The 125,000-nt window shown below is 48.7% G+C and overlaps 6 protein-coding genes across 6 annotated transcripts in view; 3 read left to right on the top strand and 3 right to left on the bottom strand.

Annotated features, from left to right (window-relative positions):
* The window catches only part of sobpa (sine oculis binding protein homolog (Drosophila) a), a 65,112-nt gene extending 38,810 nt beyond the window's left edge, over positions 1 to 26,302 (bottom strand). The window contains 7 exon segments of the mRNA XM_068752352.1: positions 1,970 to 1,993; positions 2,519 to 2,670; positions 5,322 to 5,418; positions 5,421 to 5,491; positions 6,174 to 6,341; positions 7,170 to 7,290; positions 26,137 to 26,302. Of these exon segments, the coding sequence (XP_068608453.1) occupies positions 1,970 to 1,993; positions 2,519 to 2,670; positions 5,322 to 5,418; positions 5,421 to 5,491; positions 6,174 to 6,341; positions 7,170 to 7,290; positions 26,137 to 26,232 (729 nt within the window). The 5' untranslated portion in view covers positions 26,233 to 26,302.
* Positions 26,303 to 35,869: 9,567 nt separating this feature from the next.
* Positions 35,870 to 71,765, top strand: pdss2 (prenyl (decaprenyl) diphosphate synthase, subunit 2). The gene is made up of 8 exons (XM_068752258.1): positions 35,870 to 36,186; positions 49,519 to 49,653; positions 57,856 to 58,054; positions 66,030 to 66,104; positions 66,292 to 66,465; positions 66,588 to 66,719; positions 66,807 to 66,842; positions 71,411 to 71,765. Exons 1-8 carry the CDS (start codon positions 35,936 to 35,938, stop codon positions 71,564 to 71,566), a joined length of 1,158 nt encoding a protein of 385 aa, XP_068608359.1. The 5' UTR covers positions 35,870 to 35,935; the 3' UTR covers positions 71,567 to 71,765.
* Positions 71,766 to 84,621: 12,856 nt separating this feature from the next.
* LOC137907831 (putative uncharacterized protein DDB_G0271606) lies at positions 84,622 to 85,474 on the top strand. Its single transcript, XM_068752187.1, has one exon. The coding sequence runs from the start codon at positions 84,622 to 84,624 to the stop codon at positions 85,360 to 85,362; it is 741 nt and encodes a 246-aa protein (XP_068608288.1). The 3' UTR covers positions 85,363 to 85,474.
* Positions 85,475 to 92,722: 7,248 nt separating this feature from the next.
* bend3 (BEN domain containing 3) lies at positions 92,723 to 95,922 on the top strand. Its single transcript, XM_068752186.1, is given in 2 exon segments — positions 92,723 to 93,464; positions 93,547 to 95,922. Coding segments are annotated over 2 exon segments (2,763 nt in total). The 5' UTR covers positions 92,723 to 92,896; the 3' UTR covers positions 95,742 to 95,922.
* A 2,270-nt stretch (positions 95,923 to 98,192) lies between these two features.
* Positions 98,193 to 100,329, bottom strand: mtres1 (mitochondrial transcription rescue factor 1). Its single transcript, XM_068752211.1, has 4 exons — positions 100,238 to 100,329; positions 99,344 to 99,767; positions 99,042 to 99,114; positions 98,193 to 98,403 (listed from the first exon to the last, which is right to left on the bottom strand). The coding sequence occupies exons 1-4, from the start codon at positions 100,254 to 100,256 to the stop codon at positions 98,221 to 98,223; spliced, it is 699 nt and encodes a 232-aa protein (XP_068608312.1). The 5' UTR covers positions 100,257 to 100,329; the 3' UTR covers positions 98,193 to 98,220.
* Positions 100,330 to 102,549: 2,220 nt separating this feature from the next.
* Positions 102,550 to 108,111, bottom strand: tmem151bb (transmembrane protein 151Bb). Its single transcript, XM_068752305.1, has 2 exons — positions 108,037 to 108,111; positions 102,550 to 103,941 (listed from the first exon to the last, which is right to left on the bottom strand). Exons 1-2 carry the CDS (start codon positions 108,109 to 108,111, stop codon positions 102,550 to 102,552), a joined length of 1,467 nt encoding a protein of 488 aa, XP_068608406.1.
* Positions 108,112 to 125,000: the final 16,889 nt, after the last annotated feature.

Raw genomic sequence — 125,000 nt, 5'->3', positions numbered from 1 at the left:
ACACACACACACCTACACAGACACTCACAGACACACACACACACACACCTACACTCACAGACACACTCACACACACACACACACCTACACTCACAGACACTCACACAGGCACACACACACACACACACCTGCACTCACAGACACACTCACACACTCATACACTCACGCACACACACACTTAAATGTATTTGGTACAACAATCAATCAGGATGAATTGGAGCAGTGGGCAAAACGTTTCTTTATTTTCAACTCACAATATAACGGAATAAATTCTTAGAAAACTAAACAAGCTTTTTATTTTATTTTCTCGTGGGTCAGGGTCACGGTCAGGGTCAAAGTCAGGGTCAGGGTGAGGGTCTGGGTGAGGGTCAGGGTTACCTGACCTTGTCATGCTTTGTCATGTGAAACATGAGGCAAGGTACTACTTGGTACGTGGTCTCCTCCCGGTGGGGCGTGCCCTGAACTCCTCCCAGGAAGGCGTCCGGGGGGCATCCTGAATGACGGATCGGCGCTGCATCTGCAGTAACGCAGTAACGCCGATGTCTGTCTCCCCCTAGCATAAAGCTAGATCCTAGCATAAAGTTAGGTCCTAGCATAAAGCTAGATCCTAGCATAAAGTTAGATCCTAGCATAAAGCTAGATCCTAGCATAAAGCTAGGTCCTAGCATAAAGTTAGATCCTAGCATAAAGCTAGATCCTAGCATAAAGTTAGATCCTAGCATAAAGCTAGATCCTAGCATAAAGTTAGATCCTAGCATAAAGCTAGATCCTAGCATAAAGCTAGGTCCTAGCATAAAGTTAGATCCTAGCATAAAGCTAGATCCTAGCATAAAGCTAGATCCAGACGCCCTTGTCCAACTATGTTGGAAAGAACGACGGTAACCTGGTTCACTAGCCATGCTAACACCGCTGCTAAGCTAGCCATCTGAACTCCCAGGAGCCTGACAGTGACACACTGAATCGAGGACGTGCACTCGCAGCGTAATAATTTATACTACGTATTAAAGAGTTACTACTACTACTACTACTACTGTACTTTTGGCTTGTCCCGTGAGGCGTCGCCACAATTAGTATTTAAGAACATTTAGTGTGCTCCATTTCTTGTGACGTGTTAAATATAATAAAATGCAATATTTCTGCCTCCTAAATGCCCTCGTGTGCCAGCCGTGGCTCGCGTGTCTCAGGTTGCTGACCCCTGCTGGAGAGGAATATTCAAGCTGCCATAAGGTCAGGTAATAATGGTGAGTAAATGACCACGGTTAGCTTTAGCATAAAGGCAGCATGGAGTTAGATACAGCTCATAACCACCATGAAAAGAGGCCGGGAACTCTTTCCCACACGCACTCGTCTGAACTCGCTGTAGGGAATATCGTTACATCCTGACATAACAATAGGAGTACACAACATTTAGTTTTATATTGATTATACTGATCACATTAAGTCACATAAGAGACACTACACATTGTTACTGGTCCACAGAGGTTTCAGGTCCCGCCCTCAGAGGAGGGACACGATGCATGTCCTTTGTTCGGACCTGGGACACCCACAAGGAACATGGCCGTCTCTCAGTGCTGATTTTCATCACCAACTTGTACCTGAATCGTTTATTAAATGTCTAAACGTTACCAACATTCTCTTCATTGATTCATTGATCCTAACCCTAACCCTGGGATTCAAAAAACGGATGTGAAGCTCTATCGCTGTGTCGAAGCATGATGATAACTAAAAAGAAAATGAAAAACACATAGTATGAGCAACAGTACGCAGACGCAAGGCGTAGCTGATTCTCATGCTTTGGGAGAAAGTTCCAGAACACAAATCACTGACTGAAATGAAGGGACATACGGGGGGGGGGGGGGGGGGGGGGGGGGCACCTCTGGCTGGTTCCTGCTCCGGTTAAAACAGTGATTATGCTGAGATGGATATCTCTGGGACAAACAAGCAGAAAAGTAAAACACATGATACTCACAGCGTACTTCCTTACATATCCCAGCTTTGGTACAAGACAGAAAAGAGACGGTTTAACTCCAGGCACCAGGTGGGCTCACGACAACAATCATTCTGTCTGCCTGGCCGTTGTCATGGTGACTGTTTTAAAGTTGCCGTTTTAAACAAGACCTTTGTTAGAAATGCGGGGCAATAATCGTTGATACTATGACAAAAATATTTCCAAGCATTAAAAGTCCATTTTGTCCTCCTATTATTGTTCGTGGCAAATGGACATTTGAGGCGCTTTTAGACAGAGTTCTGAACTTTGAAGAGCGCTAGGCTAGCTGTGCCCCCAGGATCACTGTGCCTCTATGCTAATCTGTGCTAATCCATGCTTACTCCTGAGGATGCTAACTCAACACAACTCTGTTAATTTATTCATGAGACAAAGAAACGCCTTTAAATCTGGCAACACATTTCCCTAAAGCATCTTTGTGGTACATTCCTGTGTTTCATGCGTGTTTGTTGCTGTCCTCTGGGTCTCCTGCTGAAAGATGTCATGGTGACGCGCCCCACAGGTAAGTCTTACCTTGTTTCTCTTAAAGTAGGCTCTGCGGCAGGCAGCAAAGCACTTCTCGCTGCAGAAGCTCTTCAGCTCGCTCCCCATGCTCAGGGAATAGTGCTTGACACCGACCTTCTGACACCAGGCGCACATGATCTGCACGCTGGATGCGTCTCCATCTAGAAGGAAGAACCACCATGCAATGAAGGTGACCTTGGGGATAACTTCACAAGGACAAACATTGTTTCCTACATTCAGGCAAACATACCATCAAGGATCATTCCAAGAACATAATCATTAACGACAACAACATAGTGAGCCTGATTTCAGAAGAGTGGAGGTGTAGGTACGTGGAAAGAAGTCCTGTCACGGCTCAAACCACAGAACCGTTGTGGGGTTTAAATGAAGGCCTGCCATGGGTCAGTGCAGCAGAACCGGAAGAGGCAGGGATGAGGGAGGCCTGTTTCCTGCTTCCTGCTTCCTGCTTCCTGCTGAGTGCTGTGGATGCAAGACGATGACTGAAGATGTGAGTGTTTCAGGAGCCCCGAGTCAAAGAGATCATTACGTCCCTTCAATAGTGATCAGTTCATAAACACATCACACTGATCTCACACATCGCTGGCAGCATGTGCGGCTGGGGTCTACGGTCTCAGATACTGGGACCATCAGCACCGGATCCCCCCAGGGCTGTGTACTTTCCCCCTGGCTCTTCTCCCTGTGCACCAACTGCTGCACCTCCAGCCATCAGTCCGTCAAACTGATTAAGTTTGCGGACGACACCACCCTCATCGGGCTCATCTGGGACGGTGATGAGTCGTCCTACAGGAGGGAGGTGGACCGGCTGGTGTCCTGGTGTAGCAGCAACAAGCTGGAGCTGAACAGCCAGAAAACAGTGGAGATGATTGTCGACTTCAGGAAAGTCACAGCCCCACCGTCCCCCCTCGCCCTCACAGACTCCCCTACCCCCATCTCCATCGTGGACTCTTTCCGCTTCCTGGGCACCACCATCACCCGGGACCTCAAGTGGGAGCCGACCATCAGCTCCCTCATCAAGAAGGCTCAGCAGAGGATGTACTTCCTGCGGCAGCTGAGGAAACTCAAGCTGCCGACCCAGATGTTGGTGCAGTTCTACACCTCCATTGTGGAGTCCGTCCTCACCTCCTCCATCACCGTGTGGTACGCTGGCGCCACCACCAGGGACAGACACAGAGTGCAGCGCATTGTACGTGCTGCGGAGAAGGTGATCGGCTGCAAGCTGCCATCGCTCCAGGACCTGTATGTCTCCAGGACTCGGAGGCGTGCAGGTCGGATCCCTTCTCACCCTGGACATGGACTCTTTGACCCTCTCCCCTCAGGCAGGAGGCTACGGTCCATCCGGACCAGAACCTCCCGCCACAAGAACAGCTTCTTCCCCTCAGCCGTAAGACTAATGAACACTTAATAATTCTGTCCCAGACTCCTGAACATTTCATAACCGATAACTTGCACTGTTCCATTTGCACTGCGTGATTACACTAGTTTTACTGCTGCTAGTACACATCTGTGTATCCACTCCTGCTGCTGCTGTTTTGTGATGTGTCTGTACTTGTATATTTTTTGTATTTTGTCATTACTGTTACATGTAGCACGACTTCACCGAGAAACATTCCTAGTCAGTGAAACCTCACTGACAATAAACTGATTCTGATTCTGAAAAACGGCGCTAGCACGTATGCTGGTATGCTAACCAGAGCAGCACCTTCAGGACGTTTTGTACTGTTAAAACCCAGGAAACGGAGGTGAGTTCTAACGTTTCTCGCTGGAGAGCGAAACACGGAAAACCATGATTTCAAGGTCACAGTCGATAATACAGTAACTCCAGCAAAGAAGAGATTACCTATTTGGGCTGTGTTCTTGACAAATACCTGTCTGGTGATAGTATGGCAACTAAGGTGATCAAAAAAGTCAATCAGAGAACAAGATTTTTGGGCAGAATGTCTCCTTTTGTCTCCGGACGCTTGCTGGAGCCCTCGTTCAGCCCCTCTTTGACTATGCTAGCACCTCCTGGTACTCCAACATCAAAATGTCCCTGAAAACCAGGCTCCAAACCTCCCAAAACAAACTGATTCGGCTACTCCTCAATCTGGGGCCCATGACCCACCTTCTTCCTGGACATTTTGCTAGCCTAAAATGGCTCAGGGTAGAAGACAGGGTTAAACAACTCAAAATGGGATTGGCATTTAAAATAGTCGGTTTGACTCCTGCCCTCAAAACATGCATGTACTTTAAAAGTGTTGTTACATGAAATGCACACATTTACTCGTATTTAGTTTTAAACATTGTACGACTCTCACGGAATTACATTTAAAAATATCTGGTGTTCATGCCTCTCAGCCAAAAAGGTTCCCGACCCCTGCTTTAGTCTCTCCAGCTGTCTGAACGTGTCTGGACGGCTGTCCACTGTCCAACAGGCAAAGACACGCCGGAGTTTCCCCTTGACGAGGAGAGAATACTGGATGTAGCACAGCGATGGAAGGTCACATGAAATCACTACAACATCCTCCACACAAAGCGCTGTCTTGAGGTAGAGCTCTTCTGTTAGACATCACCTCATCCTGGCACCTCCTAACGACCCCCCCCCCCACCCCCCCAGCACTTCTAAACCAGAGGAAAGCACCTGGCAGTAATTATGCAGCCGCCGCCGTCCTCCGTACCCGCACCTCAAAAGCTCTTTTGTCAAATTTTGCAGGGAACATGAATAATTCATTATATTTGTGAGGGTAGGGTGGGGGGGGGGGGGGCGAGTTGGAGGGGATGTGGGCTGGGTAGTGGGCTTTAAGTGAGACCACGCCATCTGTTTCCCCGCCTAGGCAGGGCCAGCGGGGACTCCTCTTGGGTGATGCCAAGGAAGCTCGCTTCCTCCTCCAGACGTCGGGGATGATGACGGGACGCCCTCGGTCTGGCCAGGGGACAGGGACATGTCCTCTGCGAGCCGATGGGTTCTGTTGGGTTCTGTTGACACTTGGGCAGGTGGAAGAAAAGAAGGAGCAGGTAGCGAGCTCATTCGTCGCTTTTACTTTCCTGCTACGTCAGGAGAATTGGGAAGTTGTTGCTTTCGAGAGATCAGCAGAGGATGACGTCGATTGGACTTCACCCATTTGTGTGTTTCGACCAGAGGAACACAAGTTCCCTGTAAGTATAACCCTGCGGGGTTATAGTTGGACACAACAGAAAATGATAACTGTTGCGTTGTAATCTGGAGTAAGGTCAGCTGCCATCATGTCTAGTTTTTGCTTGTGTCTGTGTTTTCCCCACTTCCTGTTTTATTTTGCCGCTCAACCCTCCTCTCTCCTCTCTGACCTTGACTTCTTGCCTTTGAGTGATTGTCAGTCCGCCCCGATTGGTTCCACCTGTGTCCCCTACCTCACGTGTACTTTGTTCGTGTCTCCCTTTGTCCTGGGCCAGTTCGTCTTGTATGTTGGAGCAGAGAACCATCATACAAGACGAACTGCTTATTCTTCTTTGATACTTTGCCATTCTTGATTTGTTGCTTTGTTCTTTATCACGGTCATAATTATATTTCTCTGTGGAGACATTTCTGTTGATACTTCGCATTAAAACTTTATTGAATAGTCATTGCTTCTGGAGTTGAGCATTTGGGTTCAAGTCCACAAATGAAATCCCATACAGGTGGCCTCCCTACCTGCTGGGGGCTTGATCAGAGGTGGGGGGCTCATGGGCACCATGATGGGTTCCTTGAGGCTGGCTGTGGAAGTGGAGGGCTCTGCTACTCCGTTCCTGGAGCCGTGGGCTCCATTCAGAGAGCCTTCACCGCTCTCTGGGGCAGCTGGGACTTTTGGCAACATGTTTTCTAGACAGGGAAAATTGAGCAGAATTAAATGAGCACAAACGACTAAATAAGCAACAATGAAGGTGAAATAATATCTTGCATTAGCGCTTGATTAAATGAACAAATGTATGGCGAGTGTCACTCACTGCTGTTCAGGAGCAGCAAGCAGGAAATCAACTAATGAACTGATTGAACGCCTCCACTCAAAATAGCAGACAGGTAGCTAGCTGGGGAGCTAGCTGCTTGTGTATGAATGTAATACCAGGCTGTGAGTAAATGCTCATAGTCCTCTGACGTGTCCTGGGATGGGACAGGCTAAGCGAGCTCGGCGGGGGTGTGGTGTTTGTAGCTTGTGGCCAAAGAGTAGAATAAAGCAGGTTTAACGTTCATAGACTTTGATGTAGTGCCTGATTTCAAGGTTGATAATGGAGGATGTCGCCTCCAGGCAGAAATCAAGAACTAGAGGGGCACTTATTGGAGCACATACCCTCACAATGGCCCAACAGGCCTTTTTAATTACAGTCAACCCAAATCCAAATTTCAACAAGGAATGCATCAAGAATGATGGCCGCCCTCAGGCTTCTGATAGGAAATCAAGGATCTGCCAAGCATGGTCACTCACAATGAGAGAAATGCCCAATCTGGCAATGGAGTGGAGGAGAGAAGTCCAGGTTGGCTATTCCTCAAGTGAATCCTGTATCCTCGTCTTCATCCAAGTTGTTTGTCTCTGAGATAAGCCCAAACTTCCCACCAAACCTCATGTAGATCTATAGAACCGTCTTTGAGCATGCAAACAAGCCAATGGCATTAACTTAAAAAAGCCAAACTGAAGAGAAATGAGCTCCGTACCTCTGAGAGCAGAGATGTGCTGAGGCGTCTCCCCAATCTCCAGGTTGTCCGAGTCTCTCAGCTCGACCTTGTCATAGCCGTACCAACCCAGCAGCTCGTTCATGGTGTTCTCTGCAAAGCTCTGCAACACAAAGACGTGTGTGGTGAGACAAACGGCCTCATGCAAGAGCCAATCAGGCAATTCCAGATATGGTAGCACATCAAAGCTGTAGAACCTTCAAACGGGCTACTAGCTACACGAGTAAGAATCGTGGTTTCTCCCCATAGAGCAGGCATGGGCAAACCTAGGCCCGGGGGCCATATGCGGCCCGTTGGTCTTTTTAATCCGGCCCGCCAAACTTGTCCAAATTATATTACATTAAATAAAATTGTATTATAATTAAACCTCATTCATTTGACCTTTTCCCTGTAATGCTACCTGTAAAAGGCCAAATCCTTTAATGCAATAGCTTTCATGTGTCATTTATATTAGCTCACACAAATATCCCATCCATCTGGGCTTGGTCCGGCCCCTCTGTCAAATTTTAGAACCGATTGTGGCCCGCGAGTCAAAAGGTTTGCCAGCGCCATCTGCATCGAGTCATGCCTCAATCACAGCACAATCACAAAGGAGGACATTAGCGGGGCGTAATAATAAGGGTTCGGCCTCTGATAAGGATGCTCTCCCAGCATTGGAAGCAGAAACCACAGTAAAGACAGGTACGGTTTGATAGTTACAGATATTCCACATACTTCTTCGACTGATTTAGCCTAAAGCATTGGACCGGCCACGGTGCGTTGGACCGGGCACGGTGCCTTGGACCGGTCACGGTGACTTGGACCGGTCACGGTGACTTGGACCGGTCACGGTGCGTTGGACCGGGCACGGGGCGTTGGACCGGCCACGGTGACTTGGACCGGCCACGGTGCCTTGGACCGGTCACGGTGCCTTGGACCGGGCACGGTGCCTTGGACCGGTCACGGTGCCTTGGACCGGGCACGGTGCCTTGGACCGGGCACGGTGACTTGGACCGGTCACGGTGCCTTGGACCGGTCACGGTGACTTGGACCGGCCACGGTGCCTTGGACCGGGCACGGTGCCTTGGACCGGTCACGGTGCCTTGGACCGGTCACGGGGCGTTGGACCGGGCACGGGGCGTTGGACCGGTCACGGTGCCTTGGACCGGGCACGGTGCGTTGGACCGGGCACGGGGCGTTGGACCGGTCACGGTGCCTTGGACCGGGCACGGTGCCTTGGACCGGGCACGGGGCGTTGGACCGGCCACGGTGCCTTGGACCGGGCACGGTGCCTTGGACCGGTCACGGTGCCTTGGACCGGGCACGGTGCCTTGGACCGGGCACGGTGACTTGGACCGGTCACGGTGCCTTGGACCGGTCACGGTGCCTTGGACCGGGCACGGTGCCTTGGACCGGGCACGGTGACTTGGACCGGTCACGGTGCCTTGGACCGGTCACGGTGACTTGGACCGGCCACGGTGCCTTGGACCGGGCACGGTGCCTTGGACCGGTCACGGTGCCTTGGACCGGTCACGGTGCATTGGACCGGGCACGGTGCGTTGGACCGGGCACGGGGCGTTGGACCGGCCACGGTGACTTGGACCGGTCACGGTGCCTTGGACCGGTCACGGTGACTTGGACCGGCCACGGTGCCTTGGACCGGTCACGGTGCCTTGGACCGGTCACGGTGCCTTGGACCGGGCACGGTGCCTTGGACCGGGCACGGTGACTTGGACCGGTCACGGTGCCTTGGACCGGTCACGGTGACTTGGACCGGCCACGGTGCCTTGGACCGGGCACGGTGCCTTGGACCGGTCACGGTGCCTTGGACCGGTCACGGTGCATTGGACCGGGCACGGTGCGTTGGACCGGGCACGGGGCGTTGGACCGGCCACGGTGACTTGGACCGGCCACGGTGCCTTGGACCGGTCACGGTGCCTTGGACCGGGCACGGTGCCTTGGACCGGTCACGGTGCCTTGGACCGGGCACGGTGACTTGGACCGGTCACGGTGCCTTGGACCGGTCACGGTGACTTGGACCGGCCACGGTGCCTTGGACCGGTCACGGTGCCTTGGACCGGTCACGGGGCGTTGGACCGGCCACGGTGCCTTGGACCGGTCACGGTGCGTTGGACCGGTCACGGTGCGTTGGACCGGCCACGGTGCCTTGGACCGGGCACGGTGCCTTGGACCGGTCACGGTGACTTGGACCGGGCACGGTGCCTTGGACCGGGCACGGTGCCTTGGACCGGTCACGGTGACTTGGACCGGTCACGGTGCCTTGGACCGGGCACGGTGCGTTGGACCGGGCACGGTGCGTTGGACCGGGCACGGTGCCTTGGACCGGGCACGGTGCGTTGGACCGGGCACGGTGCCTTGGACCGGGCACGGTGCCTTGGACCGGGCACGGGGCCTTGGACCGGCCACGGGGCCTTGGACCGGCCACGGGGCCTTGGACCGGCCACGGTGCCTTGGACCGGTCACGGTGACTTGGACCGGTCACGGTGCCTTGGACCGGGCACGGTGCCTTGGACCGGGCACGGGGCCTTGGACCGGCCACGGGGCCTTGGACCGGGCACGGTGCCTTGGACCGGTCACGGTGCCTTGGACCGGTCACGGTGCCTTGGACCGGTCACGGTGACTTGGACCGGCCACGGTGCCTTGGACCGGTCACGGTGCCTTGGACCGGTCACGGGGCGTTGGACCGGCCACGGTGCCTTGGACCGGTCACGGTGCGTTGGACCGGTCACGGTGCGTTGGACCGGCCACGGTGCCTTGGACCGGGCACGGTGCCTTGGACCGGTCACGGTGACTTGGACCGGTCACGGTGACTTGGACCGGTCACGGTGCCTTGGACCGGGCACGGTGCCTTGGACCGGGCACGGTGCGTTGGACCGGGAACGGTGCGTTGGACCGGGCACGGTGCCTTGGACCGGGCACGGTGCGTTGGACCGGGCACGGTGCCTTGGACCGGGCACGGTGCCTTGGACCGGGCACGGGGCCTTGGACCGGCCACGGGGCCTTGGACCGGCCACGGTGACTTGGACCGGTCACGGTGCCTTGGACCGGTCACGGTGCCTTGGACCGGGCACGGTGCCTTGGACCGGGCACGGTGTCTTGGACCGGACTGCATCAAGGAGTCACTTCCAAATGTCTCCTGTTGATACGTCAGAGCCTGAGAGCTTCAGTCCCGCCCAACACATCCGACTCTTCATTCTGGGAGGATCAATCTGTGATGCCCAAATACAGATACACATCTGAGCGACGTCAGAAAGTAACTGTTCTGATGGAAAAGGAGCAGAAACAAATCTGGATTGTGGTCGAATCTGAACTTTGACATTCTTAGTAAAGGAGTAAGTGAGTGTAACTTCTGCCTTTAGAGGAATATCAGATTTAACACAGACTCAGCTGGTCTTAGTTGAGTTTGGTCTGGCGTCTTTTCACAATAAAGTACCTTTCACTTTAAAAAGAAGGAAAGAAAGAAAGGTCTCTGTCGCCGTATCGTACATGTCAACAGAGCCTGGAGCCAACAGGGTCGTCCAGAGACTCAACTATTTGATACAAAATCAATTACCCGAGCAGCAGAAACAATCAGAAGTTATCATTGAGACACTCTGGGACAGGAATATTTTAACCGCTCATATTCGTATTCATTAATTTCTTCAGGAGTTGTATTTGTATCTCAGAGCATTTGACCTTGCTGTGAAGGTCCTGTTGATGAAGAATGACAATAGTCATGAAATGCTCCTGTGGCACAAAGGTCCACTGTTCAAGTTACCAGCGTGCACTTATCTAGAGCATTTCCTGACCTGCAAAATAAGAGCGTGCGAACGTCTGACACTTTCTGGACTCAATGTTTAACTACTAATATATTATTTACAGATGTTAAAACCTCATCCAAACATTTATAAGCAAAGCATTCTAGTCATAGTTTTTAAGTGGTGGTGAAAACTGGAAGTGTTTGTTTTGCCTGAAGGTTGAAGTCCCATTTAGAGCCCCTGTCTGAGCAGAGCCCAGGTTACCTTCTAACAGCTAAATGTAGAACCCCATTTGGAGCATGGTGAAGTAAAGGGAACACGTTCTCATGGCATTTTGCCGCTTCAATAAAACTGACAAACTATTAGCTTTGCTTCATCTGGGGGGGGCAGATGCATAGCAAGGACGGTCCACATCCAGCGGCAAGTCCAAAGGTGTGTGTCCAGTGATCTGGAATGCCAAAGGTCATGGTGACGAAGCGGCCCTGTGCCTCCCTTTCCTTCCTACCGTGTAGAGAAAGTGGGGAGGAGTCAGAGTGGAATCTGAACCGGGTCGTCTGCTCAACAAAGCACCAACCTACTGCTGTGGGTGAGGTGGAAGAAGGGGCAGTGGAGACACAGGGGCAGCTACTGATGTCTATATGGCACACTGGACATCACTCTATTCCCAGCACAGTTCCCCAAAGACCCCTTCCCCACCAGAACACTGCTGGGTGAAGAGGCGGAGGAGTTCTTCAAGGAGGATCACAATGACATCTACAGAATCTCGGCCCTGGATGCCAACCCAAGTATAACCAACACAAACACCCCCGAAAAAGAACTCGGCAACAGTCAAGCATCCTGGAAGGAAGTCCGGGAAGTGGTGAATAAGGCCAGAACAGGGTCTGCCCCTGGTCAACATGGTATACCCTATAGACGGTATATAAGAGGTGTCCAATGCGCCTTCAGAGGTTGTGGAAGCTATTCCAGAGGATCTGGAGAAAGGCCACGATCCCATCATGCTGGAGGAGGGCAGGGGGCTGTTTCGTGCCATTGACCAATTTAGAACAATTTCATTGCTAAGTGTAGAACGCAAAATCTTTTTTTCTGTACTGGCCAAGAGGATGAGTGTGTACATCAGTGGTCCCAAAAATACGGCCCGCCTCCACATTTGGCCCGGCCCCCTGAACAATACCAGAATGAATACCAATACCATGGATACCAATGCCACGAACCCGGAAAGGTTTATTTGGTTATTTTTTATTTTATTAATAGTGTTATTATTTATTTCCTGACTTTTTTTCTGTGAAGAACTGTCACATATTTCTGTACTAAATGGTACACAAGATTGCGTTGTCAGAAAGGGAAAAAGGTAGGATAGTTGAGTTGGAGCACCAAAACTTGTCAAATAGCGAAATTGGTCACAATCTCGGCCGTTCCCAGCGGGTAGCTGGTGAATACCTGGCAAACACAGACAATGACAATATGAAAAAAATCTTCTGGTCGACCAACAAAGATTAGTGATCGTGTGAAACGCAACATTTTGAGTGAAATAAAAAATAAAATCACAAATCCGAAAGCATATGTAAATGATTTGGGTCTCGAAATACACCCTTAAACAATAAACAGGTTTCTAAATCATTCTGATTACTAGAAAGACACAAAAGTGATCGGATTGACTATGGGGTGGAACATTAAATAGTAGAAACTGGTCAAAAATAATATTTAGCGAAAATAATAAGTTAAATTTAGATAGCCCTGACAGCTACAAACACTACTGGCACCATGACCATGCAGACAATAAAAAACTGACTTCTTTGACAGCAGCCGGGGGGGGGGGATCAATAATGGTATGGGGTGCAATTAAGAGGGGTCATTAATTTGATCTTTTGTTTCCTAAAAACCTAAAAATAATATTGATATTGGAGAGTATATTAATATCCATGTACAAACTGACCCCGGCCCTCCATCAGAGAAGGAAAACGTTATGTGGCCCTCATAGGAAAAGGTTTGGGGCCCCCTGGTGTACATGATGGATACATTAATACTGCTATCCAGAGAGGTAGAGTACCAGGCTTTTACTGCTATCCAGAGAGGTAGAGTACCAGGCTTTTACCGCTATCCAGAGAGGTAGAGTACCAGGCTTTTACTGCTATCCAGAGAGGTAGAGTACCAGGCTTTTACTGCTATCCAGAGAGGTAGAGTACCAGGCTTTTACTGCTATCCAGAGAGGTAGAGTACCAGGCTTTTACCACTATCCAGAGAGGTAGAGTACCAGGCTTTTACCACTATCCAGAGAGGTAGAGTACCAGGCTTTTACCACTATCCAGAGAGGTAGAGTACCAGGCTTTTACCGCTATCCAGAGAGGTAGAGTACCAGGCTTTTACCGCTATCCAGAGAGGTAGAGTACCAGGCTTTTACCGCTATCCAGAGAGGTAGAGTACCAGGCTTTTACCGCTATCTAGAGAGGTAGAGTACCAGGCTTTTACCGCTATCCAGAGAGGTAGAGTACCAGGCTTTTACCGCTATCCAGAGAGGTAGAGTACCAGGCTTTTACCGCTATCCAGAGAGGTAGAGTACCAGGCTTTTACCGCTATCCAGAGAGGTAGAGTACCAGGCTTTTACCGCTATCCAGAGAGGTAGAGTACCAGGCTTTTACCGCTATCCAGAGAGGTAGAGTACCAGGCTTTTACTGCTATCCAGAGAGGTAGAGTACCAGGCTTTTACCACTATCGAGAGAGGTAGAGTACCAGGCTTTTACCACTATCCAGAGAGGTAGAGTACCAGGCTTTTACCACTATCCAGAGAGGTAGAGTACCAGGCTTTTACCGCTATCCAGAGAGGTAGAGTACCAGGCTTTTACCGCTATCCAGAGAGGTAGAGTACCAGGCTTTTACCGCTATCCAGAGAGGTAGAGTACCAGGCTTTTACCACTATCCAGAGAGGTAGAGTACCAGGCTTTTACCACTATCCAGAGAGGTAGAGTACCAGGCTTTTACCGCTATCCAGAGAGGTAGAGTACCAGGCTTTTACCGCTATCCAGAGAGGTAGAGTACCAGGCTTTTACCGCTATCCAGAGAGGTAGAGTACCAGGCTTTTACCGCTATCTAGAGAGGTAGAGTACCAGGCTTTTACCGCTATCCAGAGAGGTAGAGTACCAGGCTTTTACCGCTATCCAGAGAGGTAGAGTACCAGGCTTTTACCGCTATCCAGAGAGGTAGAGTACCAGGCTTTTACCGCTATCCAGAGAGGTAGAGTACCAGGCTTTTACCGCTATCTAGAGAGGTAGAGTACCAGGCTTTTACCACTATCCAGAGAGGTAGAGTACCAGGCTTTTACCGCTATCTAGAGAGGTAGAGTACCAGGCTTTTACCGCTATCTAGAGAGGTAGAGTACCAGGCTTTTACCGCTATCCAGAGAGGTAGAGTACCAGGCTTTTACCGCTATCCAGAGAGGTAGAGTACCAGGCTTTTACCGCTATCCAGAGAGGTAGAGTACCAGGCTTTTACTGCTATCCAGAGAGGTAGAGTACCAGGCTTTTACTGCTATCCAGAGAGGTAGAGTACCAGGCTTTTACCACTATCCAGAGAGGTAGAGTACCAGGCTTTTACCACTATCCAGAGAGGTAGAGTACCAGGCTTTTACCACTATCCAGAGAGGTAGAGTACCAGGCTTTTACCGCTATCCAGAGAGGTAGAGTACCAGGCTTTTACCGCTATCCAGAGAGGTAGAGTACCAGGCTTTTACCGCTATCCAGAGAGGTAGAGTACCAGGCTTTTACCACTATCCAGAGAGGTAGAGTACCAGGCTTTTGTGGATGTCTGGAACACATCAGAGTTCTCAGCCAGATGATTCGTGAGTCCAAAGCCAGCGAAGGCAACCTAACTGTCACATGGCTGGATTTGGCCAATGCCTATGGCTCAATCCCTCATCCATGCATTATTGAGCCACGACCACATCCCTCGGTACATCAAAGTAATGATCACCATCTCCTTAGGCAGCATCCAGCTACAATTCAAGACAGCCCATTTTATCGCCACTGGCTGCACCATCGCCCCCATCCTCTTCGTCGTGGGAATGAACATTCTAATAGACAAGGAAGTCCAAAAATGGAGTCGGGCATCCGACAACCCCCGATAAGAGGTTACATGGACGACCTTACTGTGATTACCACAACCCATGTGGAAGCAAGGTCATACCTGTCAACCAGTAGGTTTTTGCCGTACAAAGTACGGTTTTTATGCATTCTAAGACGTGTACGGCGTAGAAGAACATCTGTACGGGAAAACGCAAATTTGTAGCGTCCGTCAGACGCTGAAACAAGGACGAGATGGGCCTCAGAACAAGCTTTTATTAATCGGTAACCCCGCCGCTAACAGGACAGATATCCTCTCCCGTCTCTCTCACCCCCTCCACGCTCACACACACCCCGCCCCTCCTCCCTGATGCCTTCACTGACTCTCTGCAGAGTAGGAATTACGAACACCAACACGAACTGTTACAGTCCCATCCGGTCTGCACCGAATATCAAGAAACGTGAAAAACATGTTTCCCAATCACAAGCCAGCAAAGGTTCGTATCTTTCTGTCCCTGTTTGAAATTTAAATTACAAGCATCATTGATCGATACTTAAGTTTGGTTTACAAAAATAAAAATGCTAACGATTTTTTTTTCTCGAAATATCTGTTCTTATTTAAAAGTTTAAATTACAAGCATTATTAATGGATATTTTAGTTTAGTTAAAATATCAAAATTAAACTGTATCCTAATTAATAATGTCCAACTATGTACATAAATAAACGCATTTGAAAAGAAATATATGGTGTAAGGTTATTTTGTATTTTGTAAGGAAAAATTCAACGGTTTGTACGGCCATGGAGCCGTGGAGGTTGACAGGTATGCAAGGTGGGCCAGACTGAAGTTCAATCCAGGAGTATGGTGATCAGAAACAGGTTCAAGCTGCATGTGCAAGAGGAAGTGATTCCATTGATCGAGGAGACATGAGTGCTGCCTGTTCCTGTTTGCTGATGACTCAGCACTCCTGATTTCGGGAGACTGCCAGAACCTCTATATCAGGGCACCAGTGCGTCTCAACGATCCTGCTGGTAACACAGAGCCCCTCTCTGTTCCTACCCGAGTCTCCCGCTCTGTCGTGACGGTGTAGCATGCGGTCCGCTAGCTCAGTGTTTCCCAACCGGTGTGCCGTGAGAAATATTCCAGTATCACCTAAAAAAAAATCTTTTTTATTTTTCATTTTTCTAATATCTCCCAATTAACATTGTCGGGTTTCCGTGCCGCCCGTAGATCGCTCTTCAGACTTTGAAGTGAACGACAGGAGCCGGTTCCCGTCATTGGGAGCTGATTGTGAGCCAAAAGAAATTCTGTTAAAGTCTAACGTGATTGGTCGAGATGTGTGTGGGCGTGTGCGTGTCCACAACGAGCGGGGCGGACGAAACGAAAGGGAGGCAGGGAGAGAGAGAACTATAGACCAGAGACAAACGACGCGCTAGAAAGGGTGAGAGAAAAAACGAGAGATAGAAAACGTAGAAATCTGGAGACATTTTAACGCGGTTGACACAAAGGCAAAATAAAATAAAGTAAGATCGTATCTTGAGGAGCCGCTTATCCAAAGAAGTGCAGACCCACTGAGCTGGTGGGAGTCCAGGTGTTCAGTCTACCCACGTCTCACACACGCAATGGCACGGAGACTGTCCCCCCAGAGAGAGTCTCCAGAACAGGACAGATGATAACAGAAGGATCAGCCCCCCCCAAGCTGAGCCACTCGGTTTCCTTTGATGCCAATCTTCAGTAAAACAGTAGAACTGTTACCTGATGCTGCTTTATCTTTTGCACTTTTTAATTTATGTTTTCTTGATGTGTTGTTTGAGATTTACATGCAGAGATTTGACCTTGTTCTCTGTGAGATGTGTTTGGTTTGGTTTTGTATTTTATATTATATAATATGTTTTTTGTAGCTAGCAGTGCAAAGATGATTTAAATAAAGACATTTAATCAACATTTGATATATTGCATGTTTTTACATTAGTAGCTAATTTTACACAATGCACATGATTTGGTATTAAATTAATTTTGCCAACAACAACAACAAAAGATCTGAGGAGCCACTTGGGAGCCGGAATTCCCATCACTACATTGAACTGGAACAAGATGGTGGTTTAAAGCTGAACTTTGCTGATCTTCCTTTGGACAGTTTCTGGTTATCTGTTGCCCCAGGTTTCACACTAAGTATAAATACATATATTATTAACTACATGTATTATAATAAAGCTCATCTAATCTAATATGTACTGTTAGGATTTCGTAAATGTAAAGAATGTGCCGCGGCTCAAAAACGGTTGGGAAACACTGCGCTAGCTGAACTGCAGCGTCGGGGATCAGCGGTTGGAGCCACGTCTCAGTGATGAATATGGCATTGCGCACAAAGCGGTCTGTCGCGTGTTGTAGATCCAATGGAGCTGGCGTTGGTCGTTTTCTCAGCATCTAGACCCGACCAGCATCCTCGCTTCCGTTTCCTATCCTCCACCGTCTCAGCCTTCCACGGAGATCCCGGTAGCCTCGCTATGTCCGGTGGAATCTCGTGTGAGCGCCGATTCTCCGTGTTTATAGACAAATTTAACCTTGGGCCAAGGTCAATTAAATCCTGGCGACTGCATGACAAAGTTGCCTTGCAGAAATCATGAAAGTAATGAAAACACTAAAATAAGTAAGCCGCAGCACTAATAATAATATTAATGCAGAAACTCAAACTGAAAGAGCTCAACATTGTGCAGCATTCATTCACTCCGTATATACAGCTGCCCCGGGGTAGATACAGCCGCCCCGGGGTATATACAGCCGCCCCGGGGTAGATACAGCTGCCCCGGGGTAGATACAGCCGCCCCGGGGTATATACAGCCGCCCCGGGGTAGATACAGCTGCCCCGGGGTAGATACAGCTGCCCCGGGGTAGATACAGCCGCCCCAGGGTATATACAACTGCCCCGGGGTAGATACAGCTGCCCCAGGGTAGATACAGCCGCCCCAGGGTATATACAGCTGCCCCAGGGTAGATACAGCCGCCCCAGGATATATACAGCTGCCCCGGGGTAGATACAGCTGCCCCAGGGTATATACAGCTGCCCCAGGGTAGATACAGCTGCCCCGGGGTATATACAGCTGCCCCGGGGTAAAGACAGCTGCCCCGGGGTATATACAGCTGCCCCGGGGTATATACAGCTGCCCCAGGGTAGATACAGCTGCCCCGGGGTAGATGCAGCTTCCCCAGGGTAGATACAGCTGCCCCGGGGTATATACAGCTGCCCTGGGGTAGATGCAGCTTCCCCGGGGTAGATACAGCTGCCCCAGGGTATATACAGCTGCCCTGGGGTATATACAGCTGCCCCGGGGTAGATACAGCTGCCCCAGGGTAGATACAGCTGCCCCAGGGTAGATACAGCCGCCCCAGGGTATATACAGCTGCCCCAGGGTAGATACAGCCGCCCCAGGATATATACAGCTGCCCCGGGGTAGATACAGCTGCCCCAGGGTAGATACAGCCGCCCCAGGGTATATACAGCTGCCCCAGGGTAGATACAGCTGCCCCGGGGTAGATACAGCTGCCCCGGGGTAGATACAGCTGCCCCGGGGTAGATACAGCCGCCCCGGGGTAGATACAGCCGCCCCAGGGTATATACAGCTGCCCCGGGGTAGATACAGCTGCCCCAGGGTATATACAGCTGCCCCAGGGTAGATACAGCTGCCCCGGGGTATATACAGCTGCCCCGGGGTAGATACAGCTGCCCCGGGGTAGATGCAGCTTCCCCAGGGTAGATACAGCTGCCCCGGGGTATATACAGCTGCCCTGGGGTAGATGCAGCTTCCCCGGGGTAGATACAGCTGCCCCAGGGTATATACAGCTGCCCTGGGGTATATACAGCTGCCCCGGGGTAGATACAGCTGCCCCAGGGTAGATACAGCTGCCCCGGGGTATATACAGCTGCCCCGGGGTAGATACAGCTGCCCCAGGGTAGATACAGCCGTCCCAGGGTATATACAGCTGCCCCGGGGTATATACAGCTGCCCTGGGGTATATACAGCTGCCCGGGGTAGATACAGCCGCCCTGGGGTAGATACAGCTGCCCTGGGGTAGATACAGCTGCCCCAGGGTAGATACAGCTGCCCTGGGGTAGATACAGCTGCCCCAGGGTAGATACAGCTGCCCTGGGGTAGATACAGCTGCCCCGGGGTAGATACAGCTGCCCCGGGGTAGATACAGCTGCCCTGGGGCAGATACAGCTGCCCTGGGGTAGATACAGCTGCCCTGGGGCAGATACAGCTGCCCTGGGGTAGATACAGCTGCCCTGGGGCAGATACAGCTGCCCTGGGGCAGACTGACAGCAGCCAGGCTGCCAACTTGTGCCATCGTCCCTCCTGACCTCCACCGACATTCACTCGCTCACTCATTCACAAAGGCAATGTGGGTGAAGTGTCTTGCCCAAGGACACAACGACAGCGGACACATGTGCCAGAGCCTGGAATCTAACCGCCAACCTCTCAATCATAGGACGGCCCGCTCGTCCCGTGACGTCTATGTCTGTCCTGTCATCCGTGGTTGAGAAGTTCAAAGTTGCCAAATGCAGAGTTGTAATGACACAGAGAGACCACCAGGAGGAACAAGTCCAGGGCGCACGTGGGCCGCGGAGTCGACCGGTGCACGAGATACGTGACACCATCGGGGCACCGTGCACAGGGAGACAGGGAACCGCCCATTTCCAACCGGCAGGGGCCAGCGACAGAAGAGCCATGATTGAAGAGGAAGAAGAAGGACGAAGATCAGGGGCAGTGGGGCTTTGGAGCAAACCATCTCGTCTGGGTGTAAAACAGCGCCCACCTCGGGAACGGTTAAGATGCCTTTTGGGATTTATTATCCGACTATTGAGTCAAAATGTCAAACAGTAAAAGTAAAATTCAAGATTTGCTCATTTTATTTTATTTTTCTGAAATTAAGCACTTTGTTTGAACATGCACACTTTTCACATTTTATTTATGTTCTCTTATTTTGAAACGCAAACCTTCCATCCATCCAGTTCAGGTTTATGTCAAAACGTTTTCCTATTGTCCTGAATCCTTCTGATTGATTACATGCAGGTACTACTTAAATATATATATCACACGAAATAGCTGGAACATTTTCTCTAACTGGACCTCTTTAAATCTGAGTTGGTTCCGGGTTCTCAGCCCAGCACTGCGTGTGTTCCTCTCTGCAGCGTGTCTAAGCCACGCCTCCTGCTTGATGACTCACCGGCGCTTATTTTACCGTGGCAGCCAGAGTGTGTGTGTGTGTGTGTGTCTGTGTGTGTGTGTGTGAGTAGGTGTGTGTGTGTGTCTGTGTGTGTGTGTGTGAGTAGGTGTGTGTGTGTGTGTGTCTGTCTCTAGGTGCGTTTACACGGACAAAGTTTCTTTATTCCGATCAGAGTTCAGAGTAAACTTGTGATCCGATGCGCCGTGTTCATGGACCCTAAAAATCCGATCCGATTAGGATTTGCGTGTTCATGCATCACACTTTTGATCGGAACAGAATATTCTGACATGCGCAGTTTGACCAAAAGCACCGGAAATGGTAGAAGAAGAAGCGTAGCGTAGCAACTTCCGCTGTAAACAAATCATCGCTCCGCGCTTTCCTGCCTGAAACGTCAGCGTTATTTCGCTCGTTTTCCCCGTTTGCGCTTTTAGTTTCCTCCTTTAATGTCTCCGGCAACATGTTTGTCTCAGATATTGACCAGTTCTGTCTTCCGCCCGCCGTGCTTTTCGCTCGCTCTGCTTCAGCTAGCTTCCGGCAATAGCAGCAGCGCGTGTAGCTGACGTCACAGACATGCGCAGTGAGGACGACTTGTACCGAAACATCGGAATAAGTGTTTTCATGCGCCCTGACCGGGTTACAAATCGGTATAAAGCACCCCTCTCCATCGGGATGGAATTGTGACCGGATCAGGCTGGATTGGGTTAGACTATTCCGGTTAAGGTGTGTCCATGAAGCATTTTTATTCCGATCAGGATTTTAACCGGGTTAAATGTGTCCATGTAAACGCACCTAGTGATAATAATAATAATGATACTAACAACAACAACAATAAGAATTAAAGCCGCAAGCGGCGTTGTAGGCCCTCGCCGGCCGACAGGCCGTTGAGCTGACCCGCCGACGCACGCCGCTTTTGTCCTGAGTGCTTCGCAAGTGTTTAGATTTGAGCTGCATGAGTAGCTCACAGTTTAGTCAAAGCGTTATTTGGATTATATGGCCATCTGCAGTCAGGACTTTCAATCCAATATGGCCGCCTTCCTGTGTGTCTGGGGGCGTGGCCATAATACTTTTTTTTTTTGCCCTGACATGACGCATGTCTGTACCGAATTTCGTGGCTGTCCGACAAAGTTGGCGTTGGACCCCTCCCCATAGGAGGGGTTGCCATCGCCATGGCAACAGCGTAAAAACAACAACATGGTTACGATTGTGTTTTTTGATCGGGACCACATGAGGGACTTTTCTGGTAAGTTTCAATCATTTCTGGCTGCGCTCGTCAACTTGTCGTCTTCTGCGTTGCAAAAGCAATAGCCCCGCCCCTTACGCCTAGGATAGGCGCTGGGGCCTAATAATAACAAAAATAACAATAGTGATGATAATACTAATAATGATAATAATAATAGTGATAATGATGATAATAATGATAGTAATGATGATAATAATAATAATGATACTAACAACAACAATAATAATAATAATAATAATGATAATAATGATAATAGTAATAATGATAATGATAATAATAATGATAATAGTAATAATGATAATGGTAGTAATGATAATAATAATAATAATAATAATAATAATAGTGCTAATACTAATAATGATAATAATAATAGTGATAATGATGATAATAATGATAGTAATGATGATAATAATAATAATGATACTAACAACAACAATAATAATAATAATAATAATGATAATAATGATAATAGTAATAATGATAATGATAATAATAATGATAATAGTAATAATGATAATGGTAGTAATGATAATAATAATAATAATAATAATAATAATAGTGCTAATACTAATAATGATAATAATAATAGTGATAATGATGATAATAATGATAGTAATGATAATAATAATAATGATACTAACAACAACAATAATAATAATAATAATAATAATGATAATAATGATAATAGTAATAATGATAATGATAATAATAATGATAATAGTAATAATGATAATAATAATAGTGATAATGATGATAATAATGATAATAGTAATAATGATAATGATAATAATAATGATAATAGTAATAATGATAATGATAGTAATGATAATAATAATAAGAATAATAATAGTACTAATAATAATAATGATAATAATAATAATGATAATGATAGTAATGATTATAATGATAATAATAATAATAATAGTGCTAATAATAATAATGATACTAACAACAACAATAATAATAATAGTGCTAATAATAATAATGATACTAACAACAACAATAATAATAATAATAATAATAATGATAATAATGATAATAGTAATAATGATAATGATAATAATAATGATAATAGTAATAATGATAATGGTAGTAATGATAATAATAATAATAATAATAATAGTGCTAATACTAATAATGATAATAATAATAGTGATAATGATGATAATAATGATAGTAATGATAATAATAATAATGATAGTAATAATGATAATAATAATAGTGATAATGATGATAATGATGATAATAATGATAGTAATAATAATAATAATAATGATACTAACAACAACAATAATAATTAAAGCTGCGAGCAGCCTTGAGAGGTTCCTCGAACCCGGCGTACATTGGGGTACGCGCTTATTCGCAATCCACAAATGTCAGAAACACGCGTACGTCCGCTAGACGTGACCCTGATGAAGCGTGTCAAGTTTGGGACCGATCGGACAATGTATGCTCCTGTTCCTGTAGGTGGCGCTGAGACTATCACCGTCAATGGCATGTACTCGAGTTCAGGTCTGGACTCTCATCCAGCGTGTGAAATTTGGAGACGGTCGGACCGTGTAAAGTGAAGCTCCAACAGCCACGCACGTCACGCCAAAACATCAAAGTTGGCAAGGCCGCCACGGCAACAGCGATTGGCGAAAACACAAAAGCTTCGCAATTTAGCGTCGTCAATGAGTCGAGAGGCCGTCGCCCAACTTTGAGATCGATATCTCGAAACCTCTAGGAGGAGTATCGCAAAGTTCGAGACCTCTAAAATGGTAAAATGGCACATTCAAACGTGGCCTGTGACCTCATCGTTTGATCGATCAAAAATCCCTTCGCAATTTAACGTCGCGGGTACTTGGCGATCACGTCATCCGAATTCGACGCGAATCCGATAAAGCGTCTGGGAGGAGTTCGTCAAAGTATGCCAAAAAACGTACATAATCCAATATGGCCGACATCCGGGTGGGCGGGGCTACAGAAAGCCAATTACAAATATGTCTGGAAGGACGATTTGGACGTTACCCCCAAATTTCGTGACTATCGGACAAACTACGTTCAAACTACGGCCTCCCGTGCGTTAGGGGGCGCTCTGGAGCCCCCGAAACACGCCGAGAGCAATCGCTTTACGAGCCGGTCAAGTTGGGAGATGTCCGTCTCCTGACCGATTTTCAAGAGTTTTCGCGTATGTTGAGGGGGTCAAAGCTACGCTACAAGGGAAAAACAATCAAGGGGGCGCCAAAGAGCCAATATGCGACGTAACGTTAAAATTACACAATCAAATCCTCGGAAGTACCGTTGCGAACCCGCACGTAAATTTTCGTGGGTTTTCGTCGATCCTAAAGTCCTCAAAAACGCGTTCGTACATTTCAAATTTTCGCACGCCGTCCAAGATGGCTGACTTCCTGTCTGCGTATAAAATCTCAAAAATATTTACTAGCCTCGGGACCCCCAGAGGTACGACGTACTCGGATTTCGCAACGATCCGAGCACCTTTTCGGAGAAAAGCCGACTTCAGGTGGCGCTATGGAGCCCCAAATCCATATACAATTCCAATCAAATTCCAGATTTAGAAACTAGACACCAGATGTGACACTCCTATATGGTTTCGACACCTCTAGGTGCCCGGGAAGTGCCTCAAAACGCCATTTGAAAATAATAATAATAATAATAATAATAATAATAATAATTTCTCAAAAAACAATAGGTTCCTTGAACCTTCGTTCTCGGAACCTAATAATAATGATAATAATGATAATAGTAATAGTAATAATGATAATAATAATAGTGATAATGATGATAATAATGATAGTAATGATAATAATAATAATGATACTAACAACAACAACAATAATAATAATGATAATAATGATAATAGTAATAATGATAATGATAATAATAATGATAATAGTAATAATGATAATGGTAGTAATGATAATAATAATAGTGCTAATAATAATAATGATAATAATAATAGTGATAATGATGATAATAATGATAATGATAATAATAATGATAATAATAATAATAATAATAGTGCTAATAATAATAATAATAATGATAATGATAGTTATGATTATAATGATTATAATAATAATAATAATGATAATAATAATAATAATAATAGTGCTAATAATAATAATAATAATGATAATAATAATAATAATAATAGTGCTAATAATAATAATGATAATGATAGTGATGATAATAATAATAATAATAATGATAATAGTAATAATGATAATGATAATGATAGTAATGATTATAATGATTATAATAATAATAATAATAATAATAATAATAATAATAATAATAGTGCTAATAATAATAATAATAATAATGATAATGATAGTGATGATAATAATAATAATAATAATGATAATAGTAATAATGATAATGATAATAATAATGATAATGATAGTAATGATTATAATGATTATAATAATAATAATAATAATAATAATAACAATGATGCATATTTTACAACTGAACTCACTGACAAACATTTATACTGCCGTCAGAATTGTTGTTATTTTGGGTTGAATTTGAGAAGGTTTTATAATATTCCTGAGATATTTCTGACTCGCTGTGATCATCTTCGTGTCTGAGTGCATCCGGTCGGTGCGTGTCTCCAGCCAAATGTGTCCAAACAATGAAGCGCTGTAGACAAAGCCGTGCGTGCACGCCGCCAGCAGACGAACCGCGCGGAGCTCAAATATCACAAATACCACAAATACCACAAATACCGCAAACACCACAAACACCACAAATACCACAAACACCACAAATACCACAAACACCACAAACACCACAAATACCACAAATACCACAAATACCACAAATACCACAAATACCACAAACACCACAAATACCACAAATACCACAAACACCACAAATACCACAAACACCACAAATACCACAAATACCACAAATACCACAAATACCACAAACACCACAAACACCACAAACACCACAAACACCACAAATACCACAAACACCACAAATACCACAAATACCACAAATACCACAAATACCACAAATACCACAAATACCACAAACACCACAAATACCACAAATACCACAAATACCACAAATACCACAAATACCACAAACACCACAAATACCACAAACACCACAAATACCACAAATACCACAAATACCACAAATACCACAAATACCACAAACACTACAAACACCACAAACACCACAAATACCACAAATACCACAAACACTACAAACACCACAAATACCACAAATACCACAAACACCACAAATACCACAACGCACAGCGTGCACGGATAGAAACAACGTGTTGGTGAACACGGGAGACAATGCGCTCTCTTCCAGTGCGTAAAGCTCACAGACGCACATCTGGATCATCCGCCTCTGGATGAAACACACGCGCGCGAACGCACGCAGTTGACACGCTCCTCCAGACCCCGTGGGTCGGCCTGAGCGTGGATTTACACCGACGCTGCCCACTGGCTGCTGCCTTGCGCCGGAGCGCGGCAGCGGCACGAGTCGATGGCGGCGCATCCATAGTGCGCGGCGCTGCGCGCTGCTGAGGCGCACGCACGCCGCTCCGCGTCCATAACAATAGAACTTATGTCACATAGCATCAACTGAGCACAGCTGGCTGGTGATGCTCCAGACATGCACGCTCCTCACGCACTCGTCCCACACACGCAACAGCACAGGCGCTCCTTTTACCTTCATCTCTTCATTGATCTCTCTCTTCACCGGATGAGCTGGTTTCCTGCTTCTCTTATTTTCCGGGGGTCTGCCCTCTTTTTCCGTCTCTGCCATGTTTGCTCTGCGAGACCTCTGTCGGTGTGTGTGTGTGTGTGTGTGTGGGGGGGGGGGGGGGGGCTGTCTACGGTCGCCAGACGGCGGCGGCTGTCCTGCTTCCTCTCAGCGGCCCGTGGGACGCTGGCGACGCCGCCGTGGGCTTGCGGAGCCCGGCTAAGTCAGCCATCTTCTTCCCGTGTCCTCCCGTGTCCTCCCGTGTCTTCCCCGTCCTCCCGTGTCCTCCCCGGTCCGTGCACCAGTGGAGAGCCGCCTCTGTGAGGCAGAGGAGAGTGGGGGGGGGGGGGAAGACAAGAGGAGGGGCGTCCGTGGAAACATTAGTGACGCGTGGATCACCAGAGCGCGCTCGTTTTTCCACGCTTTGAATCAGTCACGTCGAGGAGGCCGCACCTCCATCCAGCTGCAGGAGGTCTAAGGGGGTCTGAAGGGGGTCTAAAGGGGGTCTAAGGGGGCCTGAAGGGGTCTAAAGGGGGTCTAAGGGGGTCTGAAGGGGGTCTGAAGGGGTCTAAAGGGGGTCTAAGGGGGTCTGAAGGGGGTCTGAAGGGGGTCTAAAGGGGGTCTAAAGGGGGTCTAAAGGGGGTCTGAAGGGGGTCTGAAGGGGGTCTAAGGGGGTCTGAAGGGGGTCTAAAGGGGGTCTGAAGGGGGTCTAAAGGGGGTCTGAAGGGGGTCTAAAGGGGGTCTGAAGGGGGTCTAAAAGGGGTCTGAAGGGGGTCTAAGGGGGTCTGAAGGGGGTCTGAAGGGGGTCTAAGGGGGTCTGAAGGGGGTCTAAAAGGGGTCTAAAGGGGGTCTGAAGGGGGTCTGAAGGGGGTCTAAAGGGGGTCTCAAGGGGGTCTAAGGGGGTCTGAAGGGGGTCTGAAGGGGTCTAAAGGGGGTCTAAGGGGGTCTGAAGGGGGTCTAAGGGGGTCTGAAGGGGGTCTGAAGGGGTCTAAGGGGGTCTGAAGGGGGTCTAAAGGGGTCTAAAGGGGGTCTAAGGGGGTCTGAAGGGGGTCTGAAGGGGGTCTAAAGGGGTCTGAAGGGGGTCTGAAGGGGGTCTGAAGGGGGTCTAAAGGGGGTCTAAAGGGGGTCTGAAGGGGGTCTGAAGGGGGTCTAAGGGGGTCTGAAGGGGTCTAAAGGGGGTCTAAGGGGGTCTGAAGGGGGTCTAAGGGGGTCTGAAGGGGGTCTGAAGGGGTCTAAAGGGGGTCTAAGGGGGTCTGAAGGGGGTCTGAAGGGGGTCTGAAGGGGGTCTAAAGGGGGTCTGAAGGGGGTCTGAAGGGGGTCTGAAGGGGGTCTGAAGGGGGTCTGAAGGGGGTCTAAAGGGGGTCTGAAGGGGGTCTAAAGGGGGTCTAAAGGGGGTCTGAAGGGGGTCTAAAGGGGGTCTGAAGGGGGTCTAAGGGGGTCTGAAGGGGGTCTGAAGGGGGTCTAAGGGGGTCTGAAGGGGGTCTAAAAGGGGTCTTAAGGGGGTCTGAAGGGGGTCTCAAGGGGGTCTAAGGGGGTCTGAAGGGGGTCTAAAGGGGGTCTAAAGGGGGTCTAAGGGGGTCTGAAGGGGGTCTAAGGGGGTCTGAAGGGGGTCTGAAGGGGTCTAAAGGGGGTCTAAGGGGGTCTGAAGGGGGTCTAAAGGGGTCTAAAGGGGGTCTAAGGGGGTCTGAAGGGGGTCTGAAGGGGTCTAAAGGGGGTCTAAGGGGGTCTGAAGGGGGTCTAAGGGGGTCTGAAGGGGTCTATAGGGGGTCTAAGGGGGTCTAAGGGGGTCTAAAGGGGGTCTGAAGGGGGTCTGAAGGGGGTCTAAGGGGGTCTGAAGGGGGTCTAAAGAGGGTCTGAAGGGGGTCTAAAGGGGGTCTAAAGGGGGTCTGAAGGGGGTCTAAGGGGGTCTAAAGGGGGTCTAAAGGGGGGTCTGAAGGGGGTCTAAGGGGGTCTGAAGGGGGTCTAAAAGGGGTCTAAAGGGGGTCTGAAGGGGGTCTAAAGGGGGTCTGAAGAGGGTCTAAGGGGGTCTGAAGGGGGTCTAAAGGGGGTCTGAAGGGGCTCTAAGGGGGTCTGAAGGGGATCTGAGGGGTCTGAAGGGGGTCTGAAGGGGTTCTGAAGGGGTTCTAAAGGGGGTCTGAAGGGGGTCTGCAGGAGGTCTGAAGGGGGTCTAAGGGGGTCTAAGGGGGTCTAAAGGGGGCCTGAAGGGGGTCTAAGGGGGTCTAAAGGGGGTCTAAGGGGGTCTGAAGGGGCTCTAAGGGGGTCTAAAGGGGGTCTGAAGGGGTCTGAAGGGGGTCTAAGGGGGTCTAAAGGGGGTCTGAAGGGGGTCTGAAGGGGTCTAAGGGGGGTCTGAAGGGGGTCTAAGGGGGGTCTGAAGGGGTTCTGAAAGGGGTCTAAGGGGGTCTAAGGGGGGTCTGAAGGGGTTCTGAAAGGGGTCTAAGGGGGTCTGAAGGGGGCCTAAGGGGGGTCTGAAGGGGTTCTGAAAGGGGTCTAAGGGGGTCTGAAGGGGGCCTAAGGGGGGTCTGAAGGGGTTCTGAAAGGGGTCTAAGGGGGTCTGAAGGGGGTCTAAAGGGGGTCTGAAGGGGTTCTGAAAGGGGTCTGAAGGGGGTCTGCAGGAGGTCTGCAGGAGGTTTGATGATAATGAATATATTTATTAGAATGTTAGAGTACAAGTACAGTCAAACAGTAGCATGTATTACAGTACAAGTATTCAATTCAATTCCATTCAGTTTTATTTCTGTAGCACCAGATCACAACATAAAGTCATCTCAAGGCTTTACAGGATTAGCAGGGAAACACAGAACCCAACGTGACCCACAAGAGCAACGGAGGCAAGAAAAAACTTCCCTTTAATGGGCAGAAACCTTGGACAGAACCTAGGCTCATGGTGGACGGCCATCTGTCTGGCCGGCTGGGTTGAGAGAGAGAGAGAGAGAGAGAGAGAGAGAGAGAGAGAGAGAGAGAGACAGAGAGAGAGAGAGAGAGAGAGAGAGAGAGAGAGAGCGACAGAGAGAGAGACAGAGACAGAGAGAGAGACACAGAGAGAGAGAGAGAGCGACAAAGAGAGAGAGAGAGAGAGAATGGCAGGTCGGAGACGAGTCAAAAACAAGGAGATAAATGGGAAGCGATAGCGAGACAGAGCAGGAGCAGACAAAAACAAAATGCTAATGCTAGCGATATAAAGCTATAAATGCTAATGCTAGCGATATAAAGCTATAAATGCTAATGCTAGCGACGTGGACATCAGTGTTGAGGGACACAGGTCCAGGTTCTGCAGCACCACGGACAGAAGGACCTGAAAGAGAGAGAGGAACAAACAGAGGGAGAGAGAGAACAAGACTACAGGGAAGAGAGAGAGAGATTACTGACATATATTTATAACATGAATAATCAGATAAAGAGGGAGGAGCTCAGTGTGTCATGATGTTAAGCCACCAATGCTGCCTAATGACAGCAGATTGATTATATTGATTACTGCATCGATTAGTTATAAGCTTTGTTAAAAAGGAAAGTCTTTAATCTACTCTTGAACATAGAGATGGTGTCTGTCTCAGGAACCAATCAGGGAGCTGATTCCACAATAAAGGAGCTTGATAACTGAAAGCTCCGCCCCCCTGTCTGCTCTTGGAAATTTTTGGAACCACGAGCAGGCCAGCATTTTGGGACCGCAGGGTCCTAGTGGGGCAATACGGGATAATCATCTCTGTAAGGTGAGGAGGGGCCTGGCCAGTGAGGGCTTTAAAAGTAAGTAGAAGGATTTTATATTCAATCCGTTCCCTAACAGGAAGCAGAGACGCCAGAACAGGGGAAATGTGTTCTCTCAGTCTGGTTCCTGTTAGAACACGAGCTGCTGCATTCTGGATTAGCTGGAGATGTTTAATAGACCTTTTTGGGCAGCCGGACAGTAAGGAGTTGCAGTAGTCCAGTCTGGAAGTCAAAAAGCATGGACTATTGTTTCTGCATCTTTTCGGGTTAGTAGGTGCCTGACTTTTGAAATATTCCGAAGGTGAAAGAACGCAGTCCTTGAAATATGCTTTATCTGGGACTGAAAGGACAGGTCCTGATCAAAGATTACCCCCAGATTCTTGGACGTGGTGCTGGTGGACACTGAGACGCCATCTAGTTCAACTACAACACTAGAACAAACATTTCTGAGATGCTTTGGCCCAAGAACCAGAACCTCAGTTTTATTTAGATTTAATAACAGGAAGTTCTCGGTCATCCAGGAGTTAATGTCCTTAAGGCACGTCTGAAGTCTAACCAACTGATCGACCTTGTCTGGCTGAACTGACAGGTATAATTGAGTATCGTCCGCATAGCAGTGGAAATTTATGCTATGTTTATTAATAATGTTACCTAAGGGTAGCATATACAGCGTGAACAGAATAGGTCCAAGCACTGAACCCTGTGGAACTCCATATTTAACTTCAGTGTACGTAGAAGATTCATCATGAACACGTACAAACTGAAATCTATCAGATAAATATGATCTAAACCAGTTCAATGCAGATCCTCTAACACCAACAGATTGTTCCAGCCTCTGTAACAGAATCTGATGATCTATTGTGTCAAAGGCTGCACTGAGATCTAATAAAATAAGCAGAGACAAGTCCATTATCAGACGCTATTAAAGGTCATTGGTGACTTTAACTAATGCTGTCTCTGTGCTATGATGAGCTCTGAAACACGACTGGAAAACCTCAAATAACTGATTGTCTTGTAAGAATTCACACAGCTGACTGGAAACTGCTTTCTCTAGAAGCTTTGACAGGAATGGAAGGTTTGAAATTGGCCGATAGTTAGCCGAGACATCAGGATCCAAAGTACAGTCAAACAGTAGCATGTATTACAGTACAAGTACAGTCAAACATCCTGTCTAAGAGGAGCATTTCTGTCTTACAACGTAGGTGGACAAAAAAAGGAGGGGGGGGGGGTTGATCCGGAGAGAGTCGTGATGACTATCTCCGTTTCTGTCCCCCTAAAAGGTGTATTTTTAGGGCCGGTTTGAAGGAGGCCAAAGAGGTGCATGTTTTGAGGGCAGGAGTCAAACCGTTCCACCCTTAGGGGGCAGTATTGTAAAAATATTTATGATTCAACAGGATTTTATTCTTTTATTGCGTTCTGACTGAATCTGTTTTAAAAGTAAGATTAAAAATGTATTTTTTATAATGCAATTAATAAAGTTTTTAATGTTTATTTATAATCAAATGCAACTCTAACAATAAAAGATAATTAATTATCTTTGACTCATTGATTCATTGATGTAACTGACTCTAAACTATTCAAAGCTACAGTCATTTATAAACTCACGGCTGCCGGAGCTAAAACACGAGCTAAAACTCAAACGCAACATTTGTGATGCGTTCAATGGTCGGAATTCATTTAAGAAAACAACATGGAGTGGCAAGCAGAACGCAGACAGTCCAACAGCGATTCATCGCAGAAGTTTAAATTACCACCAAACTTGAATGCAGCACATGTGCACCAAAGATTTCTGTCCTGACTGATGCATTCATTCACAAATGGTTCCGCTCACAGCGAATTATTATTGTTCTCGCATACTGGTTCTACATCTACAAACCATATTAATAATTGATATAATACATACAAGCATTGAGTAATTTAATATTAGTTTTATTTGTCTTGTTAAATGTCGATGATTTATGTACGCAGAGGAGCAGCGGCTCTACTCCGAGCTCCTCCCGGATGGCTGAGCTTCTCACCCTATCTCTAAGGGAGAGCCCAGCCCCCCTACGGAGGAAGCTCATTTCAGCCGCTTGTACCCGGGATCTCGTTCTTTCGGTCACTACCCAAAGCTCGTGACCATAGGTGAGGGTCGGAGAACGGAGATCGACCGGTAATCGAGAGCTGGGCCCTTCCGGTTCAGCGCTCTCTTTACCATGACGGATCTGTGCACCGATCCGTCTGTCGATCTCCCGCTCCATCCTTCCCTCACTCGTGAACAAGAGCCCGGGATACTTGAACTCCTCCACTTGATATTTTTTCTGCTTTAGATTGTGATTGCCGAAATAATTTTACGTGCTTTAGCTGTCATTAACTGTGCATTTAGCTGTGTTCTTTAGTTTCTTTGACAGCGTATTTAGTTGGTGGGCACTGTTTTCTCATATAAACTATCCAATCGTCTACATGTAGGTGGCGATGAGTTGCCAGCTCATCTTAGTCTGCAGAATTTGAACCCACTGAATTAAAATTCAATGTGAGCTCACGGGCCGTTCAGTTCAGTTCATAAGCTCCGTCTATCGGTGACGAGCTTAGACGAGCTTATGAACTGAATTCACTTCAAGTCCTGGACTCCTTTGTAACGCTGCTGCTTTGCTTCCTGCTCTCCATTTCAGCATGATACGCCAACAGCATAGCGTTAATCGGTCGATAGTCTGGATCTTCCAATAATTTCTTGAAGGTTTTAGCATCATGATGCCGGACTTCCTCAGGTGTCAGAATTCACGTTGGAACATTCTGTTCAGTGTCGGGCATGGGGTGTGCCCTCACAAAGGCCGGTATATGTCGATCTGCCATTTCTGGGGACTGGCAATATTTATCCCTCATCGCGTCCAGAAACTGTACATATAAATCTCCGTGAGTCGTCATATTGGAAACTACTCCTTGGTCTCTCAGATCAGATGTGTATATATAGAATTTCTCACCGTCATTGCTTTGATGTTAAAAATGAATTGATCTTTGGGTTTACAATGTGAACTCAAAGTTGGCTTTGATGTTCACCTCTTTTATGAATCAGAAACAACAAAGAAGAACAAAGCTAAATGGGGAAGATGAAGAAATGGGGTTTTCAATGTTGGTGATGATGATGATGATGATGATGAATATATTTATTAGATAGAATGTTAGAGTACAAGTACAGTCACACAGTAGCATGTATTACAGTACAAGTACAGTAAACAGTAGCATGTATTACAGTACAAGTACAGTAAACAGTAGCATGTATTACAGTACAAGTACAGTCACACAGTAGTATGTATTACAGTACAAATACAGTCAAACATCCTGTCTAAGAGGAGCATTTCTAAAAAGCCCTTGCGGTCTTGTTTCCGTTGAAAGTTCTTCGTACTTAAATCATCCACAATTAACAATACAAATTTAACAATACAAATAAAAATAAAACCAATATTAAATTACTCAATTGATGCAACGTAACATTAGAAAAACAAAAATAAAATGTTTTTACACCGCCAGTGCAAACTAACAATTAATCTAAAATAAATTACACCACTGATGCAAAATGACAATGAATGACGATAAATAACGTACATAAATTACAATAAATTACTAAAGCAATTAATACGTGCAACGTAGGTGGACAAAAAAAAGGAGGGGGGGGGTTGATCCGGAGAGAGTCGTGATGACTATCTCCGTTTCTGCCCCCCTAAAAGGTGTATTTTTAGGGCCGTTTTGAAGGAGGCCAAAGAGGTGCATGTTTTGAGGGCAGGAGTCAAACCGTTCCACCCTTGAGTGGCAGTATTGTAAAAAGATGATTTACCCATGTTAGACCTATAGGAGGGGGTAATCAGGTTGTTGTTTGAGCTCCCTCTAGTGTTGCGGCTGTGGGTGTCACTAAATCTGTGGAGGTGTTTAATACCCTCGCCGAAGAGGAGGCGAGGGTATTGCAATTGGGTCCGTTTGTATGTTTGTCTGTCCGAGCGCATAACTCAAAAACTAGAAATTTTTACACCAGCAAGGTTCTGTCTGTGGCTCGGTCCTCCCCGAGAATGGCGTTGATCCGGATCTGGATCCAGATTCTAGAATTATTTTTACATCTGGAATTGTGCCTGTGCTGTAAACTGCCACTTTAAGAGGGAGGGACACGAATGGCATGATGGGAAAAAGAGTCCAGAAGGAGTCTTGTAGTACATTCCGGAGCAGCAAGCTAGAGCAGGTTTGGCCCCTCTGATCCGGAAGCCCTGTTTACTGTCTCACAAGATCCAATAGTCTACTGGAGGCGGGGTCTGCAGTCTCTGATTGTCTTACTAGTTCTTATAGTGATTGTGACCGTCACCTGCCCTCTTGGCAGACTAGCCTATTCCTATTTTATTGATTTTATTACCTGCTTACCGCCGTAGAGGGCTGTGCACACCGCAGTGAACACACAACATGGACAAACACAAAGTGACAAATACACAGTGTTCTGAGGAGAGAGTGCAATGGATTTATTTGTGCTCCTTAATTCTACCCCTTCCATCCAACCATCACCAAGAGTTGTCCCAATACACCAGGTTCACATCAGCCTCTAGAGGAAAGTATGGATCACCAAGTTCTCAGATCTGAGGAAAAAGAGAGAGAGCATAGTGAGAGCCACAGACACTGAACCAGCAACCTCCACTGACTCAGAGACCTGTGGGCGGAGTTAACTCTCAGATCGAGTTTTGATTGGTGCTGGAGTGGTGGATCTGGCATGCGTGAAACCTCCACCTAAGAACGGGGCAGCCATCCCGGACCCAACAATGGAAACATGAGCCCCCAGATCACCCCAAGCAGCCACAGCAACCCGAGAACGACCACCATGGCCCCACCAGAACCACACACAGAAGAACCAGCCCAGGGCCCGGGAGCGACCCCCCGGGACCCCCCCCCCCCAGAGCCACACGCAGAAGAACCAGCCCAGAGCCCGGGAGCGACCCCCCGGGACCCCCCCCCCCAGAGCCACACGCAGAAGAACCAGCCCAGAGCCCGGGAGCGACCCCCCGGGACCCCCCCCCCCCAGAGCCACACGCAGAAGAACCAGCCCAGAGCCCGGGAGCGACCCCCCGGGACCCCCCCCCCCACCAGAGCCACACGCAGAAAAACCAGCCCAGGGCCCGGGAGCGACCCCCCGGGACCCCCCCCCCCCCCAGAGCCACACGCAGAAGAACCAGCCCAGAGCCCGGGAGCGACCCCCCGGGACCCCCCCCCCCCCAGAGCCACACGCAGAAGAACCAGCCCAGGGCCCGGGAGCGACCCCCCGGGACCCCCCCCCCCCAGAGCCACACGCAGAAGAACCAGCCCAGGGCCCGGGAGCGACCCCCCGGGACCCCCCCCCCCCAGAGCCACACGCAGAAGAACCAGCCCAGAGCCCAGGAGCGACCCCCCGGGACCCCCCCCCCAGAGCCACACGCAGAAGAACCAGTCCAGGGCCCGGGAGCGACCCCCCGGGACCCCCCCCCCCCCCCAGAGCCACACGCAGAAGAACCAGCCCAGAGCCCGGGGGCAACCCCCGCCCCCCCCCCCCTGTCTCTGTAGTCCAGTAATAAACAGATGGAATGTTAATCCTTTCAGAGAACTGAAAATAATAGTAACTGATCTTTATTTCAGTGATGAAGGTAAATGGACGCGCTGCTAGTTTTACTACTACTACTACTACTACTACTACTACTATTGCTTCTACTACTACTACTACTACTACTATTGCTACTACCACTACTGTACTTTCATCTTGCAGCTAAAATACTGGAACCGTAAAGTCAGTATGTACATTACATTTAAGGCGAACGTAAAGGTTGTCTTATTTTGTAAGCGTTCAGCCGGAAGTGCAAACAGCGCGCCTGACGCTTGAAGACGTGATGACGTACTTAAAGATGGCGGCACACTGGCAGGTCGTGAAATGTGAAACATAGATTCCGATGACAGTATTTATGATGTATTGGGTTCGATATGTAAGCGGTTTTATTAATAGTACCAATGTGAAGTTTTTTAGGGACCTGTCGAACGTTATCGTTTGATGTAGTAATACTTTTGTAGCGTAAAAGGAGACGTAAACATGCTTCCTGCTGCATGGCCGCGGCTCGCTGCCTGCGGCCGGACCCAGAGGACCCAGAGGAGGACGCTGAGCCTGCTGGCCGGCTCCGGACCCTCCGGCTGGACCAAGGCGGTCTCGGACGCGGAGAAGCTGGTCGGCTACCCCACCTCGTTCCTGAGTCTGCGCTGCCTGCTCAGCGACGAGCTCAGCAACGTCGCCATGCACGTCAGGAAGCTGGTCGGGACGCGCCACCCGCTACTCAGCACTGCGAGGTGACGAGCCGACAGCGCTGTGACGTCATAGACCCGATGATGATTGAAGCCCCGCCTTCATGCAACGCTCTGCGACATGGATGACCAGATGAGACCACGGCATGTTCTACATGGTTCTAAAGCTGTGTGGGGGTTGATCTATGGTTCTAAAGCTGTGTGGGGGTTGATCTAGATGTTCTACATGGTTCTAGAGCTGTGTGGGGGTGATCTAGATGTGCTACATGGTTCTAAAGCTGTGTGGGGGGTGATCTAGATGTGCTACATGGTTCTAAAGCTGTGTGGGGGTGATCTAGATGTTCTACATGGTTCTAAAGCTGTGTGGAGGGTGATCTAGATGTGCTACATGGTTCTAAAGCTGTGTGGGGGTGATCTATGGTTCTAAAGCCGTGTGGAGGGTGATCTAGATGTTCTACATGGTTCTAGAGCTGCGTGGGGGTGATCTAGATGTTCTACATGGTTCTAAAGCTGTGTGGGGGTTGACCTAGATGTTCTACATGGTTCTAAAGCTGTGTGGGGGTGATCTAGATGTGCTACATGGTTCTAAAGCTGTGTGGGGGTGATCTAGATGTGCTACATGGTTCTAAAGCTGTGTGGGGGTGATCTAGATGTGCTACATGGTTCTAAAGCTGTGTGGGGGGTGATCTAGATGTGCTACATGGTTCTAAAGCTGTGTGGGGGGTGATCTAGATGTTCTACATGGTTCTAAAGCTGTGTGGGGGTGATCTAGATGTGCTACATGGTTCTAAAGCTGTGTGGGGGTGATCTAGATGTGCTACATGGTTCTAAAGCTGTGTGGGGTTGATCTAGATGTGCTACATGGTTCTAAAGCTGTGTGGGGGGTGATCTAGATGCGCTACATGGTTCTAAAGCTGTGTGGGGTTGATCTAGATGTGCTACATGGTTCTAAAGCTGTGTGGGGGTGATCTAGATGTTCTACATGGTTCTAAAGCTGTGTGGGGTTGATCTAGATGTGCTACATGGTTCTAAAGCTGTGTGGGGGTGATCTAGATGTGCTACATGGTTCTAAAGCTGTGTGGGGGTGATCTAGATGTGCTACATGGTTCTAAAGCTGTGTGGGGGTTGATCTAGATGTGCTACATGGTTCTAGAGCTGCGTGGGGGTGATCTAGATGTGCTACATGGTTCTAAAGCTGCGTGGGGGTGATCTAGATGTTCTACATGGTTCTAAAGATGTGTGGGGGTGATCTAGATGTGCTACATGGTTCTAAAGCTGTGTGGGGGTTGATCTAGATGTGCTACATGGTTCTAGAGCTGCGTGGGGGTGATCTAGATGTGCTACATGGTTCTAAAGCTGCGTGGGGGTGATCTAGATGTGCTACATGGTTCTAAAGCTGTGTGGGGGGTGATCTATGGTTCTAAAGCCGTGTGGAGGGTGATCTATGGTTCTAAAGCCGTGTGGAGGGTGATCTAGATGTGCTACATGGTTCTAAAGCTGTGTGGGGGGTGATCTAGATGTTCTACATGGTTCTAAAGCTGTGTGGGGGGTGATCTAGATGTGCTACATGGTTCTAAAGCTGTGTGGGGGTTGACCTAGATGTTCTACATGGTTCTAAAGCTGTGGGGGGGTTGATCTAGATGTTCTACATGGTTCTAGAGCTGTGTGGGGGTGATCTAGATGTTCTACATGGTTCTAAAGCTGTGTGGGGGTTGATCTAGATGTTCTACATGGTTCTAAAGCTGTGTGGCGGGTGATCTAGATGTTCTACATGGTTCTAAAGCTGTGTGGGGGTGATCTAGATGTGCTACATGGTTCTAAAGCTGTGTGGGGGTGATCTAGATGTGCTACATGGTTCTAAAGCTGTGTGGGGGGTGATCTAGATGTTCTACATGGTTCTAAAGCTGTGTGGGGGTGATCTAGATGTGCTACATGGTTCTAAAGCTGTGTGGGGTGATCTAGATGTGCTACATGGTTCTAAAGCTGTGTGGGGGTGATCTAGATGCGCTACATGGTTCTAAAGCTGTGTGGGGGTGATCTAGATGCGCTACATGGTTCTAAAGCTGTGTGGGGGTGATCTAGATGTGCTACATGGTTCTAAAGCTGTGTGGGGGTGATCTAGATGTTCTACATGGTTCTAAAGCTGTGTGGGGGTGATCTAGATGTGCTACATGGTTCTAAAGCTGTGTGGGGGTGATCTAGATGTTCTACATGGTTCTAAAGCTGTGGGGGGTGATCTAGATGTTCTACATGGTTCTAAAGCTGTGTGGGGGTGATCTAGATGTTCTACATGGTTCTAAAGCTGTGTGGGGGTGATCTAGATGTGCTACATGGTTCTAAAGCTGTGTGGGGGTGATCTAGATGTGCTACATGGTTCTAAAGCTGTGTGGGGGTGATCTAGATGTGCTACATGGTTCTAAAGCTGTGTGGGGGTGATCTAGATGTGCTACATGGTTCTAAAGCTGTGTGGGGGGTGATCTAGATGTTCTACATGGTTCTAAAGCTGTGTGGGGGGTGATCTAGATGTTCTATATGGTTCTAAAGCTGTGTGGGGGGTGATCTAGATGTGCTACATGGTTCTAAAGCTGTGTGGGGGTGATCTAGATGTGCTACATGGTTCTAAAGCTGTGTGGGGGTGATCTAGATGTTCTACATGGTTCTAAAGCTGTGTGGGGGTGATCTAGATGTTCTACATGGTTCTAAAGCTGTGTGGGGGTGATCTAGATGTTCTACATGGTTCTAAAGCTGTGTGGGGGGTGATCTAGATGTTCTATATGGTTCTAAAGCTGTGTGGGGGGTGATCTAGATGTTCTACATGGTTCTAAAGCTGTGTGGGGGTGATCTAGATGTTCTACATGGTTCTAAAGCTGTGTGGGGGTGATCTAGATGTGCTACATGGTTCTAAAGCTGTGTGGGGGTGATCTAGATGTGCTACATGGTTCTAAAGCTGTGTGGGGGTGATCTAGATGTTCTACATGGTTCTAAAGCTGTGTGGGGGTGATCTAGATGTGCTACATGGTTCTAAAGCTGTGTGGGGGTGATCTAGATGTTCTACATGGTTCTAAAGCTGTGTGGGGGGTGATCTAGATGTTCTACATGGTTCTAAAGCTGTGTGGGGGGTGATCTAGATGTTCTACATGGTTCTAAAGCTGTGTGGGGGGTGATCTAGATGTTCTACATGGTTCTAAAGCTGTGTGGGGGGTGATCTAGATGTTCTACATGGTTCTAAAGCTGTGTGGGGGGTGATCTAGATGTTCTACATGGTTCTAAAGCTGTGTGGGGGGTGATCTAGATGTGCTACATGGTTCTAAAGCTGTGTGGGGGTGATCTAGATGTTCTACATGGTTCTAAAGCTGTGTGGGGGTGATCTAGATGTGCTACATGGTTCTAAAGCTGTGTGGGGGTGATCTAGATGTTCTACATGGTTCTAAAGCTGTGTGGGGGTGATCTAGATGTTCTACATGGTTCTAAAGCTGTGTGGGGGGTGATCTAGATGTTCTACATGGTTCTAAAGCTGTGTGGGGGGTGATCTAGATGTTCTACATGGTTCTAAAGCTGTGTGGGGGGTGATCTAGATGTTCTACATGGTTCTAAAGCTGTGTGGGGGGTGATCTAGATGTTCTACATGGTTCTAAAGCTGTGTGGGGGGTGATCTAGATGTTCTACATGGTTCTAAAGCTGTGTGGGGGGTGATCTAGATGTTCTACATGGTTCTAAAGCTGTGTGGGGGGTGATCTAGATGTTCTACATGGTTCTAAAGCTGTGTGGGGGGTGATCTAGATGTTCTACATGGTTCTAAAGCTGTGTGGGGGGTGATCTAGATGTTCTACATGGTTCTAAAGCTGTGTGGGGGGTGATCTAGATGTTCTACATGGTTCTAAAGCTGTGTGGGGGGTGATCTAGATGTTCTACATGGTTCTAAAGCTGTGTGGGGGTGATCTAGATGTTCTACATGGTTCTAAAGCTGTGTGGGGGTGATCTAGATGTTCTACATGGTTCTAAAGCTGTGTGGGGGTGATCTAGATGTTCTACATGGTTCTAAAGCTGTGTGGGGGTGATCTAGATGTTCTACATGGTTCTAAAGCTGTGTGGGGGTGATCTAGATGTTCTACATGGTTCTAAAGCTGTGGGGGTGATCTAGATGGTGCGTACCTTTCAGCCGCCACCAGGTGGTCCTCGTCTGGGTTTTTCTGGAGCCTCTCCTGTCCTTCTCAGGTGAGCTGCTGTTCATAAAGGGCTTGTGTGAGTAGGTGCAGGGTTCAGCGCTGGCTTCCCTGCGCCTTCTGGCCAGACATTTCTCCAGCTAAACCTTTTCAGGATATTGTGGACTTTAGATTTTGAACTTATAAAATCCCTTACCTTTACTTTTTATTTCTCCACAACGTGGTGAATCTCTTCTGTCTTTGCTTGTGATTGAGACTTTTGTGGAACCACCTTTCATCATCAATCGTGTGTTCTAGATCTTCACCGTGCTTCGGGATGGCTTTAGGTTATGGGTATACACCAAATGTATAACTCTAGCTAGACTGTTCTAAACTCCATGGATCTGTCAGAATCTCATCACAAATGTGTTCGAAACTAAAGGAAGAATTAGTTGGTCACAAAAAAGGGAACCCTGGGATGGAAAATATCTGATTCTGGAAACAGGAAATGTGTAAAATGCAAATAAAGGCAGCGCTTTTAGAATTCTTTGAAGCCCAGATGTAAATGATCATGGAACCGGGTTCATCGACGGACATTTCCGGTCCAGCCGAGCTCCCGGACTTAAAGGGGCAGGACTTGGCTTGGCTGTCTTGTTGAAATGAGCATGTGTTGCTGCAGAACCTTCATCACAAATATGCAGCAATACGCCTCGACACCATCACAGAACGTGGCCTTTCAGGTGCCTTTCCTCTTTGTGGAGACCGGTCCGGTCCGGTCTGGTCTGGTCCGGTCCGGTTTTGATGCGGTGACGTTTGAGGGCCTGGACATCACGGTGTCAGTCCGGCGGTTGGCCTCGCTCCTTGTCTTCAGAGAGTCCTACAGTGTTTTCATGATGTGGAGACTGATGATGATGATGATGATGATGATGCATGATTAGACGTTTCACATCGTCATTGATCATCTTTCTGACCTGTTGCCAGTTGACCGAATTCATTTTGAGATTTCTGCGTCTCATTTTCAGGAAACCGTACGACGCTAACGTGACGGCTTTCATTCATTCTATTAGACAGGGTTGTATTCAGTACTTTGTTGTGTGTACTCGTGTGTACTCGTGTGTTACTCCCTCCTGTTAGACAGATATATTTTAGGCCTATTGATGACGTCAACAGCCTCCCTGTGGGGCGGCTCCTTTTATGCTGTAATGAAATGTCTGCCACCACATCTTGAACGAAGCGATGGATTTGTAGATGAGACAAAAGTCCCGCTCAAAAAGTCCGACTCTCCTGCAGACAGTTTGTCCGTGCAGGTAAAACACGACGTGTTCAAGTTTGGTTGAAGACGCTTCGCCTTCATCCACAAGGCTTCTTCAGTTCTGAGGGTCCAGAAACTGAGGAACCCGTTTACTAGATCATCTGCTATCGTGTAGTACTGCAGGAAGAGGTCAAACATTATCGCTTTCTGAGGTGTTCTTCAAGAACCAAAAGATAAGGAGTCCTCAAACTCGATCTGCCATGCAGACAAGGGTGTAATAACCTACACAGCGAAACGTGATCTGGAGGTCCTTCTGGGAGGTGTAGCAGGGGACGGGGGGAGGGGGGGGGAGCAGACCTCCTGACCGTCTGACTCCTCAGCTTGGGGAGGCTGGTTCCTGTTTCCCTCCGTGTCTCAGCAGGTAAAAATAGCCCCACTAGCAGACAGACCCCCGTGGACTTGGTCTCAGCTTTTCCTTTCATTCTCAAAAACTGCAGCTCGGCTAGCTTTGACCCAAAGTCTGACCCAAAGTCTGACCCGAAGTCTGACCCAAAGTCTGACCCAAAGTCTGACCCGAAGTCTGACCCAAAGTCTGACCCGAAGTCTGACCCGAAGTCTGACCCGAAGTCTGACCCGAAGTCTGACCCGAAGTCTGACCCGAAGTCTGACCCGAAGTCTGGAGTTACAACGAGAAGCGAGCCTCGCTGGCGTCCAGGAAGGTCCGTGAGAGTTCGGCTCGGACCGGCTAGGTTCTTTAAAACATTGATAAATAAACAAACGATATTAATGCTCAGCCATACGTAGTACATGCTGTACTACACGCTGTACTACATGCTAACCCTAACCCTGAGCAAGGGAGGGGTCAAATGACCTTACTCACTGGGGCTTGAACCACCGACCTCCTGATCTAAGCCACGCCCAAGTGTCTGTAAGATGGAGTGTAGGAACGCTGAAGGTAACCTGCAGGCCCGGGGGGGCGTTGCTTGAGGTACTGGTGCGGTCCCGCCCCACCAGTGCGTCCCCTGGCTGGTTAGGAATGATGCTAGGGTGCGTTCACACTGCGCCGTTTGCTCCCTTTTAAACTGACCAGAGTCCCTTTACTCAGATAATCCGCTCCGTTTGGGCCAGCGGGAACGCGCATCCGGACTCTGGAGAGGATCAAAAAAGTCCGCCTGAAACGGAGGCTCTCGGTTCCTTTGGGCGGAGCAAAGGACGGCTCAGCAGCAGAATGTAACCAAAACAAACACAGGAGAGGGCGGGACTTCCCCTTCTACGTTGTCCAATCGACGAGCGCCGCTTTCAGCCACGCGACGCTGCTCAGAAAGTTCGTTTCACGGAGAAATCACAGTGTGAACGCAGACCTTTCAGCTAACTATGAATGCAGGGATCTGCTCCCAAAGGAACCGAGTCCTCTTGGTGCAGTGTGAACGCAGACCTTTCAGCTAACTATAAATGCAGGGATCTGCTCCCAAAGGAACCGAGTCCTCTTGGTGCAGTGTGAACGCACCCTAAGAGAAGCACTTCAGGATGTGTTCACAGACTCGGACTCACAACTCTGCATCAGATCTGAGTGGCCGCAGCCTCCAGTAGACGCTCCACCGATTGGTGCATTGAACTATGATTATTGATGAAACGTGCAGAAACTCTTCTATTCATGTTATGGAATAAACTGAATAGAAGCTGGAATATTACAAACAGCATGATGATCATTCACAGCGACGCAGCGTACGCAGTAGAGGTGCATGCCACCCGGCGTACGCGGCGGAGGTGCATGCCACCCGGCGTACGCGGCGGAGGCGCATGCCACCCGGCGTACGCGGCGGAGGCGCATGCCACCCGGCGTACGCGGCGGAGGCGCATGCCACCCGGCGTACGCGGCGGAGGCGCATGCCACCCGGCGTACGCGGCGGAGGCGCATGCCACCCGGCGTACGCGGCGGAGGCGCATGCCACCCGGCGTACGCGGCGGAGGCGCATGCCACCCGGCGTACGCGGCGGAGGCGCATGCCACCCGGCGTACGCGGCGGAGGCGCATGCCACCCGGCGTACGCGGCGGAGGCGCATGCCACCCGGCGTACGCGGCGGAGGCGCATGCCACCCGGCGTACGCGGCGGAGGCGCATGCCACCCGGCGAACGCGGCAGAGGCGCATGCCACCCGGCGTACGCGGCGGAGGCGCATGCCGCCCGGCGAACGTGGTAGAGGTGCATGCGGTGCTTGTAGTGCTACTTTGGGCAGACAGGATCGACGTGCCGCTGCACCTCGCACCTCGCCCTGCCCTGGAAGGATCAAAGCCAGGTGTGGTGACCTGTCCACAACCCTTTAGATGGCAGCAGGACATGCGCCGTGTAGCCCCCGCTAGCTCTGTCTCCACCCCCTTTGTGAGAGGGCGGCTGTGATTGATTGATATAAACATTAATCTCTCCCTCATCGCTGCTGTTATGAGTGGCCATAGATCAATCTATGAGATGTATTTTACCTTTTATGCAGGAAAGCAGGGTGAGGCCACTGAATATATTCCCTCCATCTTTTCTCCCATCCCCTCCCTCCCTTCATGCTTTATCTCTGACTCGTGCTCCTCCCCCTCCCCCTGTGGCGCAGGGGTGGGTCAGGGAGGGTGGGGGTGGAGAGGGTCTCTGGGCGGCGAGCGGAGGGGGCGTGATTCATGGCCGAGGGGCTCCCATCGGGACGGGGTTAGAGGTGCTGCATCTAACCGCCCCCCAGAGAGATCTCATCGACACACCGGGGGCTTGTGGGGGCGTGTGCATTTCTCAAAGTGTCAAATTGTCGCCACCACCTCCCCCAAACCAAAAAAACATCAATCAAATGTATTTCTCTTATTGATTTGATCATAGCTTCTGTCGTTTGGTTAAACGGTCGATCACAAAAGATCAAATGGAATGTTCAGGAAGAAAGGACACTGTTGGTCTTCTTTTGGCTTGTCCTCTGGAGGGGTCGCCACAGCAACCCAACCTTCACCCTGTCCTTTGCATCGTCCTCCCTCACTACGTCCATGTCTCTTCTCCTGGGTCGTCCTCTAGTCCTGTCCTTTGCATCGTCCTCCCCAACACCAGCCACTCTCATGTCCTCCCTCACTACGTCCATGTCTCTTCTCCTGGGTCGTCCTCTAGTCCTGTCCTTTGCATCGTCCTCCCTCACTACGTCCATGTCTCTTCTCCTGGGTCGTCCTCTAGCCCTGTTCCCTGGCAGTTCCATCCTCAGCATCCTTCTACCGATACAGTCCCTGTCTCTCCTCTGGACATGTCCAAACCATCAAAGTCTGGTCTCTCTGACCTTGTCTCCAAAACGTCTAACCTTCACTGTCCCTCTTATTGTCTCATTTCTAATCCTGTCCAACCTGGTCCCTCCCAGGGAGAACCTCAGCATCTTCATCTCCGCCCCTTCTAGCTCCGCCTCCTGTCTTTTCCTCAGAACCACTGTCTCTAACTCAGTGGTTCTCAAATGGTGGTGCGATGTCGGTGGGGGCGCCTGTGACCGTGGAGAAAATGTGTTTTTTTGCTTTACGAGATTAAAGTGTAATTGCACATCCACTCCAGTAGTTGGCAGTGGCGCCCTGATTGTCAGAATGTGCGCAGGGAGTATTAGCAGAAGAAGAGCGGTTGTAAACAAACAATCTACGGTGGGAGAAGACGAAAGACCGACTTCCTCATTTTGCTAAAAGCACAATTTTTTTTCCCTCGCCGAAGAGGAGGGTAAAAAGAATTCTGTCTGTCTGTCTGTCTGTTTGTCTGTCCGAGCGCATAACTCAAAAACTAGTATCCCAATCGACTTGAAATTTTTACACAAGCAAGGTTCTGTCCGTGACTCGGTCCTCCCCGAGAATGGCGTTGATCCGGATCTGGATCCAGATTCTAGAATTATTTAAAGGATTCTTTAACATTGCGAGATAGGGCACTTTTTGACATTTTTCTTAATTTCTTCAAAACGCATGGCGGTATGGATCTGAGAAAAATCACACATAATTACTCCTTAAAGGTCAATGACCAGGACTAATTTCAGCCGGATCCGGATCACAATCCGGATCTGAGAGCTAATTTTCGTTCTAAAATCATCATTTTTCAGGAGTCCATCCTGACCTCAATTCTGGAGCTAGAGACTTCAGATTTGGTGTGAACACTCATAGTTCATTCTAGTTTCATATATGTTACAGTTGTAGTTGTATCTTTCCCTGTTCCGGAGCAGCAAGCTAGAGCAGGTTTGGCCCCTCTGATCCAGAAGCCCTGTTTACTGTCTCACAAGATCCAATAGTCTGTTGGAGGCGGAGTCTGCAGTCTCTGATTGTCTTTCTAGTTTCATTTTGGTTTTGCAGGTTAAAGTGTTTTATATTTTGTGCTCCCTAGTTGATGTTGCTGATCAATTTTAATTTATTATTATTTATTGATTCAATTTCATTTAATTTATTATTTAATTTTATAAATTGTACTTTAAGGATTAAAATGTCAGGCAAATTGATGCACTTCAAATATTTTCTGTTGCAGACTAACAAAATGGTAATAAAGTTATTCTTTGTAAGTTGATCTATATTTCTTTCTTTTTCATATTTCTTTTTGTGTTAACAAGGATACAAGAGTGCTTTTCTTTGGGGGGGGGGGGGGCGTGACAGAAAATAATTGAGAAGCACTGTCTCTAAGCCGTCCATCATGACTGTCCTCACCACTGTCTCTAAGCCGTCCATCATGACTGTCCTCACCACTGTCTCTGAGCCGTCCATCATGACTGTCCTCACCACTGTCTCTAAGCCGTCCATCATGACTGTCCTCACCACTGTCTCTGAGCCGTCCATCATGGCTGTCCTCACCACTGTCTCTAAGCCGTCCATCATGCTGTCCTCACCACTGTCTCTAAGCCGTCCATCATGGCTGTCCTCACCACTGTCTCTAAGCCATCCATCATGTCTGTCCTCACCACTGTCTCTAAGCCGTCCATCATGTCTGTCCTCACCACTGTCTCTAAGCCGTCCATCATGTCTGTCCTCACCACTGTCTCTAAGCCGTCCATCATGGCTGTCCTCACCACTGTCTCTAAGCCGTCCATCATGCTGTCCTCACCACTGTCTCTAAGCCGTCCATCATGTCTGTCCTCACCACTGTCTCTAAGCCGTCCATCATGCTGTCCTCACCACTGTCTCTAAGCCGTCCATCATGTCTGTCCTCACCACTGTCTCTAAGCCGTCCATCATGGCTGTCCTCTCCACTGTCTCTAAGCCGTCCATCATGTCTGTCCTCACCACTGTCTCTAAGCCGTCCATCATGTCTGTCCTCACCACTGTCTCTAAGCCGTCCATCATGTCTGTCCTCACCACTGTCTCTAAGCCGTCCATCATGTCTGTCCTCACCACTGTCTCTAAGCCGTCCATCATGTCTGTCCTCACCACTGTCTCTAAGCCGTCCATCATGTCTGTCCTCACCACTGTCTCTAAGCCGTCCATCATGCTGTCCTCACCACTGTCTCTAAGCCGTCCATCATGTCTGTCCTCACCACTGTCTCTAAGCCGTCCATCATGTCTGTCCTCACCACTGTCTCTAGATCAGTGTTTCCCAACCTTTTTTGAGCCGCGGCACATTTTTTACATTTACAAAATCCTGCGGCACACCACCAACCAAAATGACACAAAATGACACTCTAACAGTACATATTAGATTAGATGAGCTTTATTATAATACATGTAGTTAATAATATATGTATTTATACTTAGTGTGAAACCTGGGGCAACAGATAACCAGAAACTGTCCAAAGGAAGATCAGCAAAGTTCAGCTTTAAACCACCATCTTGTTCCAGTTCAGTGTAGTGATGGGAATTCCGGCTCCCAAGTGGCTCCTCAGATCTTTTGTTGACAAAATTAATTTAATACCAAATCATGTGCATTGTGTAAAATTAGCTACTAATGTAAAAACATGCAACATATCAAATGTTTATTAAATGTCTTTATTTAAATCATCTTTGCACTGCTAGCTACAATAAACATATTATATAATATAAAATACAAAACCAAACCAAACACATCTCACAGAGAACAAGGTCAAATCTCTGCATGTAAATCTCAAACAACACATCAAGAAAACATAAATTAAAAAGTGCAAAAGATAAAGCAGCTTCAGGTAACAGTTCTCCTGTTTTACTGAAGATTGGCATCAAAGGAAACCGAGTGGCTCAGCTTGGGGGGGCTGATCCTTCTGTTATCATCTGTCCTGTTCTGGAGACTCTCTCTGGGGGGACAGTCTCCGTGCCATTGCGTGTGTGAGACGTGGGGAGACTGAACACCTGGACTCCCACCAGCTCAGTGGGTCTGCACTTCTTTGGATAAGCGGCTCCTCAAGATACGATCTTACTTTATTTTATTTTGCCTTTGTGTCAACCGCGTTAAAATGTCTCCAGATTTCTACGTTTTCTATCTCTCGTTTTTTCCTCACCCTTTCTAGCGCGTCGTTTGTCTCTGGTCTAAAGTTCTCTCTCTCTCTGCCTCCCTTTCGTTTCGTCCGCTCGCTGTGCTGCATGTGTGTAACCCCCCCCCCCCCTGCTCGTTGTGGACACGCACACGCCCACACACACATCTCGACCAATCACGTTAGACTTTAACAGACTTTTTTTTGGCTCACATTGACGGAAACCAGCTCCTGTCGTTCACTTCAAAGTCTGAAGAGCGATCTACGGGCGACACAAACACTTTATTACAGCGCGGACACGCGACAATGTTCATTAGGTGATATTAGAAAAATTTAAAATTAAAAAAAAAAATTTTTTGGGTGATATTGGAAAATTTCTCACGGCACACCGGTTGGGAAACACTGTCTCTAAGCCGTCCATCATGGCTGTCCTCACCACTGTCTCTAAGCCGTCCATCATGGCTGTCCTCACCACTGTCTCTAAGCCGTCCATCATGGCTGTCCTCACCACTGTCTCTAAGCCGTCCATCATGCTGTCCTCACCACTGTCTCTAAGCCGTCCATCATGGCTGTCCTCACCACTGTCTCTAAGCCGTCCATCATGGCTGTCCTCACCACTGTCTCTGAGCCGTCCATCATGGCTGTCCTCACCACTGTCTCTGAGCCGTCCATCATGGCTGTCCTCACCACTGTCTCTAAGCCGTCTATCATGGCTGTCCTCACCACTGTCTCTAAGCCGTCCATCATGGCTGTCCTCACCACTGTCTTGTAGACCTGTCCCTTCGTCCTATCACAGAGCACACCTGATACTCTCCTCCCCCCGTTCCAGCCTGCCTGCACACGATTCTTCACCTCCTTTCCACATTCTCTCCATCACTCTGTTGACCCGAGGTACCTGAAGTCCTCTCCCTGCTTCCTGCTCTCACTGCAGATCACAATGTCATCTGCAAACATCATATTCCAAGTATTATATATTGTTTAAGTACAGTACCTACTAAATGTTTGCAGTTGGCCTGTGCTTTGAATTGAATGGAAACTGAAGTCATACGACATTTACAGCTGGTATAATCTATATTTTTATATTATAGTATAATATATAGTATAATCTGAACTGGGTTGTTCATAGAGACGAGTCCACGCCGGATCGTCACCCATCCATGGCACGCCGCTCAGCTCTACAGTATGTCGTCTTTACCTGAGCTAAGGTGTAGCGCGTAGCATCTCGACGTGTTTAGTGATATGAGCTGATGGCGACTAATCCAGAGTGCGTAGGATTCATGGGAACAGTGATGCTGTCTTTGGTACGCTGGCTGTTACTGGTGCCGTCTTTTTGAATGTGTGTTAAATGTTTTCAATCGTTTTCTTGGATATTGGTTATCAAACGGCGTTTCAACAACCCAGAGGATGAGTCGCACGTCACACTCAGCCCGCCTACGTTGGAGGTCAAATGCTCTGACCTCTATTGCGATAAAACAAGCCGGGTGTAGGACAGAGGTCTATGAAGGTGAAGCCCCCCCCCAGTACTTTCTGATGATCTTTACAACTATACATGGCTTGATGTTTGTGTTTTATTCTTGCAGAGGTTTTGTCTACGACAACAAGAACAACCTCCAGATGAGGGGGCTCGTCGTTCTGCTCATGTCCAAAGCTGCAGGGCCGAGCCGGGCAGCCTCCCATCGCCTGGCTCAGGGCGTGGTCAGCGGCATCCACCCGAGGTAAAGCCCCCGACGGCTGTTTGGGTTGTGTCTCAGTGGTCGCTTTAGTTTGTGCACTTCAGCCTAGCCTTATGGATGCTACCTGTTACGTCTACCTGAGACTCAGCAGGTCTGGATCATGCAGGTAGCATCAGGGAATCTTGCTCCACTGCAGGGAACGCATCAAAGCCTGACGACTTCTGACAAATGTAATCAGCTGCAATTGCTTCTGAGGAAATGAGCGAGCTAATTGACAAAATATTCTTTCTGTCCTCGAGGATTGTCTCAAGAATTATGGCCTTGTCATCCCTCAAGTAAATTATTTGACTCGATACATGAAAACCGAGCTGCTATTGGTTTGACAGTCCTTCTTTGTTCTCCGTACTTCCTGCTTGGGAGACGACCGTGGGCAGTAAACGTGTGTAACTTTGCACGCCAGGCAGACCAAGAAAGGCGACGCCCCGCTTGTGCCTTTTACACCACCGAAGGAAAAATAGATAATAATACACAAAAGCCTCTGGTCCTCTGTGGTTATCGTCTGTATCGTTTCCTGTACATGTTGCGTGATATCATCCTGCAAATTTCACTGAATGTATGAATAAAGCCACGCTTTACGAGACGGAATATTTATATTTTATTTGGATATATTGCAGCTTCGTGGGGAAAAACCTTTCAGAATGTCCCACTGTAGCTTCTTTTCTGAGTCTGCTACATAGACGTGTACATGTATACATAGATGTGTACGTGTATATATAGACATAGACGTGTACATGTGTATATATAGACATAGACGTGTACATGTATACATAGATGTGTACGTGTATATATAGACATAGACGTGTACATGTGTATATATAGACATAGACGTGTACATGTATACATAGACGTGTACATGTGTATATATAGACATAGATGTGTACATGTATACATAGACATGTACATGTGTATATATAGACATAGACGTGTACATGTCTATATATACATGTACACGTGTATATATAGACATAGACGTGTACATGTCTATATATACATGTACACGTGTATATATAGACATAGACGTGTGCATGTATACATAGACGTGTGCATGTATACATAGACGTGTACATGTATACATAGACGTGTACATGTGTATATATAGACATAGACGTGTACATGTCTATATATACATGTACACGTGTATATATAGACATAGACATGTACATGTGTATATATAGACATAGACGTGTACATGTATACATAGACATGTACATGTGTATATATAGACATAGACGTGTACATGTCTATATATAGACATAGACGTATATATGTATATATAGACAAGTGTGTGTACATAGTAGGGGTGTAACGGTTCAGGTAATGTATTCAACCGTTTCAGTTCTGCATGTTCGGTTCGGCTCGGTCCACTTGCGTATCGTTTCGGTTTTATGCATTTTCTCAATAAGTGTATTACTAGCGCGATCTAAGCGGCGGAACTGATGATGATGATGATGAATATATATTAGGTAGAATGTTATAGTACAAGTACAGTCACACAGTAGCGTGTATTACAGTACAAGTACAGTCACACAGTAGCGTGTATTACAGTACAAGTACAGTCACACAGTAGCGTGTATTACAGTACAAATACAGTCACACAGTAGCATGTATTACAGTACAAGTACAGTCAAACAGTAGCATGTATTACAGTACAAATACAGTCACACAGTAGCGTGTATTACAGTACAAGTACAGTCACACAGTAGCGTGTATTACAGTACAAGTACAGTCACACAGTAGCGTGTATTACAGTACAAGTACAGTCACACAGTAGCGTGTATTACAGTTCAAGTACAGTCACACAGTAGCATGTATTACAGTACAAGTACAGTCAAACAGTAGCATGTATTACAGTACAAGTACAGTCACACAGTAGCATGTATTACAGTACAAGTACAGTCTAACATCCTGTCTCAGAGGAGCATTTCTAAAAAGCCCTTGCGGTCTTGTTTCCGTTGAAAGTCCTTCATACATAAATCATCAACATTTAACAATACAAATAAAACTAATATTAAATTACTCAATTGATGCAAAATAACAATAAATTAAAAAGACACTTAATATGTGCAATGTAGGTGGACAAAAAAAGGGGGGGGGGGGGGGGGGGTATTGATCCGGAGAGAGTCGTGATGACTATCTCCGTTTCTGTCCCCCTGAAAGGTGTATTTTTAGGGCCGTTTTGAAGGAGGCCAAAGAGGTGCATGTTTTGAGGGGAGGAGTCAAACCGTTCCACCCTTAGGGGGCAGTATTATAAAAAGATGATTTACCATGTTAGTCCTGGAGGAGGGGGTAATCAGGTTGTTGTTTGAGCTCCCTCTAGTGTTGTGGCTGTGGGTGTGAACTCAAGTCCTGAGTGTCGGACGCTATTGGCTGACGGGGAGGTGCGCAAGAAGCTCGCAGGCATGCACACATAGCAAAACTAGCAAAGCATTAGCTATGTGTTGCAGCTAGCTCTGTTGCTAGCGAGCGGGTTTCTCCTCGACTGGAGACGTTGTCATGGCAACCAGATCTGTGATTTCTGCAGGAAATGTGGAGAAGTTAATCTTTCTAGCCAAAACCTTTAACTTGAATAGGTAGTAGTAGTAGAACTAGTAGTAGTAGTTACATTTTTCATATTCAGGCTGTTGCTGCCAAGTGTTCAAAGTTTACAGTTTTAACTCCTTTATAATTTTTTACATTGTTACAATATAATAATTTTATGAACTGAGTCTAATTTATTTGAAATATCACCCATGGGTAGCTTTTTATTTCTACAAATTCTATTGTTTGCATTTTTTATAAATAAAAGCATTTTAAGTGATTTTTCCTAAAAAAAAATTACCGAAAATAAACCGAACCGAACTGACGTTATATCTTAGTGTACCGTTACACCCCTAGTATATATACATAGACGTGTATATAGATGTGTATATATAGACATAGACGTGTATATAGATGTGTATATATAGACAGACGTGTATATAGATGTGTATATATAGACATAGATGTGTGTATATGTACATAGACGTGTATATAGATGTGTATATATATATATACATAGAGTGTATATATATACATACACTCAGGACTTTAGTTCACACCCACAGCCACAACACTAGAGGGAGCTCAAACAACAACCTGATTACCCCCTCCTACAGGACTAACATGGGTAAATCATCTTTTTACAATACTGCCCCCCAGGGGTGGAACTGTTTGACTCCTGCCCTCAAAACATGCACCTCTTTGGCCTCCTTCAAACCGGCCCTAAAAATACACCTTTCAGGGGGACAGAAAGGGAGATACATAGACGTGTATATAGATGTGTATATATAGACATAGACGTAGACTGGTATTCAGCACCTCTCTGGCCGTCCCCCATACATTGACCACCAGCGTACGACTCACTACGGGGACCGAGTGTGAGCCGAGTGTGTCCCTGGTACGAGACACCCGAGTGGAGTGGAGCCGTAGATTCGGGGCTGAGACGAGTTGGGACCACGAACCCCCCCCCCCCACACACACACACACACAGCATGACTGGATCACCTCATTGGCACTACCTTGCCCCCCTCCCCCCCCACCTCGACTGTGCTCTTCAGCACCTCTGATGGAGGGAGTCAGGGTGGGGGGGGGGGGGCCTGATTGAACCCTCTGGAGGACGGTCTCCTCCCTCCTGACAGGCAGCATTTGTAAAGCATTTCCTACTGTCTGACACTGATGAGTCAGACGGGGGGGGGACGGATGGAGGGGGGACGGACGGATTGACATACAGACAGATTTCGATAGACTGATGTAGAGAGATAGGAATAGATTTAGTGATGAATGGATTGATTTATAGATCGACTCATTCTGTGTGACAGAAAATGATACAGTAGCTGTCCCAGTGTATTCCTGCTGTCCCAGTGTATTCCTGTGCTACTGTCTTCCTGCTGTCCCAGTGTCTTCCTGCTGTCCTACTGTCTTCTTGCTGTCCTACAGGACTCCTCGGAGCCACCACGCTGTCCTAGTGTCTTCCTGCTGTCCTACTACTGTCCTACAGGACTCCTCGGAGCCACCGGGCTGTCCTACTGTCTTCCTGCTGTCCCAGTGTCTTCCTGCTGTCCTACTACTGTCCTACAGGACTCCTCGGAGCCACCAGGCTGTGTTTGATGGCGAGGCAGACTGCAGAGGGAGGAAAATGGAACAGAACAGTTGGGACAGGGGGCGTGTTGAGGGGCGTCACACCTCAGCAAGATGGCATCGGTTGCTATGCAACTGGGCACCAAAGCTATTTATACACTGTCCCCCCTGTCCCCCCGTTTCCTCCCCAAGCAGCACCGACCAGGCTTTGGGATGTGCGTGCTGATTTGGGCTTTAATCCGACCATCACAAATGTCTTTTCCTGTCAAAAAGGACGTGCTGTTGGTCCATTGTTGGACAATGGACAGATTCTGTGGCGTCTCGGTGGGAGGATGGGGCTGGAATCCAGGAAGGATCTCCGCTAAGGGAGGGGTGAGGCATGGTACAGAAAAGCAACGCATCTCACACACGTAGAGCATTAAAATCATTAAAGTCCTGCCGTGTTTCAGCGTGGGATGGAATGCGTCCCTCTCTGTGTCCTCTGAGAAGACATGGACGTTCTTCCGTTGGTTCTTGAGTGCAGTCAGAAGTGGTTCGTTCTGACTTTTGCTCTGATGACTTTGTTCCACGTTATTTTCATGTCTTTTTTGCTCGTCTTGTAGCGACGAGTTCTCCTTTTGTCTCGTTTCCTTTTATTTAAACCCTGAACTTGTAAACTGCCGTTCAGGTGTCGTGAGCAGAGGAGGAGGAGCCTACCAGACAATGGGTGTGATTGAGAAGAGAGTTCAATGATATTGAATTTTAATCACATCTTTTCCACGCCGACTCTGAACACAGCAATTACGAGGCTACTGGATGTGTGTAGGCGGCGCCCGGCGTCCGGCTCATCAGGTTCTCACCGATGAAAGGAGGTCGTAAGTGGCTATCGACGCAGCCGAGCCCGTCTGGACAGGCTGCTTCCATATGGAGGGGGGCTCTGATTACCCCCCACCAATGGCTGAATCAACATTTGATTATATCCTCCCTCAGGCTGCTCTGAAAGGCTCTGAGCAAATACCACTTTATGTCTTTTCTCTAATAATCAGGAATAGCTGTTATTTGCTAATGATAACTTTAATGTCTTCTTTCCAACGCGGCCCCCGATGTGCTGTGGAGCATGTCTGCTGCGTGTCAGCTGCAGGCCGGCTGCGTGCCGGCTGCATGTCTGCTGCGTGTCTGCTGCAGGCCGGCTGCGTGCCGGCTGCATGTCTGCTGTGTGTGCTGTGTGTCGGCTACGTGTCGGCTGCGTGTCTGCTGCATGTCTGCTGCGTGTCTGCTGCAGGCCGGCTGCGTGCCGGCTGCATGTCTGCTGTGTGTGCTGTGTGTCGGCTACGTGTCGGCTGCGTGTCTGCTGCATGTCTGCTGCGTGTCTGCTGCAGGCCGGCTGCGTGCCGGCTGCATGTCTGCTGTGTGTGCTGTGTGTCGGCTACGTGTCGGCTGCGTGTCTGCTGCGTGTCTGCTGCGTGTCTGCTACGTGTCGGCTGCGTGTCTGCGGCATGTCGACTGTGTGTAGGCTGCGTGTCTGCTGCTGCATGCCTGCTGCGTGTCTGCTGTGTGTCTGCTGCGTGTCTGCTGAGTGTCGGCTGCATGTCTGCTGCGTGTCTGCTGCTGCATTCCTGCTGCGTGTCGGCTGCGTGTCTGCTGCGTGTCGGCTGCGTGTCTGCTGCGTGTCTGCTGTGTGTCTGCTGCTGCATTCCTGCTGCGTGTCGGCTGCGTGTCTGCTGCGTGTCGGCTGCGTGTCTGCTGCGTGTCTGCTGTGTGTCTGCTGCTGCATTCCTGCTGCGTGTCGGCTGCGTGTCTGCTGCGTGTCTGCTGCGTGTCTGCTGAGTGTTGCCTGCGTGTCTGCTGCATGTCGGCTGCGTGTCGGCTGCGTGTCTGCTGCTGCATGCCTGCTGCGTGTCTGCTGCATGTAGGCTGCGTGTCGGCTGTGTGTCTGCTGCTGCATGCCTGCTGCGTGTCTGCTGCATGTCGGCTGCGTGTCTGCTGCGTGCCGGCTGCATGTCTGCTGAGTGTCGGCTGCATGTCTGCTGCGTGTCGGCTGCGTGTATGCTGCTGCATGCCTGCTGCGTGTCTGCTGCGTATCGGCTGCGTGTCGGCTGCGTGCCTGCTGCGTGTCTGCTGCGTGTTGGCTGCGTGTCTGCTGCGTGTCTCCTGCATGTCTGCTGCGTGTCGGCTGCGTGTAGACTGCGTGTCTGCTGTGTGCCGGCTGCGTGCCGGCTGCGTGTGAGCGGCATGCCTGCTGCGTGTCTGCTGCTTGTCTTTTGCGGGTCTGCTGCGTGTCTGCTGCATGTCTGCTGCGTATCGGCTGCGTGTCGGCTGCGTGTCTGCTGCGTATCGGCTGCGTGCCTGCTGCGTGTTGGCTGCGTGTGGGCTGCGTATCTGCTGCGTGTGGGTTGCGTGTCTGCTGAGTGTCGGCTGCATGTCTGCTGCGTGTCGGCTGCGTATCTGCTGCGTGTGGGTTGCGTGTCTGCTGAGTGTCGGCTGCATGTTTGCTGCATGTCAGCTGCTGCATGCCTGCTGCGTGTCTGCTGCGTGTCTGCTGAGTGTCGGCTGCATGTCTGCTGCGTGTCGGCTGCGTGTCTGCTGCTGCATGCCTGTACGTGTCTGCTGCATGCCTGCTGCGTGTCTGCTGCTCCATGCCTGCTGCGTGTCTGCTGCGTGCCGGCTGCGTGCCTGCTGGGTGTCGGCTGCCGCATGCCTGCTGCGTGTCTGCTGCGTGTCGGCTGCTGCATGCCTGCTGCGTGTCGGCTGCATGCCGGCTGCGTGCCTGCTGCGTGTCTCCTGCATGTCGGATGCGTGTAGACTGCGTGTCTGCTGCGTGTGGGCTGCATGCCTGCTGCGTGTCTGCTGCTGCATGCCTGCTGCGTGTCTGCTGAGTGTCGGCTGCATGTAGGCTGCCCGGCTGCGTGCCTGCTGCGTGCCTGCTGCGTGTCGGCTGCTGCATGCCTGCTGCGTGTTGGCTGCTGCATGCCTGCTGCGTGTCGGCTGCTGCATGCCTGCTGCGTGTGGGCTGCGTGTCGGCTGCCGCATGCCTGCTGCGTGTCGGCTGCGTGCCTGCTGCATGTCTCCTGCATGTCAGATGTGTGTAGACTGCGTGTCTGCTGCGTGCCGGCTGCGTGTCTGCTGCGTGTGGGCTGCGTGTCGGCTGCGTGTCTGCTGCGTGTCTGCTGCGTGCCGGCTGCGTGTCTGCTGCGTGCCGGCTGCGTGTCTGCTGCGTGCCAGCTGCGTGTGGGCTGCGTGTTGGATGCATGTCGGCTGCATGTCTGCTGCATGTAGGCTGCTTGTCGGCTGCGTGTCTGCTGAGTGTTGGCTGCGTGTCTGCTGCTGCATGCCTGCTGCGTGTCTGCTGCTGCGTGTCTGCTGCATGTAGGCTGTGTCTGCTGCTGCATGCCTGCTGCGTGTCTGCTGCTGCATGCCTGCTGCATGTCTGCTGCGTGTCGGCTGTATGTCTGCTGCGTGTCGGCTGCGTGTGGGCTGCGTGTCTGCTGCGTGCCGGCTGCGTGTCTGCTGCGTGTCAGCTGCGTGTCTGCTGCGTGTGGACTGCGTGTCGGCTGCGTGTCGGCTGCGTGTCTGCTGCGTGTGGGCTGCGTGTCGGCTGCGTGTCTGCTGCGTGTCGGCTGCGTGTGGGCTGCGTGTCTGCTGCGTGCCGGCTGCGTGTCTGCTGCGTGCCGGCTGCGTGTCTGCTGCGTGTGGGCTCCGTGTCGGCTGCGTGTCGGCTGCGTGTCTGCTGCGTGTGGGCTGCGTGTGGGCTGCGTGCCGGCTGCGTGTCTGCTGCATGTCGGCTGTGTGTCGGATGCGTGTCAGCTGCGTGTCTGCTGTGTGTCGGCTGCGAGTCGGCTGCGTGTCTGCTGCGGAGGACATGCCTGTGAAGGAACACGCTGCAGCAGTTACTATAAAACTACTCCAGAATACGAACGGCACGCTTCATCGGAGTTTCTCTTTTTGCTGAACGTATGAAATGACAACCCACCGAACCGTTGCTTTGATCTCTTTGGTCTGTGTGGCTGTGATGCTGTGAACGGTGCAATATTTCAAGCGTGCATCTTTTAAAGAGCGTCTTTTGAAAAGCTAAGCGATGCTCGGACGCTGTTCTTCATTTCCGGTTCCTAGCCAGAGGAATTTGGCAGAAATCACGGAGCTGATCCACACGGCCTTCCTGGTGCATCGTGGGATAGTCGACCTGAAGGAGTGGACGGCGTCGGACGGCCCGCTGAAGGACATGCAGTTTGGAAATAAGATGGCCGTCCTGAGCGGGGACTTCCTGCTAGCCAACGCTTGTACCGGACTGGCCCAGCTGGATAACACCAAGGTACGCCTTTACACACACGCACCTGACATGAGCAGCATTACGGGGACACTCCCGGAGGGCCTGCTCAAAAATCAGATTTAAATACGGGGAAACGTGTTGCTTTACAGAATCAGAATCAGAAGTGGTTTATTGCCATTGTCAGTGAGGGTTCACAGACTAGGAACGTTTCTCGGTGAAGTCGTGCTACATCTAACATTAATGACAAAATACAAATACCATACAGGTACAAACATCAACAGCAGCCGGAGTGGTTACACAGATGTGTACTAGCAAGGGACGCAGCTCGCATGGATTCATGTTGGATTGATTCTTGGTTTGATTCTTCGACACACAACTAAGTACGAATGTGCTGTCTTTCTCTGTTTAGGAACCTTGAGCAGATGTTTTTGTTTCCATGGTTACACGTTGAACTTGGGCTCATCCTGTATGTGGGATTTGTCTCTTTAGCTTGACCTGATACACCCTGGAGTGGAGACTTCTGACATTTTACAATACAATACAATACTTTATTAATCTGTCCCTTGGAGGGCAATTTGGTTTACAGCAGTTTGGACTGCTGCTGGTCGCAGCGTGCGCATGGGCAATGCGGGTGAAGTGCCTTGCCTGAGGACACAACGACAGTGTGCCTGAGCCGGGGATCGAACCACCAACCCCTCGGTCGTAGGACGACCCTCTCAACCACTGCGCCACCATCGCCCCAGCAAGAACTTTAAGAACTTGAATCACTTTTATGAGGAAAAATAAACCTGTTTCTCAAGTATTTGCATATTACCGTTGTATAATGTGTACCAGTACATACAGTATGTATTGTTTTAACTGACAGGGATCACTAAATAATTGATGTTGAATATATTTATTAGATAGAATGTTAGGGCAGTACAAGTACAGTCAAACAATAGTATGTATTACAGTACAAGTACAGTCACACAGTAGCATGTATTAGAGTACAAGTACAGTCACACAGTAGCATGTATTACAGTACAAGTACAGTCACACAGTAGCATGTATTACAGTACAAGTACAGTCAAACAGTAGCATGTATTACAGTACAAGTACAGTCACACAGTAGCGTGTATTACAGTACAAGTACAGTCAAACAGTAGCGTGTATTAGAGTACAAGTACAGTCACACAGTAGCATGTATTACAGTACAAGTACAGTCACACAGTAGCATGTATTACAGTACAGGTACAGTCACACAGTAGAGTGTATTACAGTAAAAGTACAGTCAAACTGTAGCATGTATTACAGTACAAGTACAGTCAAACAGTAGCGTGTATTACAGTACAAGTACAGTCAAACTGTAGCATGTATTAGAGTACAAGTACAGTCAAACAGTAGCATGTATTAGAGTACAAGTACAGTCACACAGTAGCATGTATTACAGTACAAGTACAGTCACACAGTAGCATGTATTACAGTACAAGTACAGTCAAACAGTAGCATGTATTACAGTACAAGTACAGTCACACAGTAGCGTGTATTACAGTACAAGTACAGTCAAACAGTAGCGTGTATTAGAGTACAAGTACAGTCACACAGTAGCATGTATTACAGTACAAGTACAGTCACACAGTAGCATGTATTACAGTACAGGTACAGTCACACAGTAGCGTGTATTACAGTACAAGTACAGTCAAACAGTAGCGTGTATTACAGTACAAGTACAGTCACACAGTAGCGTGTATTACAGTACAGGTACAGTCAAACAGTAGCGTGTATTACAGTACAAGTACAGTCAAACAGTAGCATGTATTACAGTACAAGTACAGTCAAACAGTAGCATGTATTACAGTACAAGTACAGTCACACAGTAGCATGTATTACAGTACAAGTACAGTCAAACAGTAGCATGTATTACAGTACAAGTACAGTCACACAGTAGCATGTATCACAGTACAAAAACAGTCACACAGTAGCGTGTATTACAGTACAGGTACAGTCACACAGTAGCATGTATTACAGTACAAGTACAGTCACACAGTAGCGTGTATTACAGTACAGGTACAGTCAAACAGTAGCATGTATTACAGTACAAGTACAGTCAAACAGTAGCATGTATTAGAGTACAAGTACAGTCAAACAGTAGCATGTATCACAGTACAAGTACAGTCACACAGTAGCGTGTATTACAGTACAGGTACAGTCACACAGTAGTATGTATTAGAGTACAAGTACAGTCAAACAGTAGCATGTATTACAGTACAAGTACAGTCACACAGTAGAATGTATTACAGTACAAGTACAGTTGCACAGTAGTATGTATTAGAGTACAAGTACAGTCAAACAGTAGCATGTATTAGAGTACAAGTACAGTCAAACAGTAGCATGTATTAGAGTACAAGTACAGTCAAACAGTAGCGTGTATTACAGTACAGGTACAGTCACACAGTAGCGTGTATTACAGTACAAGTACAGTCAAACAGTAGCATGTATTAGAGTACAAGTACAGTCACACAGCGTGTATTACAGTACAGGTACAGTCAAACAGTAGCATGTATTACAGTACAAGTACAGTCAAACAGTAGCATGTATCACAGTACAAGTACAGTCACACAGTAGCGGGTATTACAGTACAGGTACAGTCACACAGTAGTATGTATTAGAGTACAAGTACAGTCAAACAGTAGCATGTATTACAGTACAAGTACAGTCACACAGTAGCGTGTATTACAGTACAGGTACAGTCACACAGTAGTATGTATTAGAGTACAAGTACAGTCACACAGTAGAATGTATTACAGTACAAGTACAGTCACACAGTAGCATGTATTAGAGTACAAGTACAGTCACACAGTAGTATGTATTAGAGTACAAGTACAGTCAAACAGTAGCATGTATTAGAGTACAAGTACAGTCAAACAGTAGCATGTATTAGAGTACAAGTACAGTCACACAGTAGCATGTATTACAGTACAAGTACAGTCACACAGTAGCGTGTATTACAGTACAAGTACAGTCACACAGTAGCGTGTATTACAGTACAAGTACAGTCACACAGTAGCATGTATTACAGTACAAGTACAGTCACACAGTAGCATGTATTACAGTACAAGTACAGTCACACATCCTGTCTAAGAGGAGTATTTCTAAAAAGCTCTTGTTTCCGTTGAAGGTCCATAAATCATCGATGTTTAACAATACCAATAATTAAAGCCGCAAGCGGCGTCAAAGGCCGTCGCGGGCCGATGAGCTGACCCGCCGACGCACGCCGCTTTTGTTTAGTCAAATCTGTATTGGCATAATATAGGACATTTTGGGCATTGCCATGGCAACAGCATACAAAATGCAGCCTGGGTGTCATTGCCTTTTCAACCGGCATGTGTGTGAGAATGTATGTGGCAAACGTGGGACGTTTCCATGCTAACATGCCATTTTAAATATAATGGGATAATATCGTGCCGTTGGGGAACGCCGGCCATTCTTCTTCCGGTCTTTGACGAGAGCAGACGTTCTTTTTTCCCTCTCTGCTCCTTTCGTCCCTGCTTGCATTCTTTGTCTCGTCTCGTCTGTCTGCTTTCCAGGACCCGCTGCGTGCTGAGCTCTGGTCACTAAATCATGGAATTGATTAACTGGTCTCTTGTGCGATTGATCACATTTTTTCACCCAAGCATGGGACTCCGGGGGGGTCCACCTGTCCAGACGGGACCCACGCAGCAGGCTACGCCATGGATCCCTGGAGAAATGGAGAGTGGTCTGCCTCACGGTCCTATCTGTAGAGGATGTAGAAGATATTTGGCTGTTTGGCTTATTGGTGGGGGCGGGGCATCTGCTAATTGGGACGGGAGTTGCCCTGGTGTACCGGAAAGTCTCCAAGACGGCGGCTTTCAAAGTTCTGGATGAATTGACCATGGATCTAAAAGTGCTCTTCGGTGCTCTGGGGGACCGTGTGGTGGCCCGAATCGAGGATCTGGGCAAAGCTCAGGGATCGATCCGGGGAGGACCGGCAGAAACTGGATCCCTTCTTGCCCCAGCAGGTAGAACTGTATCGGCAGATCTCCGGACTGGCTTGGAGGGACTGAAGTCTCGCCTTGGCACACGAAACGAGGAATAACTGAGGACCAGTTGTATATTTGGGTCAAGCTAAAGTCCCCCCCCCCCGAGAGAGTTCTGTACGACGCCAGGTCCTATCTGTCTACCAAAACAATCCAAGGACATCTCTCTGACTTTCCACACACATGAACTCTCTCTCACACACACACACACCCCTCAACGGCTCATCTGCTCTGGAAACCTTCCTACTGCTCCCCCCCCCCTCCCCAAAGGACAATTCTCTGGACTTGCCTGGTTCCTACTTTTCATTGAAATAATCCCTGCGCATTCCCAGTGCAGCATTCCCAGTGCAGCGTTCCCAGTGCAGCGACGCACCCAAAACCGTTAACTGAAGAAACCTGAAGAAATTCAGCGCATGAAGAGCGCGAGTAAAGTTCTATTATCAAGAGGAAATAAAGTCGGAATCAATCAACCGATGTCAAACCAGCAAGAGGATTGGAAGTTCATAACCTCAACCCCAACCCCCCCATTCATTCCTCAATCCATGACAGCCACAAGTCAAGCTCTGCCAACGTCAATGTCTACGCAGAATAGCGCTGACCTGGTTAACATGCTAATCCATAGACGATTAGCTATGAATGCTAATCGTGTTCACTGGAGATCCCTTAAAGTTCAAGGACCTTTGAAACTTATTCCACAGAATGAGAAACGATATTACCTGAGAAAGTACCCCGGTGGCAATGCAAAATGAAACATCTTTAGACAATCAATTTAAAAAAGAAAGAAAATATTGAACATTCTGTGCGACCCGGTACCGACTGGCCCGGTGGTTGGGGCCCGCTGACCTAAAGCCTCTCCGGTCCCAGACCCACAAAGCAGCGGCGGGCTGTGAGCAAGAACCACGAGCAGCTTCCGTGTGAGCTGGGGGGTACTCTGGTCCCTCTGTCACAGGCTGAAAATGACAAAACGAGCTCGAGTCGAGGCCGCATGACTCGTTTTGTGAGCTAACTCGACTGCTGCCCACCTTAGCTCCTCCCCTTAGAGTCCATGGCAAAGTAGCAAACGTCATCTGCTGCGCCAGCACAAAGGGGTGGAGCTTAGCCTGATCTGCTGGCGCTACCTAGGCCGTGTTTACATCCCTCTGACTGTCATGAGACAGGAAGTAACCTGGAGGTGCGGGGGCGTGGCCGGGGCCCTTCCGGTTCGGATTCACACAACGCCAGCCCCTGAGTCGGGCTGCTGGCGTTTAGGGGACGGCGTCCCAGAGCTCTTCTGCTACCCTGTGGGGTTGATCAAACGTAAAACCCGGCTGAGACTGCTGCAGCGTTAAGCTGGGAACCGCCCTCCCGGCCTGCTCGGTGTGGGACCGCCTCTGCAGATGGACGGGGCAGGACTGTCTCCTGTCTTTCTCCAAGGCAGCGAGCTGGTATAAAGTAACCTCACCGTGGAGCTCCGGTTTCTCCCTCTCAGACTTGTCGGCAAAACAAGTAAGGGGGAGGCGGCGGGAGAGCGGATCTGATACTTTCCAAAAAAAGCCCCCCCCTGGCTCCCACTTCCATGGGCAGGCAGAGACACCACATCTGGTAATACTGGAGGCACATTGTCCTTCCAGGTCTGGACGGAGCTCGGGTGTCCTCAATATTTTCCCCGGGTGGATTCAGTTACCCAAAGTACGCTGAGTGGCTGATGGAGCAGCATCTCCAGACGGCTCTGGTTCATCTAAGCCGAAGGAGCTCTAAGTTTAACCTGATTCATCTCAGCTGAAGGAGCTCTAAGTTTAACCTGATTCATCTAAACTAGAGCTCTAAGTTTAACCTGGTTCATCTAAACTAGAGCTCTAAGTTTAACCTGGTTCATCTAAACTAGAGCTCTAAGTTTAACCTGGTTCATCTAAACTAGAGCTCTAAGTTTAACCTGGTTCATCTCAGCTGAAGGAGCTCTAAGTTTAACCTGATTCATCTAAACAGAGCTCTAAGTTTAACCTGGTTCATCTAAACTGGAGCTCTAAGTTTACCCTGGTTCATCTAAACTAGAGCTCTAAGTTTAACCTGGTTCATCTAAACTGGAGCTCTAAGTTAAACCTGGTTCATCTCAGCTGAAGGAGCTCCAAATTTAACCTGATTCATCTAAACTGGAGCTCTAAGTTTAACCTGATTAATCTCAGATGAAGGAGCTCTAAGTTAAACCTGGTTCATCTCAGCTGAAGGAGCTCTAAATTTAACCTGGTTCATCTAAACTGGAGCTCTAAGTTTAACCTGGTTCATCTAAACTAGAGCTCTAAGTTTAACCTGGTTCATCTAAGCTGGAGCTCTAAGTTTAACCTGGTTCATCTAAACTGGAGCTCTAAGTTTAACCTGGTTCATCTAAACTGGAGCTCTAAGTTTAACCCGGTTCATCTAAACTGGAGCTCTAAGTTTAACCTGGTTCATCTAAACTGGAGCTCTAAATTTAACCTGGTTCATCTAAACTGGAGCTCTAAGTTTAACCCGGTTCATCTAAACTGAAGGAGCTCTAAGTTTAACCTGGTTCATATAAACTGAAGGAGCTCTAAGTTTAACCTGATTCATCTAAACAGAGCTCTAAGTTTAACCTGATTCATCTAAACTAGAGCTCTAAGTTTAACCTGGTTCATCTAAACTAGAGCTCTAAGTTTAACTTGATTCATCTAAACTGGAGCTCTAAGTTTAACCTGGTTCATCTAAACTACAGCTCTAAGTTTAACCTGTTCATCTAAACTGGAGCTCTAAGTTTAACCTGGTTCATCTAAACTGGAGCTCTAAGTTTAACCTGGTTCATCTAAACTGGAGCTCTAAGTTTAACCTGTTCATCTAAACTGGAGCTCTAAGTTTAACCTGGTTCATCTAAACTGGAGCTCTAAGTTTAACCTGGTTCATCTAAACTGGAGCTCTAAGTTTAACCCGGTTCATCTAAACTGAAGGAGCTCTAAGTTTAACCTGGTTCATATAAACTGAAGGAGCTCTAAGTTTAACCTGATTCATCTAAACAGAGCTCTAAGTTTAACCTGATTCATCTAAACTAGAGCTCTAAGTTTAACCTGATTCATCTAAACTAGAGCTCTAAGTTTAACCTGGTTCATCTAAACTAGAGCTCTAAGTTTAACCTGATTCATCTCAGCTGAAGGAGCTCTAAGTTTGACCTGCTTCATCTAAACTAGAGCTCTAAGTTTAACCTGGTTCATCTAAACTAGAGCTCTAAGTTTAACCTGTTCATCTAAACTGGAGCTCTAAGTTTAACCTGGTTCATCTAAACTGGAGCTCTAAGTTTAACCTGGTTCATCTAAACTAGAGCTCTAAGTTTAACCTGGTTCATCTAAACTAGAGCTCTAAGTTTAACCTGATTCATCTCAGCTGAAGGAGCTCTAAGTTTAACCTGATTCATCTAAACTGGAGCTCTAAGCTTAACCTGGTTCATCTCAGCTGAAGGAGCTCTAAGTTTAACCTGGTTCATCTAAACTGGAGCGCTAAGTTTAACCTGGTTCATCTAAACTGGAGCTCTAAGTTTAACCTGGTTCATCTAAACTGGAGCTCTATGTTTAACCTGGTTCATCTAAACTGGGGCTCTAAGTTTAACCTGGTTCATCTAAACTGGAGCTCTAAGTTTAACCTGATTCATCTAAACTAGAGCTCTAAGTTTAACCTGGTTCATCTAAACTGGAGCTCTATGTTTAACCTGGTTCATCTAAACTGGGGCTCTAAGTTTAACCTGGTTCATCTAAACTGGAGCTCTAAGTTTAACCTGATTCATCTAAACTAGAGCTCTAAGTTTAACCTGGTTCATCTAAACTGGAGCTCTTGGAGCCTCATCTACATAATGAGTGCAGGTTATCGTGCTTTCAACACTGGAACGGGGCGGTACCGCTGATGGACGGGCCACGCCCATGAGCTTTTATGAATGTAATAGAAACAGGTTGGTGTGTTTGATAACCGGGTCAATCTGATCGGTTATTGATTATCTGTTGCAGGTTGTTGAACTGATCTCCAGCGCCATCGGCGATGTGGTTCAAGGACTCTACTCTGAGAACTGTCCCCCTGCTGAGGTAAAGCATCGAGACATCAAAGCAATCTCCTAAATTTAGAAATGATCAAAGAAAAGTCCATTCGGCCAATCAGCTGGCTTCATTCTGACTGTAACAGGATCACTGAGGGTTAGCGGGTGGAGACGCTGCTAAACGCTAGCACACATCAGGTTTTCAGTTCAAGCCTGCATCTTGGTTTGCTGCACAGGGAAACGGTCTCACCGAGGACGTTGGCATGGCGACGTGGGAGGAGCAGATGTTCCTGTCTCACGGGGCGCTTCTAGCCAAGAGCTGCCAAGCAGCGATGGAGCTCGCCGAGCACGACGACGAGTCCCAAAGACTGGCGTACGAGTACGGCAAGCACCTGTCCCTAGGTCACCAGGTAGGTCAGGTACTCAGAGAGAGGGAGAGAGAGAGAGAGAGAGAGAGCACCTGTCCCTAGGTCACCAGTCGGGGCCTCCCACCGTCCAGACGTTAGCCTCACACCTGCTCCTTTTCCTGCAGCTGAACTCTGACCTGCGTCCGTTCATGAGGAGCAGCGAGGGGGAGGAGCCGGCATTCAGCTTCAGGGCCGCCCCCGTGTTTCTGCACCGGCGGACCGTTGGCGAGGAGCGATGGCACCAGCAGCTGCAGCAGGTTCTGACCCGTCGCTAGCGTCAGGGACCGGACCTTTCTCGGCACGTCGCTATGGAAACGTGTAATTGTGTTTCTCTTCTCTGCCAGGCCAAAGGACAGAGAGGCCAACTGGATTACTCAAAGGTGAGGCTGCTGGTCCAGGTGTTCCTCAGGGCGCTGTGAAGCTACGCTAGCTGTGCTAGCTGTGCTAGCTGTAGCAGCCTCTAGTGAGATCCTGTTGTTGCTTTTACTTCCTGAAATGTCGCCTCACTGGGAAACGAGAGGAATGAGCTTTCCAAAGTCGACGCGTGAGGGAGGAGGGGTCTGACGGTGTCGGGGGGGGGGGGGTGTCTGGACCCGTCTGAAACCAGAGCAGGACGGATTCGTTACCGAGGCCTATTTGTGGAGGAGACATTGAGACGTCCAAGAGGGACACGTGGAGGGGAGGGGGGGGGGGGGGTCCTGCAGTCCCTCCCCCCAATAGGAAACAGCCAAAGGCTCTCCAAAGCAGTATTTGTCATCTCAATTTGTGACTGACTGCTCCAATAGGATAAAATAAAGCAGTTTAAACATTGGTCTCATAGCGGTGACGGCTGAACACAAAAACCCTCCCATGAACCCTAGTGGTCAAAACAAGCATTACACCGTAAAACTCCTTAGACCCGCACAGTGAAGTAAAATAACAACAAAAACACAGGAGTCAAGTGAACCCGTCATTCAAAATAGGTGCAAATACTTATATCGTCTTATAGTACAGTACATGGAGTCTGGGCAGTTAGTCGATATAGATGTACGATGTTTATATACTATCAAAAAGTAGTTCAGACTGCCTTGAAATCTTCCACGAACTTCTCTGCCTCTGCCGCAGAGCCAAACGGCTGGAGCGACGAAGGTTTCGGGGACACAACCGACCTGTCCTCTCTCCGCTGGCTACCCACCTCGGGGCTGTAGAAGTACATTCGGAATGGTTCGTCCTTGTACTTCAAATCATTTCTCCTCCTGGCCTCCCGGATCAGCAGCTCCTTGTTTTGGTGGCGGTGAGAACAAACAATGGCAGGCCGAGGCCTGGTTTAGCGGCTAAGCTACGAGGAGCACGGGCCAGTTCAGGAGGGGAGGGACCAACATTCTTCCCGAAAACATCCTGCAACAACTGTGGAAAAAAAGTCGCCGGCTGCAGACCCTCAACCCCCCCCCCTGTATACCAATAAGACGGGCGTTGCACCGTCTACTCCTTGATTCCATGTCCCATAGCTTAGCCTTTAGCTTCTCATTAGCGGCTCGCAATGTCTCACAGCTATCGCTGATCAAGAGTTTGGGCGTTCTCTTCCAGGGATACCAATCGCTCACCGTGGCTATCCGACGCCATCAGCTCGGCCAATGAAGCCGTTCGGCGTTCGGTTAGCAACGTTGTTATATCGGGCTCGCTAGCATTAGCAGCTTCAGACTCCGCCAATTTCTCACTCGGTTTAGCAGATTTAGCAGGCATGACGGAATATCCAGCGTTCAGGATACTTATATCACCAGAAGCGTTGGTTTACAAAAGAACCAGGTCACGTGGACGAGTTCTGATAACGTTTGCGGGTTTGTTTGTTTGTTTGTTAGCAGGATTACACAATAAACTGCTGGATGGATCAGGATGAATAAAACCTGAAGATGGTCTCAGTCTAACTTCGATCCATTAAGTTCTGAGAGCGATCCGGATTCCCGTCTGGATTTTCCCATTTACTTATAATGGAGCCTTTAAAATAATCCCAGTCATAAAGGGGTCCGATCTGAACCATCATGAAACACGTCCTGGTTCTGATCCAGAATGAGGTCAGGAACAAATATTACATTTAAACATTAAACCATTTATGGATTAAGAATCAGTTAAAAATAAACATCAGCTCTGATTCACTTTGACTTTTCATGTTGGTGTATAAAGATACCGAGAACCATCTAGAACCTTCTGGTGCTGATCCAGATCACCATGGTGACGGTGTAGATCCAGTTAGGAGGGGGACGGGCTGCTTGGGGGAGGTCTGTTCTCGTGTTATTTATGTTATATACAGTATACGTTTATGTATTTAGGGAATGAGCTGCAGTAGATCAGCAGTAAATGATCTCATGAATATTTAGTCTTTTCTGTTTAACATCAACATAAAGGACAGTTTCTTTTGACCTCATGGGGGGGGGGGGGCACTCCGGTCCAGTCCGGTCCAGTGACTTGGTGTCTCCATGGTGCTGGAACCAGATTTCTGAATGAAGCATCCATGTGTGCTGTGAAAGCATCACAGAATTGTGGTATTTCGGATCTCCAAGTTTCATTTTTGGTTGTTTCCATGGAAACGTGTTTTTCAGGTGAAGGGTGTTCATCCTGTCCAGAGCTTATCTGGTGAACCCCACCTTCATGTTTTAGTGAATGAACCATGAACTGTAAAGAGGATTGTCAGGTGACTCACAGTACGCAGTCATATATTGGGGGGGGGGGGGGGGGGGGGTGACCCTACTGTACGCAGTCATATATAGGGGGGGGGGGGGGATGACTCACAGTACGCAGTCATATATAGGGGGGGGGGGGATGACTCACAGTACGCAGTCATATATAGGGGGGGGGATGACTCACAGTACGCAGTCATATATCGGGGGGGGGGGTCCATCTTCAGATATCACCTACCAAAAGCCTGAAACGTTTCCCTCGCAGTCAGCTGCCTGGATCCCAGAGGCGGAACTCTGTTATACCTTTCCCTGTACCCTACCCTGTACCTTACCCTGTACCTACCCTGTACCCTACCCTGTACTCTACCCTGTACCTTACCCTGTACCCTACCCTGTACTTTACCCTGTACCTACCTTGTACCCTACCCTGTACTTTACCCTTTACCTACCCTGTACCCTACCCTGTACTCTACCCTGTACCTTACCCTGTACCCTACCCTGTACCTTACCCTGTACCTACCTTGTACCCTACCCTGTACTTTACCCTTTACCTACCCTGTACCCTACCCTGTACTTTACCCTTTACCTACCCTGTACCCTACCCTGTACTTTACCCTTTACCTACCCTGTACCTTACCCTGTACCCTACCCTGTACCTTACCCTGTACCTACCTTGTACCCTACCCTGTACATACCCTGTACCCTACCCTGTACTTTACCCTTTACCTACCCTGTACTTTACCCTTTACCTACCCTGTACTTTACCCTGTACCTTACCCTGTACCCTGCCCTGTACTCTACCCTGTACCTTACCCTGTACTTTACCCTTTACCTACCCTGTACCCTACCCTGTACTTTACCCTTTACCTACCCTGTACTTTACCCTTTACCTACCCTGTACTTTACCCTTTACCTACCCTGTACCCTACCCTGTACTCTACCCTGTACCTTACCCTGTACCCTACCCTGTACTTTACCCTTTACCTACCCTGTACCCTACCCTGTACTTTACCCTTTACCTACCCTGTACCTTACCCTGTACCCTACCCTGTACCTTACCCTGTACCTACCTTGTACCCTACCCTGTACATACCCTGTACCCTACCCTGTACTTTACCCTTTACCTACCCTGTACTTTACCCTTTACCTACCCTGTACTTTACCCTGTACCTTACCCTGTACCCTGCCCTGTACCCTACCCTGTACTTTACCCTGTACCTACCTTGTACCCTACCCTGTACTTTACCTACCCTGTACCCTACCCTGTACTTTACCCTGTACCTACCCTGTACCTTACCCTGTACCTACCTTGTACCCTACCCTGTACATACCCTGTACCCTACCCTGTACTTTACCCTTTACCTACCCTGTACTTTACCCTGTACCTTACCCTGTACCCTGCCCTGTACCCTACCCTTTACCTACCCTGTACCTGACCCTGTACTCTACCCTGTACCTTACCCTGTACCTTACCCTTTACCTACCCTGTACCTTACCCTGTACCCTACCCTGTACCTACCCTGTACCCTACCCTGCACCTTACCCTGTACCTACCCTGTACCCTACCCTGTACCTACCCTGTACCCTACCCTGTACCCTACCCTGTACCTACCCTGTACCCTACCCTGTACTTACCCTGTACCCTACCCTGTACCCTACCCTGTACCCTACCCTGTACCTACCCTGTACCCTACCCTGTACCCTACCCTGTACCCTACCCTGTACCTACCCTGTACCCTACCCTGTACCTTGCCCTGTACCCTACCCTGTACCCCACCCTGTACCTACCCTGTACCCTACCCTGTACTTACCCTGTACCCTACCCTGTACCCTACCCTGTACCTACCCTGTACCCTACCCTGTACCCTACCCTGTACCCTACCCTGTACTTACCCTGTACCCTACCCTGTACCCTACCCTGTACCTACCCTGTACCCTACCCTGTACCTACCCTGTACCCTACCCTGTACCCTACCCTGTACCTACCCTGTACCCTACCCTGTACTTACCCTGTACCCTACCCTGTACCCTACCCTGTACCTACCCTGTACCCTACCCTGTACCCTACCCTGTACCCTACCCTGTACCTACCCTGTACCCTACCCTGTACCTTGCCCTGTACCCTACCCTGTACCCCACCCTGTACCCCGCCCTGTACTTTACCCTGTACCCCCCCATGTACCTTACCCTGTACTTTCCTGTGTTTACCTTAGGAGTACACAAACTGTCTCCAGCTCATCGCTGTCTGTTTCGATTACACAGAAATGTGGGAATGTGTTTTCATCTTTTGACAGCTTTTGGCGGCTGTTAAATCGGAGAAAGGCGTGAGCTCAGCTGTGGACTTATGCTGTTACCATAGCAACAAGGCTCTGGAGGCCATCCAGGTTTTCCCTTCCTCTGAGGCTCGATCGGCCTTGGAGAACATCGCCTCTGCCGTCACCATATTTTGACCTGGACTTCTAAATGCCTTCGGTTTGTCTGTCGAAGCGACCGGACCCGGAGCCGGACCGGACCCGGACCCGGAGCCGGAGCGCAGGTGACCCTTCAGGACGCGTGAACTTCTTTCGCATCGGATTAATGCTCTGGATAATCGAGTCATCAGAAACGCCTGTATCCAAAAATGGTCATCATTAAAAAGAAATAGAAACACATCACATCCCGTTTCGTGTTGGCTCTGATGCCTCGTCTTCCTCAGTTCAGTGAGGAAGCATCACCCCGAGCTGCATTTTAAAACCTGGCACATTGCTGCCTTGCTCATCAGCAAAGACGCATCCCAGGCGGAACGTAATTTAAGATGTTTGAGTCATTGCAACAGCGGATGATGCTAACGACGCACCGTTCTGACGCACCGTTGTGACGCACCGTTGTGACGCACCTTTGTGACGCACCGTTGTGACGCACCGTTGTGACGCACCTTTGTGACGCACCGTTGTGACGCACCGTTGTGGCGCACCGTTGTGACGCACCGTTGTGACGCACCGTTGTGACGCACCTTTGTGACGCACCGTTGTGACGCACCGTTGTGACGCACCGTTGTGACGCACCGTTGTGACGCACCTTTGTGACGCACCGTTGTGACGCACTGTTGTGACGCACCTTTGTGACGCACCGTTGTGACGCACCGTTGTGACGCACCGTTGTGACGCACCTTTGTGACGCACCGTTGTGACGCACTGTTGTGACGCACCTTTGTGACGCACCGTTGTGACGCACCGTTGTGACGCACCGTTGTGACGCACCTTTGTGACGCACCGTTGTGACGCACCGTTGTGGCGCACCGTTGTGACGCACCGTTGTGACGCACCGTTGTGACGCACCGTTGTGACGCACCGTTGTGACGCACCGTTGTGACGCACCGTTGTGACGCTCCGTTGTGACGCACCGTTCTGACGCACCGTTGTGACGCACCGTTGTGACGCACCGTTGTGACGCACCGTTGTGACGCACCGTTGTGGCGCACCGTTGTGGCGCACCGTTCTGGCACACCGTTCTGGCGCACCGTTGTGACGCACCGTTGTGACGCACCGTTGTGACGCACCGTTCTGGCGCACCGTTGTGACGCACCGTTGTGACGCACCGTTGTGGCGCATCGTTGTGACGCACCGTTGTGGCGCACCGTTGTGGCGCACCGTTGTGACGCACCGTTGTGACGCACCGTTGTGACGCACCGTTGTGGCGCACCGTTCTGACGCATCGTTGTGACGCACCATTGTGGCGCACCGTTGTGACGCTCCGTTGTGGCGCACCGTTGTGACGCACCGTTGTGACGCACCGTTGTGACGCACCGTTGTGACGCACCGGTGCAACAAGATATCACCATTGTGGCGCACCGTTGTGACGCACCGTTGTGACGCACCGGTGCAACAAGATATCACCATTGTGGCGCACCGTTGTGGCGCACCATTGTGGCGCACCGTTGTGACGCTCCGTTGTGACGCACCGTTGTGACGCACCGTTGTGACGCACCGTTGTGACGCACCGTTGTGACGCACCGGTGCAACAAGATATCACCATTGTGGCGCACCGTTGTGGCGCACCATTGTGGCGCACCGTTGTGACGCTCCGTTGTGACGCACCGTTGTGACGCACCGTTGTGACGCACCGTTGTGACGCACCGTTGTGGCGCACCGTTGTGACGCACCGTTGTGACGCACCGTTGTGACGCACCGTTGTGACGCACCGTTGTGGCGCACCGTTGTGACGCACCGTTGTGACGCACCGTTGTGACGCACCGTTGTGACGCACCGTTGTGACGCACCGTTGTGACGCATCGTTGTGACGCATCGTTGTGACGCACCATTGTGGCGCACCGTTGTGACGCTCCGTTGTGGCGCACCGTTGTGACGCACCGTTGTGACGCACCGTTGTGACGCACCGTTGTGACGCACCGGTGCAACAAGATATCACCATTGTGGCGCACCGTTGTGACGCACCGTTGTGACGCACCGGTGCAACAAGATATCACCATTGTGGCGCACCGTTGTGGCGCACCATTGTGGCGCACCGTTGTGACGCTCCGTTGTGACGCACCGTTGTGACGCACCGTTGTGACGCACCGTTGTGACGCACCGTTGTGACGCACCGTTGTGACGCACCGTTGTGACGCACCGGTGCAACAAGATATCACCATTGTGGCGCACCGTTGTGGCGCACCATTGTGGCGCACCGTTGTGACGCTCCGTTGTGACGCACCGTTGTGACGCACCGTTGTGACGCACCATTGTGGCGCACCGTTGTGACGCACCGTTGTGACGCACCGTTGTGACGCACCGTTGTGACGCACCGTTGTGACGCACCGTTGTGACGCACCGTTGTGGCGCACCGTTGTGACGCACCGTTGTGACGCACCGTTGTGACGCACCGTTGTGGCGCACCGTTGTGACGCACCGTTGTGACGCACCGTTGTGACGCACCGTTGTGGCGCACCGTTGTGACGCACCGTTGTGACGCACCGTTGTGACGCACCGTTGTGACGCACCGTTGTGACGCACCGTTCTGGCGCACCGTTCTGGCGCACCGTTGTGGCGCACCGTTGTGGCGCACCGTTCTGGCGCACCGTTGTGACGCACCGTTGTGACGCATCGTTGTGACGCACCGTTCTGGCGCACCGTTCTGGTGTCTGGGTGTGTGATCCAAGCAGTAATTATTAATGAAGAGAGCTGAGCAGGAAGTGCAGCGGTATTGATTAGGCCGGCTACCCCTGGCGCCAGCCTGGTGGCCTGTGGTTTCCCAGCCTGCTGTAAGCAGGGGGGGGGGGGGGGGCACTGACCCTAACCCTGTCACGGCGGCATCGGACACGACTGAAGGACAGGAAAGAGGGCAGGATGAAGACTCTGCCATGCTAGCAGTGGGGTATTAGAGGGCAGGATGGTCAAACTTCTCATCCAGTCAGAAAGTTGGTTAAAGGTTCGTGTCCCAGATGACAAGTAGCATGACGTGACCGTGACCCAATGACCTTGGGACGGTTTGTAGCCACTTTGGCGGTCCTCATGTTTTTCCATCCAGGTCTAGCCTCCGTTAGCAGGAACCAACTGGTCATGATGCTAACTAGCCACCGTTAGCAGGAACCAACTTGTCATGATGCTAACTAGCCACCGTTAGCAAGAACCAACTTGTCATGATGCTAACTAGCCACCGTTAGCAGGAACCAACTTGTCATGATGCTAACTCGCCTCCGTTAGCAGGTACCAACTTGTCATGATGCTAACTAGCCTCCGTTAGCAGGAACCAACTTGTCATGATGCTAACTAGCCACCGTTAGCAGGAACCAACTTGTCATGATGCTAACTAGCCACCGTTAGCAGGAACCAACCATACCATCCGATATACACCGAATATCACGAAACGGCAAATCAAACGAGTTCGCCGCGGTAGCCTCCATTCCGTATCATTTTTTCGTCGCAAACGAAACGAGCGGTTTGATGCTAGTTTTAAACTTTTTGGATCCAATCATCAAGTCGGGATGTCCGAACCTGAATCAAGTTAAATGGAAGAGGCAAACATCAAAGAGTGGGAGCAAATGTCAGGACGATACGAGGGATCGATACAAGCGTCGAAGAAAGGTGTGGAATATTCGGATTGTGTTGCTGCAAAAAAGACGTGGAAATAGCTGCCTCCGGTTTCTATGATCGAAAGACGCACGCCAGAAACGTAGACGTCTCGAAAACCTATCGATCAATGGATGCTCATTTTGCTCCTTTACATAATTTATTAAGCAGGTACTTCGTGTGTATAGAAGAATATAACTCAACTAGTGTAAAATATCAAATGTTAAACTGTATCATAATTAATAATGTCCAACTATGTACATGAATAAACGCATTTGAAAAAAAAATATGGTGTACGGTTATTTTGTATTTTGTAAGGTTTGTAAGGCCATGGAGCCTTGGAGGTCGACAGGTGTGTAGACAGAGGCGTGGCCACATCAGAACTAAAATAACTACACTGTGCAGCGATGCTCTGAATGCTCTAATGACGGGACCAGGAAGTCAGATAGGAACGCTGTGCAGAGATGCTCTGAATGCTCTAATGACGGGACCAGGAAGTCAGATAGGAACGCTGTGCAGAGATGCTCTGAATGCTCTAATGACGGGACCAGGAAGTCAGATAGGAACGCTGTGCAGAGATGCTCTGAATGCTCTAATGACGGGACCAGGAAGTCAGATAGGAACGCTGTGCAGCGATGCTCTGAATGCTCTAATGACGGGACCAGGAAGTCAGATAGGAACGCTGTGCAGCGATGCTCTGAATGCTCTAATGACGGAACCAGGAAGTCAGATAGGAACGCTGTGCAGCGATGCTCTGAATGCTCTAATGACGGGACCAGGAAGTCAGATAGGAACGCTGTGCAGCGATGCTCTGAATGCTCTAATGACGGGACCAGGAAGTCAGATAGGAACGCTGTGCAGCGATGCTCTGAATGCTCTAATGACGGAACCAGGAAGTCAGATAGGAACGCTGTGCAGCGATGCTCTGAATGCTCTAATGACGGGACCAGGAAGTCAGATAGGAACGCTGTGCAGCGATGCTCTGAATGCTCTAATGACGGGACCAGGAAGTCAGATAGGAACGCTGTGCAGCGATGCTCTGAATGCTCTAATGACGGGACCAGGAAGTCAGATAGGAACGCTGTGCAGCGATGCTCTGAATGCTCTAATGACGGGACCAGGAAGTCAGATAGGAACGCTGTGCAGCGATGCTCTGAATGCTCTAATGACGGAACCAGGAAGTCAGATAGGAACACTGTGCAGCGATGCTCTGAATGCTCTAATGACGGAACCAGGAAGTCAGATAGGAACACTGTGCAGCGATGCTCTGAATGCTCTAATGACGGGACCAGGAAGTCAGATAGGAACGCTGTGCAGCGATGCTCTGAATGCTCTAATGACGGGACCAGGAAGTCAGATAGGAACGCTGTGCAGCGATGCTCTGAATGCTCTAATGACGGAACCAGGAAGTCAGATAGGAACACTGTGCAGCGATGCTCTGAATGCTCTAATGATGGAACCAGGCGAGCTCTTCCTCTGCCCACAATAGAACCAAACAGGAAATGTGTCATTCCGCCGAAAATATCATATTTATGGGTTAAATCCAGAATTCATGCTCAGAATTCAGGCTCACAGAGAAGAGGTGACGCAGCAGAGTCCAGTCTCTGGGTGGGCCCCTTCAAAGGGTTTCATCGATAACATTCATAGATAGTTACCTGAGTCATTGATCATGTGGGGCAGAACAATGACGGGTGGGGGGGGCAATCAGCTGGGTGGACGGTGGTGTTGCCGTGCAACAGACGGAGATGTAGTCTGAACTGGACCAGAAAGCGGCGCCTCCACTTCCTGGACTGTCATCGCGTTCCAGGAAATATTTATCTTCGCTGTGAGGACGCCAGGAAAGACACACGGGAAGGTAAAAGGACCCAACAAGGACGGAGGCCGGGCCCCCCCAGGATGACAAATCCAGTTCCTGAAGAGCGGAGGTCTGGACTTCAACTGGTAAATACACGCTCCCAGTAGAAACCAGCTCTGCACGGTTTGATGGGATACATGTTTACTTGAAGAAGAAAACAGTTCCTCCAGTGGTAAAGCGTAAATGTTTCATGTGCAACCCCCGCCCCCCCTCCCTGACGGCATTGCTGCTGGCCCGAATCGTTTTCATGTCATTGGTAGCCTGGATGAAGAGCAGAAGCAGGACGGCGACTCTCCTCGTTCAGAATTCATTCTGTTGGACAGAAACCTGAAGGTCATTTCAGTTTAAATGAAGCCACGCCTCCCAGTTATGTTAACGCTCACATTTCTGGAAACGCCGGCCGAGGAGGTGGAGTCGGAGCCATCTTTAACTCTGAGCTCCAGATTAACCCTAAACCTAGATTAAACTATGCCTCCTTCGAGAGTTAAGGGGACAGAAATGGAGATAGTCATCACGACTCTCTCCGGATCAACCCCCCCACCCCCCCACCCCTTTTGTCCACCTACGTTGTACATATTAATTGCTTTAGTAATTTATTGTAATTTATGTAAGTTATTTATTGTCATTCATTGTCATTTTGCATCAGTGGTGTAATTTATTTTAGATTAATTGTTAGTTTGCACTGGCGGTGTAAAATCATTTTATTTTTGTTTTTCTAATGTTATTTTGCATCAATTGAGTAATTTAATATTAGTTTTATTTTTATTTGTATTGTTAATTGTCGATGATTTATGTACGAAGGACTTTCAACGGAAACAAGACCGCAAGGGCTTTTTAGAAATGCTCCTCTTAGACAGGATGTGTGACTGTACTTGTACTGTAATACATGCTACTGTGTGACTGTACTTGTACTGTAATACATGCTACTGTGTGACTGTACTTGTACTGTAATACATGCTACTGTTTGACTGTACTTGTACTGTAATACATGCTACTGTGTGACTGTACTTGTACTGTAATACATGCTACTGTTTACTGTACTTGTACTGTAATACATGCTACTGTTTGACTGTACTTGTACTGTAATACATGCTACTGTGTGACTGTACTTGTACTGTAATACATGCTACTGTTTGACTGTACTTGTACTGTAATACATGCTACTGTGTGACTGTACTTGTACTGTAATACATGCTACTGTTTACTGTACTTGTACTGTAATACATGCTACTGTTTACTGTACTTGTACTGTAATACATGCTACTGTGTGACTGTACTTGTACTGTAATACATGCTACTGTTTGACTGTACTTGTACTGTAATACATGCTACTGTGTGACTGTACTTGTACTGTAATACATGCTACTGTTTACTGTACTTGTACTGTAATACATGCTACTGTTTGACTGTACTTGTACTGTAATACATGCTACTGTGTGACTGTACTTGTACTGTAATACATGCTACTGTTTGACTGTACTTGTACTGTAATACATGCTACTGTGTGACTGTACTTGTACTGTAATACATGCTACTGTTTACTGTACTTGTACTGTAATACATGCTACTGTTTACTGTACTTGTACTGTAATACATGCTACTGTGTGACTGTACTTGTACTGTAATACATGCTACTGTGTGACTGTACTTGTACTGTAATACATGCTACTGTTTGACTGTACTTGTACTGTAATACATGCTACTGTGTGACTGTACTTGTACTGTAATACATGCTACTGTTTACTGTACTTGTACTGTAATACATGCTACTGTTTACTGTACTTGTACTGTAATACATGCTACTGTTTGACTGTACTTGTACTGTAATACATGCTACTGTGTGACTGTACTTGTACTGTAATACATGCTACTGTTTACTGTACTTGTACTGTAATACATGCTACTGTGTGACTGTACTTGTACTGTAATACATGCTACTGTTTACTGTACTTGTACTGTAATACATGCTACTGTTTACTGTACTTGTACTGTAATACATGCTACTGTTTACTGTACTTGTACTGTAATACATGCTACTGTGTGACTGTACTTGTACTGTAATACATGCTACTGTTTACTGTACTTGTACTGTAATACATGCTACTGTTTACTGTACTTGTACTGTAATACATGCTACTGTGTGACTGCTTGTACGTGTTCATGATAAATCTTCTACGTACACTGAAGTTAAATATGGAGTTCCACAGGGTTCAGTGCTTGGACCTATTTTATTCACGCTGTATAGCTTAGGTAACATTAAGAAACACAGCATACATTTTCACTTCCTGTTAGATCACGGATTGAATATAAAATCCTTCTACTCACTTTTAAAGCCCTCAACAACCAGGCCCCTCCTTACCTTACAGCAGTGCTTCTCAATTATTTTCTGTTACGACCCCCCTAGGAAGAAAAAAACATTTTGCGACCCCCCCCCCCCCCCCCCCAAAAAAAAGCACTCTTGTATCCTTATTAACATAAAAAGAAATATGAAAAAGAAAGAAATATAGATCACATTACAAAGAATAACTTTATTACCATTTTTTTAAAATATATTTCAAGTGCGTAAATTTGCCTGAAATATTTTTTTAGTCCTTAAACTACAATTTTTACAATTAAATAATAAATAAAATAAATAAATAATAATAAATTAAAATTGAGGAGCACAAAGGAGCACAAAATATAAAACACGGTGAAGCCAAGCGCTACGTACGCTACGTACGCTACTTCATATTTCCTCGTCTTTGCTTTTGACTGCCCTTCCTTTGTTTTATCATCTCCGTCTCTGTCAAATATTTCTCAGCGCTGTCTCTTGAGGGTTTGTTTACAACCGCTCTTCATATCGCGTGCTCTGTGGCGCGCATGCACCGTGCAACACCATAGAGCTAATACTCACTGCGCGCCTCTGACAATCAGGGCGCCACTGCCAACTACTGGAGTGGATGTGAAATTACACTTTAATCTCGTGCGGCAAAAAAAGCATGTTCTCCGCGGTCACAGGCGCCCCCCCCCCCCCCCCCCCCCCAACATCTCCCCTCCGCTGCCTTACAGACCTGATTATCCCACATTGCCCCGCTAGGACCCTGCGGTCCCAAAATGCTGGCCTGCTCGTGGTTCCAAATACAGTAGTCCCTCGATATAATGCGGTTCATTTTCTACGACTTCGCTGCTTCGCGGAGTTTTTTAGTGCAATTTCAGATTTTATTTTTGCACTTGAACGCGCCTTGAAACGGCGCAAGACGAAGGCGCGGTCGGAGGAACTGTGAAATACGCGCGAGTCGCTATTAATCATTTCTCATGTGTTCAACCTCGTAGGTTGATCGTTAAAATTAAATTCGTTATTTCTAAAAGCTATCATGTTTATTTGTTAAGCGTTTGTTTTATAGCGCTCTTATTCTCTGTGTAAAAAGAGGCTTTTATTTTGTAGGAGCATAAACGTCACGTCCCTTTTGGGTTTTGTTTCTTCCTGTTGATACATGTAGCCGCTGCCGTTCCGCTGTGCTAAGCTATCCAATAAAGCAGCATGAGAGGCTAAAGACAGCACGAGTAGAATATTTGTTCTTCTGCACTCCAAGCGGCTCTTTCCTCGACCTGCACGCCTTAACATTATTAACAGGAAAACGTTTACTGTACGTACTATATATTTATATTTCTCCAACAAATGTTTAGTTCTGAAAAGGTTTTGATCTTTGTTTTCATTCTATAATACTGAAACAATCTATTTAGATTAATGCCTGACTGTTAAACGTGTATAAAGTGTGTGGTGAGGGGTTTTACAGCCTTAAAACATTTATGTACATGTATAATAACTAAAAAAAATAAAGATCACCACATTGCGGATTTCACTTATTGCGGGTTGTTTTTGGAACGTAACCCCCGCGGAACATGAGGGACTACTGTAATTCCAAGAGCAGACAGGGGGGCGGAGCTTTCAGTTATCGAGCTCCTTTATGGTGGAATCAGCTCCCTGATTGGTTCGTGAGACAGACACATCTCTATTTAAGTTTATGAAGAGATCGCAGAAACAGGGACGCACATTTTGTGCACGTTTCCCCCTCATTACGTAAGAAGGGGAGGGGTTTATTCCAGACGTGTTTCAGGAGGTGATTCCAGACCTACCAAACTACAAAGGGTTGACTGATGGTTTATTTTGCCGTTCTGGGGTTAAGAACCCAAAATCACCAGAATAGAGTAGAAACACGGGAACATTTCTCAAACACTAACTGTGTCCCGGGACAAGCTGAAAGTACAGTAGTAGTAGAAGTAGTGGAAGTACTGTACATCATTACGCTACGGGTGCACGTCCTTGATTCAGCGAGGCTCCTGGGAGTTCAGCCTAGCTTAGCAGCGGTGTTAGCATGGAGAGTAAACCAGGTCTCTTTCGAGAGGAGACCGGGTGAAGGACGACGAGTGTGCGGCGCCATCCAGAGACTGAACACGAGACAAGCGGAGCCAGTAAAAGCAACGCTAGCACGTATGCTAGTATGCTAATCAGAACAGCACCTCCAGGATGATTTGTGTTGGAGGGAGTTCTAACACAAAGCGTGACGTTTAGCTCACTGTTTTAGCTTCGGGCTGGTTTCTCTGACGGAGGATGATCAAAAGGAGGTAAATAGGACTCGTCGGCAGGGGAGTAGCAGTTTATGCTATACCTGGGGGAGACACCTGTCGTCTGTTATTTTGATCCACTGTTCTTATTTGGGTGTTACAATCAGCTGATAAATAACTAAACCTCATATACAGTGGTGAACTGCTTTTGTGTATATATTTACACAGTCTCTGTCCGTTTTTGGGATGTCCATTTGTCCTCTTGGTAAACACCTGCTCACGTCACACAGGTGATGGGAACAGGCCGTTCTCCTGTGATGGCCCAAAAACGACATTTTAACGAGCTCATCCCGGCGTTAAGTGCTGCCCGCCGGCCCCTCGGCGCCCGGCTGACCCTGGGCCGCGCTTCCTTCCTGCTCGGGTCCTCCTCGCCTCATTGGCTGACGGATCAGACTGCCATGGAAACGGCTCATTAGTGGAATAATGAGAATCCACCAGCCACTCGTCTTGTTACATCTTCTCTGGTTTGATGTGTTTGTGGCTGGGAGCAGAACACGGTCGTGTGTGCACGAGACGGACAATGATCTGGATTCTGAATCTGGATTCTGAGGTTTTCGGTTCATCTCACCCAGACTAACGTCTCTGGCCAGTTAGGAAACCAGTTAAAGATATCGAGTAACCAGTTCTGCTCAGTGTGTCGCAAACTAAAACGTCCCTCTGCTGCAAAAATCTGGTCAACTTTCTAATGGCTGCCTTCCCGTATTGATCGTCTCCCTTTCAGCGGCCAGAAGCTCCAAATTAAATGATTTCAAAGCAAAACATTCTGACGTTTTAACCCATAATCCATGAACTTGATGCCACGAGGCGGCGTGACTTGTGATGTGCAGCGAGTCGCGGCGATTCGGCGGTAATCTGAGGACACTGAGCCGGAACCTCCATGTGATTCACTGTGGGGAGTCAGATACGGCTGAGGGAGATTAATAGTTAAATCAATTCATTTAATTTACTCCAAAAACTATTTGAGAATCTGTAAACTCTAGTGAACGTAAAATATAAATACCAAAACCGGTCTTTAAACGGTCCTTGTTCCCGAGTCCAGCGGTGCGTCCAGAAAGACGCCGATGGCAGAGACTCGCCTGAGAGGCGGCCGGTAGCTGAAGGTCAGAACTGAGACGTTTCTGTGTAGTACATGGATTCTGGCTGGTTCTGTGTAGTACATGGATTCTGGCTGGTTCTGTGTAGTACATGGATTCTGGCTGGTTCTGTGTAGTACATGGATTCTGGCTGGTTCTGTGTAGTACATGGATTCTGGCTGGTTCTGTGTAGTACATGGATTCTGGCTGTTTCTGTGTAGTACATGGATTCTGGCTGTTTTTGTGTAGTACATGGATTCTGGCTGGTTCTGTGTAGTACATGGATTCTGGCTGGTTCTGTGTAGTACATGGATTCTGGCTGGTTCTGTTTAGTACATGGATTCTGGCTGGTTCTGTGTAGTACATGGATTCTGGCTGGTTCTGTGTAGTACATGGATTCTGGCTGGTTCTGTGTAGTACATGGATTCTGGCTGGTTCTGTGTAGTACATGGACTTCTGGCTGTTTCTGTGTAGTACGTGGATTCTGGCTGGTTCTGTGTAGTACATGGATTCTGGCTGGTTCTGTGTAGTACATGGATTCTGGCTGTTTTTGTGTAGTACATGGATTCTGGCTGGTTCTGTGTAGTACATGGATTCTGGCTGGTTCTGTGTAGTACATGGATTCTGGCTGTTTCTGTGTAGTACATGGATTCTGGCTGTTTTTGTGTAGTACATGGATTCTGGCTGGTTCTGTGTAGTACATGGATTCTGGCTGGTTCTGTGTAGTACATGGATTCTGGCTGGTTCTGTGTAGTACATGGATTCTGGCTGGTTCTGTGTAGTACATGGATTCTGGCTGGTTCTGTGTAGTACATGGATTCTGGCTGGTTCTGTGTAGTACATGGATTCTGGCTGTTTTTGTGTAGTACATGGATTCTGGCTGGTTCTGTGTAGTACATGGACTTCTGGCTGTTTCTGTGTAGTACATGGATTCTGGCTGGTTCTGTGTAGTACATGGATTCTGGCTGGTTCTGTGTAGTACATGGATTCTGGCTGTTTTTGTGTAGTACATGGATTCTGGCTGGTTCTGTGTAGTACATGGATTCTGGCTGGTTCTGTGTAGTACATGGATTCTGGCTGTTTTTGTGTAGTACATGGATTCTGGCTGGTTCTGTGTAGTACATGGATTCTGGCTGGTTCTGTGTAGTACATGGATTCTGGCTGGTTCTGTGTAGTACATGGATTCTGGCTGGTTCTATAAGCTCTGACTCGCAGAAGGCTGAAGGACAAAGTCGCTGAACAGAGACATGTCGCTCAGTCTGGCTACCAAGAACTAGCTTACGGCAAAACACGACATGGGAGAGATTCATCCCGAAGAGTGTCTGGTCCTGGTCCTGGTACTGGTCCTGATCCTGGTCCTGGTCCTGGTACTGGTCCTGCGAGGACGCGGACTGATGCTGGGGAGGAGACAACACAGAGACGTGTTGGAGCCGCGCCCTGAAGGCCTTCACGCATACTGGTCTGAATGAGGATCTGATGGTGAATCTGTCCCAAGAAAATCCCCGATAAATCTAGAAACCATGTATTTACAGACTCTGCTTGTGTTTGTGTAACGCCCCCCCCCCCAGAGGTTAGAGAAAAGGACGCACACCCCGGGTGTGGAATATTGTTTTCTATCTTTATCAGTTTGATCTCATAAATGCTCCCGTAGTTTCTACCAGAATCGAGATCCGTAGCTTTTGAAGAGGCATAACATTTGATCCGTAACAGAATCACTTCAAGTACAATTTGATCTTACTTTATATTTATACCATTCTTGTTTCAGTCTATCGCCACTTGGGGGCGATGTCGGCCAAGGAATGTAGTCTGTGTGGCTCCAGGCAAGACGGATGCCCCGACAAGCAGCGTTCTATAAATGTTACTCAGAATTCAGCTCATATATTTTAACGTTTACATCTCAGTATGAATTAAACTAGAGTTTCTGAATGGGGCAACAACAACAACAGGAACAACAGGAACAACAACAGGAACAGGAACAGGAACAACAACTACAACAACAGGAACAACCACAGGAACAACAACAACAACAACAAAAACAGGAACAGGAACAACAACAACAGGAACAGGAACAACCACAGGAACAACAACAACAACAACAAAAACAGGAACAGGAACAACAACTACAGCAACAGGAACAACCACAGGAACAACAACAACAACAACAAAAACAGGAACAGGAACAACAACTACAACAACAGGAACAACCACAGGAACAACAACAACAACAACAAAAACAGGAACAGGAACAACAACTACAGCAACAGGAACAACCACAGGAACAACAACAACAACAACAAAAACAGGAACAGGAACAACAACAAGAACAACAGCAACAACCACAGCAACAACAACAGGAACAACAACAGGAACAAGAACAACAGGAACAACCACAGGAACAACAACTACAGGAACAACCACAGGAACAGGAACAACAACAACAACTACAACAACAGGAACAACCACAGGAACAACAACAACAACTATTACAACAACAGGAACAACAGGAACAACAACAACAACTACAACAACAGGAACAACAACAACTACTACAACAACAGCAGCAACAACAGGAACAGGAACAACTACTACAACAACAACAACAACAACAACATCCTACCCGGGACGTCTCCGTCAGGAGTTCACACGGTGCCCTCGTGTCTGAGTGACTCCACCCCTGCTGCATGTTCAAATGTCCTGCGACAAACTGGTGACTTGTCCAGGGTGAACCCACCTCCCACCCAATGTCAGCAGGGACAGGCTCCAGCCTCCCCGTGGCCCCCCAGGACTAGAAAGACTAGTGTTCCTGTACTTGGTTGTCCTCAGCATCCTGCTGTCCTCATGAGCACTTTGAGAGGACCAGAACCCGAGCATGACCCTGGATTACAAAGGGGGGGGGGGGGGGGCTTGGGTCCTACAGCGCCACGCGAAGGTAGACACAGAACACGGTCTACGTACCGGCCTGAGACGCGTTGGTTCATTTCTGGTTCACAAACAGGATGTATGTAAAACAAAACTTAAATCGTGTGTACTTGTAATCTTGTATTGTGTGTTAATCGTTGGTCTTTCCAAAGTAATAAAGTTGTGAAACATTAAAAGAAACTTTGAACTTTCAGGTATTTCATTTAATGAGAAACGAGTGACTGAGCCTAATTACCTGTCCGAGGTAAGGAGCACTAACTACTGTAGGCTAGTACCTGTCCAAGGTAAGGAGCACTAACTACTGTAGGCTAGTACCTGTCCAAGGTAAGGAGCACTAACTACTGTAGGCTAGTACCTGTCCAAGGTAAGGAGCACTAACTACTGTAGGCTAGTACCTGTCCGAGGTAAGGAGCACTAACTACTGTAGGCTAGTACCTGTCCGAGGTAAGGAGCACTAACTACTGTAGGCTAGTACCTGTCCAAGGTAAGGAGCACTAACTACTGTAGGCTAGTACCTGTCCAAGGTAAGGAGCACTAACTACTGTAGGCTAGTACCTGTCCAAGGTAAGGAGCACTAACTACTGTAGGCTAGTACCTGTCCAAGGTAAGGAGCACTAACTACTGTAGGCTAGTACCTGTCCAAGGTAAGGAGCACTAACTACTGTAGGCTAGTACCTGTCCGAGGTAAGGAGCACTAACTACTGTAGGCTAGTACCTGTCCGAGGTAAGGAGCACTAACTACTGTAGGCTAGTACCTGTCCAAGGTAAGGAGCACTAACTACTGTAGGCTAGTACCTGTCCAAGGTAATGAGCACTAACTACTGTAGGCTAGTACCTGTCCGAGGTAAGGAGCACTAACTACTGTAGGCTAGTACCTGTCCGAGGTAAGGAGCACTAACTACTGTAGGCTAGTACCTGTCCGAGGTAAGGAGCACTAACTACTGTAGGCTAGTACCTGTCCGAGGTAAGGAGCACTAACTACTGTAGGCTAGTACCTGTCCGAGGTAAGGAGCACTAACTACTGTAGGCTAGTACCTGTCCGAGGTAAGGAGCACTAACTACTGTAGGCTAGTACCTGTCCAAGGTAAGGAGCACTAACTACTGTAGGCTAGTACCTGTCCGAGGTACTAGCCTAACTACTGTAGGCTAGTTAGTGCTGGAAGATTAATGCTTGTCAGGATTGTCTTGTTTCAGACGTCTTTGGATAATTCGGCCTCCATTGATCCACAATCAACTGCAGAACCATGAAGCTCTAACAACGGCGCTGGAGGAAACTGATTGGTCTGAAACTTTAAACTCCGCCTCTGTCGAGGGGACCTGGTCTTCCTTTAAATCTGCATTTCTGTCCGTAATCGATAAGATAGCACCCATAACAGCTGTTCGGGTCAGAGCCCGTACAGAACCTTGGATGAAGGGGGAAATATTGAATGCCATCAAGCTCAGAAACAAATGTTACTCTGAGTACAGAAAAACCAACAACGAGGAACTACTGGAAAAAAGCAGAAAACTACGCAATGAGGTTAACAAAATGATAAAAAATGCCAAAAAGAACTTCTTAAATGAGAACATTGAGGCAAACAAAAGCAACCCACAAAAACTGTGGGAGGCCCTAAAACAATTAGGCTGCAGCAACAGACTCCAAACAAAAACCAGAAATATCTGCATTAACTCAAGTGGTTCACTCCAGACCGACAGGTTGGTGCTAGCTAATTGTTTTAACAGCTTTTTCACCACTATTGCCCCCTGTTGGTCAGCAAACTCCCCCCGCATTCAGGTCTGTATGGTTCTGACCACATCCAGACTCACTATGAGAAGCTAGGTGCTAAAAAGGACACTTTCTCTTTCACACCTGTAAATACCGTTGATGTGCTAAAACAACTAATTGCCCTTCAACCTAACAAGGCCACGGGCCTCGACCACATACCCACCCGGTTCCTCAGAGACGCAGCTGTCTCTATCGCCCCCGTGGTAACCCATCTGATAAATGTATCCATCGATCAGTGCCACGTCCCACAGGAATTCAAGACGGCGCGGGTTATCCCTCTGCATAAAAAAGGAAACAAATTAGAACCTGGCAACTACCGCCCTGTTTCCATCCTTTGTTCCATCTCAAAGGTTATGGAGAGAATAATCCAGGAGCAAATCAACCGCTACCTCGCCGAGCATAGCCTGCTCTTTGAATTCCAATCGGGCTTCAGAACATCCCACTCCACTGACACCTGCCTCATATATCTGACCGACTACGTCAAGCGTGAAGTAGACTCGGGCAAGTACTGCGGCATGGTCATGCTGGACCTCCAGAAGGCCTTTGACACCGTTAACCATTCAATCCTATTGAATAAACTAGGGGCGATTGGTTTTGATAGCACATCAACAAACTGGATGAAATCGTACCTTGAGGGACGAGAACAAATGGTGGACATAAACGGAACCTTGTCCTCGTCCCTCCCGGTAAGCTGCGGGGTTCCTCAAGGCAGCATTCTAGGACCGTTACTGTTCCTCCTATACATTAACGACATGAATGCTGCCTGTAACTGCAAATTGTTCCTGTTTGCTGATGACTCAGCACTCCTGATTTCAGGAGAGGACAAAGTGCAGGTTGAGGAAGCTCTCAGCTCTGAGGTCACCAGAATCCGTACTTGGCTTACTGATAACAAACTGTCACTACATCTTGGTAAAACAGAATCTATTCTTTTTGGGTCTAAACACTCTCTAAGTGAGATAAATGTTAATGATTTCAAGGTCACAGTCGATAATACAGTAATCTCCAGCAAAGAAGAGATTACCTATTTGGGCTGTGTTCTTGACAAATACCTGTCTGGCGATAGTATGGCAACTAAGGTGATCAAAAAAGTCAATCAGAGAACAAGATTTTTGGGCAGAATGTCTCCTTTTGTCTCCGGACGCTTGCTGGAGCCCTCGTTCAGCCCCTCTTTGACTATGCTAGCACCTCCTGGTATTCAAACATCAAAATGTCCCTGAAAACCAGGCTCCAAACCTCCCAAAACAAACTGATTCGGCTACTCCTCAATCTGGGGCCCATGACCCACCTTCTTCCTGGACATTTTGCTAGCCTAAAATGGCTCAGGGTAGAAGACAGGGTTAAACAACTCAAAATGGGATTGGCATTTAAAATAGTCAATGCAGCTCTGCCCTCAGTCCCCTCAATCCCTGCATACCTGAATAAACACCTCCACAGATTTAGTGACACCCACAGCCACAACACTAGAGGGAGCTCAAACAACAACCTGATTACCCCCTCCTATAGGACTAACATGGTAAATCATCTTTTTACAATACTGCCCCCCAAGGGTGGAACGGTTTGACTCCTGCCCTCAAAACAGGCACCTCTTTGGCCTCTTCAGGGGGACAGAAACGGAGATAGTCATCACGACTCTCTCTGGATCAACCCCCCCCCCCCTTTTTTTTGTCCACCTACGTTGTACATATTAATTGCTTTAGTAATTTATTGTAATTTATGTAATCTATTGTCATTCATTGTCATTTTGCATCAGTGGTGTAATTTATTTTAGATTAATTGTTAGTTTGCACTGGCGGTGTAAAATCATTTTATTTTTGTTTTTCTGTTACGTTGCATCAATTGAGTAATTTAATATTAGTTTTATTTTTATTTGTATTGTTAAATGTGGATGATCTATGTACGAAGGACTTTCAACGGAAACAAGACCGCAAGGGCTTTTTAGAAATGCTCCTCTTAGACAGGATGTTTGACTGTACTTGTACTGTAATACATGCTACTGTGTGACTGTACTTGTACTGTAATACATGCTACTGTTTGACTGTACTTGTACTGTAATACATGCTACTGTTTGACTGTACTTGTACTGTAATACATGCTACTGTGTGACTGTACTTATACTGTAATACATGCTACTGTTTGACTGTACTTGTACTGTAATACATGCTACTGTTTGACTGTACTTGTACTGTAATACATGCTACTGTGTGACTGTATTTGTACTGTAATACACGCTACTGTGTGACTGTACTTGTACTGTAATACATGCTACTGTGTGACTGTATTTGTACTGTAATACACGCTACTGTGTGACTGTACTTGTACTGTAATACATACTACTGTGTGACTGTACTTGTACTGTAATACACGCTACTGTGTGACTGTACTTGTACTGTAATACATGCTACTGTGTGACTGTATTTGTACTGTAATACACGCTACTGTGTGACTGTACTTGTACTGTAATACATACTACTGTGTGACTGTACTTGTACTGTAATACACGCTACTGTGTGACTGTACTTGTACTGTAATACATGCTACTGTTTGACTGTACTTGTACTGTAATACATGCTACTGTGTGACTGTATTTGTACTGTAATACACGCTACTGTGTGACTGTACTTGTACTGTAATACATGCTACTGTGTGACTGTATTTGTACTGTAATACACGCTACTGTGTGACTGTACTTGTACTGTAATACATACTACTGTGTGACTGTACTTGTACTGTAATACACGCTACTGTGTGACTGTACTTGTACTGTAATACATGCTACTGTGTGACTGTACTTGTACTGTAATACACGCTACTGTGTGACTGTACTTGTACTGTAATACACGCTACTGTGTGACTGTACTTGTACTGTGATACATGCTACTGTGTGACTGTACTTGTACTGTAATACACGCTACTGTGTGACTGTACTTGTACTGTAATACATGCTACTGTTTGACTGTATTTGTACTGTAATACATGCTACTGTGTGACTGTACTTGTACTGTAATACATGCTACTGTGTGACTGTACTTGTACTGTAATACATGCTACTGTTTGACTGTACTTGTACTGTAATACACGCTACTGTGTGACTGTACTTGTACTGTAATACATGCTACTGTGTGACTGTACTTGTACTCATTCTATCTAATAAATATATTCATCATCATCAAATTAACACGCGTCACGTGACGTCACGGTCTCGAGCGGCTTCGACATGGGTCCCGCTGCCCACGGGAGGCTCCACGCGTCACGTGACGGCGGTAAGTCAACATTTTTCAAAAGGGCGGCGCTATTGTGTAGAAGTCCCAGTTTGACTGTAACGGTGGTCTTTTTCCGTTTATTTTTAATTTTTGCTACATTTGTTTATTTTTCATTCCTCTTCACACAGCTGCGCGGAAGTGACACGGCAGGCGCGCGCCCCGTCACGTCACGTCACGTCACGCGAGGCAGCGCTGAAGCCGAGCAAGCAAAGAAAACAACAACAAGAACACATTTTGCCAGGCAACGCGCGCCGCGTCTCTGGAGACATGTCCGACACGACGCGGACCGTCACGCAGGACTGCGTGGACTCCTAAAGGTGAGCCCCGGCCGCCGGCCACGCGCCTCCGCCTCTGAATTTAACGCGGTGCGCGCGGGAGGGGGTGCTCGTCCACGCAAACGTCGCCGCGTCATGAACCCTGACAGACAAAATGTTGCCGTGCTTGTCATCGCTGAGGCTGTCGACGTGTTGGGGCGCGCGCTGTGACTCAAAGGTTCACGAGCGGAAGAATGAGGAAGTGGCTCCTGACTCACACGCACACGCACACGCACGAAATGTCCCTCCCCTGCTTCTGTGACGGAAAATACCGATTTGAATCCGTGGAAGCTGCTCGACGTGTCCGCCTGCTGCGGGTCACGTGCTGTTAGGGGATTAGGATTAGCATAACAGCTAAAGAGACCAGGGTTAGGATTAGCATAGCAGCTAAAGAGACCAGGGTTAGGATTAGCATAGCAGCTAAAGAGACCTGTGTTAGGATTAGCATAGCAGGTAAAGAGACCAGGGTTAGGATTAGCATAGCAGCTAAAGAGACCTGTGTTAGGATTAGCATAGCAGCTAAAGAGACCTGTGTTAGGATTAGCATAGCAGCTAAAGAGACCTGTGTTAGGATTAGCATAGCAGCTAAAGAGACCTGGGTTAGGATTAGCATAGCAGCTAAAGAGACCATAGTTATGATTAGCATAGCAGCTAAAGACACCAGGGTTAGCATTAGAATAGCAGCTAAAGAGACCTGGGTTAGGATTAGCATAGCAGCTAAAGAGACCTGGGTTAGGATTAGCATAGCAGCTAAAGAGACCTGGGTTAGGACTAGCATAACAGCTAAAGAGACCTGGGTTAGGATTAGCATAGCAGCTAAAGAGACCAGGATTAGGGTTAGCATAGCAGATAAAGAGACCTGGGTTAGGATTGGCATAGCAGCTAAAGAGACCTGGGTTAGGACTAGCATAACAGCTAAAGAGACCTGGGTTAGGATTAGCATAGCAGCTAAAGAGACCAGGGTTAGGGTTAGCATAGCAGCTAAAGAAACCTGGGTTAGGACTAGCATAGCAGCTAAAGAAAACAGGGTTAGGGTTAGCATAGCAGCAAAAGAGACCAGGGTTAGGGTTAGCATAGCAGCTAAAGAGACCAGGGTTAGGGTTAGCATAGCAGCAAAAGAAACTAGGGTTAGCATAGCAGCTAAAGAGACCAGGGTCACCATAGCAGCTAAAGAGACCTGGGTTAGGACTAGCATAACAGCTAAAGAGACCTGGGTTAGGATTAGCATAGCAGCTAAAGAGACCAGGGTTAGGGTTAGCATAGCAGCTAAAGAAACCTGGGTTAGGACTAGCATAGCAGCTAAAGAGAACAGGGTTAGGGCTAGCATAGCAGCAAAAGAGACCAGGGTTAGGGTTAGCATAGCAGCTAAAGAGACCAGGGTTAGGGTTAGCATAGCAGCTAAAGAGACCAGGGTTAGGGTCACCATAGCAGCTAAAGAGACCAGGGTTAGGGTTAGCATAGCAGGTAAAGAGACCAGGGCTAGCATTGTGGCTAAAGAGACCAGGGTTAGGGTTAGCATAGCAGCTAAAGAGACCAGGGCTAGCATAGCAGCTAAAGAGACCAGGGTTAGAGTTACCATAGCAGCTAAAGAGACCAGGGTTAGGGTTAGCATAGCAGCTAAAGAGACCAGGGCTAGCATTGTGGCTAAAGACCAGCTGCAGCTCTGAATCAATCAGACATGCTTTATTGAAGTGTCTCTTGTTTATTAAAATGAATCCAAACACTGCAGAAGAACCATCAGAGAACCTAAAGGTGCTGAAAACGCCCAAGATTACACAATTCATCCTTGAGAATGCTGTCTCCCCCCCCCCACAACATTTAAAGAACTACTCAGATGTGTTCTGGTACTACAATCAGACCTAGCAGTGGGCTTGTTGGGTTTATTTACATCCACTATGACATCATCAAAGTACTGTTCTCGTCTTTCTGTTACTTGTAATCCATGAAGGTAACGACTGCTTCTTTCCAGGCTATGACTTCCTCTGAGGATGGAGCAGCGTCAACCGGAGCGATGCTGGAGGAAGGTGCGTTCAGGGACCCGTCTGGAGCAGCTTCAACCGAAGCGATGCTGGAGGAAGGTGCGTTCAGGGACCCGTCTGGAGCAGCTTCAACCGAAGCGATGCTGGAGGAAGGTGCGTTCAGGGACCCGTCTGGAGCAGCGTCAACCGAAGCGATGCTGGAGGAAGGTGCGTTCAGGGACCCGTCTGGAGCAGCTTCAACCGGAGCGATGCTGGAGGAAGGTGCGTTCAGGGACCCGTCTGGAGCAGCTTCAACCGAAGCGATGCTGGAGGAAGGTGCGTTCAGGGACCCGTCTGGAGCAGCGTCAACCGGAGCGATGCTGGAGGAAGGTGCGTTCAGGGACCCGTCTGGAGCAGCGTCAACCGAAGCGATGCTGGAGGAAGGTGCGTTCAGGGACCCGTCTGGAGCAGCTTCAGCCGAAGCGATGCTGGAGGAAGGTGCGTTCAGGGACCCGTCTGGAGCAGCTTCAACCGAAGCGATGCTGGAGGAAGGTGCGTTCAGGGACCCGTCCGACGATGACTCCACTCAACACTTCATTGTATTCTGATTGTCGTTCTGAACGTTTGTCTGCAGAGCATTTCCAGGATGTTGAGGAGGAGAGGGACGCCTTGGAGACGTCCACGCGGCCTGAAGGCCTCGGCGGCGCGTCCTCTGGAGACACCGAGGCGGCGACGGACCCTCACAGGAACAGCAAACGGGTTCGAGTGTCTCGCGAGGTAAGCTAGCGTTTAGCCCTTCCAGCCCCGCCCCTCTGGGTCCTGACGATGTGCTCCTCGTAGGGGAGGCGGGGCCTGATGGAGGACAGAGCGTCCTACAGGAAGCCGCTCTTCAGCATCTCCCACAGGATCTCAGAGAAGAGGAGCGCCCCGGGTCCGGAGCAGCCGGCCAATCACGGCGTCCGGAGCCAGCTTGGCTCCAGCAGCGTCCTCTCAGGGGACAACGGCGCCCCGAAGACGTTCCCAGCGTCGGACGCCGTGGGCCCGGCGGCGGCGGACTCGAACCTGCAGCCACTGATTGAGAAGATGTTCCTGGTCCTGACCTCCCTGACCTCCAGCATGACGCAGCTGCACAGCAAGGTGGACGCGTTAACCCTCGAGGTGCTGCGCATCAAGAGGCAGATCAAGCCGGGCTTCCAGCCCCCCCCGGAGTACCTGCTGACCAGCGACGACCTCGACCAGCTGATGGCGCAGACTTCCAGCGCCGGGGAGCTCGGGTGTCGGTTGCTGGTGCAACTCTTCCCAGAGCTGTTCGAAGCGAGGGAGCGTCCTCAGGGGCGCACGGCGAGCACGGCGAGCACGAGACCGCTGCAGCTGCAGCTCATCCGGAGCTACGTGGAGGCGTGCTACCCTTCGGCGCGGGACAACGCCGTCTGGCAGGACGAGTGTCTGCTGCAGATCAACGACCTGGTGGACAGCTTCTGGGCCCAGAGGGACACGGACAGGAAGCAGACGGTCGCAGGTGCAGGCATCAAGGCGGAGCGTCCTCCAACCTGCTGCTTCATCAACGAGCAGGGCCGGGAGGAGCTGGACGAGTTCTCCTCCCCCGAGGACTTTGTTGTCTTTCTGTTGCACCGTCTCTTCCCTGAACTCTTTGAAGAGGGACGCGTGCCAGAGGGCCTCAGTAGCGTAGGACGATTCATCCTGGACTCCGACAAGATGGAGATCATCAGGAAGTACATGGAGGCTCATTTCCCTGATGTCCCCGAGGACAGCTGGCTCCAGGTGTGCATCCAGCACATGGAGGACGAGGGTCCTCACAGTAACGAGGACAATGTCAACGAGGAGAGCGATCAGGAGGACACCTCCATTAACGTCCCGGAGGTGGGCGATTATGAAAAGACCAGTCTCAGATCCAAGAAGTTGCTGCTGGCGGCTGTGGACTTCGACCACCTGGACATCCCTCTCCCGGACTTTCATGTTGGTCCAGAGTCCCTCTTGTCCAGGGAGCAGCTGAAGACCAGCTATGAGTGCAGCTTGTCTCTGGGGAACTTTGCTTCGAGGCTGCTGGTGCTCGTCTTCCCGGAGCTCTTCACCCAGGAGAACGCACGCAGGCAGTACAACTGCAGCGGCTCCCTGGGCAAGAAGCAGCTCGACCCGGTCCGGGTGAACCTGATCCGGCACTATGTGCAGCTGGTCTGCCCGCGGGCCAAGAGCGACAGGGTGTGGATCCTAGAATTTGTGGGGAAACTCGACGAGCGGTGCAGGAGACGCGACCCGGAACAGAGGAAGTCCTCTCTGCAGCACCGCAAGGTGAACGGCCAGGACTCCGAGCAGGACTATGGCTGCCGGGTGAACCAGTTCCACCCGGATAGCATGAGGGAGGAAACGGACACGCCCTCGCTACCCCCGGAGAAGAGCAGCAAAGACTTCTGTAAGGTCCCCCTGGAGGAGCTGACCGTGTCCCAGCCCGCCTTCCCCGTCCCTTTGCTCTACCTGCTGTCGGACGTGGAGGTGCGGGACATCGTCCAGCAGAGTCTCTCCGTTGGGAACTTCGCCGCCCGGCTGCTGGTGCGCCTGTTCCCGGAGCTCTTCACCCAGGACAACCTGCGGCTGCAGTACAACCACTCCGGGGCCTGCAACAAGAAGCAGCTGGACCCCGCCCGCCTCAGACTCATCCGCCACTACGTGGAGGCGGTGCACCCCGTGGACAAGATGGAGGAGGTGTGGCACTACGAATGTGTCCCGAGCATCGATGAACGCTGCCGCCGCCCCAATCGCAAGAAGTGTGACATTCTCAAGAAGGCCAAGAGGTCAAGCGCCGTGTCGTAGGCGCAGTACGTCTTAGCCCGTCATGTAGTGATCAAAGCTGAGACGGCACCGTTGGACTCTAGTCCTTTGTAGACTAAAGCTGGAACGGACCGTTGGACTCTAGTCCTTTGTAGGCTAAAGCTGAAACGGCACCGTTGGACTCTAGTCCTTTGTCGGGTAAAGCCGAGCTGTTGCGAGTTTCTTCCGTGCTACTCTCATGCTACTCTCATGCTACTCTGACGCTACTCTCATGCTACTCTGACGCTACTCTGACGCTACCCTCATGCTACTCTGACGCTACTCTCATGCTACTCTGACGCTACTCTCACGCTACTCTGATGCTACTCTGACGCTACTCTCATGCTACTCTGACGCTACTCTGACGCTACTCTGACGCTACCCTCATGCTACTCTGACGCTACCCTCATGCTACTCTGACGCTACTCTCATGCTACTCTGACGCTACTCTGACGCTACTCTCACGCTACTCTGATGCTACTCTCATGCTACCCTCATGCTACTCTGACGCTACTCTCATGCTACCCTCATGCTACTCTGACGCTACTCTGATGCTACTCTGACGCTACTCTGATGCTACTCTGATGCTACTCTGATGCTACTGACGCTACTCTGACGCTACTCTGACGCTACTCTGATGCTACTCTCATGCTACTCTGATGCTACTCTCATGCTACTCTCATGCTACTCTCATGCTACTCTGACGCTACTCTCATGCTACTCTGACGCTACCCTCATGCTACTCTGATGCTACTCTCATGCTACTCTGACGCTACTCTCACGCTACTCTGATGCTACTCTGACGCTACTCTGACGCTACCCTCATGCTACTCTGACGCTACTCTCATGCTACTCTGACGCTACTCTCACGCTACTCTGATGCTACTCTCATGCTACCCTCATGCTACTCTGACGCTACTCTCATGCTACCCTCATGCTACTCTGACGCTACTCTGATGCTACTCTGACGCTACTCTGATGCTACTCTGATGCTACTCTGATGCTACTGACGCTACTCTGACGCTACTCTGACGCTACTCTGATGCTACTCTGATGCTACTCTGATGCTACTCTCATGCTACTCTCATGCTACTCTCATGCTACTCTCATGCTACTCTGATGCTACTCTGATGCTACTCTGACGCTACTCTCACGCTACCCTCATGCTACTCTGACGCTACTCTGATGCTACTCTGATGCTACTCTGACGCTACTCTCATGCTACCCTCATGCTACTCTGACGCTACTCTGACGCTACTCTGATGCTACTCTCATGCTACTTTCATGCTACTCTGATGCTACTCTGATGCTACTCTGATGCTACTCTGATGCTACCCTCATGCTACTCTGACGCTACTCTGACGCTACTCTGATGCTACTCTCATGCTACTCTCATGCTACTCTGATGCTACTCTCATGCTACTCTGATGCTACTCTCATGCTACTCTCATGCTACTCTCATGCTACTCTGACGCTACTCTGACGCTACTCTCATGCTACTCTGATGCTACTCATGCTACTCTCACGCTACTCTGATGCTACTCTCATGCTACTCTGATGCTACTCTCATGCTACCCTCATGCTACTCTGATGCTACTCTGACGCTACTCTCATGCTACCCTCATGCTACTCTGACGCTACTCTGATGCCACTCTGATGCTACTCTGATGCTACTCTCACGCTACTCTGATGCTACTCTCACGCTACTCTGACGCTACTCTGATGCCGCTCTGATGCTACTCTGATGCTACTCTCATGCTACTCTGACGCTACCCTGATGCTACTCTGATGCCACTCTGATGCTACTCTGATGCTGCCCTCATGCTACTCTGACGCTACTCTGACGCTACTCTGACGCTACTCTGATGCTACTCTCATGCTACTCTCATGCTACTCTGATGCTACTCTCATGCTACTCTGATGCTACTCTCATGCTACTCTGACGCTACTCTCATGCTACTCTGACGCTACTCTCATGCTACTCTGATGCTACTCTGACGCTACTCTGATGCTACTCTGATGCTACTCTCATGCTACTCTGACGCTACTCTGACGCTACCCTCATGCTACTCTGACGCTACTCTCATGCTACTCTGACGCTACTCTCACGCTACTCTGATGCTACTCTGACGCTACTCTCATGCTACTCTGACGCTACTCTGACGCTACCCTCATGCTACTCTGACGCTACTCTCATGCTACTCTGACGCTACTCTCACGCTACTCTCATGCTACTCTGACGCTACGTCGTCTTGTTGTTGGTTAAAGAGCTGAAGCGGTGGCCGTAGCTAACATGCTCTGAAACACGCTGGTCCCGACTAGCATTGTGTTTTGCTATTACGTGAAGCCTTCTTACAGAAGTTTATATTATTAACATGCTAGCAGCTAGTTCTCATAAAATCAATAACAGAAACGTGCACGCTGTGAACTATTCATGCAAATGAACCTCAGACGTCAGAACCACCGCGGTACGTTTATTCAGTCACGGCTGGAACGCCTCGTCCCTGGGAAGGTCCAAAGAACTCCAGCGCCTCATCGACACTTTGAACTTGTCCGTGGACGTTAACTGGCCAAAGACCTTCCGGGGAATGACCCTCATCAGAGTGACCCTGTTTGTGTCCCGGTTCTCCGACAGCACCATGTCCAAGGTGTCTCCAACTTTAACCTGCCGAAAGAACAAGGTGAGACGTGAGCTGAGACCCGACGGGGTGCGCTCGGTTCTGTCCTGAGGGACCCGACGGGGTGCGCTCGGTTCCGTCCTGAGGGACCCGACGGGGTGCGCTCGGTTCCGTCCTGAGGGACCCGACGGGGTGCGCTCGGTTCTGTCCTGAGGGACCCGACGGGGTGCGCTCGGTTCCGTCCTGAGAGACCCGACGGGGTGCGCTCGGTTCTCTCCTGAGAGACCCGACGGGGTGCGCTCGGTTCTCTCCTGAGGGACCCGACGGGGTGCGCTCGGTTCCGTCCTGAGGGACCCGACGGTGCGCTCGGTTCTCTCCTGAGGGACCCGACGGGGTGCGCTCGGTTCTGTCCTGAGAGACCCGACGGGGTGCGCTCGGTTCCGTCCTGAGGGACCCGACGGGGTGCGCTCGGTTCCGTCCTGAGGGACCCGACGGGGTGCGCTCGGTTCCGTCCTGAGGGACCCGACGGGGTGCGCTCGGTTCCGTCCTGAGGGACCCGACGGGGTGCGCTCGGTTCCGTCCTGAGGGACCCGACGGGGCGCGCTCGGTTCTGTCCTGAGGGACCCGACGGGGCGCGCTCGGTTCTCTCAGGAGAGACCCGACGGGGTGCGCTCGGTTCTCTCACCGTTTTGCTCTTCTTGATGAGCTTCTGTCCGTTTAGTCTCAGCTTGTTGTCGTAGAAAGCGTCTTCAATTTTGCTGTTGGAAGATAAGTCAGCACGGTAAGAGGAGCAGGCGGTCAGAGTGAGGGGAGCAGGCGGTCAGTAAGGGGAGCAGGCGGTCAGAGTAAGGGGAGCAGGCGGTCAGAGTGAGGGGAGCAGGCGGTCAGAGTGAGGGGAGCAGGCGGTCAGTAAGGGGAGCAGGCTCTTAATTTACTGGCTGTTATTTAATCAGATTAGCTCGAAGGCTGGATTCCAGTCAGACTCACTTTCGTGCGATGTCCAAACCAGCTTTCATGATGACATCGTAGCGAAAGGACGGAACGTGCTTCTCAAAATCTTTGTAATCCTTGGGCAGGTGCTCATCGACCTCTTCATCGTCACTGTCCTCCTCCTCCTCTTCCTCCCGCTTCCTCTGGGCAGCAGCTTCCTTCTTCTTGCTCTTGAACCTCAGCGACTGCACCGACCAGCCTCTGGCGGCGTCTCTGCCGTGGAGCGCCGGCCCGGGCCCGCTGGTGGCCGTGGGAGCCGCGCAGCCCCACAGCTGCCGGGTGTGGACGGCCCGGGGACACCACGGCGTCTGTCTCAGGCCGCCGCCGGCAGCCAGCAGCTGACCCGGGTTCAGCAGGCCCAGCTGCCTCATGGCCAGAGCCTGAACCACCAGACTCTGCATGTTGGTGCCCAGGCCCGTCACTGGGGAAGCAGAATCAACCAATCAATAATGGGCAAAAAGCTTCTGTTGTCAAAATTCAAACGTTTCGTGCCTGTTTTCATTTAATTCTGCAAAGTGGAACCTACAAAATAAAAGCCTGACTCTCAGCCCCGGCTTTGTGAATGTTGTTACCCTTTACTTTGACAGGCCTGTTTCAGTAGCTCTGAGCAGCAACCGTTACTCAATGCGCACCCTTTGTTCACCCCATTTTAATCGATCGGCCACCGGAAGTTGTGTTCCGCCTCCATTTTGACGCTGTTTTATTGGGGAGCCTCTCCGTCTTTATTTCATGCTGTTCCTGCCGCTGTTCAGGCTGGAGACGTAGCTTAGCAGCTAGCTTTGAGCTAGCGGGCCCTGCCGAGCCTAGCAACGCGCTCGCAGCATTTACTTTAGCGCTAAACGCGCAGAAGGTCGTGATAAACGCGCAGTCATGACTTTAACGTGCACTCACCGATGGAATAACCTTTCATGGCTCGTCGCGTCACTCCGTCGGCGCTCGGTTCTGCGTCATTTTCCTACCAGCGGGTATAATCTCTCGCCCCCTCCCGCGGCGGAGGCGAATGACACCGCCGGAGCGTTTAATTTCTCGCCCCCTACCGCGGCGGAGGCGAATGACACCGCCGGAGCGTTTAATCTCTCGCCCCCTACTGCAGCGGAGGCGAATGACACCGCCGGAGCGTTTTTAACACTTTAAAGACTGAGCATTAAATAAGTGACAGAAAAATCTGATGTTGTAAAATTAGGTCTTAATAAAACCTTCTGTCAAATCTATATATATAAAGAAAACATAAATTTGCATATGTGTGCTTTAATTTGTATTGTCCAACAATCTGATGTGCTTTCATGGCTCAGAAACACGTTCTCCAGCTAAATGTAACAAACTGGGGCCAGAATTAACAATATAGGAAAATCAAATCAAGCGATGAGGTTAGAACAGACGCAGCATGGCCATCCCTTATGATCAGCATTCATTATAGATATATAGACAGGCTAAATACAGGCCGTCTATAGACAGAGGATGATTGGACATCGGGCCGGCGTGCTTCTCCTGCAGGCAGAAGCTCCGCCCCATTGCGTGGAGCCAATCGTGCGTTCGTTCCAAAGCAGAGCACCAAACAGCTGCAGGTTTTATTTTCCAGCATAAGATAAATTTGAATACATATTTTAAAAGATAATCAAGTTTATACAGACAATTTGATTTTAAGAATTACAAAATGTTACAAGATTTAAATGGTCATGTATTATTATATATCTGAGTATTTGTGAATATATCTGCTTGAATACTTTATTACTTTAAGGAAATTCACAGCAACATTCATGATGTCAGTTCAAGTGCAAATTAGCATCACTGAGAACGACATGATGCTATTTGCTATGATGGATAGAGGAAGCTCCCGTTTGGTATTATAAAGGGTGTAAACAGCGTTTACGTCCTTGCAAACCGTATAAAACGCGACTCATGAGAGTCGTGCATCCTCCAGACATTCAGATCCAACGTCTGCTGAGGAAACACGGCGAGATGTCGGACGTTGAACGTACTCCAGACAGGACCATCTCCATTTATAGACGCAAAACGACCATTATTCCTGGAGCCATGCCCAGCCGTGTTTCAGAAACGGGGCCTCCTCTAGGGTCACGCACCACGTCGTCATCCCGGTGGGACAGTCGCCGGCTCAAATGTGCAAACCGGCCCCCTTGAGGATTGGTAGATTTTAGTTTTACAGGATGAAATGTTTGAAAAACATCAGATTTACAAGCATCAAAGAGAAACAGGTCTTTCTCTCAGTGGCTGCAATGTAGCATCAACAAACCTAAAGACGTCAATGGAGAAAAACAAACTGTCCACAGTAGCCTCAAGAGACCAGAATGCATCTGTCCCAATGAGAACAGCTGCCAGACTAGTTTTACTACCCTCGGGTCACTTGAGATGTAGAAACAGTTTTATTTCTGTAGCGCCAGATCACAACAGGAAGTCATCTCAGGAAATTTTACAGGATTAGCAGGGAAAGACAGAACCCAGATGAGTAATATGCTGCTCTAGCTTTGTGTTAGCCTAGCTACGGTGTCAGAGAGAAACCTTGGATTAGATTTGTTCTCTTCTATTAGAGATGAGTAATATGCTGCTCTAGCTTTGTGTTAGCCTAGCTACGGTGTCAGAGAGAAACCTTGGATTAGATTTGTTCTCTTCTATTAGAGATGAGTAATATGCTGCTCTAGCTTTGTGTTAGCCTAGCTACGGTGTCAGAGAGAAACCTTGGATTAGATTTGTTCTCTTCTATTAGAGATGAGTAATATGCTGCTCTAGCTTTGTGTTAGCCTAGCTACGGTGTCAGAGAGAAACCTTGGATTAGATTTGTTCTCTTCTATTAGAGATGAGTAATATGCTGCTCTAGCTTTGTGTTAGCCTAGCTACAGTAACGGCAAGGGGGAGTAACACCAGGATGGCGAAATGCCTAATCGCAACATATTGATTGATATATTGAGCTCCCTCCGTTTCCTGTTCCTTGAGAAGATGAGATGATTTTCAGACATTAAGAGGTTAAATGGATCAAAGTTTCTCTGATGTTCTTCTGTTAAATCTGTGGCCTCTAAGAAGCTTCTGTGTCTTATGGCGAGCTGTGATTGGAGGTCCGTGTCTGCTCCTCCCTGTAGGCCAGCGGACAGCAGACCTCCACGTGTGTCACGCTTTGGGCTCCGCCCACTAATCCCTGTTATTGCTGTGGTGAGCGACACACTTCCTGTCTGATGGGAGTGACGTCGTCGTCATAAGGACGTCTCCACACAGGAGCCGTGTCTGTGGTTGTGGCAGTTCTCCCTGCAGTGGACGATGAGCACTGGGTAGCAAAGTGCCTCCTGGTAGTCCGGGGGCCCCCCCTCCTCGGTGGCGAGGCGCTCGGACAGGCAGCGGGTGTTTTCGCTGGGACTCTCCTGGTCATCCAAGCTGCCGCTCCTCCAGAAGCAGCTGCGTTGGGAACCGTAGCGGCGAGCCAAAGAGAAGCGACTGCCGCTGAAGGGGGCGCCGGCGCCGGTGCAGATGCTGAGGGCGCTCCTGGAGAAGACCGAGGAGCAGCTGATGGCTCTGTGGCAACGCTCGCAATTCTGACGGATCCCGCCAAAGCCGGTCGGGCACTGGGCCAAGTCCATCAGGCCGGCCTCTGAGTAACTGGGAACCAGCTGCTGGTTGGAGCGAATGTGCCATTCCAGTTCCGTGCTGTCAACGGTGTTAACGCGAGGGATGCGGCGCCAGTGCGCTCGGTCATCGCATGGAGTCGCAGGCAGGTGATCGTGCCCAAAGAGCTTCTCAACACGATAGTGGACGTATGCAGTTTGGTACTCGGTGAAAACTCTGAGAGGCCAGGAGAACGTGAGGAACGAGGCGAACCAGAAGACGTAGCGGGACAGATACCAGGGGTGGTGGTCCGGGTCACAGAGCACCACGACGTACTCCTTCAGGTCGATGCTCTTCAGGTGCATGCCCTCCCTGGCTTCCATGTAGTCATCGAGACCCTCGTTGTCGGTGAAGAACCTCGCTCGCTGTGTCAGGTAGGAGTTCTCTGACTCCACATTGGCAAAGCTAAAGCACTTGGTGAATCTCATCTTTGTGAGCGCGGACGTCTCCAAGCCGAGCAGCTGCTTAGAAACGTCTTTCACGCCACAGCGGCCGTAGTCAAACTCAGCCTCTGCCACGTGCGTGTTCACGCGCTCGTGGTACACCTGGGTGCTGGTGTAGGCGTCTCCGTTTCGGTAGCGGGTGACTTGTCGCGTTCGGCGGACGTAGTGGTAGCTGATGGCCTTCCACCAGATGCAGGGTTGAGCTTGCTGCATCCTGCGCATGCGCTCGCAGATCCCCTCCACGTCCGCTTTGTGCTGCAGCTCACTGCTGACGTGACAGTGCCAGCACTCCACCAGGTAGACCAGGTAGAGCACGGCCAGTAAGGCCAGAGGGATGTAGACGTAGCCGTCGGAGCAGGGGCTGTCGTGGTACATCATGGACTTCCCTTTGAAGGCACTGTCGAAGGTGAGGCGGGTCACCTTGGTGACGTGACACCAGACCATTGCTCCCACGCAGCCCAACATGAGCAGGGACAGCAGCAGACACTTCCAGAAAGTCTCCCGGCACAGGGACTTGCTCAAAGACTGCTTCAAGGGTCTTTGCTGTCGAGTCAAAAAGGACAAATGGAAAAACTGTTAGCATTAAATGCTGTTAAAAATGTCATTTTGCATCGTTTTAACTGAGGTTAGAAAACAGGTAAGTTAAGTCAGATCTCCTCAACGGCATTTGCCAGACGAGGTAGCAAACCTCCACCGGGAAGGGCCACGTTCAACGCTTTAAAACAACTCTCAAATTCATATATTGAAATCTTGAAGTACTTCTACTGCCTGTAGATTTGAGTTCTCTTTCTGTTTTATTTTGACACGTTTTCTGTTCTAGAAAGGACTGATCAGTGTCGCCTTAACTTAATAGTTTTATTGTTAAAGACGTGAGATTAGTACGCGGTTAAAAGGTCAGAAATATGTGACAAAGTGAGCGTTACTCCTCGAGACCTCTGAACCGAATCCTTTCACCTGAAAGGGTAATGTCTCTGCCCCTGATTGTTATCACCATGGCAACGTGGCAGCCTCGCTTCTGTCAGTCTGCCCCAGGGCAGCTGTATCTGCCCCCAGAGCAGCTGTATCTGCCCCCAGTGCAGCTGTATCTGCCCCCAGAGCAGCTGTATCTGCCCCCAGGGCACCTGTATCTGCCCCCAGAGCAGCTGTATCTGCCCCCAGAGCAGCTGTATCTGCCCCCAGGGCACCTGTATCTGCCCCCAGAGCAGCTGTGGCTAAGGTATTATTGTTATTATTATTTTGTTATATATAAAATCATTTTAAACTAACTTGGTTTATTATTCAGCATCTCTTCTTCAAATATGATATTTACCCCAAAACCAAATTCCAGTTTGTGTCAGTGGACGAGACTAGCGTCAAGTCAGATGAGACTAGCGTCAAGTCAGATGAGACTAGCGTCATGTCAGCTGAGACTAGCGTCATGTCAGCTGAGACTAGCGTCAAGTCAGCTGAGACTAGCGTCAAGTCAGCTGAGACTAGCGTCAAGTCAGCTGAGACTAGCGTCATGTCAGATGAGACTAGCGTCATGTCAGCTGAGACTAGCGTCATGTCAGATGAGACTAGCGTCATGTCAGCTGAGACTAGCGTCATGTCAGCTGAGACTAGCGTCATGTCAGCTGAGACTAGCGTCAAGTCAGCTGAGACTAGCGTCAAATCAGCTGAGACTAGCGTCAAGTCAGCTGAGACTAGCGTCATGTCAGCTGAGACTAGCGTCAAGTCAGCTGAGACTAGCGTCAAATCAGCTGAGACTAGCGTCAAGTCAGCTGAGACTTGCGTCATGTCAGCTGAGACTAGCGTCAAGTCAGCTGAGACTAGCGTCATGTCAGCTGAGACTAGCGTCATGTCAGCTGAGACTAGCGTCATGTCAGATGAGACTAGCGTCATGTCAGCTGAGACTAGCGTCATGTCAGATGAGACTAGCGTCATGTCAGATGAGACTAGCATCATGTCAGATGAGACTAGCGTCAAGTCAGCTGAGACTAGTGTCATGTCAGCTGAGACTAGCGTCAAGTCAGATGAGATTAGCGTCATGTCAGCTGAGACTAGCGTCATGTCAGCTGAGACTAGCGTCATGTCAGATGAGACTAGCGTCAAGTCAGCTGAGACTAGCATCATGTCAGCTGAGACTAGCATCATGTCAGATGAGACTAGCGTCAAGTCAGCTGAGACTAGCGTCATGTCAGCTGAGACTAGCGTCAAGTCAGATGAGACTAGCGTCAAGTCAGATGAGACTAGCGTCATGTCAGCTGAGACTAGCATCATGTCATCTGAGACTAGCGTCATGTCAGCTGAGACTAGCATTATGTCATCTGAGACTAGCGTCAAATCAGATGAGACTAGCGTCATGTCAGATGAGATTAGCGTCATGTCAGCTGAGACTAGCATCATGTCAGCTGAGACTAGCGTCAAGTCAGCTGAGACTAGCGTCAAGTCAGATGAGACTAGCGTCATGTCAGCTGAGACTAGCATCATGTCAGATGAGACTAGCGTCAAATCAGCTGAGACTAGTGTCATGTCAGCTGAGACTAGCGTCAAGTCAGATGAGATTAGCATCATGTCAGCTGAGACTAGCGTCATGTCAGATGAGACTAGCGTCAAGTCAGCTGAGACTAGCGTCATGTCAGCTGAGACTAGCGTCAAGTCAGATGAGATTAGCGTCATGTCAGCTGAGACTAGCATCATGTCAGATGAGACTAGCGTCAAGTCAGCTGAGACTAGCGTCATGTCAGCTGAGACTAGCGTCAAGTCAGATGAGACTAGCGTCAAGTCAGATGAGACTAGCGTCATGTCAGCTGAGACTAGCATCATGTCATCTGAGACTAGCGTCATGTCAGCTGAGACTAGCATCATGTCATCTGAGACTAGCGTCAAATCAGATGAGACTAGCGTCATGTCAGATGAGATTAGCGTCATGTCAGCTGAGACTAGCATCATGTCAGATGAGACTAGCATCATGTCAGATGAGACTAGCGTCATGTCAGATGAGACTAGCGTCAAGTCAGATGAGACTAGCGTCATGTCAGCTGAGACTAGCGTCATGTCAGCTGAGACTAGCATCATGTCATCTGAGACTAGCGTCAAGTCAGATGAGACTAGCGTCATGTCAGCTGAGACTAGCATCATGTCAGCTGAGACTAGCATCATGTCAAGTGAGACTAGCGTCAAATCAGATGAGACTAGCGTCATGTCAGATGAGATTAGCGTCATGTCAGCTGAGACTAGCATCATGTCAGATGAGACTAGCATCATGTCAGATGAGACTAGCGTCATGTCAGATGAGACTAGCGTCAAGTCAGATGAGACTAGCGTCATGTCAGCTGAGACTAGCGTCATGTCAGCTGAGACTAGCATCATGTCATCTGAGACTAGCGTCAAGTCAGATGAGACTAGCGTCATGTCAGCTGAGACTAGCATCATGTCAGCTGAGACTAGCGTCGTGTCAGCTGAGACTAGCGTCAAGTCAGCTGAGACTAGCGTCTTGTCAGATGAGACTAGCGTCATGTCAGATGAGACTAGCGTCATGTGAGCTGAGACTAGCATCATGTCAGATGAGACTAGCGTCGTGTCAGCTGAGACTAGCGTCAAGTCAGCTGAGACTAGCGTCAAATCAGCTGAGACTAGCGTCATGTCAGATGAGACTAGCGTCATGTCAGCTGAGACTAGCGTCATGTCAGATGAGATGAGCATCATGTCAACTGAGACTAGCGTCAAGTCAGCTGAGACTAGCGTCATGTCAGCTGGGACTAGCGTCGAGTCAGCTGAGACTAGCGTCAAGTCAGCTGAGACTAGCGTCATGTCAGATGAGACTAGCGTCATGTCAGCTGAGACTAGCGTCATGTCAGATGAGACGAGCGTCATGTCAGATGAGACTAGCGTCATGTCAGATGAGACTAGCGTCGTGTCAGCTGAGACTTGCGTCGTGTCAGCTGAGACTTGCGTCAAGTCAGCTGAGACTTGCGTCAAGTCAGCTGAGACTTGCGTCAAGTCAGCTGAGACTAGCGTCATGTCAGATGAGACTAGCGTCAAGTCAGATGAGACTAGCATCATGTCAGCTGAGACTAGCGTCAAGTCAGCTGACACTAGCATCATGTCAGATGAGACTAGCGTCAAGTCAGCTGACACTAGCATCATGTCAGATGAGACTAGCGTCATGTCAGCTGGGACTAGCATCATGTCATCTGAGACTAGCATCATGTCAGATGAGACTAGCGTCATGTCAGCTGGGACTAGCATCATGTCAGCTGGGACTAGCATCATGTCAGATGAGACTAGCGTCATGTCAGCTGAGACTAGCGTCATGTCAGATGAGACTAGCATCATGTCAGATGAGACTAGCGTCAAGTCAGATGAGACTAGCGTCAAGTCAGATGAGACTAGCGTCATGTCAGCTGAGACTAGAATCATGTCAGATGAGACTAGCATCATGTCAGCTAAGACTAGCGTCAAGTCATCTGAGACTAGCATCATGTCAGCTAAGACTAGCGTCAAGTCATCTGAGACTAGCGTCATGTCAGATGAGCAGCTGCGGGCTGCAGCAGCAGATGATGAAGATGATGAAGATGTTGGGATTCATGTCTTCCATTGAAATCATTCACGGTTGCAGCCCCCCCCCTCAGATGAGACATGAGAACAGCAGCCTACCTCCTCTCTGGTGTTGTCCTCCTCTGTAACGGCGGTCGTGCTGCTTTCACTGGCCGCCGCCGCCGGGGGGGGCATGATGCTAATTACAGGGCGTGGTGTAAAGAGACGAGCTGCGTTTTGGCTCTGTGTCGCCATTTGGAGCCATTCTGTCCTAAGGGGGGGGGGGGGGGGGGGGGGCTTCCAGCTGAAAGAAGAAACGGAGGGGGCGTATCCCGTCAGCGCCGCAGGGACATGATCGGAGAGGACGCTGAATCAACCTGCTCGTCTTTACTGCGCTGTGCGTACGCGGGAGGGGGGGGGCAGCCGAGAGTGATGAAGAGGAGAGACAGGAAGGATGTTCAGCATGTTAGTGATGAAGAGTAGAGACAGGAAGGACGTTCAGCATGTTAGAGTGATGAAGAGTAGAGACAGGAAGGATGTTCAGCATGTTAGTGATGAAGAGTAGAGACAGGAAGGATGTTCAGCATGTTAGAGTGATGAAGAGTAGAGACAGGAAGGATGTTCAGCATGTTAGAGTGATGAAGAGTAGAGACAGGAAGGATGTTCAGCATGTTAGTGATGAAGAGTAGAGACAGGAAGGATGTTCAGCATGTTAGTGATGAAGAGTAGAGACAGGAAGGACGTTCAGCATGTTAGAGTGATGAAGAGTAGAGACAGGAAGGATGTTCAGCATGTTAGAGTGATGAAGAGTAGAGACAGGAAGGATGTTCAGCATGTTAGTGATGAAGAGTAGAGACAGGAAGGATGTTCAGCATGTTAGTGATGAAGAGTAGAGACAGGAAGGACGTTCAGCATGTTAGAGTGATGAAGAGTAGAGACAGGAAGGACGTTCAGCATGTTAGAGTGATGAAGAGTAGAGACAGGAAGGATGTTCAGCATGTTAGAGTGATGAAGAGTAGAGACAGGAAGGATGTTCAGCATGTTAGTGATGAAGAGTAGAGACAGGAAGGACGTTCAGCATGTTAGAGTGATGAAGAGTAGAGACAGGAAGGATGTTCAGCATGTTAGAGTGATGAAGAGTAGAGACAGGAAGGATGTTCAGCATGTTAGAGTGATGAAGAGTAGAGACAGGAAGGATGTTCAGCATGTTAGTGATGAAGAGTAGAGACAGGAAGGATGTTCAGCATGTTAGTGATGAAGAGTAGAGACAGGAAGGACGTTCAGCATGTTAGAGTGATGAAGAGTAGAGACAGGAAGGACGTTCAGCATGTTAGAGTGATGAAGAGTAGAGACAGGAAGGATGTTCAGCATGTTAGTGATGAAGAGTAGAGACAGGAAGGATGTTCAGCATGTTAGTGATGAAGAGTAGAGACAGGAAGGATGTTCAGCATGTTAGGAAGGTGATGAAGAGTAGAGACAGGAAGGACGTTCAGCATGTTAGAGTGATGAAGAGTAGAGACAGGAAGGATGTTCAGCATGTTAGTGATGAAGAGTAGAGACAGGAAGGACGTTCAGCATGTTAGAGTGATGAAGAGTAGAGACAGGAAGGATGTTCAGCATGTTAGAGTGATGAAGAGTAGAGACAGGAAGGATGTTCAGCATGTTAGTGATGAAGAGTAGAGACAGGAAGGACGTTCAGCATGTTAGAGTGATGAAGAGTAGAGACAGGAAGGATGTTCAGCATGTTAGAGTGATGAAGAGTAGAGACAGGAAGGATGTTCAGCATGTTAGAGTGATGAAGAGTAGAGACAGGAAGGATGTTCAGCATGTTAGTGATGAAGAGTAGAGACAGGAAGGATGTTCAGCATGTTAGTGATGAAGAGTAGAGACAGGAAGGACGTTCAGCATGTTAGAGTGATGAAGAGTAGAGACAGGAAGGACGTTCAGCATGTTAGAGTGATGAAGAGTAGAGACAGGAAGGATGTTCAGCATGTTAGAGTGATGAAGAGTAGAGACAGGAAGGATGTTCAGCATGTTAGTGATGAAGAGTAGAGACAGGAAGGACGTTCAGCATGTTAGAGTGATGAAGAGTAGAGACAGGAAGGATGTTCAGCATGTTAGAGTGATGAAGAGTAGAGACAGGAAGGATGTTCAGCATGTTAGAGTGATGAAGAGTAGAGACAGGAAGGATGTTCAGCATGTTAGTGATGAAGAGTAGAGACAGGAAGGATGTTCAGCATGTTAGTGATGAAGAGTAGAGACAGGAAGGACGTTCAGCATGTTAGAGTGATGAAGAGTAGAGACAGGAAGGACGTTCAGCATGTTAGAGTGATGAAGAGTAGAGACAGGAAGGATGTTCAGCATGTTAGAGTGATGAAGAGTAGAGACAGGAAGGATGTTCAGCATGTTAGAGTGATGAAGAGTAGAGACAGGAAGGATGTTCAGCATGTTAGAGTGATGAAGAGTAGAGACAGGAAGGATGTTCAGCATGTTAGGAAGGTGATGAAGAGTAGAGACAGGAAGGACGTTCAGCATGTTAGAGTGATGAAGAGTAGAGACAGGAAGGATGTTCAGCATGTTAGTGATGAAGAGTAGAGACAGGAAGGACGTTCAGCATGTTAGAGTGATGAAGAGTAGAGACAGGAAGGATGTTCAGCATGTTAGAGTGATGAAGAGTAGAGACAGGAAGGATGTTCAGCATGTTAGTGATGAAGAGTAGAGACAGGAAGGACGTTCAGCATGTTAGAGTGATGAAGAGTAGAGACAGGAAGGATGTTCAGCATGTTAGAGTGATGAAGAGTAGAGACAGGAAGGATGTTCAGCATGTTAGAGTGATGAAGAGTAGAGACAGGAAGGATGTTCAGCATGTTAGTGATGAAGAGTAGAGACAGGAAGGATGTTCAGCATGTTAGTGATGAAGAGTAGAGACAGGAAGGACGTTCAGCATGTTAGAGTGATGAAGAGTAGAGACAGGAAGGACGTTCAGCATGTTAGAGTGATGAAGAGTAGAGACAGGAAGGATGTTCAGCATGTTAGAGTGATGAAGAGTAGAGACAGGAAGGATGTTCAGCATGTTAGTGATGAAGAGTAGAGACAGGAAGGATGTTCAGCATGTTAGTGATGAAGAGTAGAGACAGGAAGGATGTTCAGCATGTTAGAGTGATGAAGAGTAGAGACAGGAAGGATGTTCAGCATGTTAGTGATGAAGAGTAGAGACAGGAAGGACGTTCAGCATGTTAGAGTGATGAAGAGTAGAGACAGGAAGGATGTTCAGCATGTTAGAGTGATGAAGAGTAGAGACAGGAAGGATGTTCAGCATGTTAGAGTGATGAAGAGTAGAGACAGGAAGGATGTTCAGCATGTTAGTGATGAAGAGTAGAGACAGGAAGGACGTTCAGCATGTTAGAGTGATGAAGAGTAGAGACAGGAAGGACGTTCAGCATGTTAGAGTGATGAAGAGTAGAGACAGGAAGGATGTTCAGCATGTTAGAGTGATGAAGAGTAGAGACAGGAAGGATGTTCAGCATGTTAGAGTGATGAAGAGTAGAGACAGGAAGGACGTTCAGCATGTTAGAGTGATGAAGAGTAGAGACAGGAAGGATGTTCAGCATGTTAGAGTGATGAAGAGTAGAGACAGGAAGGACGTTCAGCATGTTAGAGTGATGAAGAGTAGAGACAGGAAGGACGTTCAGCATGTTAGAGTGATGAAGAGTAGAGACAGGAAGGATGTTCAGCATGTTAGAGTGATGAAGAGTAGAGACAGGAAGGACGTTCAGCATGTTAGAGTGATGAAGAGTAGAGACAGGAAGGATGTTCAGCATGTTAGTGATGAAGAGTAGAGACAGGAAGGACGTTCAGCATGTTAGAGTGATGAAGAGTAGAGACAGGAAGGATGTTCAGCATGTTAGAGTGATGAAGAGTAGAGACAGGAAGGATGTTCAGCATGTTAGAGTGATGAAGAGTAGAGACAGGAAGGATGTTCAGCATGTTAGTGATGAAGAGTAGAGACAGGAAGGACGTTCAGCATGTTAGAGTGATGAAGAGTAGAGACAGGAAGGATGTTCAGCATGTTAGTGATGAAGAGTAGAGACAGGAAGGATGTTCAGCATGTTAGTGATGAAGAGTAGAGACAGGAAGGACGTTCAGCATGTTAGAGTGATGAAGAGTAGAGACAGGAAGGACGTTCAGCATGTTAGAGTGATGAAGAGTAGAGACAGGAAGGATGTTCAGCATGTTAGAGTGATGAAGAGTAGAGACAGGAAGGATGTTCAGCATGTTAGAGTGATGAAGAGTAGAGACAGGAAGGATGTTCAGCATGTTAGAGTGATGAAGAGTAGAGACAGGAAGGACGTTCAGCATGTTAGAGTGATGAAGAGTAGAGACAGGAAGGATGTTCAGCATGTTAGTGATGAAGAGTAGAGACAGGAAGGACGTTCAGCATGTTAGAGTGATGAAGAGTAGAGACAGGAAGGACGTTCAGCATGTTAGAGTGATGAAGAGTAGAGACAGGAAGGATGTTCAGCATGTTAGAGTGATGAAGAGTAGAGACAGGAAGGATGTTCAGCATGTTAGAGTGATGAAGAGTAGAGACAGGAAGGATGTTCAGCATGTTAGAGTGATGAAGAGTAGAGACAGGAAGGATGTTCAGCATGTTAGAGTGATGAAGAGTAGAGACAGGAAGGATGTTCAGCATGTTAGTGATGAAGAGTAGAGACAGGAAGGACGTTCAGCATGTTAGAGTGATGAAGAGTAGAGACAGGAAGGACGTTCAGCATGTTAGAGTGATGAAGAGTAGAGACAGGAAGGACGTTCAGCATGTTAGAGTGATGAAGAGTAGAGACAGGAAGGATGTTCAGCATGTTAGTGATGAAGAGTAGAGACAGGAAGGACGTTCAGCATGTTAGAGTGATGAAGAGTAGAGACAGGAAGGATGTTCAGCATGTTAGAGTGATGAAGAGTAGAGACAGGAAGGATGTTCAGCATGTTAGTGATGAAGAGTAGAGACAGGAAGGATGTTCAGCATGTTAGTGATGAAGAGTAGAGACAGGAAGGATGTTCAGCATGTTAGAGTGATGAAGAGTAGAGACAGGAAGGATGTTCAGCATGTTAGTGATGAAGAGTAGAGACAGGAAGGATGTTCAGCATGTTAGAGTGATGAAGAGTAGAGACAGGAAGGACGTTCAGCATGTTAGAGTGATGAAGAGTAGAGACAGGAAGGATGTTCAGCATGTTAGAGTGATGAAGAGTAGAGACAGGAAGGATGTTCAGCATGTTAGAGTGATGAAGAGTAGAGACAGGAAGGATGTTCAGCATGTTAGAGTGATGAAGAGTAGAGACAGGAAGGATGTTCAGCATGTTAGTGATGAAGAGTAGAGACAGGAAGGACGTTCAGCATGTTAGAGTGATGAAGAGTAGAGACAGGAAGGATGTTCAGCATGTTAGTGATGAAGAGTAGAGACAGGAAGGACGTTCAGCATGTTAGAGTGATGAAGAGTAGAGACAGGAAGGATGTTCAGCATGTTAGAGTGATGAAGAGTAGACGACACCACCCTCATCGGGCTCATCTCGGACGGTGATGAGTCGGCCTACAGGAGGGAGGTGGACCGGCTGGTGTCCTGGTGTAGCAGCAACAACCTGGAGCTGAACAGCCAGAAAACAGTGGAGATGATTGTCGACTTCAGGAAAGTCACAGTCCCACCGTCCCCCCTCGCCCTCACATACTCCCCTACCCCATCTCCATCGTGGACTCTTTCCGCTTCCTGGGCACCACCATCACCCGGGACCTCAAGTGGGAGCCGACCATCAGCTCCCTCATCAAGAAGGCTCAGCAGAGGATGTACTTCCTGCGGCAGCTGAGGAAACTCAAGCTGCCGACCCAGATGTTGGTGCAGTTCTACACCTCCATCGTGGAGTCCGTCCTCACCTCCTCCATCACCGTGTGGTACGCTGGCGCCACCACCAGGGACAGACACAGACTGCAGCGCATTGTACGTGCTGCGGAGAAGGTGATCGGCTGCAAGCTGCCGTCCCTCCAGGACCTGTATGTCTCCAGGACTCGGAGGCGTGCAGGTCGGATCACAGCCGACCCTTCTCACCCTGGACATGGACTCTTTGACCCTCTCCCCTCGGGAGCGGAGCCTGAGCTGGTGTGCGAGGTTGAGAAGTTCCGACTGGATATAGTTGGCCTCACCTCGACACACAGCAGGGGCTCCGGAACCACCCTTCTTGAGAGGGGTTGGACTCTCTTCCACTCTGGAGTTGCCACTGGTGAGAGGCGCCGGGCAACCCGAGTGGTGTTTTGTTATTGGACTTCTGTGCTCGTCACAGATTGTCCATAACAAACACCATGTTCAAGCATAAGGGTGTCCATATGTGCACTTGGCACCAGGACACCCTAGGCCGCAGTTCGATGATCGACTTTGTAGTCGTCTCACCGGACTTGCGACTGCATGTCTTGGACACTCGGGAAGAGAGGGGCGGAGCTGTCAACCAATCATCACTGGTGAGTCAACTCCGATGGAGGGGGAGGATGCCGGACAGACCTGGCAGGCCCAAACGTATTGTGAGGGTCTGTTGGGAACGTCTGGCAGAATCTCCTGTCAGAAGGAGTTTTAACTCCCACCTCCGGGAGAGGACCATGTACCGGGGGAGGCAGGGGACATTGAGTCTGAGTGGACCATGTACCGGGGGAGGCAGGGGACATCGAGTCTGAGTGGACCATGTACCGGGGGAGGCAGGGGACATCGAGTCTGAGTGGACCATGTACCGGGGGAGGCAGGGGACATTGAGTCCGAGTGGACCATGTACCGGGGGAGGCAGGGGACATTGAGTCCGAGTGGACCATGTACCGGGGGAGGCAGGGGACATTGAGTCCGAGTGGACCATGTACCGGGGGAGGCAGGGGACATCGAGTCCGAGTGGACCATGTACCGGGGGAGGCAGGGGACATCGAGTCTGAGTGGACCATGTACCGGGGGAGGCAGGGGACATCGAGTCTGAGTGGACCATGTACCGGGGGAGGCAGGGGACATTGAGTCCGAGTGGACCATGTACCGGGGGAGGCAGGGGACATTGAGTCCGAGTGGACCATGTACCGGGGGAGGCAGGGGACATTGAGTCCGAGTGGACCATGTACCGGGGGAGGCAGGGGACATCGAGTCCGAGTGGACCATGTACCGGGGGAGGCAGGGGACATCGAGTCTGAGTGGACCATGTACCGGGGGAGGCAGGGGACATCGAGTCTGAGTGGACCATGTACCGGGGGAGGCAGGGGACATTGAGTCCGAGTGGACCATGTACCGGGGGAGGCAGGGGACATTGAGTCCGAGTGGACCATGTACCGGGGGAGGCAGGGGACATTGAGTCTGAGTGGACCATGTTTCGTGCCTCCATTGTTGAAGCGGCCGATCGGTGCTGTGGCCGTAAGGTGGTCGGTGCCTGTCGTGGTGGTGAGGAATGCCGTCAAGCTGAAGAAGGAGTCCTATCAGGCCTTTTTGCCCTGTGGGACTCCGGAGGCAGCTGACAGGTACCGACAGTCTGTTTTTGAGGCAAAAACCCGGGCATGGGAGGAGTTCGGTGAGGCCATGGAAAACAACTTCCGGACGGCTTTGAAGAGGTTCTGGACCACCATCCGGCTTCTCAGGAGGGGGAAGCAGTGCACGGTCAACACTGTGTACGGTGGGGACGGTGGGGACGGTGGGGACGGTGGGGACCTTTTTGTTGTTATTTATTTCTGTTATTTCCATATTTTAATTCTTAACTTTGTTTGATTTTTCTTTCTTTTCTTTTCGACTGGGACGAGGGGGGGTCTTTGAGTGAGGACAGTATGGAGTTATAGGAAGCAACTTTATTTTGGATGGTGGTGTATATTTCTTTGTATTTTGATATATTTGTGAATACAGAGTGCTTGTTATTGTTTATGTTCTGTAACAAAAAATCAATAAAATCTATGTACAAACTATCAGACGGTCAAGTCGATGTACTTTTATAGCGATATAGTTTTGCTGTGTACTTTGTGCTTGGGTACACATAAGCAGTATAAAAGGCGTGTCATACTCTGTTTCATGTATTTGCTGCAGCGTTTCAGAGATGCAGGTAACAGACTCTTATCTTACAGGTAACTGTTAGGGTTTTCCTTAACCCCCCCCCCCCCCGGTTCTTCTTCTCCGTGTGGGTGCGTAGTCAATAAAGAGGATTTGGGTCATGATTAAGATATTTATATAAATGCAGATCAATACAAGTTGGTTCAGATATCAGCGCTGAGATTAGATCCTGCTCCGTGTGTCTGTCTCAGGTCCGAACAAAGAGCCGCCCCCTGCGTCCGTGTCTTTCTATGTCCATGAGTCCGGCCCCCTCCAGGTGGGGGTCCCGCCCCAGCCAATCTAAGCCCATGTTTATCTGTGTTGTGTGATGTCACTGTTGTGATGCGTTCATTGAAATCAGTCATTACAATAACAAACTAAATGTGGTGCGTTCCTGGTGGTGTCGGCGTGTAAACACGTTGTGGAATCCCATCTAGATACGGAAATTCCCTACAACTTCCCCTGATGGTGTGACCCAACTGGGTCACACCATCAACCAATGTATGGTGCAAGCTATATGAGGACCCCGCAACCGATCTATGAGCGTCCCCGTCCAGCGGATGGAAAAGCAGCGGGTTGTCACAGCCTGGAAGCCTCCCCCCCCCTCGGGAGCTTGACGCTACTTCCAGGACACGTGAACGTCCATCACAGGGAACTCAGCTTGAACTCACAAACCGGCGCAAAGGCGTGTCGTGCAACAAAGTGGAAAAATCTAAACATTTCCAAGGCCTAGCCTTGTGAGTGAGCTAGCCTCACCTACGACGCCCACAAGGGACGCTAAAAACCCTATAAGACAGAGATCTAGAATCCCCACAAGAAAACTAAACACAATTATCATTACCTCTCCCTGCGCACAGTCACCATGTGTTAGCCTTAGCAACAGTGTGTCATGTAGCATGCAAACCCCAACTATAGATGATGTTCTTCTTCGTCATCCTCAGAACCGGTGGGAACATTCCCTCAGGGTCCCTCCGGCTCCTCCTTGCTTGGAGCCCCGTTCCAGCCGGGCCTCCAGCTCCATCATCAGGTCGGCGGGGGAATGGCAGCCTCCCCCACCGCTCGATCGATACACCTGATCATAGCTGCCGTATACATAGTACACAACAGCCTCCAGCCGTCATAAACATTCCTACAACTGTATCTACTCAACACAATAAAACTCCCCATAACTTCCCTTCACTAAAGTTAAACCATATCCCAATCAAATCAAAAGCATTCAAACACATTAATATCCTATAATTTCATTGTTATTCGCTCTAAATCCTGAAAAGTCTCCGTCTAGAACAACCAGATTAAACATGCAGCGTTCCGTAACAGAACATTAACTTTACCAGCTAGTGATGAATCTCTAAATGTTAGTAGTTTAATATGTATTATGAGCGGTGCCTGCAACTAGTGATGAACTGACTTAACCCCTGGTAGGATTAGTAAACATTGATCATTTTATTGCACACAGCTGATCCTATCATCTTTATTGGATATCGTCTAAACAATGTTAGCCCCCTTCAGGTCAGTTGGTCAGTTGGTTAGATGCATTCAGGACGTCCCGTGGAATTCCCATGTCGTTGACGGGACTGGATGTCCTTTGCACAGGTCTGGATCTCTGGACCTGAATGGGTGAAAGAAGAGAGAGACAGAGACACGCCTCCCTGTCTGTCCTGTCCAGGTGTCTTTGTCATGTGGTCTTCACCACACCTCTCGCCTTCTGCTCTGGCCAAAGTTACCTTTGCAGCCAGTCGATGTTCCAGCCATCACTGAGCTATGAAATGAATCATTCTCTAACTATACCTGTGATGATGTCACCGGACGATGTTCATCGTCACCGCCTGGGGAATCGACATCGTCTCCATCAGCTGACCTGTCCTGTCCACACAATAATGCTAAATGATCCTCCTGAATATCTGCTCATTCCTCAAACTAACCTGATTCCTGTCTACTCTCACATGCCGGAGGATTCTAAATGTAAACCTGCTCCTCACTGGGACGCTGTTAGGAGCACCGGGCTGATGGACCGCGTCTCCGTTATATGTCCCCTCTTCAACAAAAGCAAAAACACAATTTTAATCAGTCCATCTACTATTACTCACAACAAAATATACTACTGTTACTTTTTACTTCTTGTCCTGTTCTAGTCTAGCTGCACACGCTTCTTCTCTTCCGCTCCACATTCTCCATCATTCTGCTCTGATGATGCACACCTGAAGTCATTCACTTTCTATCCATCCATCTACTCCGTTTGACTTCTGTCTCCCTGAGACTCTCATTCACACACGCTACTCTATCGTACTCCTGCTCTCCTTCACTGCTGTCCTGCGCTCCTCTACTACTGAACTAATATATAACTCCAGTTTATTATTATTCAACGCATCCTCCCTAACTATTCTACACCCTAAAAACTATACCGTCATTATTAGAACACAATGCCGGTCTAACATAACTATCTATCCCGTGTTCCACACGGGGCTCCTCTCATTCTTATACTCACCTTCACCTGTCTTCTCCTCTTCCTCCGTCTCACTCAGGTGTTTTCCGGTCTCACCGAGTCCTCTCTCCGTTTCCGTTGGTGGGTCAGTTCCGATGTTGCGGGACTCGTTCCACCAATCACTGATCTTCTGGATGTTTCCTTTCATCTCCAGGCTGCACTGTGCTTCTGTACAGCCTGAGGGGATCCCAGGTTCTGGTCACAATGTTCTCTCAGAACCCACTCTCTGGGTTCAGTCTCCTGGTGCGACGTCTGGGTCCTGCAGAAGATTTTCTTGCACAGGGGGAAAAAAGCTGTGCTGTCCGTCGCCGTCCGTCATCTCCTGCTCTCGGCCTGACATCACAGGCCAGATTGTCCATCCGTCTCTTCCTTCTTTTCTGCTCGGACCAGCAGAAGTCCGTCTCGTCGTTTCCGTCTCGTCTTACAGTCTCCAATTCACATCTGAATTGAGTCATGTCCCTGTCTTAAAGTAGTCCCAATATTCATGTCAAACAAACGTCACATGTACTTACAAGATTTCTAGAAATTTGCTCATGTAATTACAAGATAATTACAACTTCAGCCCTAGTGTTTACAAGATAATTTACATTTCAGCTCAGGTGAGGATGCCACATGCTCAGATGAGTAGGATTTTGTTTCTCACCTTCTGGACGCTCAGTGGACCGCAGAGCTTCACCGACTGGGCCGTGTGGGGGTGCCATTCTCTCCGGTGGGGCCTAAGAAGGGCCTTCCCCTTTCTTGACATCTCAGTCATTTAATAATGTGTTTGAAGTGAGAGTGTGTAACTCTTGGATCTCCCTCTCACTACATGAGGCTCATCTATATGCGTGTGTGTGTCTTTAACAAAGTGTGACTTGCCCCCACCACACAGCACCGGGGTCAGGTTCCTCTGGTCCCCTGCTGATCCCAGGCATCTGTATTCCCAGACGAAGCAAACCATTTTATTGACCCACAGTATAAACTGTCTTTGTAGTGTCCCCCTCCCTCAGGTCTGGAGTTCGCCCCCCCCCCCCTTTGGGGCAGTAAGGGTGGGTTAGGTGTGTGATAAGTGGCAACCCCCCTGCTGACTAGAAAAACAATCCGAGTTACATTTTTAACGATACAACTGAGGCCTCACTGGGCCATAAAAGGCCTATTATTATTCAGACTACGCGTTTATCTCCTGTGCTCGTCATGTGTGTGTGTGCGTGCGTTTTACCTGTTCTCGTCTGTCGCTGGTTCACCATCTGTGCTTCTAACCCCCTGCTCCTGTCCCCTTAGCATGTGTGTTTGTTCTTAAGACTCCCTGTGGCTACTATCTCTTTTGTTTCCCCTTCCAGAGCACAGTGATGAAAATTGGGGGATGATCTAGCACATCCCCATTCCTGTGCTTAGCTGAGCAAATGGTGGGGGTCGAATGGCCTCAAACGTGTCCCAAGACCGAGCGGACGTGAGAGGGCCCTTCTCACTCCACAGCTCCATCAAAAGACAGCCATCCAGCCATTCGTCCTATCTGAACCCACCATTTTGTGGTCTGAAGTTTTCTTAAATTGTCTCCTCTCTAATCCTGTGTAGACCTGCTTCCAACGCTCCGGTCTGGAGGCCGTCGCTTCGGCTGTTGTCCTGCTCGCCATCTCGTGTCCGTGCGATGCAGCTCTGTCTGCACCTGGAAGATATTCTTAAACTCTTTAAGCATCATTTTTCCTTATTACATGCGTCCTCCTCTCATACTTACCCGTTTTCCATTGTCTTCCAGTTCTCCCTTCTTTCTTAAACAACTTTTTCCTTCACTTACCGAAACACATGACTTCTTCCTTCTTCTTCTTAGAAGTCATACATCATCAGTTGTTTCTTCAACCAGTATCTTATTACTGCTTTGCAATTCTACATATGTTTCTATATTTAGGAGTTTATTCTCAGGTGGGGGTTTTGTCTCCCTCGAATGGATAGGACAGGGCTGCAGTTCCCCCCCCCATCCATCCGTCTTTTACTTATAGCAACCTTAGATCTCCATGCTCCCCCACGCTAGGTGTGTGTGTGTGTGTGTTCCATTCACAGCAAGTTTGCATATCACCTCCCCCCCCCCCTGGTCCCGCCGGTGAGCCAGCAGCAGCCATTTTGTGACCCAGCGTCTCACTATTTGCTTCCATCCAAACAGACAATCGATTTTCCCTACCTAAACTAGTTATTAGACGTCTTTTCGAACCCCGCTCTATTTTAACTTTATTCCTACACCCAGAGAGTAGGGCTCGAAACCTCTACACGGCTGCTTTTATTCTCTCTAGGTTTACAAATTAGCATATGTAACCGGTGTGGTTTCTTCTGCGTTGTGTCTTATTTGCTCTGTCGTGGTGGGGAAAGTGGACTCGGGACACAGCGGCATCTTGGGGGGGCGACACCCATTTATCTCTGGCAGGATATAAAAGTAGGATAAAATACAATTAGCCCCAAAAGTCATCCAGCCCCAATCTATGAAACATACACAAAATCGACAAACATAACAGTAAAATATATAGTTAATCACAACATAGGATACAAATAAATGCTAAAATGAAGATAAAAATAACTTTAAAATAGACGATGACAACAGATACTAAAATAGCCTACCTTCCTCAACATGAGGTGTTCATGAGAGGAAGCGGAAGGGGCGGGGCCCGCGTTTTTATAGCGGAGCCTCCAGAAAACCAAAGAAGAAGGTCGGAGGACTAAACCAAAACCAGAGAAGAAGAGGGCGGAGGACTAAACCAAAATACAGGGCAATTAAATAAAATACAAATGCCAGGCAACTAAATCAAATCACATAAATACATTTCGAAATATTTACAATAAAATATAGAACAAAAACACAAAGACTAAAATAACCAGTCTTTGTGACAGGCACTGGCCCACAACTTATCAGGATTTAACCAGGCCATAACAACCCCGTTACATACACACGTGACCTGGGACTCAAAACCCGTTCGCGGTGCTTCTCGGTCCAAACGTGGCAAGCATACAGCGTACAACAGTCACCAAACCGCTCCTATGCTTTACATCCAAATTAAATTACTACCGTCTCGAGGACTCGAAACCCGTTTACGTTGCTTTCCAAGACGCGCGTCCACAAGGGTGGCCCCAACCCGTTGCTTTCGGAAGCTTCTTCTGCAGAGAACGACCGCGACTTTAAACGCGTTCTTTTATGTGGACGGCGGGGTCCATTGTTTTTATATAGCGCTCCTTTAAACCGATCTATTTATCCCCCCTTATCGTCACCAACTGCACTGATCTGCGTCGTCCGTGTGCTATTCACAGAACGCAAGCTTTAACCTTACTTTATTCGACGGGCTTTACTTCAGATACACGCTCATGCAAGGCCACGCTACTATCCGGCAGAATTAATCAATGGGTTCTGCTCACCTCTTTGTTTGCGCTGATCAGATACAGCGTGGCCTCCCTGAGCGACCGATCACCTCACAGGAGATCCGGGTCACGGCACCATCTGTTAGGGTTTTCCTTAACCCTCCCCGGTTCTTCTTCTCCGTGTGGGGGCGTGGTCAATAAAGAGGATTTGGGTCATGATTAAGATATTTATATAAATGCAGATCAATACAAGTTGGTTCAGATATCAGCGCTGAGGTTTGATCCTGCTCCGTGTGTGAGTCTCAGGTCCGAACAAAGGGCCGCCCTCTGCGTCCGTGTCTTTCTATGTCCATGAGTCCGGCCCCCTCCAGGTGGGGGTCCCGCCCCAGCCAGTCTAAGCCCATGTTTATCTGTGTTGTGTGATGTCACTGTTGTGATGCGTTCATTGAAATCAGTCATTAAAATAACAAACTAAATGTGGTGCGTTCCTAGTGGTGTCGGCGTGTAATTACGTTGTGGAATCCCATCTAAATACGGAAATTTTCTACATATCACAAGTCAGGAGTCCGGCCGCCGCCCAAATCAGGGATTCTGCTCCTTCCCAACGCGTCACTCCTGCTCCCACGGTCTCCTCTTCTGGTGGCGACGGGAACCCTCAAAGGGAGAAGGAGAGAGATTGTGACTGGACAGCTCTTTACAGGGAGCGCTAGAATCACCCCTAGAATCACCCCTAGAATCACACCTGAAGCCCTAGAATCACCCCTAGAATCACCCCTAGAATCACACCTGAAGCCCTAGAATCACCCCTAGAATCACACCTGAAGCCCTAGAATCACCCCTAGAATCACCCCTAGAATCACACCTGAAGCCCTAGAATCACCCCTAGAATCACCCCTAGAATCACACCTGAAGCCCTAGAATCACCCCTAGAATCACCCCTAGAATCACACCTGAAGCCCTAGAATCACCCCTAGAATCACACCTGAAGCCCTAGAATCACACCTGAAGCCCTAGAATCACCCCTAGAATCACCCCTAGAATCACACCTGAAGCCCTTAGAATCACCCCTAGAATCACACCTGAAGCCATAGAATCACACCTGAAGCCCTAGAATCACCCCTAGAATCACACCTGAAGCCCTAGAATCACACCTGAAGCCCTAGAATCACCCCTAGAATCACACCTGAAGCCCTAGAATCACACCTAGAATCACACCTGAAGCCCTAGAATCACCCCTAGAATCACCCCTAGAATCACACCTGAAGCCCTAGAATCACCCCTAGAATCACACCCGAAGACTTCAGAATCAAACCTGAAGCCATAGAATTACACCTGAAGCCTTCAGAATCAAACCTGAAGCCTTCAGAATCAAACCTGAAACCTTCAGAATCAAACCTGAAGCCTTCAGAATAATACCTGAAACCTTCAGGATCACAGCTGAAGCTAGAATCACACCTGAAGCTCTAGAATCACACCTGAAGCTCTAGAATCACACCTGAAGCTCTAGAATCACACCTGAAGCCCTAGAATCACACCTGAAACCTTCAGGATCACAGCTGAAGTCCTAGAATCACACCTGAAGTCCTAGAATCACACCTAAAGCCTTCAGAATCACACCTGAAGCCTTCAGAATCACACCTGAAGCCCTAGAATCACACCTGAAGCCCTAGAATCACCCCTAGAATCACCCCTAGAATCACACCTGAAGCCCTTAGAATCACCCCTAGAATCACACCTAGAATCACACCTGAAGCCCTAGAATCACCCCTAGAATCACACCTGAAGACTTCAGAATCAAACCTGAAGCCATAGAATTACACCTGAAGCCTTCAGAATCAAACCTGAAGCCTTCAGAATCAAACCTGAAGCCTTCAGAATAATACCTGAAACCTTCAGGATCACAGCTGAAGCTAGAATCACACCTGAAGCTCTAGAATCACACCTGAAGCTCTAGAATCACACCTGAAGCTCTAGAATCACACCTGAAGCCCTAGAATCACACCTGCAGCTCTAGAATCACACCTGCAGCTCTAGAATCACACCTGAAGCCCTAGAATCACACCTGCAGCTCTAGAATCACACCTGCAGCTCTAGAATCACACCTGCAGCTCTAGAATCACACCTGCAGCCCTAGAATCACACCTGCAGCTCTAGAATCACACCTGAAGCCCTAGAATCACACCTGCAGCTCTAGAATCACACCTGCAGCCCTAGAATCACACCTGAAGCCCTAGAATCACACCTGCAGCTCTAGAATCACACCTGCAGCTCTAGAATCACACCTGCAGCCCTAGAATCACACCTGCAGCCCTAGAATCACACCTGCAGCTCTAGAATCACACCTGCAGCCCTAGAATCACACCTGCAGCCCTAGAATCACACCTGCAGCTCTAGAATCACACCTGCAGCTCTAGAATCACACCTGCAGCTCTAGAATCACACCTGCAGCCCTAGAATCACACCTGCAGCTCTAGAATCACACCTGAAGCCCTAGAATCACACCTGCAGCTCTAGAATCACACCTGAAGCCCTAGAATCACACCTGCAGCTCTAGAATCACACCTGCAGCCCTAGAATCACACCTGCAGCTCTAGAATCACACCTGAAGTCCTAGAATCACACCTGAAGCCCTAGAATCACACCTGCAGCTCTAGAATCACACCTGAAGCCCTAGAATCACACCTGCAGCCCTAGAATCACACCTGCAGCCCTAGAATCACACCTGCAGCTCTAGAATCACACCTGCAGCCCTAGAATCACACCTGCAGCCTGCCGCTGCTTCCTCTGTGCCGGTAGAAGGAACGCCTGTCCCGGTTGCAGCAGCGTTACTTACGGCGTGCTTGCCGGAGAGGTTGTTGAACAGCACCTGCCCTGCGCTGACTTTGTTCCTCACTCCTCGTACGGTCCCGTTCTTGCTGCAGATATTGATCCGTTTGTTGCTGAAGAGCAGCTCTCTCTTGGCACTGGCGTACGAAAGCAGGTCGTCGGAATCACGCGCCGGCTCGCCCGCCTCGAGGCCGTTGAGATGGCTGTTGGCCTCGCTGGCGGGAGGGGGGCTCCGGCGCTCTGCGTCTGGGTCCGCTGAAGCGCACCGGGCCGCGTCATCCTTGAGTACCTCCGTCAGGACGCGGCCGCTGCTGCCAGACGCCACTCTGAACCTCACGCTTTGCCCGGTCAGCTTTGGGCCCTCCATTTAAAGACAC

Source organism: Brachionichthys hirsutus, chromosome 18, assembly GCF_040956055.1.
Source record: "Brachionichthys hirsutus isolate HB-005 chromosome 18, CSIRO-AGI_Bhir_v1, whole genome shotgun sequence".
NCBI classification, from domain to species: domain Eukaryota; kingdom Metazoa; phylum Chordata; class Actinopteri; order Lophiiformes; family Brachionichthyidae; genus Brachionichthys; species Brachionichthys hirsutus.
This window is presented reverse-complemented; position numbering and strand designations above follow the sequence as displayed.

Excerpts from the sequence above, each read along its gene's own strand:
- mtres1 (XM_068752211.1), bottom strand. Across the intron at positions 99,115-99,343 it reads GGTTTGGACATCGCACGAAA|CAAAATTGAAGACGCTTTCT; the intron begins GTGAGTCTGACT and ends ATCTTCCAACAG. Across the intron at positions 98,404-99,041 it reads TCATCAAGAAGAGCAAAACG|GTTAAAGTTGGAGACACCTT; the intron begins GTGAGAGAACCG and ends TTCTTTCGGCAG.
- LOC137907831 (XM_068752187.1), top strand. The coding sequence starts at position 84,622 with ATGGGGCAACAACAACAACAGGAACAACAGGAACAACAACAGGAACAG.
- pdss2 (XM_068752258.1), top strand. The coding sequence starts at position 35,936 with ATGCTTCCTGCTGCATGGCCGCGGCTCGCTGCCTGCGGCCGGACCCAG. Across the intron at positions 66,105-66,291 it reads AGAACTGTCCCCCTGCTGAG|GGAAACGGTCTCACCGAGGA; the intron begins GTAAAGCATCGA and ends TTTGCTGCACAG. Across the intron at positions 66,720-66,806 it reads GGCACCAGCAGCTGCAGCAG|GCCAAAGGACAGAGAGGCCA; the intron begins GTTCTGACCCGT and ends CTTCTCTGCCAG.
- tmem151bb (XM_068752305.1), bottom strand. The coding sequence starts at position 108,111 with ATGCCCCCCCCGGCGGCGGCGGCCAGTGAAAGCAGCACGACCGCCGTT. Across the intron at positions 103,942-108,036 it reads AGGACAACACCAGAGAGGAG|CAAAGACCCTTGAAGCAGTC; the intron begins GTAGGCTGCTGT and ends TTGACTCGACAG.